At 39.8% G+C, this 109894-nt stretch overlaps 1 protein-coding gene across 4 annotated transcripts; it reads left to right on the top strand.

The window, feature by feature from the left end:
• Window positions 1–49494: 49494 nt before the first annotated feature.
• LOC121971764 (eukaryotic initiation factor 4A-III homolog B-like) lies at window positions 49495–100384 on the top strand. 4 transcript variants are annotated; one of them, XM_042523195.1, is made up of 8 exons: window positions 49495–49898; window positions 50649–50889; window positions 50981–51061; window positions 52334–52441; window positions 52522–52641; window positions 57283–57450; window positions 57658–57744; window positions 100289–100384. In XM_042523195.1, exons 1-8 carry the CDS (start codon window positions 49603–49605, stop codon window positions 100367–100369), a joined length of 1182 nt encoding a protein of 393 aa, XP_042379129.1. In that variant the 5' UTR covers window positions 49495–49602; the 3' UTR covers window positions 100370–100384. The 4 variants fall into 4 exon arrangements, with proteins under 4 accessions (XP_042379129.1, XP_042379128.1, XP_042379127.1 ...); XM_042523194.1 differs by lacking the exon at window positions 100289–100384 and adding an exon at window positions 62171–62581; XM_042523193.1 differs by lacking the exon at window positions 100289–100384 and adding an exon at window positions 61150–61655.
• The last annotated feature ends 9510 nt before the right edge of the window (window positions 100385–109894 follow it).

Raw genomic sequence — 109894 nt, 5'->3', positions numbered from 1 at the left:
TACACACGCGGAGGCGTATGGTGGGGGTAAATCATGCAGATTATCAGTTCTGAGGAATCGACCCTTGATCATTGCGCCGAAAATATTATGCGACCACTGTTTGCACTACACCTTAGGGTTATCAAGCTTGACTTAAACTTCGTTCGTTTAGATATTATTAAGGTTTCAATTCAAATTTATTTGATTATTTAAATTTTTGATTATTTAAAATTTTTACTTGTTTGATTGATTATTAAATTTGATAATTCAAACTTATTTATTTATTTGAAATTTTTTTTTACTTATTTAATATATTGATAAGAGCTTTATTAATGAACATAGTTCATGAACATTATTTGTGAATATTATTTATGAACACTCTTCACGAACCGAACACATATGTATTCAAATTTATTTATTTAATTTAACAAGTTATTCAAAGTTATTTGTTTAATTGGTTTTATATATATTAAACAAATATAAATAAAATTTTACTAAATAAAATATTTATTCATAAATATTCAATTCATTTACAATCTGACTCAATACGTAAGGATGACTAGGAGGCCTTCTTAATATAAGAGACATTTAACAATAAACTTGTTCCTTATCTCATTTATAGAGTATTCGACACGTTCTATAAGTTATAAAAGTACGCGGGTTGATCGATTTAGTATTACAAGGTTATTTGAATGTCTATTTGTGAGTTTTGGACAAATTTAGTTTCAAAAATTACGATTTACATGAATATTTTAGTAATTTTAGGCATTCAAAGTTGACTAAAGTGAAATTTGGAGTTTTATTTATTTTTTAGAATTGTGGAAATAGTATTGTAATTATTCTATAACTAAATGTGGAATTGTGGACACTTTTGCTAATTTTATTTTGTCTTTCCAAAATTTTATGAATGACTTAGATCTATTTTTGATACATCTACTTTTGTCGACCTCATTTACATAGTGCTCGACATGTTTTCAAGTCACAACAACTAGGACTTGATGGTCACGGCACCCGATACAAAACAGGATGAATTATCTAAAAAAATAAAATTAATATTTTCTTTTACTTTCTGAATTTAGCAAAAAAAACACTAATTAATCAGAAGTAAAATTATGAAATAATGGTAAGAGACCAGAACAATTTATTTCGTTGCGGTCGAAAAAGTTATTAATCTAACACTTTGAAAACATCATTAAAAATCTAATTCCATATAGTAGCCTCTAAGTGTAGAAAATACTAGGAAAGTAATAAATAATAGAAATGAGTGTTGTTTAAATGAAGAGGGTCAGAGTTCTATTTATAGTCAACTGATCAAATATGTCTGTTGATGATGTGGCAGCTCCGGACACCTGGAGTGGGTCCGGGTACCCCCAATGGTGCATTCTATCTTCTTCGTAACAGCTCTTCAATGAGTTCAAGATAAAATTTTATCCTCACCTAGACGACTGGATCGGTTCAAGCGCCTGTAGTGTTGCTGATGTGGATTTTGTCATCATCCTCATAGCAATGGCTCGCCAAGGCGCCCCTGTTGGTGCAACATCCCTCAGGTCAAGGTTGACCTGGGTGACCAAGCTGAGTCTTGGTTTGAGTTTAGATGTTTGACAATAAGAAATTGATTGAAGAAGAGTCAAGTAGGTCAAGGTTGACCGGATACTTGACAGGGAAGTCCTGGTGAGTGAAACCAGGTGAAAACCCTAGTGAGTGAAGCTAGGTGAAAGTCCTGGTGAGTGAAGCCAGGTGAAAGTCCTAATGAGTGAAGCTAGGTGAAAGTCCTGGTGAGTGAAACCAGGTGAAAACCCTAGTGAGTGAAGCTAGGTGAAAGTCCTGGTGAGTGATGCCAGGCAGAAGGAAAACCCTAGTGAGTGAAGCTAGGTGAAAGTCCTGGTGAGTGAAGCCAGGTGAAAGCCCTAGTGAGTGAAGCTAGGCAGATGGAAAACCCTAGTGAGTGAAGCTAGGTGAAAGTCCTGGTGAGTGAAGCCAGGCAAAGGAAAATCCAGATGGATCAAGGATGATCGGACATCTGGTGTTGGGAAGTCCAAGTAGGTCAAAGGATTGACTGGATACTTGGTACGAGGAAATACAGATAGGTCAAAGGGATTGACCAGACATCTGATGGAAGTCCAAGTAGGTCAAGGGAGTGACCAGATACTTGGCACGAGGAAGAAAAGTCCAAGTGAGTCAAAGGGATTGACCAGACACTTGGTGGGAAGTCCTAGCAGGTCAAAGGAGTGACCAGATGCTAGGCATGATGTACCAACAGGTCAAGGTTGACCGGATGTTGGTTTGAGAGGCTTGGAACTTGGTTTTGGGCAAAAACCAAGTGTTGGATCGATCAGTGGATCGATCCAGGAGCTGGATCGATCAGTGGATCGATCCAGGCTTCTCCTAAGCGAACAGAGAGCCTCTGGATCGATCCAGATGTTCCAATCGATCAGTGGATCGATTGGGACGCGGCTGCTTCGCGCGATCGATCCAGGCGCTTTTCCAGAGCACAGAGGCGCTCTGGATCGATCCGTGGATCGATCCAAAGCCTCCCCGATCGATTGGGAACATTCGAATCGATCGGGATCCGACCGTTGGCGTCGATAAAGGCCGCAGGCGTTCATTTCCTTCGGCATCTCTTCTCCGATTCACTCCAGATTTCTCGCCAGCTCCTCCACAGCACTCACAAAGCTCAGATCGCCAGTTCTTGAAGGATCTTGGAAGTGTTCCAAGTTAAGAGGCGGATCAAAGCCAAGAAGAGAAGTTAGGGTTAGGGTTTATACTCATTGTAAGCTTGTAAGCTTGTATTTCTTGTATCCTTTCCCTCTCTTCTTGTATTGAGTCTTGTAGGGCTTCTCCGCCCTTGGTAGTTACCATAAAGGAGAGTTTTATTTAGTGGAGGGTGTGTGTGTTGGTGTGGATCCTTGGATTAGTCACCTCTTGTGAGGTGGATACCAAGTAAACCAACCGTGTTAGTGTTGTGTGATTGTTTCTGTATTTTCCGCTGCATATTCTTGAAGAAACAATCAACGCCAAGCAACGCCGAGCAACGCCAAGCACCGAGCGAACGCGACGAGCTATTCACCCCCCCTCTAGCTACTTTTGGTCCTAACAAGTGGTATTAGAGCAAGGTTGCTCTTCACCGGAATCACCGCCGGAAGGGGCAAACATATCAAGAAAAGCTAGAGGGTGAAGAAGTTGGAGCAAATTCTTCAAGTTCAAGATTTTATCAAGCTCAACTTCAAGATGCAATTCCAAGATGGACTTGGATTTGACACAAGGGTGGCTCCACCATATTCATCTACAAGCTTCGATTCTTGGAAATCAAGAATCGAAAATTTTCTTATGATGGAGATAGAGCAATGGTTTGCTCTCATGGAAGGTTTTGAAGCTCCCACAAATTCCAAGGGCAAAGTACTCAAAAGGAGCAAGTGGAGCAAAGACCAAATCCAAAGATGTGAGGCCAATGACAAAGTGACCAAGCTTTTGGTCAATTTATTACCAAGCAACATCTTGGAACAAATTGGAGAGTTTGAAGATGCCAAGGAGCTTTGGAGCAAATTGGCAAGAATTCATGAGATCCCCTCCACTGTACCAAATCAAGGAGAATCCAAAGAGGGCGACTCATTGGATCAAGACCAAGAGGAGGACTCCGAGGTTGAGAGATGCTCAACCTCTGAAGAAGAAGAAATCCAAGAAGCTTCATCCTCAAGGGAATGCAACGAAGGGAACAAGGAGGGAGCATACTCCTTGTTTCATATTCAAGATGATGAAGCCTCCACCTCTGGGATTGAGGGGGAGCAATCCTTGGTGACGCCGGATCAAGATGAAGGAGAATCCTCTACATCCGGGTCAAGAGAAGAAGAGGATGAAGAAGCTTCTACCTCCACAAGTCAAGAAAAATCAAATGGAGGGGAATCAAGGTTCGATCAAGAGGAAGCTTCCACCTCCGGATCCAAAGGGAAAGATGCCACCCCTACAAGCAAAGGTATAAATATTTCAATTAAAAATAAAAATCATATTATATGCTTTGAGTGTAGGGAACATGGGCACTACAAGAGCAAGTGCCCTAAATTGGCCAAGAAGAAGGACCAAGTGGCACAAAAGGGCAAGGCGAAGCCCAAGGAGATCATCCCCAACACAAAGAAGAGCAAGGAGCATATTATATGCTTCTCTTGCAATCAAAAGGGGCATTACCGAAGTCAATGCCCCAAGGGGAAGAAGGTGGTCAAGGCTCAAGGAAGCTCTAGTCAAGGGGGAGCCTCTAAGGTAAAGAAGAAGGTAACATTTATTGAGCCTACTCCTTTACATTATGGTAAAAAGCATGATAGTTCAAATTTATATCATTTTAATGCTATTTACCATGAAAATAGAAAGCATGATAGCGTTAAAGAAAAACATATAGTTTTTCATGCTAAAACTACTACACCTAAGGCTAGGATTGTAGGTAAAAATCTAGGCGAAAACACTAAGGAAAATAGACACATGCCCAAGATCAAAAATGCTCATGGACCAAAACCTAAGGATTTAATGATAGAAAATCAAGTCTTGAGGTCAAGACTTGACAAACTAGAAAAGACCCTAAAAGGATGGAGAATATCCTTAAAGGGCAAAATGAGCAATACCTAGGGCTAGGAGCACAAAGGTCATCCAATGGCTATAGAGGTTTGGGATACAAACCCAAAGCTAAAAAGGATGTGCCTAGTTATCATAGGGTTCCATATAGCTATGGAACAAACCCTAAGTCTAGAGGTCAAGTCAAAGATACAAGGGAAGATATCCCTAGAAGTATCTTTGCAACCAAAGTGACTAAGACTTCTAAGAAGTCTAAGAAAGTCACTAACAAGGTCACAAGGGAGGCTATCCCTAGAGTTGACCTAGAAAGTGTGACCAAGGCTTCTAAGAAGCCCAACAAGGTCACTAGGAAGTTATCCCTAGTGAGTACCTAGAGCATCCAAGGAGCACCAATAGGTGTTGGGTTCCTAGGAGCATCTTCTCTACCCCATAGATGGGTTAGAGAGTGTCAACTCCGATTAGAAGGGTAGTTAACCCAACTTTGAGGAAATTGACACTCAAGGAGCATTTTCAAGGTTTTAGTTAACCTTTGAAAATGAAATGGAATTATTGATTACTCCTTGAAAGAGTAAAATGTGTCTAATGGTGAAAAATTGATTTTATCTTAAAATGGCACAAATTGGGAAAACCTTGAGAAATACCAAGTTGGGATTTTGGTATTCTCTTGGAAATTTAAGGCAATCCGGGCCTTGATTTATGTAATCACTCTTGAGGAAAAATGGAATATGCCAACATTTGAGGACATGTTTATTTTCAATTGGCATACATTAAATCAAGGAAATTAGAAATGTCAATTTAGGCTTTGGCATTCTCTTGTAGCACTTTAGGGCAATCTAGGTTTAAGGTGTAAGTTTAGCTAAGACTTTAAGGATACTTAGATAGTTAATCTAGGTATATTTTATTTATGCTAAATCTTGCCATGATTGTTTTCCCATCATATGCCATGACATCATGTCTAATTTTTGCATTCATGTTTTATTATGAAAAATCCAAAAATACCATGTCATGACATTCATACATCATGTAGTAATAGGATATTTTCTTTTGAAAATTATTTTCTTTTGATGTATGCCATAACATAATCATGCATTAAGTTTAATTCCTTGTAATTAAGGACGAATGGCATTTAACGACACTTATTGACAAGTGACATCCTAGGTGGATGTCTAATATCTCTAGAATGCCTAGATAGATATGCATGATCCCTAGATTAGGGCAAAAACCAAAATCTACATCTCACAAAGACTATAAGGTGACTTGTATGTGATTAGTGCACATTAGATACAAGTGAGATGTTAGGATGATGAACAAAACTCAAAATGTTGATTTAGTGCATTCTTTTGAGTTTTTAGGTTCATCAAAACAGATAGTTATGTGTTTTCCCATCATTGGGAAAGCTAATGTACAAGTCATGTGCATTATGCCCAAGGAACATGATGGGATATTGGTTTTGAAAATGTTTTTAAAATGTTTTTGGAAAACCTTGGTGAAGGCTATCTTTTGATAGTAATCACCATTGAATAGTTAGACACAAACTTGAAGAAAAACACTAAAGTTTTTGCAAGTTTTCAAGTTTGTGTCAATCTTTGAAAATATGATGTATCTTCATAGAAAACTATTTTTCCATGATTAAGTATGCCCTAAATAATGTCTACACGAAATTTCATGATTTTTGGATTTTTGTAGAATTTTCTAGGGGTTTCTGAAGTTGACTGAAATGGAATTTCAGCAACTATCAGAGCTCCGATCGATCCATGGATCGATTGGAGTGCCCGAGTCGATCCGTGGATCGATTCAGAAGGCAAGTCTCCCGCGAGTAGAAGCTCGCTGGATCGATCAGCCGATCGATCCAGGTAGTCTGAATCGATCAGTGGATCGATTCAGAAAGGTTCAATCGATTGGAACCCAACTCCAATCGATCCAAGTTGCTGATTTTGGCTGGGAAGGCTTGATTTCAGCATCTTTGAACCTCTTTGAGTCTAGGTAATCATTCCAAACCCCTAAAATACATTTGTATACATACAAAGGGTGTTTTCATGTTGAAAACAAGGATGGATTGGTTAACGAAGACTAAGTAGAAGTTTAGGTTGAGGTTGTTTCAAATTTTGAATATTTGAATCTCAAAACTTCTAAATTTGGGTTTCCTAAAGGTTTAGGAATTCCAAGTCATTGTTGGTGCAATGACAGAAGTTACCACCATGTCTTTAGGGGGAGAGACTCTTTAAAGACATGAAAAATTACTTTTCATGAACCTTGGAAGGTGGTTAACCTTCTTTAAAGAAAATGCTCATGTATGAGCTTTTGAACTTAAAATGGGGAGTGGATATCCTCATTATTTCAAGTGGGAACTTAAGTGGTTAGATAATGCTCAAGGTTAGGTATTTGTCTACATTGAGGGAGAAGTTAAGGATAAATGAAGGGTATGGGACCTTCATTATCGTGTTGATCACAACGAGTGATGTTGTGAACAATGATGAGTAACTCTTCAGGGGGAGAGTCGTCAACAAATGGATTTGTTGATGTGTACCCAAAATTGGGGCATGGGTTGATGTGTGCCCAAAGATGGGTTGATGTGTGCCAATAGGGGGAGAATAAAAGGACCTATGAATGAGTGTAAGTTAGGCTTTCATTACCTAGAGGGAGTGTGCCCTCGTAGGGGGAGAATGAAGAGCTTAATTTATATGTTCATTACCTAGTGGCATGAAGATTGAGGCTATAGGATTAGCCTAACTTACATGTGGTATTGTAAGTGTTATTGTGGTATTGTCAAACATCAAAAAGGGGGAGATTGTTGGTGCAACATCCCTCAGGTCAAGGTTGACCTGGGTGACCAAGCTGAGTCTTGGTTTGAGTTTAGATGTTTGACAATAAGAAATTGATTGAAGAAGAGTCAAGTAGGTCAAGGTTGACCGGATACTTGACAGGGAAGTCCTGGTGAGTGAAACCAGGTGAAAACCCTAGTGAGTGAAGCTAGGTGAAAGTCCTGGTGAGTGAAGCCAGGTGAAAGTCCTAATGAGTGAAGCTAGGTGAAAGTCCTGGTGAGTGAAACCAGATGAAAACCCTAGTGAGTGAAGCTAGGTGAAAGTCCTGGTGAGTGATGCCAGGCAGAAGGAAAACCCTAGTGAGTGAAGCTAGGTGAAAGTCCTGGTGAGTGAAGCCAGGTGAAAGCCCTAGTGAGTGAAGCTAGGCAGATGGAAAACCCTAGTGAGTGAAGCTAGGTGAAAGTCCTGGTGAGTGAAGCCAGGCAAAGGAAAATCCAGATGGATCAAGGATGATCGGACATCTGGTGTTGGGAAGTCCAAGTAGGTCAAAGGTTTGAGAGGCTTGGAACTTGGTTTTGGGCAAAAACCAAGTGTTGGATCGATCAGTGGATCGATCCAGAAGCTGGATCAATCAGTGGATCGATCCAGGCTTCTCCTAAGCGAACGGAGAGCCTCTGGATCGATCCGTGGATCGATCCAGATGTTCCAATCGATCAGTGGATCGATTGGGACGCGGCTGCTTCGCGCGATAAGCGCTGGATCGATCCGTGGATCGATCCAGGCGCTTTTCCAGAGCACAGAGGCGCTCTGGATCGATCCGTGGATCGATCCAAAGCCTCCCCGATCGATTGGGAACATTCGAATCGATCGGGATCCGACCGTTGGCGTCGATAAAGGCCGCAGGCGTTCATTTCCTTCGGCATCTCTTCTCCGATTCACTCCAGATTTCTCGCCAGCTCCTCCACAGCACTCACAAAGCTCAGATCGCCAGTTCTTGAAGGATCTTGGAAGTGTTCCAAGTTAAGAGGCGGATCAAAGCCAAGAAGAGAAGTTAGGGTTAGGGTTTATACTCATTGTAAGCTTGTAAGCTTGTATTTCTTGTATCCTTTCCCTCTCTTCTTGTATTGAGTCTTGTAGGGCTTCTCCGCCCTTGGTAGTTACCATAAAGGAGAGTTTTATTTAGTGGAGGGTGTGTGTGTTGGTGTGGATCCTTGGATTAGTCACCTCTTGTGAGGTGGATACCAAGTAAACCAACCGTGTTAGTGTTGTGTGATTGTTTCTGTATTTTCCGCTGCATATTCTTGAAGAAACAATCAACGCCAAGCAACGCCGAGCAATGCCAAGCACCGAGCGAACGCGACGAGCTATTCACCCCCCCCTCTAGCTACTTTTGGTCCTAACAGCCCCTACTATACTAGGGTGGTCCGACTGCTTGGACAAGTCAATATAGAGTTGACTTGTCCAACGGTACTTGCTCCGGTCGCTTGGTTGATTCTCCGGTCATCCAGAGTTGAGCTCACCCGACCCCAACTCCGACCTTCTCTCCTTGAGCAGTCTGCCACCCCGATTTCTCGTGTAAAATATCGGAAAATAGGCGAATATTAATAAGGGAATTTTCCGGAATTTTTTGGAAATTTTTCGGGAATTTTTCAGAGCTCGTACGGAGAAGTTCACGGGGATAAAAACGGGACCGGGAAAAAGCCTGTTTATGCTACCCATTTAAGTAAGGAAAAGTTTATTTTCTTTTTCTTTTCCTAATTCTTTTTCTTTTTCTTATTTTTTGTTTTTTTCCCGTGTCCTCACCCAAATCTCGCTGAGTCTTCTTCTTCCCCGCGCCTTCTCCCCCTCACGGCGAATTTTCCCTAACCGCAACCGCAAGGAGGCGGTTTCCTCACTTCCTTGCCGTGCCCTAGCCGTGCGCCGCCGACGCCTCCTTCTCACTGCCGCGCCTCCGACAGTCGTTCGTCCCCGCCGTACACTGCGATCTCGACGCCACTGTGCACCCCTCAACGCCGGCGTCTCCTCGCTGGCACTCAGGCACAGCCGAGCAGAGGTCTTCCTCTACCCGACGCCGACATCTCTCCTTTTCCTCCCGAGCCGAACACCGACGCCTCTGCCTTAGCCATCTCGCGCCGCCACCACAGCCGGTCACCGCGACTCCTCTTGTGGGCTCGTGACACAGCCGACTCCCTGCTGTCGGTGCCCTATTTTGGGTTCACAATCAGCCGAGCTCTCCTCACAGCAGTGCCGCAGACCTCCATCTCATGTGCCCTAGGTTTGGATTGTGCCGCCGCTGAGTTTGCTTCGCCGACGCTGTGCCCTAACATTTTCGCCAGCCACAGGTTCGATCCATCACAGATTGTAGGCTCTGTACCCTAGCTTTGATTGGAATTGGGTTGTTTTTGGTATAATTTGGATTTTATTCTGCTACATGCCTGCCTGGACGGCAGAAGAGGTGAGTTCGTCGGATTTGAGCTTTACGAGTGTAGTGGAGTAGGGTGGATTTCGAGTCAGGGTATCATCTTTCTGTTTACTTATATAAACTGCGTGGTGATGGTTTATTTTGTTGTTATTATTCCAGCCGCATGTGGCCGAGGTATTTAGTGCTTGTAGAAAGTTTCAGATTGTCCGCTGTACAGGGGAGATGCTGCCGAAATTTCTTCGGACAGGGGCTCCTCCGAGGCGTGACAATTTAGTGGTATCAGAGCCAAGTTTTACGATCGTTGTCTTTGTATTTTGGATATTTGGGATAACCTGATACCAATTTATTTGGTATCAGAGCGCCAAAGTTTGGCGATACTTGGTTGGTTTCCGTGTGTTAGATTTTGAGATTTAACTGATACCAAATTATTGGTATCAGAGCAGGATTATGATACCTGCTTTTGGTGTTTTGGAGATTTATCAGATACCTGTTGTTAGTATTCTGGATATTTGGGTTAGCCAGGTTTGCGAGTCAAACTGGACATTTTCGGATTTTCGATATGGTTATGTTTCGGATTTCCGTTTCGGATTTATATGGATTTCTAGTGATTTTCATGTTCGGAAATTTTGAGGTCAGAAGTTGGGGACTGGACAGCGATGGAACATCTCCAGACGACAAATAGGTATGATGTTTATTTTATGATAGTTAGAACATCTATTAGCACTTTATCTTTATTACCTGTCTTGTTGTTGTGGTCATATTACATGTGATGGGTTAGCCACTGATCTTGGTCGACCCTAATAAAGATCAAGGATTATAGTCTCTGGTGATTTTATATATCTTACTACCAGTAGTTTTAGTTTCTGTTACTACTAGTAGGAGTTGAAGGCGCATACCAGCCTCTGCTATTGTTAGCTGGGTAATGGATGATACCTACATATTCCTGTGGACTTAGCCAGTAGAGTTTTTATACTCGTATCTTTTGGATATTAGGGTATCCGATACGATGAAAATTAGTCATTGGAGAGTTATCATGTTTGATCATTGTTGAGAATGATTTGAGGTTGAGGAATATTGAGAGATCAGATATTGTGATGTATTGATTTCTAATGAATTATGAGAGTAAATGTTATGTGGTTGTCTGATGATCTATTACTAGATATTTGTTTTGATGATCTATTATTTGGGTTGTCGTTGATGGTGACATAGTGAGTGTCATGTATGATATTCACAGGTTTGATGATTATAGTTGGTGATCAGATTATAAATCGGGTGCTAGAGAGTTTATGGTTTAGAGTGCCTATGAGATTTTAATAAATCTGGTTAGTTGTGGTTAGTTAACAGGATGATAAAATTGATGTTTACTTCCTCTGATATTGGACTATGTTGATAAATAATGATTTGATGTTTTGAATGTTAACTTGCTCTTTTGGGGAGTAGAGACTTATTCATTTGATATTATGTGGGCTGATATTTTTGAGGATAAAAAATGAGAGTGTCTTGATGTTCTTGAATTCTGACTTTATCTTTTGGGTCGTATACCTTTATACATATGATTATTGTGGGTTTCTAGTAAATTATACCCGAGTGGTTAGACATACATGTCTGATTGTTTATTGGAGGTATTTGTCAATTAAAAAAAAATTATGTTGTGGAATGTGCACATATGTTTGAGTGTTTTATTGGTTGTATCTTATTGATTTAATCTGAGTTGTGATATATGCAGATGTGTTCAGTGTAATAATCGAGGTATTTTATTGATTATATTTGATTTGTGGATGCACTTGTGTCTATTAGGTTTTGTTGGAAGTATTACGTTGATTATACTCTTGGCATAGGTGTATATATGCCATGTGAGGTTGTTTGAGGTGTATTGTCGATTATACCTATGTTGATATATGCACATGGGTTCGATAGGTATTGTTGGAGGTATCACACTGATTTATACCCGTGCTATGAGTGTGTTTGGTGTGTACAAATTGGAGGATTATGTCGATCATACATATGTTGGGTGACAAGTGTGCCAGGTGTATTATTGGTAGCAGCATGATAATTCTGCTTATGTTGAATGCAGGGTGTGGAGTGTCTGCATTATGTCATTTGTTGGATTACCCTGTCAACCCATATTCTTATCAGTGGGTGACTCACTACGATGTTGATAGATTTGACGATGAGTTTAATGTGATTGCTGGATTGTTATATCTTTGGCTGCCCACAGTGATATGTGGTTGAGTGATCTCGTGCAGCCTCTAGTTAGATAGTTAGGTGCCTTGGACACTTATGGATCGTTTGTGGTGGAGCGGAGTTCCCACATATACATATTTCGGATTGCTTGTAGCGGAGCATTGCTCCCATATCTATTGCAGATACATGTTATAGATTATTTGTAGTGGAGTGTTACTCCTACATATTGAGGATTTCTTGTGGTAGAGCGTTGCTCCCACATATATGGTATTTTCTGTGATGGAGCGTTGCTCTCACACTGGAGGATCTATACTTAGAGGATTTATATCGTTGGTGATCATATTTCAGACTTATTGTCAGGGATTTTATGGTTAGAAATGTCTGTGATATGGACATTATGTGTCATGATTTTACCATTAGGGTTTGGGGAGCCTTAGAGGTTTTCAGAGACTTGATGATTTTGGGTATCCCTAGGATATTGGATCAGAATTCGTTATCGTTATTGATGATGTGGTGCTTTATTTCTAATATGAGGTGTATCACGTACACTATCTTTGCATAGTTCTAGAGATGTTTCGATGAAAACGTCTAGATGTGAAGATCAGTAGCGCGTATTTTGATTGTCTTCTGTGAGATGTTTGAGACACACGGTCACCAATAGGAGTATACCGTGGTTTCACAGAAGATCGAGGTTGTTGCCGTTGGGAGTAAACGGAGTCTATAGAAGAGGCTCGCAACTTCCTTTGTTTGGCTCGATATTTCCGGAGATACGTTGAGGGTTTCTCTCGGATAGCTATGTCACTGACACGCCTGACCTGGAAAGACGTGAAGTTCACTTGGACTGAAGATGACAAGACCAGCTTCTAGGAGCTGAAGCGGAGACTAGTGTCGGCTCCGATTTTGGTTTTTACCTTCTGGAGAGGACGGATATGTCCTCTACAATGACACATCTATTCAGGGTTTGAGCGCTGTTCTGATGCAGCACGATATAGTAGTCTACTATGCTTCTCGTCGGTTGAAGGATTATGAGAAGAATTGCCTGTATATGATCTGGAGTAAGTCGCCATTATTTTTGCTATGAAGATTTGGCGACATTATTTATATGACATTACATTTGAGATTCTCATTGACCATAAGAGTCTCGAATATCTGTTTACTTAGAAGGAACTTAATCTCCAACAGAGGAGATGGATGGAGTTCCTGAAGGATTATGATTGTACCATTAGCTATCACTCGGGGAGAGCTAATGTGGTTGCCGATACGCTAGTAGGAAGTCCGGAGGGACTTTAGCTTGCCACCGAGTTGTGGTCACAGACTTGATTTAAGGTTTCTCCGATTTGGGCCTTGAGGGGTAAGGACGGACAGAGCAGGGTACTCTGATTACCATGGTTGCTCAGTCGTTGATCAGGACAAGGATACGAGAGCCATAGGCTGCTGATCAGTATTTGCAGTTTATTTGCAGCCAGATAGCTTCCGGGCAGCAGACCGAGTTCACACGAGACGAGGAGGGTGTTATTCACTTCCGAGGCAGATTATGCGTACTTCAGTCTCATCCGGTTTTACAGGAGCTACTTCAGGAGGCTCATCGCTCTCGATTTGCGATCCATCCAGGCGGGACCCGTATGTATCGAGACTTGAGGCGTTCCTACTGGTGGAACGGCATGAGGAAAGACGTCGCGGATTTCGTAGCTAGATGTCTTGTCTGTCAGCAGGTGAAGGCTGAACACCAAAGACCTGCTGGATTTCTTTAGCGGATTCCTATTTCCGAGTGGAAATGAGAACATATTACTATGGACTTAGTGGTGGGTTTGCCGAGGACACGACGAGGCCATGACGCGATTTGGGTAATCGTTGATCGATTAACCAAATCCACGCACTCGTTAGCGATCTGGAAGACTGATTTCCTGGATCAATTGACAGATCTGTATTGCCGGGAGATTATCAGATTACATGGTGTCCCTTTGACTAGTATTTCGGATAGAGACCCCGGTTCACGTCTCGTGTCTGGCAGAGTCTGCAGCAGGCCTTGCGAACACAGCTCTGTTTCAGTACAACTTTCCATCCGCCGACAGATGGACAGTCAGTGCGGACCATACAGATTCTAGAGGATTTGTTGAGGTCATGTATGTTGGATTTTTAGAGGCAGTTGGGAGGACCATTTGCCATTGGTAGTGTTCGCCTACAACAACGATTTGCATTTGGCTATCCAGATGATACTGTTTGAAGCGTTGTATGGTAGGCCTTGTCGGACACCCACCCTTTGGGATGAGGTTGGGGAGGCCCAGTTGTTGGGACCTCATAGAGCTCAGCATGAGGCAGAGTTGGTCCGTACTATCAGACAGAGGATGTCAGAGGGATAAGACTGCCAGAAGAGTTATGCTGACCGGAGTCGGAGACTCTTAGAGTTCTCTATTTGCGACCATGTATTTCTGCGAGTTTCACCCGCGAAAGGGGTGAAGAGATTTGGCTTCAGAGGTAAGCTAGCTCCACGATACATTGGACCTTTCTAGATCTCGGAAAGGATTGGAGCGGTAGCTTACCGGTTGGCACTACCACCGTCCTTGGCAAGAGTGCACGATGTATTCCACGTATCTATGCTGAGAAGATACGTACCCAAACCGACACATGTGCTAACAGATATTCCAGTTCCAGTTCAGCCTGACATTACTTATGAGGAGGTTCCGGTACGGATTCTTGACCAGAAGGAGCGTCAGTTGCGGAACAAAACTATCCGGCTGGTTAAAGTCGGATGGCAGCATCATTCGGACGAGGAGGCTACTTGGGAGCTCGAGGACACTATCCGAGCTCGATATCCTCATCTTTGCACTGGAGGTATGTGATTTAGTTTACCGTTCAGCATTTATACTTTATATCTGTTGTTGGTACTTGCTGATGGTAGATAACGAAATTTGGGGACCAAATTTTTAATTAGTGGGGGAGAATGTAAAATACCGAAAAATAGGCGAATATTAATAAGGGAATTTTCCAGAATTTTTGGAAATTTTTCGGGAATTTTTCAGAGCTCGTACGGATAAGTTCACGGGGATAAAAACGGGACCGGGAAAAGCCTGTTTATGCTACCCATTTAAGTAAGGAAAAGTTTATTTTCTTTTTCTTTTCCTAATTCTTTTTCTTTTTCTTATTTTTCGTTTTTTTCCCGTGTCCTCACCCAAATCTCGCCGAGTCTTCTTCTTCCCCGCGCCTTCTCCCCCTCACGGCGAATTTGCCCTAACCGCAACCGCAAGGAGGCGGTTTCCTCACTTCCTTGTCGTGCCCTAGTCGTGCGCCGCCGACGCCTCCTTCTCACTGCCGCACCTCCGACAGTCGTTCGTCCCCGCCGTACACCGCGATCTCGACGCCACTGTGCGCCCCTCAACGCCGGCGTCTCCTCGCTGGCACTCAGGCACAGCCGAGCAGAGGTCTTCCTCTACCCGACGCCGACATCTCTCCTTTTCCTCCCGAGTCGAACACCGACGCCTCTGCCTTAGCCATCTCGCGCCGCCACCACAGCCGGTCACCGCGACTCCTCTTGTGGGCTCGTGACACAGCCGACTCCCTGCTGCCGGTGCCCTATTTTGGGTTCACAGTCAGCCGAGCTCTCCTCACAGCAGTGCCGCAGACCTCCATCTCGTGTGCCCTAGGTTTGGATTGTGCCGCCGCTGAGTTTGCTTCTCCGACGCTGTGCCCTAACATTTTCGCCGGCCACAGGTTCGATCCATCACAGATTGTAGGCTCTGTACCCTAGCTTTGATTGGAATTGGGTTGTTTTTGGTTGATTTTGGATTTTTTTTTTATTTTTCTTGATTTGTGGTCAGTGAAGTAATCAGCAAGGAGTTTGGGTTTGTGGATGATTTTAGGTTTCGGCAGCTATCCCATTTAGCAGCCTACTTAATTGTCAACAGCAACACACTGCGACCGGGAATCAAGAAACTACAGGCTGTGAATTGAGGTAAGGTTTAGGGTTTTGATCTTGTGGTAGATTATTGCTAGTGTGTTAGTAATAATTATTGATTTAGGTTTAGAAGTTGTATAACGGTGTAGTTGGGGTTAATGAAACTAACCCTAACTGGTCAGTGGATTAGAAATTAGTTTAGCTATTTGTTTATAATTAAATTAGCTAAACTGTGATTTAACATAGGACTTTGACGCGAGACGAGTATCTCGGAGTCAGATTGGACCTTTCTATTTCGGAGGCGGGTACTTTTGACTTATTGTCTTTGATATGCTTAGTAATGAAAATAATATGTTGCATTAATTGTGTTTCCTATTTGTTTCGGTTAATCACTGCCCAATACATGTTACCTGGTTGATTGATTGTTTGATTGCATCTCGTATTGATCTTGTACCCGATCTATCATGCTTATGGGTAGTGATATAACCATGCTTCACATGTTCAGGACCTAGGTTTGATACCTTATTGATCAGTATATCTTGATATGATCTATTCATTATGGTGCCTTTATTATATGTCCAGAGGTTGGTTTAGTATATTACCATGTTTAGTGACATGCACCATTTGCATGATCGCATGCTGTGCGATAGATTGCTCCATTATTGTCGAGCACATTGCCAGTTTCATCACTGTTCGGTGCTCCGTTGTGACGCTTATGGGTAGCGAGATACCGCGTGGTAGCACGTCAGTTTGACTCTTCCGGTGCTCCGTTGATCCGCTCAGGGGTAGTGTGACGCAGCGTGTAGCACGTTAGAGATTCCTTCCCGTCATAGCATACCGGGAGATGAGAGCATTGCGCTCCCCCATTTATGATTTGGGGTAGGAGTACGTATGTACTCCGACAGCATCCCGTCCACTCGATCACTCATCAGGAGTAGTGTTGCTGAGTGCACGGTTGTCACAGCCCTACCCACTTGGTCCCACTTTTGTTGTGAGTTGGCTGACTGGCGTCAGGGGTGACCATGACATTAGCATCATATGCATGATGCATTATTTGTATGTGATTGTGTTTGTTGCATTTATATGCTGCATATTGTTTGGATACCTATGTTTGACATGCATACAGGTCTTCTATACCTTTCGGACTGTTTGTCCTTATACCGGGTCCTGGTTAGTACAGATTCTCTCCTGTCTTCTTCTGTTGCATTTACCTTTATTTTTTATCAGGAGACTGTACGCATGATTAGTGCTAGGTGTTATTTCTTTACTTTGCATATCAATTGTACCTGCTGAGTGTTGGACTCACCCCGCCTCCATTGTTGTTATATTTCAGGATGATGCTGTCAGGAGAGAGTTCTAGTTACTGGTCCCCTGAAGACCCGAAGACTTACGGATCTACTGGTTTTGTTTGTTTTCTTTTTGACTATGTTATAGTCTTGGTTTGTTTGGATACTTGGACTTTGTATGGATTTTGAGATGTTGATGGATTTTTGGTATGATTTGGATTTTATTCTACTACATGCCTGCCTGGACGGCAGAAGAGGTGAGTTCGTCGGATTTGAGCTTTACGAGTGTAGTGGAGTAGGGTGGATTTCGAGTCAGGGTATCATCTTTCTGTTTACTTATATAAACTGCGTGGTGATGATTTATTTTGTTGTTATTATTCCAGCCGCATGTGGCTGAGGTATTTAGTGCTTGTAGAAAGTTTCAGATTGTCCGCCGTACAGGGGAGATGTTGCCGAAATTTCTTCGGACAGGGACTCCTCCGGGGCGTGACATCTCGTCCCTCGAAAGCGTTGCACATGTCCTTCTCACTCCACCGATGTATTCTTCTGTAGCTTCTCATCCTTTGAATGCACTGAGCTTATTGAATCACTTCCCATGTCATCCTTTTCATCCGATACGTCTTCCGCTGGACTTCTTATGTTTCTAAGTCTCCTTACCAACTTAGACACAAGGCATAAAAAACACAGAACCTAACTTAACTCAATTGATCACATCAAAATTCACCCGAGGTACATATAATCTCTTCCTTTTTGATGTGCATCAAACAAGTTAATTTAGGATAATAACAAATAATAAAATATTATTACAATTAAGTACAAGTAAAATATTACAATTTAAGTATAAGTAAAATATTACAATGAACTCCTTAATCCACTAAATTTCTCTCTTCGACTATATAAAAAATAGGGATGAATAAAAAAATCTCAAAATTTTACTAGGGGTTATTAAAATAGTGATAGGAAAAAATTCAATAAATTACTTTTCAAATATTCGAATTTCTGAAATTTAAAAATTAGATTTGTCAAAAATAAAATAAAAAAATAACTTTCCTCTAAAGTAGCTCTTCCTTCATTGATGTGTTCAATGCTCATTTCGGATGAACTTGTTTCATTGTTAACTTCTTAGTGACTTGTCATTAGTGCAAGTTTGGCATATGCTTCAATCTCTAATTCGGATGACGACGATTCGTCCTACTTTGCCTTAAGGTTCTTGTGCTTTGTTCGTGTTGACCTTTTATTCTTATCTTTCTCTTTCAGTTTTGAACAGTTATCTTTTACATGTCTGATACGGTATGTTGTAAGTGAACCTAAAGATGATATGTCAGTCGAAGTTAAGATTAGGTGATGGTCAAAGTCAAGGTGATGTGGTAATTCGAGTCTGAATATATGCATCTGAACGAGTTATTCTCACCAAGACTCAACTCCTCACTCAGCGTTATAGCTCTCAGCATAAAGTTGACTGGCCAAGTAGCCGATCGGGCTTAAGGGACTTAGTTCCCCATTATTTGGGTACAAGTCTCTCTATATACGGTCAACCGACCCCAAGGACCGCTTGGATTGGAAGGACTTATCGCCCCACTAGATGCCAAGATCTACAAGACAAACTCGAACAACCTTAACGTTGGTCGAGCATACGGGGTTTAGCTCCCCATCCTTTATAAGTATCCTCTCAACACACATCAAAGGCAATCTCCTAGCATACAACTGGCTAGGATGAGATCCATTTGGACTTCCAGATCCCAACATAACAGTTCAGGGGAAAATCTTATTACATATAGTCACTCGGTTTAAAGTGTCGATCGGACCTAGAGCTTAGCTCCCCACTTCCAAGCAAAAGCACTCTCAATATATAGCCGGTCAGATTCGGTGTCGTTCAGACTTAGAGGGCAGCTCATTTCTTACTACTACAATACATCTCACATATAGCCTAGTTAACGTAATAGCTGGTCAGATTGGAGGGGCTTAGTTCCTTATTTTTATTACCAGTCTCCCATCATACGATTGATCAGTCGTAGCATTGACTGGACCTACGAAACTTAGTTCCTTATTACTTATCAGATCTTTAGCATTAGAGTCAACAAGCATATAGTCGATCGACCCTCGACCCTATGGCCAGTCGGATTTATGGGATTCAACCCCCCATTTAAAGGTACAAAACTCCTATCACATGAGGTCGGTCAGGTTTACAAGGCTATGTTCTCGTTTCATATATGTATGATCAAGACAAATGCATAAGGTAATTCTCATTATAAACTCGGTCAAATATAGATCCGGTCAGGTTGCCTTTGCCAGCTAAAGATCCAGCCAGACTATCTCCTAAAGACAACACTGTCAAGAAATCTCCAAGCAAAAGCACTCTCAATATATAGCCGGTCGGATTCGGTGTCGTTCAGACTTAGAGGGCAGCTCATTTCTTACTACTACAATACAACTCACATATAGCCTAGTTAACGTAATAGCTGGTCAGATTGGAGGGGCTTAGTTCCTTATTTTTATTACCAGTCTCCCATCATACGATTGATCGGTCGTAGCACTGACTGGACCTACGAAACTTAGTTCCTCATTACTTATCAGATCTTTAGCATTAGAGTCAACAAGCATATAGTCGATCGACCCTCGACCCTATGGCCAGTCGGATTTATGGGATTCAACCCCCCATTTAAAGGTACAAAACTCCTATCACATGAGGTCGGTCAGGTTTACAAGGCTATGTTCTCGTTTCATATATGTATGATCAAGGCAAATGCATAAGGTAATTCTCATTATAAACTCGGTCAAATATAGATCCGGTCAAGTTGCCTCTGTCAGCTAAAGATCCAGCCAGACTATCTCCTAAAGACAACATTGTCAAGAAATCATAACAAGCTGTCAAAATAACAGTTATTCATATGAGAATATTCTGTTATCTAACACATATATACAATAGAACCTTCTTATGAGAGTGACTACTCAATTTCTATCATTATTATGGAGGTTACAAAAGGTTGTTCATGCATATGTAATGGAAGATTTCTCGGAGGAAGATTGTACACCTTCCATTACCCGACATCTTCTGACACTAAATATTCCTTGTCGCCTTATTATTAGGAGGTTATGAGAAGCAGTATCAAATTGGGAGGGGGGGGGGGGGGTTCTCTACGTGGCCAGGTACACAAAAAATGTCCTCGCGCTCACATTTTGACATACACGCTTAGTATTCATCTTCTCCACTTTTCACTCGATCATCATACTAACCTTAGCGCTGGAGGATTTGTGCCAGGGACCCCTTCCCTAGTTATTTCTCTAACGTTCCCTTTGCCCTTTCTTTGATGTGTGTAGAGAAAATAAAGGAGCATTTATTGTCCAGTTGGGGGTCTTCTCCCAGTCAACAGCAGAGCTACCTGCCCTATGTGTTATCTCCACTGCTTTTAGATAAGATTAAATTTGGCACCGTCTGTGGAAACTTTGCCCGAATCTTAAACAAGGAGATGAAAAAAGCTGAATGACTCACAACTGTCACTCTAGAAATGAGCACAACAACAACAAGTGACGTTAGAGAGTCCCTTGCCAAACGACCATGTTCTATTTGTGACAGGGCCACATACCGAACAAAGGACATGGGGGAAAGGGCTAACCTAGTTTCAACCAGCCCCTCCTCCCCCAACTGGCTTCATGCAAGCACCTGTGTGACTAATTAACCTGCTACTTGTGCCACCATCACTGATTGTCTTTCTTCGGGCATTATTCCGCATGCCTCTAGAGGAGATGGATCGAGAAGAAATACACCAAATATCATTGTCTGGAGATGCACCTGTGCGAGATCTGCGCTAGGGGAAAACCCCAATGGTCAACGGGTCCTCCAAATGGATAAGTATATTGTTCTCTCACAAAATCATAGAGGATAAGCTATCGAACCACTTCTGTGTTGGGTTTTTCGGGCCGCGAAAACCGCGTTTTCGCGTCGCGGAAACCCCGAAAGCCCCAAAGCCAACGGATTCGTGTAAGATTTTTTTTTCTAAAACTACGAATACGAGTTTCACACTCCAGATCTACAGTAGATAAGAGTTATACCTTGAAGCGTGCCCTCGCAAATCCCGCTCGTCCAACGGTACGCTGGATCTCAAAGTTGTCAACGTAGACAACTCTCTAGTGATATCCATACGAACAAGAAGTGTTCTCTAACACTCAAGGATGGAGAAGAGAGCACCACAAGTGTGCTAGCACTTCTTGGGCTCTCGGGTAGGATTTGAAAGGAAGAAAAAGAGAGGATGCAAAAGAAATCTCATACACTCAAGAAGTAGTATCCTCCTTTGTGACCTTCACCCTTCCTTATTCTTTTGGACTCACTCAACCACCTTCTCCTTTGATGAAAGCTCACGGCAACCACAGCAAGGAGGAAGAAAGGCCAAGGAAGAAGATGATAGAATGAATTCACACATCAATACACAAAAACAAAAACTTCCACACTACATTAGTGTGGCCGGCCACACCATGTAACCTCCTTCATTAATGTGGCCGGCCACATTAAATGGCATGAGATGTGTAACCTCCATTAGGTGGCATACCTCATGAGGTGGAGATGATGTGGCAATGTTAGTCATGCCATGTAGGATGAGTCAACCTTCATGATGTGGCAATGCATCAAGTCAAACTTGATGTTTTAACTTCCATTTGGTCAAGTCAAAATTGACCAATTTTCTTCCTTGTTGAGTTAAATCCAACCTTTGATTCAAGTCAATTTTAATTTAATGAATCTCAATTCATTAATATAAATTGACTCAATGAATCAAATTTAAATTAGACTCATTCAACAATTGAATCTAATTGAGTCTAACTCAATAAGTCTAATTTGAATCCAATCTTTGGTGCATCATATGAACCTAATCCAATTGGTTCATCATATGAACTCAATCTCCATCCACTTGTTCTTTGTGTGTGACCCAATAGGTTCTTGTAACGTTGGCAATGTTTCTAAACTCCTTTAGAAACATAAGCAATGAGCGGCATCTAGCAATATATCATTGCTACCCAAGTTACAAGAATGTTGAGATCCAACATCACCTTGTGACTACTACTTGTGACTCCTCATAATATATGACAAGTGTCCTTCTATCCTAGACATCTAGATTGATCAATGTGAGGCATAGACCGTGTCATCCTCTAATCAATCTAAATCTTGAACTCCAAGTAGACTCACTGGATCAAATGAGTTCAACATCTCATGTTGACTCATTTGGGCATGACCATGCACTTCGTGGTCTAACTCTATCAAGAATACCGATGTCGCTCCCGTCATATGGGAGGGATAGATCCCATCTACATCACTCACATCCCTCCACATAATTTGTTACATACCCAGTAATCGCCTTTATAGGCCACCCAGTTACAGGTGACGTTTGACGAAATTAAAGTACATAACTCCTTATGTAGGGAACCATGGTGACTTCAGGTCTAAGGACCAATAGTCATACTAATAGTCACATGAGAAAGTATATGACACTCATATAACGATCCATGATACTTTCTCATGGCGGGTCATTCAGTATACATTCTCCAATGCATACTCATATGTCAACTTGATATCTCCATATCCATGACTTGTGAGATCAAGTCATCGAGTTGACCTACATACTAGTCTCATTGTATTAACATTGTCCTTGAATGTTAATACTCGACTAGGAATGATTAAGAGTAGTGTTCCCTATATCATCTCACTATCGATTCAACCAATCGATTGATATAGGTAAGAACTTCTACTCAAGGACGTTATTATACTTAGTTTATTTGGCACCAATACAAGTAAGTATAATAACCAAAAACCAAATGCCTTTATTTATATAGAATATAATACAATAAGTCCAAAATACAATCATCAAATGATTGGCTCTAGAGCTCTAGCTAACATTCTGACCGTGATGATAGGGCAATGTGGAGGGGCAATTGATCCGGAAGTCCACCTCTTAAAGTTTAAAAATATAGTCATCCTTCACCAATATACAGATGACATAAAGTGCCAAGTGTTTTAGGCTCAGCACAGAGATGGTTCATTCGGCTCTCGGTCGAATTCATATGCTGCTTCAAGGATTTCCACAAGTCTTTCCTTCATCACTTTACTAGCAGCCTCCAGTACCACAAAACTATGTTTAGCTTATTCTCACTCAAACAGTGGCCCAAAGAGACACTGAGGGCCTACATCAAAAAATTCAATCAGGTTATAAGAAAGCATCCTCTCACACCAATGTCCCAAACTCTCAAGTCATCTAACCAGATTATAAGAAAGCGTGCTCTTGTGCCTTTGTCCCAAACTCCCAAACTATTTGGCCGGATTATAAGTAAGCATACTTCTTGTGTCTATATTCCAGACTCTCGAGCCATTTGATCAGGCTATAAGCGAGCATGCTCTCGTGCCTATATTTCAAACTCCTGAGATGTCCGATCGGATTATAAGTGAGCATGCTCTCGCGCCTTTATCCTAGACTCCCGAGTCATTCAGTCGAGTTATAAAATGAGCATATTCTCATGCCTATATTCCAGACTCCCGAGCCGTCCGGTCGCATTATAAGCGAATATGCTCTCACGCCTATATTCTAGACTCTTAAGCCATCCGGCTAGGATATAAGCGAGCATGCTCTCATGCCTATATTCTGGACTCCTGAGTCGTTCAGCCGGGTTATAAATGAGCATGCTCTCATGCCAATGTCCTACACTCCTGAATCGTTCTACAAGATTTGCGAGCTTACTATCGCGCCTATATCCTAAAGTTTTGAATCATTTGACCGAGTTATAAGCAAGCATGCTCGCAGGCCTATATTCCAAACTCCCGAGCCGTTCGATTGGGTTATAAGCGAGTGTGCTCTTGCACCTTTATTCTAGATTCCTAAGTCGTTTGGCTGGGTTATAAGCGAGCATGCTCTCACGCATATATTCCAGACTCTTGAGACATTCAGTCAAGTTATAAGCGAGCTTGCTCTCGCGCCTATATCCCAGACTCTTGAGTCATTTGGCTGAGTTATAAGCGAGCATGCTCTCGCGCCTATATTCAGGGGCGGATCTACCGGGGGGGGGGGGGGCGACGTCGGTGGTCGCCCCCCCTTGCCGGTGGACAGGCAAAAAAAAAATCGGGGTTGTAAACTCTTCACAATCACAGGCAATCGTAGGACTTGTAGCGGCTGGAGAAAAAACACGGCGGAGAAAACGAAGCGTCGAAGTCTCGAAGACCAAGTTCATTTTTTTTTTAATTTTGAGCCACGTAATCACGTTTCCATTATTCCATATATAAATTAGATTTATTTTTTTATTTGTATTGCTCTCTCTCCTCTGTTTTTGCTTTCTGCCGCTCACAAAAATCTTGCCCTTTGTTTTGCCCTTTGTTTCCATTATTCCATATATAAATTAGATTTATTTTTTATATTTTAATCGTGCCCTTTGTTTTGCTCTCTGCCGAGTCTGCCGACCAAAGCGGCAAAGCCCTGCGCCCCTGCCCAAAGGTTTTTTTTTGTCTGTCTGTCGAGTGCCGACCAAAGCGGCAAAGCCCTGCACCCCCGCCCAAAGGTTTTTTTACTCTCTGTCGAGTGAAGCGGCGCCGCCGTAGCTTCAGCCTTCAGGTAAGTGGGTTTTATTTTATTTTATTTATATATATTTTTTTTGACTGTTTCTTAATAGATGATCATGATACAACGTTTTCAGTAAGATATTTTTAATGGATGAATGACAGTTTGGTAGTCTATATCGAGAAAGATATTTTTAATACTGTGGGCAATGAGTTAATTTTACAACGTTTTCAGAACATGAAGTCTCGAAGAATGCAATTGTCACGTATTCATTAGTAGACTACTTTAATATTTTCATATTATTATACGAATTTTTTCATAATATTGTACTTTTTTCTTCTGTATATCATGTTATTTAAAAAATATATTTTTAATTACATAAAATTTATTAAATGTTTAAAAAAAAATTCGCCGCGTTCAGATTGCGACCGCCCCTTCATGATTAAATTCCTGGATCTGCCACTGCCTATATTCCAGACTCTTGAGTCGTTCAACCAGGTTATAAGCGAGCTTGCTCTCACACCTATATTTCAAACTCTCGAGTCATTTGTCCGGGTTATAAGAGAGCGTGCTTTCGCCCCCTTTTTTCAAGACTCCCGAGTCATATATCCCAGACTTCCGAGCTATTTGGCCGAGTTATAAATGAACATGATCTCGCGCCTATATTCTAGACACCTGAGCCTTCTGATCAGGTTATAAGTGAGCATGCTCTCACACTTTTATCTTAGACTCCAAAGATTTTTAGCCCAGGTATAAGCAAGCATACTCTCACACCTATATTCCAGACTCCTGAGTCATTCAGTCGGGATATAAGCAAGCATGCTCTCGCGCCTATATTCCAGACTCCTGTGCCCGAGCGGATCAATCGCCAATTTTCGGAGGCTATTCTACAAGACCCTCTGCCCAAGCACTACGTGCCTCCGACGATCGGCGAGTACAATGGGACAACCGACCCGGATGATCATCTGGGTAAGTTCGATAACACAGCCACTCTCCATCAATACACAGATGGAGTAAAGTGTCGAGTTTTTCTTACCACTCTTTCGGGATCGGCTCAACGGTGGTTCCGGAGGCTGCCGGACGGATCCATCACAAGCTTCAAGGACTTCCGAACGGCCTTCCTCCATCATTTCGCAAGCAGTCGGCGCTATCAAAAAACGAGCGTGAGCCTGTTCGCCATCAAGCAAGAAGCCCGTGAATCGCTTCGAGCTTACATCCAGCGGTTCAACCAAGTGGCGATGGACATTCCAACGGCCACCTCGGAAACCATGATGAATGCCTTCACACAAGGCCTAGTGGATGGGGATTTCTTCCGATCGCTCATCCGAAAGCCGCCCCGAGACTATGATCACATGCTACACCGGGCGAATGAATACATCAACGTGGAAGAGGCACAAGCGGCTAGGAAAAAAGAAACTCCAACCGAGAGGGCTCCTCCGGCCGAGCGGAAACCACACGCCACACATCAGCTGCCCAGAGGACCAAGGGCCGAAGCAATCCGATCCCCCCATGCCAGGCCCCACGTGCAAGAGGTAGCCGCCGCCCGGCCCAAGCCAAAGAAGAGATGGACCCCGATGTTCTGCTCCTTCCACTAGACGGATACACACAACACAAGGGATTGTCGAAGTCTTCCCTTCGTGGCTCGTCCTGTGCCCCGGAATGCTGGACGACGGTCTCCCTCAGTCGACAGGCAACAGAGAACTCATGAAGCCAATCGGACGCGAGCTGGTAGGCCACAGCAACAGACTCCCGATCGGCATCGTTCTCCAAGGAAGGAGAATCGCCGAGCGTCCAGAGAACGGTCCCGACCGTCCGCTCGGGAAGAGGAAAATAGAAGCAATACTTCCCGAGGCGAGGTCAACGTTATTGCTGGTGGGCCGACCGGAGGAGACTCCAATCGAGCTAGAAAGGCGAGCGTCCGGCAGCTCCAGATTCATGCGGTCGGTTGTAGCCGAGAACGAGCGGAAGGACCCGAAATTAGTTTCGGGCCCGGGGACTTGGAAGGAGTTGAAGTACCCCACGACGATGCTCTGCTCATCAAAGCGGTAATAGCCAATTATACTATTCACCGCGTATTTGTTGACACAGGGAGTTCAGTCAACATCATATTCAAGAAGGCGTTCGATCAGCTGCAAATTGATCGAGCCGAGCTGTTGCCCATGACAACTCCGCTGTACGGGTTTACGGGTAACGAAGTTCAGCCGGTCGGACAGATCCGGCTGGCTACCTCATTGGACAAGGACAACAAACTTCGTGGTGGTCGACTCTCCTCGTCCTACAACGTCATTTTGGGACGACCGGCTCTCAGCGAATTTTGAGCCGTCGTCTCAACCTTCCACCAGAAGATCAAGTTCCCCGTGGAGGACAGAGTGGGAGAAGTACGAGGAGATCAACTAGCAGCTCGGCGATGCTACATCGAGATGGTCCGAGCAGAGGCCAATTCCGCTCGGAAGGCGCCCCGGATCGAGGTAAACGCCATCACCGAAAAGCCACCCTCTTTAATTTATAAAGAAAAAGAGGAAGTGCAGATTCACCCAACCCGATCGGAGGCCACAACCTTTATAGCGTCCGATCTGGAGGAGAAGCAGAAAGAAGAACTGATCCAATGCCTCCGAAGAAATCATGATGTCTTCATCTGGTCGACACATGAGCTGCCCGGAATTTTGCCGAGCATAGCGCAGCACAAGCTACATGTCCGACCGGACGCACGACCAGTAAAGCAAAGAAAAAGGGACTTCAGCGCCGAGCAGAATTCCATCATCCGAGCGGAGGCGGAAAAACTTCTGGAGGCCGGCCATATACGCGAGGTGCAGTTCCCGAGCTGGTTGGCTAACGTAGTATTAATCTCCAAGCCAGACAACAAGTGGAGAGTGTACATAGATTTTCGGGATCTCAACAAAGCTTGTCCGAAAGATTTTTATCCTCTGCCCCGGATAGATCAGCTGGTGGACTCTACGGCCAGCTGCGAATTAATCTGTATGCTCGACGCCTACCAGGGCTATCACCAAGTGCCGCTCGCCCGTGAAGATCAAGAAAAAGTCAGCTTCGTGACGGCCGACGACACTTATTGCTATAATGTGATGCCGTTCGAATTGAAGAATGCGGGGGCCACATATCAGCGCTTGATGAATAAAGTATTCAGAGAACAGATCGGGCGGAATCTAGAAGTTTATGTGGACGACATTCTCATTAAGTCCGTCCGAGCGGCCGATCTCTTCAAAGACATGGAGGAAACCTTCCGAACGCTGCGCAAATATGGAGTCAAGCTAAATCCCCAGAAGTGCCTGTTCGGAGCAAAAGGAGGGCGCTTTCTGGGGTACATAGTGACCGAGCGGGGAATCGAAGCAAATCCCAGCAAGGTGAAAGCTCTACAAGATATGCCGCCTCCAAGAAATACAAGGGAAGTGCAGCGTTTGACCGGTCGGATAACCGCTCTGTCCAGGTTCATCTCCAAAACCGCCGACCGGAGCCTTCCTTTTTTCAAGATCTTACGCAAAGCTACAAAATTTCACTGGGACGAAGAATGCGACCGGGCGTTCGAAGATTTGAAGGCATATTTGAACTCTCTCCCGGTATTAGCCAAGCCGACTGCGGGTGAGCCACTTCATATGTACTTGTCTTCAACCGAGCATGCAATCGGCTCAGCTTTAGTGAGGTCGAGCGGAGAAGAGCCTGTGTATTTCCTTAGTCACATTTTAAAAGATGCTGAATCTCGCTACACTGGGCTCGAGAAGCTGGCTTTTGCTCTGGTCCTTGCCGCTCGGCGCCTTCGTCCATATTTCCTGGCACATACGATCATTATCAAAACCAATAGCCCGCTCGGACGTGTCCTACTAAATCCAGAGGCATCCGGATGGCTCATCAAATGGACGACGGAGTTAAGTGAATTTGATATCCAATACCAGCTCCGCTCGGCGATCAAAGCGCAATCCTTGGCCGATTTTGTGACTGAGGTGCAAAGGCCAGAGCCGGAAGCTATGTGGAGAATATATGTGGATGGGTCGTCCACTCGGCTCGGAAGCGGGATTGGAATATTGTTACTCTCCCCTCAAGAAGAGAAGATGCACTTATCCGTCCGGCTGGATTATAAAGCTACCAACAATGAAGTAGAGTATGAGGCCCTCATAGCCGGCTTGCAGGCAGCTCAGCATGTGGGAGCCGGTCGGGTAACGCTTCACTCAGATTCGCAGTTGGCCGCTCAGCAGCTCTCTGGTACCTTCGAAATCAATAGTGCTCGGCTCAAGCTCTACGCTGAAGCCTTCGAGAAGCTCAAAGCTGACTTTAGAGAAGTTATTGTCCAGAAGATACCTAGAGCAGAAAATCAAGCAGCCGATGAGTTAGCCAAACTCGCGAGCTCAATAACGCCGGTCGCCATTTAGCAATCAATTGAAAAAGTACTGTTGGTGGCGCACGTCGACCGGATGGAAGGCCTCACATTTCCAAGCGACTGGCGGACACCCATCATAGAGTTCCTCCGCTCGGGAGCCACACCGTCCGACCGGAACGAAGCCCAGCTGTTAAGAAGGAGGGCCGGTCGGTTCACACTCATCGGCGATCAGCTTTATAAGAAGGCTTTCTCTCGCCCGCTGTTGAAATGCGTGAGCTCGGAAGACTCGGCTTACATCCTCCAAGAGGTACATCAAGGATCGTGCGGAGGACATCCGGGCGGACGATCACTAGCTAAGAAGATCCTGCTAGCCGGATACTTTTGGCCGACCTTACAAGCAGACGCCGCTCGGACAGTATCTACGTGCCTTTCGTGCCAGAAGTACCATAACTTCTCCCACCGACCGGCCGAGGAAATGAAGGCATCAACCGTTTCATGTCCGTTCGATCAATGGGGAATGGATATTGTCGGTCCATTTCCGATGGCGACCGGGCAGAGGAAATTTTTGCTAGTGGCGGTCGATTATTTTTCCAAGTGGGTGGAGGCCGAGCCGCTGGCAAAGATCACCGAACAGATGGTCAAAAAATTCATCTGGCAACACATCATCTGTCGGTTCGGCATCCCTCGCCGATTGGTTTCCGACAATGGGCGGCAATTCACAGGGAAGGTGCTAGAGGATTGGTGCAAAAGCTACGGCATCGAGCAACACTTCACGTCCGTGGCTTATCCCCAAAGCAATGGTCAAGCCGAAGTAGCCAATCGGAAAATTCTTCGTATTCTGCGCGCTCGGCTCGACCATTTGGGAGGAAATTGGTTGGATGAAGTGCCGGGTGTCTTATGGGCCATCCGAACGACTCCGAAGGAAGGGATGGGTGTCACACCGTTCCATTTGGTGTATGGCGGCGAGGCGGTTATTCCGGTTGAAGTCGGCGTCGAGTCCGTCCGAATCCAGAGCTATGATGATGACAACGCCGAACGGAGGAACATGGAGCTGGATTTGGTCGACGAGGAGCGAGCCAAGGCGTCCGTTCGGCTGATGGAGTACCGGCAACGGATGAAGCAAAATTACAACGACCGTGTAATCCCCAGATCATTCCAGGTCGGCGATCTTGTCTGGAAGAAAGTCAAGCCGGTCGGCGACGTCGGCAAACTGGAGGCACCGTGGGCAGGCCCCTTCAAGGTTATTGAAAAGCTTCGCTCGGGAGCCTATTATTTGGAGGATGAAGACGGGCGGCAGCTGGATCGACCGTAGAGTGCGAATCATCTCCAGCCTTATCGAGCGGGGTGAAAGGTGCACGAATGTAAATCATTTTTGTATATGTTAGTCGCCCATGTCCCTGTAATGCAGGAAGCAAAATTAATTCGAAGGATGGCCAAGGGTTTCGTCGATCGGCAGTGTCGAAGTTAGCCATAAAGACCGTCGAGCTCCGACGTTAAATATCGAGAGACGAGTCGGTGTCTATAAACGTCCGAGCGGAATACCGTCGAGCTCCGACGTTAAATATCGAGAGACGAGCCGGCGTCTATAAACGTCCGAGCGGAATACCGTCGAGCTCCGACGTTAAATATCGAGAGACGAGCCGGCGTCTATAAACATCCGAGCGGAATACCGTCGAGCTCCGACGTTAAATATCGAGAGACGAGCCGGTGTCTATAAACGTCCGAGCGGAATACCGTCGAGCTCCGACGTTAAATATCGAGAGACGAGCCGGCGTCTATAAACGTCCGAGCGGAAGACCGTCGAGCTCCGACGTTAAATATCGAGAGACGAGCCGGCGTCTATAAACGTCCGAGCGGAATACCGTCGAGCTCTGACGTTAAATATCGAGAGACGAGCCGGCGTCTATAAACGTCCGAGCGAAAGACCGTCGAGCTCCGACGTTAAATATCGAGAGACGAGCCGGCGTCTATAAACGTCCGAGCGGAAGACCGTCGAGCTCCGACGTTAAATATCGAGAGACGAGCCGGCGTCTATAAACGTCCGAGCGGAAGACTGTCGAGCTCCGACGTTAAATATCGAGAGACGAGCCGGCGTCTATAAATATTCCGAGTGGAAAAAAAAAACTGCAAGTGTCCGAGAAGTGTTGGTTGCTACTCGGAAAACCTATAGGTTCCACTGTACAAAAATTTTGTACAAAGGTCTGAACCTTTTCCTAGCTACCATGTGTTCTTTTAAATTAAATTTTGGATCGCCTGCGGAACTTAACACGTTTGATCCAAAACTTAATCTATTTGTTCTTTTAGGTTTTGACTTGGATCTCCTGCGGAACTTTACACGTTCGACCCAAGTCTCCTTAAGTTATTAATTCCATTAAATATTAATTTCCATAATTGGTTCCCAGTACTGACGTGGCGAGGCACATGGCCTTCTTGGATATGGGAGCAACCACCACCGACTAGACAAAACCTTTTATAGAAAGCTAATATTTAATTTCCTAAAATAACTTTAGGTTAACCAAAGAGAACAATCAAATCACAAGGAAAAGAAAAACAAAAGAACACAGCATCGAAAAAACATATTCGAAATTCTAGAACGTAAGCCTCTTGTATTTGGTATTATTTCCATAAATAACTAGCATGATGCGGAAAGAAAAATTACTAGTTATACCTTGTAGAAAAACCTCTTGATCTTCTACCGTATTCCTCTTCTAACCTCGGATGTTGTGTGGGCAACGATCTACCGAGATGAGAAACCACCAACCACCTTCTTCTCCTCCAAGCAAGGTTCGGCCACAAAGGAAAAACTTCACCAAGGAGAAAACCAAAATACTAACCAAGCTCCAAGAGATGCTAGCTTTCTCTCCTTCTTCTTCTTCTTCTCCAAGTAGTATCCGGCCACCACAAGAGCTCCAAGGAAGAGAGGTTCGGCCACCACAAGAGGAAGAGAGGAAGAGGATGGCCGACCACACCAAGGAACAAAAGAGGGAGAGAAATAATAGATGTTGTATCTCATGAAGGCACCCTCACCCCTTCTTTTATATTCCTTGGCCTAGGCAAATTAGGAAATTTAATTACAATAAAATTTCCTTAATTTCCTTGACTTGATTTAATTGAGAAAAATAAAATAAAATTTCCCCAATTAAAATCAAGTGGCCGGCCATATCAATGAAAACAAAATTGGACAAGTTTTAATCAACAATTAAAACTTCCTAATTTGTTTCCGGAAATTTTAAAAAATAAAATTTCTCTTCAAATCTCTTCATGGTTGATAAAAAGGAAATTTCTATAATTTTAATTTTACAACATGTGAATAATTTTTAAAGAGAAAATAAAATATCTCACCAATCTACAAATAAGGAAAGAGATCTAATCTCTTTCTTTAATCTTTTGTAGATCTTTTACAAGAGAGATATTTTAATTTTAATTCTCTTTAATAAATTATATCTTCCACATAATAAAAATTAAAATTAAATTTCTTTTTTAATTTAATTTGGCCGGCCCCCACTAGCTTGGGTTCAAGCTAGGGCCGGCCACCCAATCTTATACCTAGGCCGGCCCTAGCTTGTTCCCAAGCTAGCTTGGCCGGCCCCTATTGGGTGGGTATAGAAGGTGGGTATAGGTGGATATAGAACTCTATAAATAAGAGGCTACGATAGGGACCGAGAGGAGGAATTGGTTTTGGTCTCCCGATAAAATTAAGCATCCCGTGTTCGCCCCGAACACACAACTTAATTTTATCAATGATAATTCATTCCACTAGAGAACTATCATTGAACTACCGCACCAATCCCAAATTACATTTTTGGGCTCCTTCTTATTATGAGTGTGTTAGTCTCCCTGTGTTTAAGATATCGAATGTCCACTAATTAAGTGAGTTACTGACAACTCATTTAATTAATATCTAAGTCCAAGAGTAGTACCACTCAACCTTATTGTCATGTCGGACTAAGTCCACCTGCAGGGTTTAACATGACAATCCTTATGAGCTCCTCTTGGAGACATTATCAACCTAGTATCTCTAGGACACAGTTTCCTTCTATAATCAACAACACACACTATAAGTGATACCATTTCCCAACTTATCGAGCTTATTGATTCATCGAACTAAACCTCACCCATTGATAAATTAAAGAAATAAATATCAAATATATGTGCTTGTTATTATATCAGGATTAAGAGCACACACTTCCATAATAACCGAGGTCTTTGTTTCTTTATAAAGTCAGTATAAAAGAAACGACCTCAAATGGTCCTACTCAATACACACTAAGTGTACTAGTGTAATTATACAGTCAAGATAAACTGATACCTAATTACACTACGACCTTCTAATGGTTTGTTCCTTTCCATTTTGGTCGTGAGCTACTGTTTATAATTTATAAGGTACTGATAATATCATCTTCTGTATGTGACACCACATACTATATTATCTTCAATATAAATTAATTGAACAACTACAACTAAATGTAGAAAATTTGACCAAATGTGATTCTTTATTCATAATGAATGTTTACAAAGCTTAGGCTTTCAGATACACTCCAACAATCTCTCACTTATACTAATGACTAAGCCGCCATATCTTCTACCATACATCCGATTCTCATTCCTCCACATGCCGATCGAAAGCTTTTAAGGGCCTTAGTAAAAGGATCTCGCGGGTTATCTCATGATGCAATCTTGGCGATGACAACTTCTCCTCGCTTCACGATATCTCGTATCGGGTGTTGCGCCCTATATGTTTACTTGCCTTATGAACTCGTGGTTCCTTCGAGTTTGCAATCATCGCTATTATCACAATAAATTGTGATGATTTTGGGCAAACCAGAATCACATTTAAGTCCATTAGAAAGTTCCTGAGCCACACAACTTCTTTAGTCGCCTCAGAGGCTGCCACATATTCAGCTTCCATGGTTGAGTCTCAAACGCATTTCTGCTTAACACTCCTCCATGAAATGGCTCCACCTCCTAAAGTAAACACATAGCCTGATGTAGACTTACTGTTATCCCTATCGATTGGAAATCAATCCGTGTAACCCACAGGAGCAGATCGTCTGCTTAAACTAGCATATAATCTCTAGTCCTTCTCGGGTACTTCAATATATGCTTTATGATACCCAATGTCCTTGTCGAGGTTACTCGATATCTCGACCATGCCCACCAAAAGATATCGTGTCTCGTATATAGCATTGCATACATTAGGCTTCCCACCGCAGAAGGAACCGCTTTCATGTCCTCTATCTCTTTCGACGTCTTTGGAGACATCTCTTTAGATAGAGCTACTCCATGTCTAAAAGGTAAGAAACCTTTCTTGGAATCCTGCATGCTAAAACGAGCAAGAATTGTATCTATATATGAAGCTTGGGATAGACACAACATTCTTTTCTTACGATCCCTTATAACTTTGATCCCAAGAATGTGTGCACAATCTCCTAAGTCCTTCATATCAAATTGTTTGGACAACCATACCCTTACGTCTGATAATACCTTGACATTGTTGCCAATTAACAAAATATCATCTACGTATAGTACAAGAAATACCACCACGTTTCCGTTACACTTCTTATATACACAAGACTCATCCGGACTTTGAATAAATCCATATGACTGGATTACTTCATTAAACCGGATGTTCCAAGACCTTGAAGCTTGCTTCAGTCCATAAATGGACCGATTGAGCTTGCACACTAGATGCTCTTTGCCTTTTTCAATGAACCCTTCTGGTTGCTTCATATGGATGTTCTCTTCAAGACTTCCATTAAGGAAAGCTGTCTTGACATCCATTTGTCAAATCTCATAATCCATATGAGCAGCAATGGATAAGAGTATCCGGATAGACTTAAGCATGGCTACCGGTGAAAAGGTTTCCTCATAATCGATTCTCTCTTTCTGAGTGTACCCTTTCGCAACAAGCCTAGCTTTGAAGGTTTCTACCTTCCCGTCTGTCCCTCTTTTCCTTTTGTAGATCCACTTACATCCAACGGCTTTTACACCATCAGGTGGTTCTACAAGTTCCCAGATCTTATTAGAGTACATAGACTCTATTTCAGAATTCATCGCCTTTTGCCAAGATGCTGCATCTATATATTGGAGTGCTTCGTCATATGTCCGGAGATCAGGTTCATGTTTACCTGGGATCAAATCCCAAGACTCTCCCAAAAACATGAATCTTTCAGGTTGCCTTACAACCCTCCCACTATGACGAGGCACTGTCTGTGGTTGTGTATCATGTGTGACACGTGTTGCAGTCTCTTGTGGTACTTCATCTTGTAATGTTGGTACTGAAGTAGACGTGTCCTCTCTGAGTTCTTCTAAAACAACTTTGCTACTGGGCTTGTGATCCATTATATAGTCTTCTTCTAAAAACTGGGCATTGGTGCTAACAATGACCTTCTGGTCTTTAGGACTATAAAATAAACCACCTTTCGTTCCTTTGGGATATCCTACAAACACGCGAACTTCTGTATGAGATTCTAACTTATCAGCATCTGGTTTCAGCACATGTGCTGGACTACCCCAAATTCGAATATGTCTTAGACTGGGCTTTCGCCCATTCCACAATTCTATGGGAGTAGAAGAAACTGATTTAGAAGGTACTAAGTTCAGAACGTATACGTTTCCGAGCATATCCCCAAAATGAATTTGGTAATTCAATAACTCATCATTGATCTAACCATCTCCATAAGAGTCATATTCCTTCGCTCTGCCACACCATTCTGCTAGGTGCGGATAATTGGGATTGAATCCCGTTGATAAGTAATTCCTAAACTCTCCTAAGAGGTATTCACCACCACGATCTGACCGTAGTGTCTTGATACTTTTACCTAGTCGTTTCTCCATATCAGCCTTGTATTCTTTGAACTTATCAAAGCACTCGGACTTGCGGCGCATTAGGTAAATGTATCTATATCTTGAATAATCGTCTATGAAAGAGACAAAATATTCAAAACCTCCTCTTGCCTGGACAGACATAGGACCACACAAATCAGAATGAACCAATTCTAACACTTCTTTGGCTCTATACCCCTTGGCCTTGAACGACCTCTTGGTCATTTTACCTTCCAGGCAAGATTCACAAGTTGGAAAATTTTCCAACTCAAATGAACTCAAAAGTCCATCGGCTATAAGCCTCTGAATCCTACTTAAGTTAATATGACCAAGCCTTAGATGCCAAAGATATGCTTGGTTCATCTCCGAAGGTTCTTTTCTCTTATTAGAGTTAGAAGATGAGTTATAAATTTCCATGTTTTGCTTTGTGGAAGAAATTGGATTTAAAGTATACAAATTGCCAACTAATGCACGAGCGGATAATCACTTTATTTCTTTTAATAACTACATCGTTCTTATCGAAAGAAACCGAATATCCATCTAAAACAGTTTAGAAACTGAAATTAAATTCTTTCTAAAACGGGTACATAAAGACAATTTTTAAAATCAAATTTCTATTTCTACTAAAAGATAAGTAGGCGTCTCCCACTGCAACACCGCCACCTTAGTAGCATTGCCCATGCAGTAATTTCTCCTTCAGATAGTCGTCGGGTTTCACGAACCCCCGCAAGGAATTGCAGACATGATCGATGGCTCCCGTATCACACCAGGTCTTTGGTAGATAACACCGCTAAACATGTTTCAACAACTAGAGTATGAGATATACCTTTGTTTTGGTTCCTACGAGGACGGTCCGCCTTCCAATGTCCCGCTTCACATGATGAAGCACTTGCCCTTGACTTCTTCATTCCAGCTTTAAATCCCGTACACTGAGATTTATTCACTTTCTTTCAAACAGTTTGTTTCTTCTTCTTCTTTCCTTTGGTTTAGAAGTAGAACCATTTTCAATAGTGAATTTGAGCATTGTGATGAAATAATCCTTCCGCTGCTTCTGTTAGTAGCTCCGCTAATGAATAAACCCTCTTATTCATATTATAGTTGGAACCGCTCAAAACTTCTAGGTAGCGTTTGGAGGATCATATCGATCTGGGTTTCCCCATCAATTTCTCCTCCAAGGATTTGTATCTCATTCAGATAAGCCATCATCTTTAGGATATGATCCCTTACAGGAGTACCCTCTTGCATGGTGGCTGTCATTATCTTTCTCATGGCTTCTTGCCTAGAAGCCCTATTCTGATGACCAAAGAGTTCTTTGAGATTGTTCATAATATCATAGGCTGTTGGTAAATCTTGATGCTGATGTTGCAATACATTTGACATTGAAGCCAAAATGTAACACGGCGCCATCTCATCTGCTTTTACCCATTTCCTATGATATTCAATCTTCTCTTGGGTAGATTCACCAGTAGGTGCATCAGGGCACTGCTCAGTCAGTACAAATTTATAGCTTTCAGCAGTAAGAACAATGTCCAGGTTTCTTTTCCAATCTATGTAGTTTGATCCAGTAAGTCTATTCTGTTGAAGTATGATGAACAGTGGGTTGAAAGACATCCTAAGAATCACAAATAACTTTTGGTCAGAACTCTAAATTTTGAATAATATTGATTCCTCAAACAATACTATTTTAAATTAACCAACACCTCAAAACACCGTGAATTTTGTATGCCACGTTAGTGTGGACGTATACAAATTCAACATTTGTAAAAGGAGGGTTTTATCCCATTAATTTTATTATCTTGTCAACCTAACTTTTTGACAAATAAAATTAATAGTTGGTGTCTTTTGGTCACACAAATAATAGCAGTGACTCCGATGGGGACGATACTATTAGATGTGTCTAAGTGTATACCATTACTTGACACTAAGTCCATTAATAAGATTATGTCCCTTCCGTTGGGGAAGATCACACGCTCTTAATTAACTTCCTATAGTCATCCAAAAATGGAAGTCTGTTCTAGTGATCCACAAACAAGCTCATCCGTTATGGAGGAAGGCACTCAGAGCCAACGCGCAAGCTTGTTTGCATCACTTACAAACCAGTAATGGAGACCATGAGATTTATTTAAAAATCCCTCTCCCACTTAGTTATTTATAAATGAGGAATTTTAACTATGCTAGCCTACTAAAACTTGTAAACTAACATGCACACACAGCATAATATAAAAGCAATAAATAGAAAATTTAATTTTCAACTATTATGGCTTTTATCACTAATTGTCCTCCGTGTGTTGTCATCCCAAGCTGCTGCCATATTTGGCCACCGCCACCGGATCTAGCTGTCGCATCCATCTTGCTCCTAGTTCCGCTGCGCCTCTGGTCCTTAGAAGGTTCCACGCTTTGCAAGATTCGATCCGCGACATAAATAGAATTTTACATTTTGATCCTATATTCCATAAAAGGAATGTACATGTATCTAGATCAAAAATAAAATCCTAATAAAACTAAATACAGCTCCTGCTGTATTTTAATACAATCATGCACACACAGATAAATGCCCTTGATACGTCCAAGGGTCCAATCACACACATAATAACTAAAAGCCATAATAGTTGGATCCTGCATCCACAAAGTTAGCACATCCTACTATTAACCTGTCTAAATTATGTATGACAGCATCTAAATCCAATCCAGATACACAACCCCTAGGATACCTTGTTGGTTACTACTCGGAAAACCTAGAGGTTCCACTGTACAAAAATTTTGTACAAAGGTCTGAACCTTTTCCTAGCTACCATGTGTTCTTTTAAATTAAATTTTGGATCGCCTGCGGAACTTAACACGTTTGATCCAAAACTTAATCTATTTGTTCTTTTAGGTTTTGACTTGGATCTCCTGCGGAACTTTACACGTTCGACCCAAGTCTCCTTAAGTTATTAATTCCATTAAATATTAATTTCCATAATTGGTTCCCAGTACTGACGTGGCGAGGCACATGGCCTTCTTGGATATGGGAGCAACCACCACCGACTAGACAAAATCATTTATAGAAAGCTAATATTTAATTTCCTAAAATAACTTTAGGTTAACCAAAGAGAACAATCAAATCACAAGGAAAAGAAAAACAAAAGAACACAGCATCGAAAAAACATATTCGAAATTCTAGAACGTAAGCCTCTTGTATTTGGTATTATTTCCATAAATAACTAGCATGATGCGGAAATAAAAATTACTAGTTATACCTCGTAGAAAAACCTCTTGATCTTCTACCGTATTCCTCTTCTAACCTCGGACGTTGTGTGGGCAACGATCTACCGAGATGAGAAACCACCAACCACCTTCTTCTCCTCCAAGCAAGGTTCGGCCACAAAAGGAAAAACTTCACCAAGGAGAAAAACCAAAATACTAACCAAGCTCCAAGAGATGCTAGCTTTCTCTCCTTCTTCTTCTTCTTCTCCAAGTAGTATCCGGCCACCACAAGAGCTCCAAGGGGAAGAGAGAGGTTCGGCCACCACAAGAGGAAGAGAGGGAGAGGATGGCCGGCCACACCAAGGAACAAAAGAGGGAGAGAAATAATAGATGTTGTATCTCATGAAGGCACCCTCACCCCTTCTTTTATATAATAACTAAAAGCCATAATAGTTGGATCCTGCATCCACAAAGTTAGCACATCCTACTATTAACCTGCCTAAATTATGTATGACATGTGCATAATTAAACTAAATACCAAATACACAGAGGCAAAACCCTAGCTCTGATACCAATTGTTGGTTACTACTCGGAAAACCTATAGGTTCCACTGTACAAAAATTTTGTACAAAGGTCTGAACCTTTTCCTAGCTACCATGTGTTCTTTTAAATTAAATTTTGGATCGCCTGCGGAATTTAACACGTTTGATCCAAAACTTAATCTATTTGTTCTTTTAGGTTTTGACTTGGATCTCCTGCGGAACTTTACACGTTCGACCCAAGTCTCCTTAAGTTATTAATTCCATTAAATATTAATTTCCATAATTGGTTCCCAGTACTGACGTGGCGAGGCACATGGCCTTCTTGGATATGGGAGCAACCACCACCGACTAGACAAAATCATTTATAGAAAGCTAATATTTAATTTCCTAAAATAACTTTAGGTTAACCAAAGAGAACAATCAAATCACAAGGAAAAGAAAAACAAAAGAACACAGCATCGAAAAAACATATTCGAAATTCTAGAACGTAAGCCTCTTGTATTTGGTATTATTTCCATAAATAACTAGCATGATGCGGAAATAAAAATTACTAGTTATACCTCGTAGAAAAACCTCTTGATCTTCTACCGTATTCCTCTTCTAACCTCGGACGTTGTGTGGGCAACGATCTACCGAGATGAGAAACCACCAACCACCTTCTTCTCCTCCAAGCAAGGTTCGGCCACAAAGGAAAAACTTCACCAAGGAGAAAAACCAAAATACTAACCAAGCTCCAAGAGATGCTAGCTTTCTCTCCTTCTTCTTCTTCTTCTCCAAGTAGTATCCGGCCACCACAAGAGCTCCAAGGGGAAGAGAGAGGTTCGGCCACCACAAGAGGAAGAGAGGGAGAGGATGGCCGGCCACACCAAGGAACAAAAGAGGGAGAGAAATAATAGATGTTGTATCTCATGAAGGCACCCTCACCCCTTCTTTTATATTCCTTGGCCTAGGCAAATTAGGAAATTTAATTACAATAAAATTTCCTTAATTTCCTTGACTTGATTTAATTGAGAAAAATAAAATAAAATTTCCCAATTAAAATCAAGTGGCCGACCATATCAATGAAAACAAAATTGGACAAGTTTTAATCAACAATTAAAACTTCCTAATTTGTTTCCGGAAATTTTAAAAAATAAACTTTCTCTTCAAATCTCTTCATGGTTGATAAAAAGGAAATTTCTATAATTTTAATTTTACAACATGTGAATAATTTTTAAAGAGAAAATAAAATATCTTACCAATCTACAAATAAGGAAAGAGATCTAATCTCTTTCTTTAATCTTTAGATCTTTTACAAGAGAGATATTTTAATTTTAATTCTCTTTAATAAATTATATCTTCCACATAATAAAAAATTAAAATTAAATTTCTTTTTAATTTAATTTGGCCGGCCCTACTAGCTTGGGTTCAAGCTAGGGCCGGCCACCCAATTTTATACCTAGGCCGGCCCTAGCTTGTTCCCAAGCTAGCTTGGCCGGCCCCTATTGGGTGGGTATAGAAGGTGGGTATAGGTGGGTATAGAACTCTATAAATAAGAGGCTACGATAGGGACCGAGAGGAGGAATTGGTTTTGGTCTCCCGATAAAATTAAGCATCCCGTGTTACCCCGAACACACAACTTAATTTTATCAATGATAATTCATTCCACTAGAGAACTATCATTGAACTACCGCACCAATCCCAAATTACGTTTTGGACTCCTTCTTATTATGAGTGTGTTAGTCTCCTGTGTTTAAGATATCGAATGTCCACTAATTAAGTGAGTTCTGATAACTCATTTAATTAATATCTAAGTCCAAGAGTAGTACCACTCAACCTTATCGTCATGTCGGACTAAGTCCACCTGCAGGGTTTAACATGACAATCCTTATGAGCTCCTCTTGGGGACATTATCAACCTAGTATCTCTAGGACACAGTTTCCTTCTATAATCAACAACACACACTATAAGTGATATCATTTCCCAACTTATCGGGCTTATTGATTCATCGAACTAAATCTCACCCATTGATAAATTAAAGAAATAAATATCAAATATATGTGCTTGTTATTATATCAGGATTAAGAGCACACACTTCCATAATAACCGAGGTCTTTGTTTCTTTATAAAGTCAGTATAAAAGAAACGACCTCAAATGGTCCTACTCAATACACACTAAGTGTACTAGTGTAATTATACAGTCAAGATAAACTGATACCTAATTACACTACGACCTTCTAATGGTTTGTTCCTTTCCATTTTGGTCGTGAGCTACTGTTTATAATTTATAAGGTACTGATAATATCATCTTCTGTATGTGACACCACATACTATATTATCTTCAATATAAATTAATTGAACAACTACAACTAAATGTAGAAAATTTGACCAAATGTGATTCTTTATTCATAATGAATGTTTACAAAGCTTAGGCTTTCAGTATACACTCCAACAAGAAGTTCGCCGCCAATATCGTTCGACCGACTCTACGTTCTGCTCGGCTCAGGGCCCAAAGGTTCTTGTCGGCTTATAGCTAACGATCCTTGCTAGCAAAGCGGAATGTTACGCGTCCGGAATATTTGCCCGAGCGGAAGGGCATCACCAAGTACTTCGCAAAAATGCCTTTCGAATGCCAGAGGTGTGATAATAGGCGAGCGGGCAACACACATATTAATTAGCAAAAGGACAAAGTGCAAAAAGATAGAGTGCGCGAAAGGAAAGCATTGCATTAAAAATAAAATCTCAGGCCGGGCGGCCTAAGTACAAAAGGGATCATATTTAGCCGAGTGGCCAAATTACAAAAATTACTCGATATAATCGTAGAGGGTCTTGGGGATGTTATCTAGGAGCGCCACCTGATCGCCGACCGGAATATTGGTGGACTCCGGAAGAAGGCCCTTCGACTTCAGATAGGTCATAGTGGCAGTCATGGCCAAGTCGAAGGTGTGGTGCGTTACACTCGATTTTACCCAGAATTTGATGAATGACAGATAGGTTGGCTCGGCATCCCGATATTCTTTGAAAGCCGCCTGGGAGCCAGTGAGGGCCTCGTTCAGATTCTTAAGCTTTTCCGCGTCGGCCGAGCGGCCCGCCTTCTCCCTGTCGAGCTGCTCTGTCAACTCCTTTATCTTCAGCTTCAGGCCCCGAGCCTCAACGTTCTTCTTCTCCAGATCGGAGATAGCTGTATTCTTCCGAGTGGTGGCCAGGGCTATTTTCGTGTCAAGCGACTTGACTTGTCGCTCGGACTCGGCCAAGGCTTGGGCTTGGTCGACTATCTTCTTCTGCTCGGCCGTCAGCAGAGTTTGAGCTTTCTTCAGCTCCTTTTGCAGCTCGGAATAGGAAGGGCCCTGAAGGCCGGACGGACCAACTGCGGCCTTCAGTTGCCGTAGCTCTTCATCCACCAAGGCCAAGCGGTTGGAAACCGCAATTTCCTCCACCTATCTCTGGCAAAAGAAAATTATAGTTATTATCGGCCGATCGGAAAGAATGAACACCAAAGTTGGTAGATTACAAACTTACCCCCGTGGCCTGCTGCATATGGCTGTTAGCCAAATTTTCGAGGGGTATCAGCGCAGTGCGGGCCCGAGCATCGGCCCACATCTCAGCTAGGGGCCCTTTAAAGGTGATGGTGTGCTCGGGCGCAGATGGACGGTCGGCCTCTGGAAGCAGCTCTTCAGTTAGAAGATGAAGAGTGACCCGAATCGTGCGGCCATGACCGGAGGTCGTCCGACCGACGGTCGGAAAGGGATCAGAAGTCGGCGTAGAAAACTGGGAATGAATGGTCGAGCGCTGGGCTGAATGGCGAGCGGGCGGAAGGGTGCTGATTGGAATAGCCTCCACTGGAGCAGCTGGCTCGTCCCAATCCGAAGGCGTCCGGTCGGACGAGATGGTTTCGGTCTCTGGCGCCTTGCCCCGAGCAGTTGCAGTGACCCGCTCGGATGGTTGGACAGCGGAGGTTGCCGACCGCAGAGGAGTCTCCACTCGACGCCTCTTTTGTAGAGGCTGCGCCTCCTCCCAAGCGGAACCTTCCTCGGGGGTAGTTGGTTCTCCAGGAGTGGCTCCACTGGCCACGTTTTGTTGAGAAGCGGGAGCAGTCGGCTCAGCCTGAGTCCCGCTCTCTCCTTCGTGGGATCCGACCAGCTGGATACCCAAAGCTTCCATTTCTCTGGCCGTCGCAGCTTCCAGAGCGACCGCCTTTCTCTTCAAAACACCGGCCATGACCGAATCCATAACGATGTCCGCTGCAAAGAAAGGAAAAGAAATCAGTTAGCAATCAAAGCAAATGCCCAACCAAAGTTCTTACCGAAGCCGGCCGGAAGAGGGGTCCGTATAGGACTCAGCCCGAAGATGTACATCACTCCCTCGTGGAGAAGTTTGTTGATGTCAAGTCGCAGACCGGCCAGTATATTTGCAGCGTGGAGGTAGTCCGGTCGGGTCTTGAACTTCTTCAACTCGGGAGTGGGGGGCAGACTGACCTGCCACTGGGTCGGGAAGTTTGCCTGATTGGGCATACGGATGTAGAAAAAATAATCCTTCCAATGTTTATTGGAAGTAGGAAGTTTGTTGAAAAAGACCAAGCCGGGCCGAGCTTGGAACATGAAGGTGCCCGGCTCGGCTTGCTTGGGGTAATAGAAATAAAAGAAGACCTCCGGTCGGAGGGGGATGTTGTGAATCTTAAACAAAACGACAACACCGCAGAGGAGACGGAAGGTATTGGGTACTAAACTGCCGAGCGGCACGCTGAAAAAATTACAGGAAAATGAAGACCGGCGGTAAACTGGTCTCGGAAGACACAGAAAGCTCCGCGCGGCGGCCTGTGAGGCCGAGCGGAAGGACCAGCTAAGCGAATTTCGAAATCCTCTGGGATTTCGAAATTGTCTGCCAAAATATCGAAGTCCCGCTGTTCGAATCGGGACTGCATGGTGGTGTACCATGGGCCGAGCGACTGATCTTCGGGATTGGAAGAACTAGCCATGGGCCGATCGGGAGGAGTCAAAAGGCAAAAAGGCAGGAGCAAAACAACAGCAAACGAAAGGAAGTTTCAAGGAGCGAAACTGAGAAAGAAACGCGGAGGAAACACCGAAAAGGAGGAAGGAAAGATATAAAACCTTGCTGCGGGGAAAGGGATCAAGGAAAAGGCGTCGGAGAGCGTCGGAGAGCAGAAACAGGATCGCCGGAGCTCCGAAGCGCAGGAGGCAATGGTCGAAATCGCGGAGGCAGGTGAGAAAGAGAAGGAAACGAAGAATTTATAGGGTGAAGGCCGGGCAGCCTCCACCGTTGGATCCAGGTCACGGGAATCAAAGCATGCATCGATCCGTCCATTTCGAATCGCTTCGATCACATCAAAACACCACGCCACCGCCGCCGTACGCCGATGGCAGTGCTCCACGTGGTATTCAATCATTCGGAGCATTTAATGAAAGCATGCTCAACCTTAATGTCGAAGATTGGCGCAGAACACGAGGAGATCCGGTGAATGCCATTGTTGATTCGCTTAAGGCTACCTCTATGGTTGGCCGAGCGGATGATACAAGCACGGAGGAACCGCTCGGCCGGATTCTTAGTCCAGTCAGTCGGACTATTCGCCTCCTTCGACTAGACTTGAAGGGGAGGCAAGTGATCCGGTAGTAAGAACAGGGGACCCCGCCCTGTGGAGTCAACGCCACGTGGAAGTCACAGTGGCAGTTGTCCATCCGGAGAGGGCCGGGTCCGACCGAACGACCGGAGAGGGCCGGGTCCGACCGGACGGCCGGAGAGCGCCGGGTCCGACCGGACGTCCGGCCGGCCGATGGAATCGAACGCCCGGAGAGGGATGGGTCCGATCGGCTTGCCGACCGGACGATATTCGGCTGATGGTTAAAGGCGCCCTGTTGAAATCAGGGTTCCGACGCTCAGTGGAAAAGGTCGTGGGCCGAGCGGACCTCACGCTCGGCCAAAGCCATAAGGTAACACTGCTAATAGTCCCCATAAAGCACGTGATGGAGGATCTCCCCAAGTAAACCTTCGCATATGTCAGGCCGGATGTTGAGGGAGCTGTCCGCCTGGAAGCCAGATTTGGAGCAAAGGGGAAAAGGACAAGGAACGTCTTTTTCTGACAGCAGGTATGTTTCACGTGTGGGCCATGCTCCAAATCTTGTGACAGGGGATTCCGCTGTCCCATTGAGGACATGCTAAGACTGTAGCAGTATGGGTTAGGGAAGCTCACTGACAAGTCCTTACTGGAGTATGGGCTATGGACACGTGTACACCTCGGTAGGTGTACACTCACTTCTTCGCTGCCCTATATAAAGACCCTCATTCTTCGCCGGAGGTACGCGGTCTACGAGTTTTAAAGCCACTGTTTCTTTCTTGAGCTTCGCCTGACTTGAGCGTCGGAGGGTCGCCGCCGGGAATCCCTTCCCGGCCCGACTTCTGTGCAGGTTCGCCGGAGCTTTGTGCCGCCAGTCGAAGATCCACACCAGCAGCCGGAAGCGCCACGTGCCTAGCGTCCGTTGATTCGGCATTCGGACAGGATCACACCAATTTAGATTTAATTGCAAAAAAAATGATATACCAGTTTAGAATTAGAAAAAAAATTTAAGAGGAATAAAAAAAACAAAGGAAAGGTTTCACCCCCAGTCTGATTGGTGGTTGCACCAAATCAGAGCGGTACCTGCTCTGATACCACTTGTAGGACCGTGATCGTTCGATAGAGGGGGGGGGTGAATATCGATTCAAAAAGTTGAGTTGAAATACGCAGCGGAAAAGTAAATGAACACAGTTGTTTTTACTTCGTTCGGAGCCTGTGACGACTCCTACTCGAAGGCTCGTGGTCCTTGACCACTTTCGTTGGGCAATCACTATCAATTCGAATATAGTTACAAAATAAGTACAGGAAATGCTAGTGAAAAAAAATACCGACAAGGAAATTAACTAAAACCCGAAGGAGCACTTTGTCGGAGCTTGTTGGCGTCGTAAGAACGTAGAGCAGCAGGACCAGCAGTAGAGGAGTTCTCAGATCGATGATTGATGTCTGAAGCTCCTGCCTGGGGCTTCTTTTATATGTTGCTCCGGGCGCTTGGATTCCTTCCGGGCGCCTGGAATGTGACGTAGCTGCTCAAACCGAGATGCTCCACGTGGCGACGACTTGGCTAGATATAATTTGCTTTCCGAGCGCACGGATCCCTTCCGGGCGCCCGGACCTCCGGGAGCCCGGATCCCCTCCGAGCGCCCGGACCACCTTGTTCTAGAAAACTCCCTTTTCCTGCAAAACAAAGTTAGTCCGAGGCAATATATATCCTGCAAAATAGATTGTTAGCACATTTTATAATAGTATGAATTAGCACAAATAGTATGACTTAGATTCCGTCTTTTCGAGACCGGAATCTAGTCACGATCTCGACTTAGATATCCGAAATAGATCTAAGCCGGATCGACGCCTAATGTTCCCTTCCCGGGAACGCGTCCTCGCAGTCACTCCCCTCTAGTGACTTACCTCACTTACCTGCCAGACGTCCGGTCAGCTCTTCGACCCGTCTGGACTTCTCGCAAGCTATCTAGTCAGTCCGTCGACCTAGCTGGACTTCTTGCCAAGCGTCCGGTCAGCCCGTCGACCTGCTTGGACTTCTCGCCAGCTATCCGGTCAGCCCGTCGACCTAGCTGGACTTCGTGCCAGACATCCGGTCAGCCCGTCGACCTGTCTGGACTTCTCCTGCACACTCGATCAAAGTGTCAGACAACAACAAAACTAACTTAACCTATTTGTCATTCATCAAAACCTAGGTTAGACCGTTAGTGCTACCCGCACCAACACCCGGTTCGGACAGTTTGAGGTAATAGAAATAGTGAAAGAACCGAGGAGTGAGGGAAATGTCGTGCAGGTGGAACAGAATGATGACCCCGCACAGCGGTCGAAAAGAGTTCGGCACTATTTAGTGGAGAGAAATACAAAAATATTTACAAACACCAGAAAAGAAATGGTGGATCAGAAACCGCAAACCGACAGTAAATTGGTCCCTAAAAAATGTTACGAAATCAGATGGCGACGGGAGGTTGAGACGAGCTTGCCATCAAGAGAACGAAAAAACAAGAACATAGATGAACAATAAATGAACACTAAACTGAATCGATTGAAGAACCTTACAAGGAAGATCACACAGAATTGATCAAGGAAGTTTACAGGGAGACCACCGGCGAAGAAGCAGAATGCTACAGCGGCAAAAGCTCGAAGACGAAGGCACGAAGTGGAAAAGATGATGGCACACGTGAGGCTTATAAACTTCATGGATGGTCACTCTCAACCGTCAGGTTTAAGGTTTTGAAAACCTAGAAGAAGATATGACCGTGAAATTCAAAAAGGCGCTAGTCACGTCAGCAGAGGATATCCAACTGTCTTGTTAGGCATGCAGCAACAGAAAGAAGGATACGTGGCATGAGGTTATCAGATAACATTTAATGAACTTAATTAAAAGGGATGGTCGCGTGCTCAGCCATAATTGTCAAAGATTTGCACGGGCTTCGAGAAATATGGCTGACGTCAACGACAACCGTGCTCGCTCAAAGAAGCGCAAATTCTCAAAGTATTACCGCTTATCATCCCGCTCTGCACAGGGAACGGGTTTCCGGACCGATCATCCATTTTCCATGGTTAGGAAATGACCGAGCGACGTTGGTTGATGTGCCGATTAGATACTAGGGATCAAATACTCCAATCGGACGTTGAAATCGCCAAGGAAACCAGTTGTCTAGTCAGTCAGACTTGTAGCCTCCTTCGACTAAACTAAAGGGGGAGACTTGTGATGCAGCGATAATGGAGAGCCCATCTGTCACAAGTCGGTTGACACGGTGTCATTCAAAGTTAAAGCGGTCAACGCTGGGGCTTATAGAAAGAGCCTTGGCCAAAGGTGACTGTCTGGTTAGCTTGGTCGACAAAGGAGTGACCGAGTGGATCATCTGGCCGGTCAGACGAATGGATATCATGAGCCGATCAACCGAATGGACAAACCTGTAGTTGGTTGTTTCGGTCGGTGGGAAAACGAGCCACTCGGGCTGCCCATCCTACGCAAGGAATGATATTATATAGGAAGGGACGAGAAAATAAAATAAAATACTCCGTCTATCATTAAATATGAAGAAGTCAAGATAAAGAAGAACATTTCATCTATCATTAATGCACGGAAGTTAAGACAAAAAAGTCTTCCTTTGACAATTAATATTATTAAATAGGGTAGATGAACGATCGTAAAGAAAGGTATAAAAGGGTACGCCAAGTATGAGGAAAAACAAGATCTATCTATTTCTTGATTACTCATTATCTCTTTCTGATTCTAACTTGAGCGTCGGAGGGTGAACGTCAGGGACCCCTTCCTTGGTTTGTTTTTATTTTGTAGGATTGAGGTCTTCATCCTGTCAGTAATCATCCCATCCCTATCTTTCCAACTTCCTTTATTCGGACATGATAAATTATCTATTAAAAAAATCTCAATAATATATCGCACTTCATACCATGTGAGAATTAAATTTAAGGTTTGATTTATTTAAAAAAATTACGGAAATAGATATGATAATTGAATAGTTATTCTATTGCTAATTTTCTTGCTCACTAAAAAATTGTAGGCCTATTGCGCCACAAATTTGTTATCTCATTGATATAACTCAATAAAATTGATTTAAAGTTAAGATATTATTTAAACATCAATTAAAGGTTTATTCCTCAAAAAAAAAATTCAAATAATATTTTTTAATTTAAAATGGTGTCATTATAGAGTAGAGTAAATTCGATAACTAACTATAGATTTTCGAACGATTTTGATTTAATATATTAAATCCTTCGTAATTTAATCCGAATCAAAATTTACAATAACATTGAATCTTTTATCTATTTAAAATAAATAGAAAATAATTTTAATAAAATATTTTTAATAATTTTCTCAACTTATAACGCCGTTCAGGAATTTACCAAATAATTTTAATAAATATTACGTACTAACGTGAGATTTTGTCTCAATCTTATAAACAAGGACTAAAGTAGAAAAGAACCATCTTCTATGGTTTGTTGTCCCTCGATCAATTGCCGTTGTTGTTTCTACTTTCTAGGGTTTTCATCGTCCTTTACTTCTCGTCCCTCGCGTCTGCCTCGATCCCTGTCAGAGCCATGGCCGCCACCAGCACAGCGGCTCCTAGGGGCCGCAATATAGACGACGAGAACCTGGTTTTCGAGACCAGTCCTGGGGTGGAGGCCATCACCAGCTTTGACCAGATGGGCATCCGCGACGACCTCCTCCGCGGCATCTACGCCTATGGATTCGAGAAGCCCTCTGCCATCCAGCAGAGGGCTGTGATTCCCATTATCAACGGCCGCGACGTTATTGCCCAGGCGCAGTCCGGCACCGGGAAGTCCTCCATGATCGCCCTAACCGTCTGCCAGATGGTTGACACTACCGTTAGAGAGTATGGTTTCTCTTTTTCCTCGTTTGGTTAATTTTTCATCGAATTTTTTTTGTTTGTTCTTATCTCTATTAGGCCGCATGCTTCACGTTTGATTTTGTCGCGCCATGTTAACTGTGAATGGAATTTGTACATTTTTCCATTTCCGTTTTCGTTTCTGCACACTTATATGGGATGTTGTTTAAATTTCATGAATTCAAGAACAGAAAAGTTTACATCTTTTAACAGGTAAACAATGATGGCTGGAACTAAGTTCTTCATTAGGCTTGCTGACGAGGGAATTGATGTAATTACATGACATTTTATTTCTTTTATCCATCTTTTTTTCTGTTATTTTGTTTGACTTTCAGGGCTTCAGTAACTGAATAAAATTTAACATGTGCAGATTGATTCCTTTTCTTTAGGGCTTAAATAGCTAAGAGCTTAAGATAAACTTCATATAGGTACTTTTACTTATGATAATGGATTTCTGCTGACATCTGGATTTTGCTGCCTTCCTGAGCAGGATATTAGCAATTTTATCTAAATTGATCCAATTTTGTTTCTTGGTGAAGGCGTTCTTGTGTCTACAAGTATTATATTTAGTTTAGGATTAATTTTGTGGGCCACATATCATACGTATAATCCATGGAAATTATTGTACTTTTAGACATTGTGAAATACCCAAGAAACTTAGTTCTATCTATGAATAGGACTTTGATTTAATTTAATACGTTTTGTACTTGCGGTTAAGTTTCTGAAAATTCCTTTCAGAGTTCAGGCACTTATTTTGTCACCTACAAGAGAACTTGCTTCACAGACTGAGAAGGTGATCTTGGCTATTGGTGAATATATAAGTATACAAGCCCATGCATGTATTGGTGGAAAGAGTATAGGTGAAGATATTAGAAAGCTGGAGTACGGTGTTCATGTGGTTTCGGGGACACCTGGCAGAGTTTGTGACATGATTAAAAGGAGGACCTTGCGCACTAGAGCTATCAGGATTCTGATCCTTGTATGTTGGTTTTGTGTTTTTATAAGTAAACTTGTCTGAGTTTTATGTGTTTGTATTTTTTTTTTTAAATGAATTTGTATTATTTGAATAGGATGAAGCTGATGAGATGCTGAGTAGAGGCTTTAAGGATCAGATTTATGATGTGTACAGATACTTGCCTCCTGAACTTCAGGTTTGGATCAACTATCATGGCCTTTAGGAAAATAAAAGTTCTAGTATACCTGTATTATGTCTGTTATTGTTTGAGAACTGTGTGTGAAATCAATAAATACATTTTCATATTGCAATTAGTAAATAGAGTTGGATCTTAACCACATGGAATCGTTGCTTCATAATATACATCACTGAAAAATGAAGCTTACCTGAATTCAACTTAATTGAAATCTGAATTTTAATGCAAACCAAACCCAAATTGATCACACACGCACGCGCACGAAAAAAATACAATTTTTTACTTGCTATTCATGATTTGTTTGCATTCAAAACTAACATTTGCATGTAAAAGTAAGATTATTGAACTAAAAATGCAACATTTATCATGCAGAAAACTCCGAGTCTTCATCTATTTGATGCCATTGTTTCTATCTTTGAACCTTGAAAATTGAAATCACCAATTAACATGTCTTTTTTGTTTGCATTCCAAAGTTCTAGGCATATGCTTTATGATATTGATGCTAGAGATTAATTTAGTTAGTAAACAAAATATTTGCTACATGTAACTTGAAACCAATGACTTGCATTGGTGGAATCATCAAATGTAATCTATTCTCTTCTAAAGTTCATCACTGTAAATACAAGTTTCATTTATTTTTATATTTCATCATTCCCTGCTCTCCTTTATGGATTAAGGAACTCAATTAATTTTTTATCCACTTATGTAGCTGTATTTCATTTTATATATATGAAATTACCAAAATTTGAATGTTTCCTTAATATAAGGATTTGATTTATCTAATTGTATTAGTAATTGTACTCTTTTATATTTTGTCTCTGATAAAATTATGGCTATCTGTGCATACTAAGTGAATGACCATTATATATATAAACCTATTTCACAACTCTATAGCATCATACGGACTTGATTAAGTTATACTTGGGTTTGGTACTCTTCAATTTGATTAGTGGTTTCGTATCAAATGATTTTAATTGTGCAATGTTATTTATGCAACTTCTGCATGGAGCGTAAATTTGCAACAACATCTGCTTTCTACAAATTTATTGACAGGTTTTTTATGATAATCTAAAAGATGGCATTCGCTTGACAAAAAATAAAAGAGATGATACTGGAAGAATATAGGCATTTGTTGGTCAACATTTGTTTCCATTGGTTTTTTAATGACTTTTTTCTTTTGAATATTGAGATTACCCCCGCGGTTCATATGTGTTAGTATTCTTTAAGTGGAAAGTTTATATTGAGCATGTGATCTTATGAATTATTTTATAGGTTGCTCTTATATCTGCGACACTACCTCATGAAATTCTTGAGATTACCAACAAGTTCATGACTGATCCCATAAGAATCCTTGTCAAGCGTGATGAATTGACATTGGAGGTAGATTATCTAAATTTCATTGCCGTTCTTAGTTTATGTTTCTTCAATGTCTTTAATTTCTTTATTTTTGTTTGTTTCAGGGCATAAAACAATTTTTTGTTGCTGTGGAGAGAGAGGAGTGGAAGTTTGATACATTATGTGATCTTTACGACACTCTCACTATTACTCAAGCAGTTATTTTCTGCAACACAAAACGAAAGGTTAATCTACAACCCCATCAGGCTTTGTAAATGCTATTTTGATATGAGCAAACTCTGAAACGTAGTTGAATCTTAAGACCAAGTATACTGGTGCAGATTATATTTTGTTGGAAACATCTCACTTGTATGATCCTTGTTTCTATGACATTTCAGAAGTTTTGAATTTTCTAGATGAAGGCAACATAAGAAGAGGCACAAACCCATTTTTTTTCCCTACAATACCATTATAGGCTCTATGTACTTATGTAGTGTCTAGTGTCCATCTTTTTAATGTGCTGCATCTATTTCTCAGTGGGAGGAACTGAATAGTCAGTCTTGTAGAATTCTTGACTTGAGGAAGCGACTTCAACATTTATTAAGTTGAGAGTTATAGGTATCACTCCCTAAAAAGTTTTCCATGCCGTCTCATATCCGTCCACATTTTTGTAGCCTTGCTTCAATGAGTCACATTCGTTCCCTATGCACTTACCCAAAGAGCAAGTTGCTCTTAGTTTTCTTAGCAATCTATACTCTATAGTCACATGTTGACTGCATTTCAAACTATGATAGTTGTTCGTCTCAACCTCATATTTTTGTGAATATATATTTAGTTTCATTGAAATATAATAATTAAGAAAATAAGAAAGGAAAAGATTGCTCGACTAAAAAAGATGTGATAGGTGTAAAGGAATTGGTAATTTATGGAAAAAAAGGTTTTCATATAAGCACTATACATTTGCATATTAATAATTGTTAGCATTAGAAACTTGTATTTTGATAATACTTTCTATGTCACATCCCGAAGGAATCCCTACCCGACAAATGGACAACATCTCCCACCTTATGGCAACAGATGAAACTTGGATACATAGATACTCAAGTGTACATAAACAATAACCTCAGCTCACACGGTTGGGTACAATCACAACGGAAGATATAAGGAAACCCACATAAACCAACATAAATGTATAAATAGGAAAATGTTTGCATGTGTGCATGTCTAACAAATAACATACTTTAATTGTAAACCGACCAAGTGGAGCAACTATGAAAGTAAAACAAAATAGGTTTTCAAAGCAAACTTCAAAGTAAATCTCAAATACCAGAAAGTCAAAATGCTATAACAATGAAAATGAACAAGAGACATCTCAGACGACATGGGACCGATAGCTAGGACTTCTGAGCGACCAACTTTATTTTCTACTTGCTAACCTGAAAAAAAATAAAAGGAAGCAAAGGGATAGTGAGTAAAAGTTACTCTGTGGGCATATGATAGATAGTGCATGATACTGAAAGGTAAAGGAGCAATAGGAGGAGTCTCAGGTATATCACTTACAAGTGAAGGTAAGAACAAAGCACCAACCTAGACATCCACAAACCTAAACAACCAAACATGGCATATACATATAACAAGTATACAACAACTATTGACTGTAGCCGAACTGTGAGTCAGGACATGTAGGATGTCACTATTTGCGGGAGAACACTTTACCATGGATGGTCCCGTGGGCAGATTCGTGGTCAGTGCTTGTGGGAGAACACTCTACCACGAATGGTTCCGTGTACAAACAGGGTATGAACATAAGCTATCTAACTATGGACTAGGGGCAAACATGCTACCAAGTATGGTCCCATGGGTAGTTAGTCTACAAGTACCCAACCAATAAGAACAAGAAACAAACATCAATGTGTACTAGGATACACACCACCAGCTATATCACTATCTAAAGGTATTGTACGTGTATAAACAATCAAACATAGAAACAAGGAGTCTGCATAGATGTCCAGTGGAATAAACATAAGGGCAAGCAGAACAAATAGTAATATCAGGAATCAATCAAACATAGAGTCAAGGTAAGCTATGTATACTATCGTAACAATGAATTAAAATCATGCACTAAATACAAAGGATCTAAAAGAGAACAAGAGGGAACTACCCACCTCTAATGTAGAACATTCCGGTAATCTTCAAATATGGTGCTCTCTCTTGCGCTCAAATCCTAAGGAGAAGAAAATACAAAAGGCTATTTAAGTATTAAGCTAATCCCAATAGCAACTTCATATGGCCAATCTAAATCTCTTGTTCCTTGATATTAATTGTATAACTTTCTTAGTTGATTGCTCATTCTTTAGTAATAGCTCTAGCTTAATTAATCTATCTAACCCATTAATATTCTACAGATTTAACAACTCGCTACCTAATTCATAAAATCGCAAACCTATTAATTGGGCAAACCAAATCAAAGATGGAAAATCAGTAACTAGTTAGCATGGGATGATTGAATGAAATTTTACTCGTCTACTGGTCATCAAAAAAAGATTTATCAAACCCAATATAACCACCAAATTCTAGCCCCTAGGGTTAATGCTCAACAACCAAGTTAATCGATGCCTAAGAGAACTGTATTGAGGAATTGGTGTTAACAGAGTAGCATGATTAACCTATTCATGCAATGAGGAACCTTTGCTACCCAAAGCTAACAGAGCTATATTAAACTGAACGAACAACTTAGGTGCAGAAATAGACAAATAGTTACCCACTGCTTCTTCTTTTCCGGTAGCAAATCACCGTGGTCGGCGGAGGAAACAGAGTCCAGTGGAATCGCGAGAGAGCGGGGAGGGGTCGGCGGAGATTAGTGGAGTCGGGGTTTTAGAGGCCGTCGGCAGCATCTCAATCCCTGACAACCACTAACCCTAGCCCCTTTGCTTGGTTGGGCACGACTGGATGTGGGTGACGCGGTGCCGGCGGCGTCCCAATCGTTGGCAATCCTCCCCAACCCTAGCCCACTGCTCAGACGGGCACAGCTGCAAGGGGCAGCATGTGGTGTCTACGACGTCAGATGGCCGAGGAGAGTGCTTAGTCGACAGGAGTGCAAGCAGGAGAGGCGGCGTCAGGTGGAGGCGAGGTGTGGTGTCGAGCCAAAATCACAGGGGACAGGGAGAGGGGTCGTGCCGAAGGAAGTTAGGGCAAAACAATAGACTTCGGTTTTAATAAACTAACGTTAGCTTATATATTCAACTAACTCCCTCTTTAATTGAGTATTCTAAACTAACTTTAGAAAAACCTAACCCATTTATCCCCATAAAATATCTAAACATTGATTTTAAAATTCTGAAAAATTCTATAAATTCATATAAAACTATTTCCCTCTTAATTCCTCATCAAATTTAATTTATTTTTCCTAAATAAATTCAATTATGTCCAAATTTCAATCATTTTACTTATAAATGTTTTTGGTATTTTACATTCCATGTGTCATAAGAGCCCTGAGCCCCCCCCCCCCCCCCCCAAAAACTTGGACTTCTTTTTAATTACTAGCTATACAAATAATTCATCATTAGCGATTGAAGGTGCATCCACATGTGCACCTTATAATGCATAGAAACTATATTGTGACCTAGTTGTATGTTGCCTGTGTGTAAAAATCTTGATAAGTATAGATGAAGTAGCATATAGGTTGATGCTCAGTTGCTCACTAATATATTATTAAGGAATGTTTCCAGATGAAGTTTGTCCCATTTGTTAGTCATACTTAACAAATTGCCACTTGATAAGTGTTTCTGACAATTTTCATAACATGTTCTAACACTGATGTAAATTTTGTGCCCTACACCAAAATGTTGAATCTATATCTGAGGTGTTTGATAAAGTTTTCCCAATATGCTTAATGGTAAGTAGCTATTATACATGATATTAGCCTTCAACTGTTTGTCTTAGCCACTGACTCGTATATCAAGTGGGCATGCATTCAGATGAAATTCACAAGAAGGACCCCATCTAGACCAAAAGAAAATGTTGATCTAAAGAATATATTAAAGGTTTGGTAAACCTGTTATGTTTGAAATATGTTATGGTTCATCATAAGCATCGAATGTGGGATTTATTAATTATAAATTTCAAGCTAGACGTCTTTAGCTGAGCAATGCTATAATCTATATAAAAGCACTGTTGTAGACACTGTAGGGAACTAGAAAGTGCTTGTATATGGTTCATTGTTAACTTGATTGTTATCATGTTATCCAATAATAGGTCACAAATGTTCCCTTTTCTTCTACTGGATTGCCATTTATTTCCTCCTGATGCGAACGACAGTGATTTGCACTCACCTGTTGTTTCTAATGCTTAAATGGAGCAGCTAAGTGCAAATAAGAAGGTTTATGGATTTCTATGTAGCTGTAGCATGTTGCTAAATTTATGTTATCTATTATAGACCGGAGAAGGGGCACATTAAAAGTTAGGATCTTTTATAAAGCATGAAGACAACTGTCTGATTTCAGATGTGATACACTTGTTTCTTCCTAATGAACATGGACATGATGGAAAAGATGTCCGGAATAGTCCTTTGAGGATTAGCAATTCTCTTTAGAGTTTTCTAATGACCATGCCCTTTGAATGATTTCACAGAAAATGCTTCCTTTACCTATAATGAATTTCCTTAGAGCACTAGCAGTCTGCTAAGTGGTTCCCATGAATGTGGACCTTTTTCTTGAGAATATGGAATCTTGTCGTTATTGCTACCCTATTATTAGCTATTTTTACTGTTGGCAGACAAACTAGATTATCTATTTTAATGAAATCAAATCATGTTCTATCCATCTGACAATTGTTTGTGATGTAAAATGGTTTACTTGCACACCAAACTAAACTTGTTTCTTTGGCAGGTCGATTGGTTGACTGAGAAAATGCGCAGTAATAACTTCACAGTATCTTCTATGCATGGTGACATGCCACAAAAAGAGCGAGATGCAATCATGGCAGAATTTAGATCAGGGGCAACTCGAGTACTGATCACTACTGATGTATGGGCTAGAGGGATTGATGTCCAGCAGGCAAGACTTTTCACTGAAAAAGTGTTCAATTTTTCTTCCTTATTCATTGTTGTTGTTGACCATCAGGTTTTTTTTTAAAAATTATTATTTCTTGTTTTTCTGCATTTTAACCACTACTTTGGATATGCCAAAAATCTTAGCTCAGCAATTTCATGATTCTTCACAAGTAGTATTTTTTATGCCCCATGGTTTGTCTGATACTCTCAGGTGTCATTGGTGATAAACTATGACCTACCAAACAACCGAGAACTCTACATACATCGGATAGGCCGTTCGGGACGATTTGGACGGAAGGTATATTCTCTTTTGCCATACTTGGTTTCTGTGTCACGTGATTTTTTATGCACACCACACTTCTAGCATTACAGTTTTTTGTTCCTGATTCTAGCATTTCAATTGTACTTTTAGTTATTTATATACTCAGATCTAATACACAAGATTTCATTGTTTGGAATACTAAAATAGCACAAATGGGACAATGTGGAAGAACGATATTTATATAAAAGCGTGAAAATATATAATATCTAACATGAACGCTACAAATTGTAACATCAAGGACATAGTATTTATGTGAGAATTGTAACATGAGTGAGCACTAATTATGCTTTATTTATTTGGTGCATCATTTATGATAATATGTAAAACTTGAACACTAAGTCACACAATTTTTAACCTTGTAATGCACGAAAAGGGCTGATTTTGTTTGATCGATAGATACGAGCCAAATCCAAGTTCTTGGGGTGCCTTTTGCATATTATGAATACATCTTTTCCCTTGGCGTCTGCAGTTCGGATCCTCTGTCCCCATTTCTCTCTGTCAATGTTGTCAAAATCGCGAGTCGGAACGTAGAATCGTACGATTCTACGCATTTCTGGTGGCCTTCCGCGTTGCGTGCCCAGGCGAAAGCGGAATCTGGTGGAATCGTGCAGAATCGCGTGGAAGCGTAGCGGAAATCGTAGACTCGTAAGAGTCCAGCGATTTTCCAAGACCAGAAGGTCGATCGCAGCGATCGATCAAACACGGGTCCAAGAAACCTCGCTCCAAATAACACGTGCGTTTCTCCTTCAGAAAAATAGGGAGATCGGTCTGTGGACCGATCAGGCCCTAGGCTGATCGGTCCCCAGACCGATCAGCAAGGGCCGATCCCTATTTCCGCCTTCGTCACGTGTTTCTCACGAGTCGGTTGTCGTTTTCTGCGTGGGACAGAGGGACAGGGAGAGTTTCGGGACAGAAGATTTGATCTCAAGAAACCCTAACTTTCCTAAGTCGCGTCGCGAGCCATTGTCGCCGCAACTGCTGTGCTTCGTTCTTCTTCAGCAACCATCGTCTCCTTCACGTACGCGTCTGTCTCCTCCTCCCTGTGCGTCCGGTGTGCGTCGACCGGCACTGTGACTGACTTCAATTAAAGGTACGCCATCATCCGCCTCTGTCCCTTCTCCATCTATCTCATCTGTGGGTCTCTGTTCTTTACTTCTTTGGCCGTCTCTGTCCCGTCTGCATCTCTGAAGGCTGTTGGCCACGTCTGTGGTTCGCGAGCTGCTGTTGCAGAGTTGCAGTGTCGTTGGTGAAGCTGAAGCTGCGTGGTGGTGTTCTTGTTCTTCTTTAATTTCACAAAAATGAGTAGAGAAGCTAGTGTTGGTGGGTCTGGTGAAGCAAGCTCCAATAGTGGTGCAGCCATTCCAAGCGTAGCTTCCACAACTAGTGGAACTTCAGATTCCAAAAGATTGGCAGTGAATGCTCCTGGAAATAGATCTGATCCAGGTTGGAAACATGGAATTGCAGTTGATGAAAATCCAAAGAAAGTGCAATGCAAATACTGTCAAAAGGTGATAAATGGAGGGATTTATAGACTCAAGCATCATTTGGCAGGAACACAAAAGGATGTTGGAGCATGCAAGGCTGTTAGTGATGATGTAAGGAAGGAAATGTGGAAAATTGTATCCTCATTGCAAGAAAATTTAATAAAGAGGGCAAAGGAGATTGAAGGAAGATCAAGTGATTCAAGTCCTCTTGGCCAATATGAAGATGAGGAGGTGGAGGGTGCAAAAAGACAAAGGCGAGAAATTGCAAAGAATCCTGCTGATCTATTCAAGAAAAGGGGTGTGAGTAGTCAAACTACCATCAATGGCATTTTCAAGAAGAATTTGAGGGAGGAAGCTTGCCAAGGGATTGCCTCTTTTTTCTACAATAATGCTATACCTTTTCATGTGGCAAAAAGTGATGAATTCAAGAAGATGCTAGACTTGGTTGCAAGACATGGTATTGGCTTTAAGCCTCCATCCTACCATGAGATTAGAGTCAAGTATTTGAAACAACAAGTTGATTGCACCAAAGAAGTTATAGAGCAGCACAAAGCATTTTGGAAGAAAATGGGATGCACAATTATGACTGATGGGTGGACAGATAAGAGGAGGAGGACTATATTAAACTTCTTGGTTAATAGTCCTATGGGAACCATTTTTTTGAAGTCAATTGATGCATCTGATATATCTAAAACAGCTGACAAGATTTTCAAGTTGATGGATGAAATTGTTGAAGAAGTTGGTGAAGAGAATGTAGTGCAAATTGTCACAGACAATGCAGCAAACTACAAAGCAGCCGGGGAGATGTTGATGGGGAAGAGAAAGAGGCTATATTGGACGCCTTGTGCAGCTCATTGCATCGATTTAATGTTGGAGGATTTTGAAAAAAAGATACCAATACATAAAGAGACAATTGCACGAGGTAAAAAGATCACAACTTACATCTATTCAAGGACTGCGCTTATTTCTCTATTGCATCATTTTACCAAAGAAAAGGATTTGATTAGACCAGCCACTACTCGTTTTGCCACATCTTACTTGACTTTGGGTTGCTTGAATGACAATAAGGGAGCATTGATTAGAATGTTTACATCCAAAGAATGGAAATCTAGTCAATTTGCAAAGACTAAAGATGGAAAGGTTATTGAAAATGTGGTAATGGATAAGGACTTCTGGAAAAGCATTATTACATGCTTGAGGAGTGCTTATCCTTTGATCAAAGTCCTTCGTTTGGTAGACTCAGATGAGAAGCCTGCCATGGGGTTCATTTATGAGGAAATGGACAGGGCCAAAGAAAAGATACAAGCTGCCTTTAATGGTATTAAGAAAAGGTAACTTAATTTATTACTAATTATTAAATACTCGTATAAATTTATAATTTCTTGGAAACTAATTCAAATTTTTTCTCACTCTTTAGTTACTTGCCTCTATGGGAAATTATAGATGCAAGATGGGATAATCAACTACATCGGCCTTTGCATGCTGCGGGCTATTACCTTAACCCTCAATTTCATTACAGTCCTAATTTTAAAGCTGACTTTGAAGTGAAAAGAGGACTATATGATTGTCTACAAAGGATGGTTGAAAGTATGGAAGAAGTAAAGAAGATTGATGCTCAACTGGAAGACTTCAAATATCGAAAGAAATTCTTTGGTAGTGCAGTAGCCACTTGTGGAATTGAAACCAAAACTCCAGCACAATGGTGGGAATCATATGGTTATGAACATCCTGAGTTGCAAAAGTTTGCTATTCGTGTTTTGAGCTTGACATGCAGCTCATCTGGCTGTGAGAGGAATTGGAGTGCATTTGAGATGGTATTGCATTTCATTCTTGAATGAAATTACCTAGTTGTATGTGATTATATGAGTATGTGTTAATTGATTTTGTTATTATTTAGGTCCACACTAAGAGAAGAAATCGTTTGAAGGCAAAAACGATGAATGATGTAGTCTTTGTGATGGCTAATTCAAAATTAGCCAAGAAGAAGGAATTGAGGAAAGTCAATGACTATAGCATTGATGACCTAGCTTCTGATGATGATTGGATTGTGGATGATAGTGAAAATTTAGATTTGGATGCTTCAAATGAAGATTTGGTTCCAGTTGAAGAAGGACCTAGTAGTGGAGCACCTCATGATGATTTGGAGCTGCCTAGTTATGATGATGATGAAGTTGAAGAAGGTGGAGATGCCATGGAGGATGCTGGAGATGAAGAACACATGGAGGATGATTATGAATTCATGAATTTATGAAGTTTAGACTTTAGAACTTGACTATTATTTTTCATGTTGTAGACTTATATGTTATCTAAAATTTGTGACTTATGACTTATTTTATGTGTGGATTGTAGAAGACCTTATAAATATTTAGTTTAATCAAATGTTTAATGTGTTTTTGAGGTTATTAATCTTATGTATGTTATTTTCTATGAGTATATATATGTTTATATATAATTTTACATTTTGGTAGAAACTTACGATTCGTGTTACGATACTACGAGTTTACGATTCTACAACTCCCTTCCGTTTCAACGTAGAATCTCGATTTTGACAACCTTGCTCTTTGTCCCCGTGTTCCATTGCCGATCGGACGGATCAGATTACATCTCAATGCATCATGGCATCTTTAAGATGTGTGTAGTATCCTCGTGATGTGTAAGACATTTTTGAGATTTAATCTGGCCCGTCCGATCGGCAGTGGGACACGGGGACAAAGAGAAATGGGGACAAAGGATCTGGTTCATAGCATCTGACTTTTCAAGGTCACAATAAGTGATCGCTAAATGTACCTGTTTGTTTCTAGTGAGCTAGATGCTATGCAAAGAAACCAATCATGATTTCATTTTACTCATTTGCATGGATTTCCTTCACTTCCAATCGTTTGCTTAAAGTGCCTTACACCACATACATGTGACTCCAGGGTGTTGCGATTAACTTTGTGAGAAAGGATGACATTCGCATTCTAAGAGATATTGAGCAGTATTACAGTACACAGATCGATGAAATGCCAATGAATGTTGCTGATCTCATCTGAATGCTTCAAACATCAGCCTCTGTCTACCACGGAAGCTTGCAAGGAATCATCGTAACAGATCGAATGGAAAAGTTTCTTTGCTCGAAAGGTTTTTCCTCGTTGAATGTCTAAATTAATGTTTGTTGATTTTTCAGAAAGTTGTAAGATCATGTAAGTTGAATGCAGCATAAGGATGCAAATGTGTGCTGTGTGAGGGTAGCGAGTTAGGGTCGTGTGCTTGTGTGTAAAACTGAAATTTGAAACTCTGTTTCCTTTTGATACAGCTCTGTTATCTTATGATAATTAATTATCCTAAAACATGTGATCTTAATATGAAGGTTAGGGAAATAGCGCGCTGGCTTTGGTGGATGATTTGTTGACCGATAGAAAATTTTAGCTTAGAATGGAAGTATGGAACCTTCTTTCAATTCTATGTACAGTCAAATGATCCGACAAAGCGTTAGTGACCAAAGACCAGGGAAGGGGTGTTTAGTAAGGTCTTTTAATGCTCAAATCAGTACCCTTTCCGGTGAGTGTGCGAAGAAGAATAGTAGTGGATATGTATCAGAGTAAGGTCTAGGTAATGTTAATTGTGTACCTTGTCAATAGAGAGGATCTTACTTTATATATTATCTCTTACAACTTCTGTGATCGTAAGGTGGTCCCTTGTGCAGAGTTTGTTAGGTGATGGAAAGAGTATAGTCTGGGTGATCGGTAATGATAATCTAAGAAATCTTTTTTCTATCCATATATGTACCTCTTTTGTCACTTATGTCTTACGCTTTTAATAAGGTTGTTGAGATATACTGTTGTAACGGATCAATTAGTGAGGAAATCTCCAAGGAATATTTCCCGAAAACTTTAACAGTTGGTCAGAATGTTGTCTGCTATTTGTCTGCTAAATATATCTCGGTCGATTCTTAAGCCAACCGCTTAACTTAATGTCTTTCATTGAATCTATTTCGGGCTAATCTTTGAGCATTTATAGTAAACCTTATGAAATGAAGCACCTTTAACTTGTATTTGTATCAATCTACATTGTCGTATATTAAATACTACAAAGATTTGTTCAGAGGCTAGTATGATGCGCATAGCATGCCAAAGGTCTATTCAATGAACCATATGATAAATTATGTCTGTTAGAGTTTTTATTTATTTTAGGAACAATATAACATCGTGCAACTTAGACATGATCGATCATATATGTAGAGTTTCCTAAGGATAAGTGTTTTTAAGTCTGCCCGGTCTTTGACCGGTCGGGCATACACATAGAGTCTTCTATTCGACCAGCCTTTATCTGGCCGTATTAAGGTCTTTGTGAGGTTGTGTCTTTGGGCCCGACCATACTTTGCCTGGCCAAACGTACACATAAAGTCTTATGTTCGATTTGCCCTTATATGGTTGATCGTATATTAAGATCTTTGTGAGACTAAGTGTCTTTGAGCTTGGACAGACTTTGCTCGGCCGGGCGTACACAGAAAGTCTTATTATATTAAGATCTTTGTAAGGTTAAGTGTCTTTAAGCCCAAACGGGCATATGCAGAAAGCCTTATGTTTGATTGGCCCTTATCCGGTCGATCGTATATTAAGATCTTTGTGAGACTAAGTGTCTTTGAGCTCGGCCAGACTTTGTCCGGCCAAACATATACAGAAAGCCTTATGTTCGATCGACCATTATCCGATCGATCATATATTAAGATCTTTGTGAGACTAAGTATCTTTGAGCCCGACCGGACTTTGCCCGACCGGGCGCATACAGAAAACCTTATGTTCGATCGATCCTTATCCGACTGATCGAATATGAAGATCTTTATGAGGCTAAGTGTCTTTGAGCCCGGCCTGACTTTGCCCGGTCAGACTTTGCCCTGCTAGACTTAGCCCAGTCGGGCGTATACAGAAAGCCTTATGTTCGATCTGTCCTTATCTGACTAATCGTATATTAAGATCTTTATGAGGCTAAGTGTCTTTAAGTTCGGCCAGACTTTGCCCAGCCGGGCATACACAGAAAGTCTTATGTTCGATCAGCTCTTATTCGGTCGATCGTATATTAAGATCTTTGTAAGGCTAAGTGTCTTTGAGCCCGGTCGGACTTTGCCTGGCCGAATATACACAGAAAACCTTATGTTCGATCGACCCTTATTCGACCAATCGTATATTAAGATCTTTTTGAGGCTAAATGCCTTTGAGCCCGACCAAACTTTGCCTGGCCGGACATACATAGAAAGTCTTATGTTCGACTGGTCTTCATTCGGCCATATGAGCATAAAGAGTTTTTAGAAGGCCTAAGTGCCTAGAGCCCGGTCGGCCTTTCTTCCGGCCGGGCTCTTTTGAACTCATCTGCCCATTTGTCACTCGAGTGTATTATTTCTTTAGTTCTTGTGTAAAATCCTAGAATCCTTATATCCGACTGTGTTTGTAGTCGGTTAGCTTTATCCGAGCGTCTTGCTTTAAGGTCATGCAGGCAAAACCTGAGAACTTTGGGGCTGGGCGATCAACAGAACCAAGTGTGGAATGTTCCTCTATCCCGACTTTGACCGTCACATCACCTTGACTTTGACTGCCACGTCATCTTCTGTGTCCGCTCGTTATAACCCGTATCACTAGCCTCCCCTCCAAGTCTAGTAGAAGGAGATGTAGACGACTGACTGGACTCGAGTTTTAGTTTCATTTGCTCACCTTCTATACTTGGTGATTTTCAAGACTCGTGTTCTTAATCATGACTTAGATACTTGATGATTTTTTCAAAAACGATCTGCCCTCTACTAGGGCTAGTGTCGAGGACATGCGAAAAGACATTTTTGCCACAAAATGTTTCGCTTGATGTCTATCATAAATACCTGTTTATGGGTGCATATCACGTGGCCCACCACTCATTCTCTACAACGCTTACTGTCGTCGACCACCTCATATAATACACTGGCATGCTTAATTTTACAAATCAACAATCCTCCTTAAGCGGGCCGTTTCTACCTAACGGTGGCGATTAAATTCCTCTCTATAAAACCCTAAACGTTATGTGCGCTCCACACTTTGTCTTGCATCTTTTTCGATCTTTCTCTTCGGCGACCTTCCTCCTTCCACATTACTTCCTTCTCGAGACCCAGATACCCCAGTAAGTTACTCATCCTTTGTCTAAGTTTTGTTCTATTATGGTCCACGAATCTTTTGTCCCTTGGTACTCCTCTACCTCTTTAAATTTTTATGCCTTTGACCGAGCTGACCTATATTCCCGATATGAAATCCCTCATAACTATCGTATTTGTCTTCCTTCCTCGAATGATCATCCTCACCTTCCTCTCGATAATCATGTCACATTCTTTTCCGATGAATTAGTGGCCGATTTATATTTCCTTGTCCACTACTTTCTATCGGAGGTAAGTATTTTCGTATCCCCCTACAACAATTTGTTCTGAATGTCTTCCGGTATATATGTAGGATATTTATGTTGTTTCGTCTGTTCAGCATTCCTCCTACCCCTAAATATGTACTTATTTACTTACCCCCAAAAATCAGAATTTGGGGCTTTTCTTTTTCAATTTCGCCCAAAAGCAATTTTCTTCGAGGATATGCTATCTTTAAACAAAAGCTAGAAATCTCATTTCTTCTTTATAGAAATGTCTGATTCTATCATTTGATCTACTGCTTGGCAATCTTCTTTTCCACCTCTTCCTGATCTTACAAATCTTAAACAGGATCCTATTTTTGTTTCTTATCTTCCTAAACTGAGCAGCCAATGGTTCAAAATTTACCAACGGCTGCAAGTGTTGGTTGCTACTGTTGGTTGCTACTCGGAAAATCTAGAGGTTTCACTGTACAAAAATTTTGTACAAAGGTCTGAACCTTTTCCTAGCTACCATGTGTTCTTTTAAATTAAATTTTGGATCGCCTGCGGAACTTAACACGTTTGATCCAAAACTTAATCTATTTGTTCTTTTAGGTTTTGACTTGGATCTCCTGCGGAACTTAACACGTTCGACCCAAATCACCTTAAGTTATTAATTCCATTAAATATTAATTTCCATAATTGGTTCCCAGTACTGACGTGGCGAGGCACACGGCCTTCTTGGATATGGGAGCAACCACCACCGACTAGACAAAACGTTTTATAGAAAGCTAATATTTAATTTTCTAAAATAACTTTAGGTTAACCGAAAAGAACAATCAAATCACAAGGAAAAGAAAAAACAAAAGAACACAACATCAAAAAACATATTCGAAATTCTAGAATCGTAAGCCTCTTGTATTTGGTATTATTTCCATAAATAACTAGTATGATGCGGAAAGAAAAATTACTAGTTATACCTTGTAGAAAAACCTCTTGATCTTCTACCGTATTCCTCTTCTAACCTCGGACGTTGTGTGGGCAACGATCTTCCGAGATGAGAAACCACCAAGCACCTTCTTCTTCTCCTAGCTAGGTTCGGCCAACACAAAGAAGCTTCACCAAGGACGAAGATCAAAACACCAACCAAGCTCGAAGGGATACAAGTTTTCTCTCCTTCTTCTTATTCTTCTCCAAGTAGTATCCGGCCACCACAAGAACTCCAAGCAAGAGATAAGTTTCGGCCACCACAAAAGAGGAAGAAAGGAAGAGGATGGCCGGCCACAATAATATTCTTCAAGGATGAATAATTTTGGCCACCACCAATGCTCCAAGGGATGCTAGAGATGAGACTTGCTTTCTCTCCTTCTTCTCCTTCCTTGATCCGGCCACAAACAAAAGCTCCACCAAGAAGATAGGTTTCGGCCAACAAGAGGAGAAGAGAGAAAGGGAAGGGCCGACCACCACACCAAGGAAAAGAGGGAGAAAAATAATAGAGGTTGTTCACCATGAAGGCACCCCTACCCCTTCTTTTATATTCCTTGGCTTTGGTAAATAAGGAAATTTATTTATAATAAAATTTCCTTAACTTTCCTTGACAACAATTAATTAAGAAAAAATTAAATAAATTTTCCTAATTATATGTGGTCGGCCACCTCATGTAGAGCAAATAGGATAATTTTAATCAACAATTAAAACTTCCTTTTTTTGTCTTTGGAAATTTTAAAAAATAAAATTTCCTTTTAAAATCCCTTCATGGTTGATAAAAAGAAATTTCTATAATTTTAATTTTCAACATGTGAATAATTTTTCAAAGAGAAAAATAAAATATCTTTCCAATCTACAAATAAGGAAAGAGATCTAATCTCTTTCTTTAATCTTTTGTAGATCTTTTTAAAGAGAGATATTTTAATTTTAATTCTCTGTAATAAATTATATCTTCCACATAATAAAAATTAAAATAAAATTCTTTTTAATTTAATGGGGCCGGCCACCTAAGCTTGGGTTCAAGCTAGGGCCGACCACCCATGAACCAAGGCTTAGCCGGCCCAAGCTTGCTTGGCCCCTTTCTCATGGGTATGGAGGTGGGTATAGGTGGATATAGTACTCTATAAATAAGAGGCTACGATAGGGACCGAGAGGAGGAATTGGTTTGGTCTCCCGATAAAATTAAGCATCCCCCCAACACACAACTTAATTTTATCAATAATAATTCATTCCACTAGAGAACTATTATTGAACTACCGCACCAATCCCAAATTACATTTTGGGCTCCTTCTTATTATGAGTGTGTTAGTCTCCTGTGTTTAAGATATCGAATGTCCACTAATTAAGTGAGTTACTGACAACTCATTTAATTAATATCTTAGTCCAAGAGTAGTACCACTCAACCTTATTATCATGTCGGACTAAGTCCACCTGCAGGGTTTAACATGACAATCCTTATGAGCTCCTCTTGAGGACATTATCAACCTAGTATCTCTAGGACACAATTTCCTTTTATAATCAACAACACACACTATAAGTGATACCATTTCCCAACTTATCGGGCTTATTGATTTATCGAACTAAATCTCACCCATTGATAAATTAAAGAAATAAATATCAAATATATGTGCTTGTTATTATATTAGGTTTAAGAGCACACACTTCCATAATAACCGAGGTCTTTGTTTCTTTATAAAGTCAGTATAAAAGAAACGATCTCAAATGGTCCTACTCAATACACTCTGAGTGTACTAGTGTAATTATACAGTCAAGATAAACTGACACCTAATTACACAAAAACCTCTAGGTCTTCTACCGTATTCCTCTTCTAACCTCGGACGTTTTGTGGGCAACGATCTTCCGAGATGAGAAACCACCAAAGCACCTTCTTCTCCTCCTTGCAAGGTTCGACCACAACAAGAGCACCTCCAAGGATGAAAAGATTCAACCACCACCAATGCTCCAAGGGATGCTAGAAAAGAGAATTCTTTTCTCTCCTTCTTCTCCTTCTTAGATCCGGCCACCAAAGCTATATCCACCAAGAGAAGGTTTCGGCCACACAAAGGAGAGGAGAGGAAAAGGAGGGGCCGGCCACACCCAAGGAGAAAAGAGAGGAAAAATAGAATAGAGATCTTAGCTATGAAGGCACCTCTACCCCCTCTTTTATAATCCTTGGCCTTGGCAAATAAGGAAATTTTAATAAAAATTTCCTTAATTCCTTTACCATGAAAAAGAAAATTTAATTAATTAAAATCAAATTCCTTTTCTCACATATCATGGCCGGCCACATTCAAATCTCCAAGCAAATAAAATTTTAAACATAAATTAAAATTTCCTTATTTGCTTCCGGAAATTTATAAAAATTTCTCCAATAATTTTTTCCCTTCGTGGATTATAAAAAGGAAATTAAAATCTTTCTTTTAAACATATGGATAAAAAGAAAGTTATCTCTAAAAATTAAAATCTCTTTTAATCTACAAATAAGGAAAGATATCAAATCTTTTCTTAATCTTTTGTAGAAACTTATAAAAGAGAATATTTAATTTTTTTAAACTCTTTTTTAAATCATGAACATGGTTAAAAAGGAAAGTTTTCTTGAAATTTAAAATCCACATTTTAATCAACAAATAAGGAAAGATTTCAAATTTTAAACTCTCTTTTAAACATGTGGATGATTTACAAATAAGGAAAGTTTTTACCAAAAATTAAAACCATCCTTTTAATCTACAAATAAGGAAAGAGATTAATCTCTTCTCTTAATCTTTTGTAGAAAGCTATAAAAGGAAATTTTTAATTTTTTAAACTCTCTTTTAAAACCATGATATCCACATAAGAAATAATTTTAATAAAAATCCTTTTTAATATTCTAGTGGTCGACCACCTAAGCTTGGGACCCAAGCTTTCGCCGGCCACCAACTTGGCTCATCCACTTGGTATTGGCCGGCCCTAGCTTGGGTTCCAAGCTAGCTTGGCCGGCCCCATTGGATGGGTAAGAAGGTGGGTATGTGGTGGGTATAAATCTCTATATATAAGAGGCTACGATAGGGACCGAGAGGAGGAATTGATTTTGGTCTCCCGATGAAATTAAGTTTCCCGTGTTCGCCCCGAACACACAACTTAATTTCATCAATAATAATTCATTCCACTAATGAACTATTATTGAACTACCGCACCAATCCCAAATTACATTTTGGGCTCCTTCTTATTATGAGTGTGTCAGTCTCCCTGTGTTTAAGATGTCGAATGTCCACTAATTAAATGAGTTACTGACAACTCACTTAATTAATATCTTAGTCCAAGAGTAGTACCACTCAACCTCATCGTCATGTCGGACTAAGTCCACCTGCAGGGTTTAACATAACAATCCTTATGAGCTCCTCTTGGGGACATTATCAACCTAGATTACTAGGACACAGTTTCCTTCTATAATCAACAACATACACTATAAGTGATATCATTTCCCAACTTATCAGGCTTATTGATTTATCGAACTAAATCTCACCCATTGATAAATTAAAGAAATAAATATCAAATATATGTGCTTGTTATTATATTAGGATTAAGAGCACACACTTCCATAATAACTGAGGTCTTTGTTCCTTTATAAAGTCAGTATAAAAGAGACGACCTCTAATGGTCCTACTCAATACACTCTAAGTGTACTAGTGTAATTATATAGTTAAGACAAACTAATACCTAATTACACTACGATCTTCCAATGGTTTGTTCCTTTCCATCTTAATCGTGAGCTACTGTTTATAATTTATAAGATACTGATAGCATGATCCTCTGTGTGTGGCACCACACACCATGTTATCTACAATATAAATTAATTGAACAACTACATTTATCATAAATATAGACATTTGACCAATGTGATTCTTATTTCTAGATAAATATTTATACCAAAAGCTTAGACTTTTAGTATACATCCTAACAGCAAGAGGGATTTTTGTATCTATTTGGTTTAAGTCCCATCCAAAAGAAATTATCCTGCTCTTTTGGTAAGTTGTAATAATTTGTTTTTTATGTTACCACTAATTGAGACATTTGTTGTCCTGTGCAGTGACCACGATTTTGAAATCCCTGATTTCTAAAGAGATTGTCTTAGCCAAGGAAGAGCTCCTCACTAAGGAGCAGGAGATGTTGACTGAGCGAGGTCTACCCTCAACCATCCCTGCCAGTGGGACCCCCACGAGCCACGCAGTTGAAAACACTATTTTTGGAGAGTTGCCACCTGCTACACCTTCAATACCTAATACTATTCCTCCGGAGCTGGAAGTTGCCCTAAAGAAAAAGTGCAAGGGGAGGAAATGATAGATCGAATTAGTGTGATAGAGGGGGGGGGTGGTGAATATCATGCTTTTAAAACTTTTCTTTTTGTATTTCAAAACAATTCGAGTAAGCAGCAGAAAATAGAAAGAGATAAGTTCATTTACTTCGTTCGGAGCCTAGCTCGACTCCTACTCGAAGGCCTGCGATCCTTGATCACACCGATGGGAAAATCACTATAGTCCTTCTTTCCAAGATCCTCGGAAAGAAGCAGATCGTACAAATGAGCAAGATAGTAACAACCATACTATCTTGCTTAAGTGAACTACATTGCAAGCTTATATAAAAATATACCGACAAGCAAATGCAGTTGAAGCTTTGGTCGGCACTTTCGGATAGTGTGGCTTGCTGAGTTGATGAAGGCTTGTAGCACGGCTTGCTTACAGAACAGAACTTGAGTCGATCAGAAAGAGTTATTCTGAGCCTCAGACTTCGAGCTCCTTTTATAAGTGTCATTGTTGTTCGATCGACCGATCCCTCTGTTCGGTCGACTGAACGCGCTCCCTTCCTTCCTGGCTGGAGTCTGACGTTGACTCGATTTTTTGCATTAACTGATCTTTAATGGTTCGGTCGACCGATCTCATTGTTCAGTCGATCGATCCCGTTGTTTGGTCAACCGAACAGTGACCTTTCGTCTTCGTCGAGATCTGCACTTAATGTTCCATTAATTATTTTATTGTTCGGTCGACCGAACCTTATTTTCGGTTGACTGATCATGCTGTGATACTATGTTTGCGAGCCTGAACTGTTTTGCCAAATTTGCTTGTTCGGTCGACCGAATCTTTTTCGATCGACTGAAAAATGCCTTGGTCGGTCAACTGAACCTCCTGTTCAGTCGATTGACCCTTAGTACATTGAAGGTTTCTGAGTGCTGGATGCGTGACCGCTGACAGAGCCTGATTCTGAGTTCTGAGTCAAAAGTTATGACTCTTTGAAGCTCAAGGGGTCATATGATTCTACAACACAAAGTTAATTCGATATAACAATAGTATTCCTGCAAAACAAAGTTAGCACAGTTATAATACATGAGTAGTAATATGCATGAGTATAACAGTTAGGACTGTTTTGATCTCAGCTTAGAAATCATCCCGGTTTATTCAGTTGGATCAGCGACCTTAGATTGTTCCCTTTAGGAACCCGACCTCACTGTCGCTCCTCCAGTTATTTACCTCAACCTACCTGCCAAAACATTGGGTCCTCCAGACCTATTTAGACTTTATTGGCTGGCCGTGATTAGGGCTTTCTCGATTGAATAAATAGCCTGCACACTTAGCCAAATCATCATATCATAACAAGACTTAACTTGAACCTTTAACAACATCAAAACTCAGGTTTGATTCTGGAGCACCTTGCACTAATAGGAAACTCACCCTTTCCCCTACTCCCAAGAGACAAGCACTCTCTGCTCCGATAGATACCGCCCCAGAGGATGAATGAGAGTCATCTCCCGAACATACTTTGTCATCTCTTTATCTCATCCTCTCAACATCTGCTTCTCTTCCTACTCAAGAAGATTTTTCCTTCTGGGTGATTCACCAGCTCCTGGCTTATTGACCTCTCATCGGGAAAAATCCATTGTGACTGTACAAGAAAAGTCTAGCTCACCATCCATCCTTTTTTCTCAACCTTCCACCCAAGCTTAATTTCTCCCACATCTCTCCTTCCCTCTACTCTCCCTATATTATTAGGAGATTTTTTTAATAGACGCTTGTTTAGATGCTAAAAATAGGCTCAATAATTGCATGATTTAGCTCAAGAAAATAAGCTGCTAAAACAACAAACTTCTGAGCTAGTGTCCATAAGGGCCTCCGAGCAAATAAAAGAATTATCTGCTCAACTCCAAGAGGCTCGAGAGTTGGCCAAAGTGGCAAAGTTGAGCTCGAGAAAGCTACCCAATGGAAGAGCACCCTGGATTCCGTTAAAGCTTAACTTCTTTTGGAGACAAATCTCCGAATGGCTACACAGAAAAAGTTGGACAAACAAACTGCCAAGAATGTGCAACTGTTCGTTCAATTACAAACACAGGAGGTCGCATATACTACCAAGCTAACTGCTAAAGAATATAAACTGGCAACTCAAAAGGCTAAGCAAGACTCCTTGATGTTGGATCTGCTAACTGCCTAGATGGAGGTGACAACAATCCTGGCAGAGCTAAAACCTATCAAGTGAGGAAGGATGAACGGTTTAAAGCAAAGAAAAATATGTTTTTCCAAACACCAGAGTTTAATGTTCTAATTGCTTGTTCCGTCATTAGAGCACTTATACTTGGAGCAAAGGTGTAATGGAACAGCTAAAAGAAGACAGATTCTTGACTTCTAATCCTTCCACCAATTCCTTAGACTATGACTGGATAACTCAAAATACTTGACCGGATAACTCAAAATACTCCTCCTGACTTGTATCCCAATCTCTCATGATTTATCTTGTTTTCTATTAACTTGTAAATTTAATGGTTCAGATATCAACATTCACTATATTGTAGTTTTTAAGTTTCTATTAATTTTAGTAAGCACTTTTATTCTAAAATTGTATCGATTAGTAACCAATATTCCTTCTTTAGCTTGTGCAATAAAGCCCGTCTAGGCAATAAACCCAACGAGATAAGGATTAATTATAGACCGAGCGAATTATTGTGTCCGACCCTTAAGGCCGAGTGAACTATAGCGTTCAACCCCATGTTTGTAAAATCATGATCCTAGATCATATAATCCTATGATCCAGAAGCACAAATCGATCCAAGATCATGCAAAATCAATTTTTACAGTAGGATCATAGGAGGATCAGTAGGATCAGAACAGAATTGGTAGGATCGTAACAGGATTGAAGCAGAATCGGCGTAGGATAGGTGGAAGCTTTGAGAGGTCATAACTTTTGACTCTGTTTGAACTACGGGCCTATAATATATCAAATCAAACCTCGTTCAAAGATCTTTAATAAATTTTAATGTTTATCCTTAATCTCCCTATTTTAAACTAAAAAATATCATTTAAATACTTTTCAAAGACCTAGAAGATTTTATCTTTTTTTCTTCTTGTTAGGATTTTAAATTATTTAAATATATGTTTAATTATTTTTGAGTTAATTTTTAATCAATAATATTCTGTCATTTCTTTTCCTCAAAATGATGAGTTTTGGATGTTTATTGTCTAGTATTGCATGACATCAACCAGTCTTTAGAAGATTAATTTCGACATTCATATTTGAATCAAAGGATTCGATAGCCTCTATTTTACGTTAGGTGCTTAGTTAACCTTTAAATTGGATCATCTTATAAATCAAGGAAATATTTTTGAGGTTGAATATGTTATTATTATTGTGTTAATGGAAAATTTTATATTATTTCATTTTATGATATAAAAATTTAAATATTATTACTGTATGAGAATGGTAGTTAAATTATTAGTTAATTTAAATTTGTACATATAGTAATGTAATATGAGATGTTGAGTGTAAATGATTACATATATATGCAAAATTAGTTATTTATTTATATGTAAATGAGTTTTTAAAGTTTTTTTCTAATTATTAATCATGTATGATATGATTTTAAGGGTTTTTGTTAGGATCGTACGATTCTATGATTTGATCCCGACTGAACAACCCATCCCCCAACAGTCTTCTCTCACTCCGACCGAGATTTCTTTTGCCCAAGGTAAAGAGTCTAGGTCTCAAAAATATAGTCGTTCTCGTTTTGCAATTGCTATGATGAGACCAGACCTTCTTATACCTATATCTCATGCGATTCCTCCAGTTATCTGGCCTCTCGAGATGACATCAATCCCTTTAACTACGCAACCAATTCCTCTACCAGCCTTAAGCATTTCTTCAACTACTCCCCGCTCCAAGCGAACTCCTTGTAGGAGATCAACCAGTCAGGTGTCTGAAGGATCACTACCAAGAAAAGTCTTGAGTCAGCTGGACAAACATCAACATCTTTACTCGTCCAACCAACTCTTGTTCATTCATAATCGCCCGAGCTCCCTCTTGCTCTTCCTTCAGGGCCCACACCTTCAGCTAATTCTTCATATCTTTTCAAGCAATCCCTCGGGTTACCATCCTGACAGGGAGTGGACACTACTTCACCCTTACCTTATGGATACTTAAGTTAAAGGGTTCATTAGTCGAGTCATGGGTGCAAGCATACAAACAAGTGCAAGGGACTCAAGAGAAATAGAAAAATAGACTGAGCTCATTTCTGGTATGAAAATGACTTTACAAGATTGCCAACGGTTATTGAAGTCTCAAGAAATGGACAAGCAAAATTTAGAGCTCCAGTTGCAAGGCAGCGAGTCCAAGCTCCAGGTGGAGAGAGTAATGAAAGATAAAGTCCTTTCAGACCTAACTCACAAGACTACTTTGCTAGAAGAGATAAGGCTTGCACATGCATCCAGGTCTCTTGAACTAACTCAAGAACTATCTACGAAGAATTTCTTGCTACTAAAGCAGCAAACAGAATTGAATATATGAGAAGTCCAGATAGAATCCCTACAAGCCCAGTTGGACGCGGTGAAAGCTAAAATAGACACTGTTGAGGCCGAGCTATCCGCTTATCATGCTGGGGAAAATAAACGCCTTGAGGCCGAGAGGGGAGCCTATCTAAATTCTATTGAGTTTAAAAGAAAGTTAGCTAAGAGGTTTTTAGGAACGTTCAACCATGCGGTCGAGAGAGTAATTCAACAATTACAAAAGGGAGGATATCTACCAATGGAACCTCCTCTACATTTTATAGATCAACAACTTCTCGATGAATTCACAAAAGATCTCCTAAACAATTTTAAATGATATATTTATATTTCTTAATATGTAACTATATGTATTTATAGAAGGAAAATCATAATTAAATATTGAGCTATGTATTAAGTAGTATTAGGTAGCACCTGTTCTCCTTATGTATCTTCAAAACCACTAATATTATTTATAAGCTTAAAACCCCTATGTATTCCTTATGAAATATACATTAGTCTGCATAAAATGCCAGATGATGCAATAACACCTAGTAAATAACCCAGCTAAGCAGATGAATGATATTATAAGGGAGTCTTGAACTGAATACATTACTAAGCGAATTATTTATACCAAACTGAATAGTTGAGCCGAGCAATAGCATCTTCCATATATTGCCAAGTAGTTTTTATAATGAATTCTCAGACGGAATAATGGGCCGGTCGAGCACACAATGCCGAGCGAAATAAACAGACCGGACCTTTATAAGCGATTTTCATAATGAATTGTCCGATGAAATAATGGGCCGATTGTGCACATAATGTCGAGCGAAATAAACAGATCAGACCTTTATAAGCAATTTATAATGAATTTCCAGACGGAATAATGGGTTGGTTGAGCACACAATGTCGAGCGAAATAAATAGACCGGACCTTTATAAGCGATTATCATAATGAATTGTTCGATGAAATAATGGGTCGGTCGAGCGCATAGTGCCAAGCGAAATAAATAGACTGGACCTTTATAAGTAATTTTTATAATGAATTCTCGGACGGAATAATGGGTTGGACGAGCACATAATGCTAAACGAAATAAATAGGTCGGATATTCATAAACAACTTTCATAAAGAATTCCTGAACAAAATAATGAGCTGGATGAGCACATAATGTTGAACGAAATAGACAGGCCAGATATTCATAAACAACTTTCATAGAGAATTCTCGAACTGAATAATGAGTCGGACGAGCACATAATGCTGAACAAAATAGACATGCCCAATATTCATAAATAACTTTCATAAAGAATTCCCTGACTGAATAATGAGCTGGATGAGCACCAAATGCCCATCGAAATAAACAGACCAAATCTTTATAAACAATTTTTATAATAAATTCTCGGATGAAATAATGGGCTGGATGAGCACATAATGCCAAACGAAATAAGCAGGCTAGATATTCATAAACAATTGTCATAAAGAATTTCCGAACTAGATAATGAACCAGACGAGCACATAATGTCAAACAAAATAGACATGCCGAATATTCATAAACCAACTTTCATAAAGAGTTCCCAAACTGAATAATGAGCCGGACAAGCACATAATGTCGAACGAAATAGACATGCCAGATATTCATAAACAACTTTCATAAAGAATTCTTGGGCAGAATAATAAGTTGGACGAGCACTAAATGTCGAGCGAAATAAACATACCGGATACTCATACTTGGGTTTAAAGTCACAGTTGAACTGTATAGAGTTTAAAGTCACAGTTCGACTATATAGAGTTTAAAGTCATCATTCGACTGTAGATGGTTTAAAGTCGCAGTTCGACTGAATATGATTTAAAGTTGCAGTTCGACTGAATATGGTTTAAAGTCATAATTCAACTGAATATAGTCTAAAGTTGCAGTTTGACTGTATAGAGTTTAAAGTCGTAGAAGTCACAGTTCAACTGAATATGATTTAAAGTCACTATTCAACTGTATATGATTTAAAATTGTAGTTTGATTGAATATGGTTTAAAGTCACAGTTCGACTAAATATGGTTTAAAGTCGCAATTCGACTGAATATGGTTTAAAGTCGCAGTTCGACTGAATATGGTTTAAAGTCGCAGTTCAATTGTATATAACAAACATAATCGCTCGGGAAAGTACATGAATTTTTCAGATGAATTTGCCTGCATTTTTATTAAGTATATAAAAATTTGAACAAGGTACAAAAGTAAGTTACGGGCATACTTGTCAAGCTCTGTAAGGTTAAAAATGGTTGGCACTCGCAGTCGTTCTAAGTTTCTCCCTTCTACATCTTGGAGATAGTAAGAACCTGAGGCGATCTTCTGCACCACCTTGTATGGTCCTCCCCCTTGTGGCTCGAGTGTTATTTAGAGCCCTAGAGTCAATCATTTGATGATTGTTGTATGGACTCATTGTATCATATTCTTGTATATATATAAAGGCATTTGGTTTTGGTTATTATGCTTACTTGTATTGGTGTCAAATAAACTAAGTATAATAACGTCCTTGAGTATAAGGTTCTTACCTATATCAATCGATTGGTTGAATCGATAGTGAGATGATATATGGAACACTATTCTTAATCATTCATAGTCGAGTATTAATATTCAAGGACAATGTTAATGCGACGAGACTAGCATGTAGGTCAACTCAATGACTTGATCTCACAAGTCATGGATATAGAGATATCAAGTTGACACATGGGTATGCATTGGAGAATGTATACTGAATGACCCGCCATGAGAAAGTATCATGGATCGTTATATGAGTGTCATATACTTTCTCATGTGGCTATTAGTATGACTACTAGTCCTTGGACCTGAAGTCACCATGGTTCCCTTCATAAGGAGTTATGTACTTTGGTTTCGTCAAACGTCACCCGTAACTGGGTGGACTATAAAGGCGATTACTGGGTATGTAACAAATTATGTAGAGGGATGTGAGTGATGTAGATGGGATCTATCCCTCCTATATGACGGGAGCGACATCGATATTCTTGATAGAGTGAGACCACGAAGGCATGACCATGCCCAAATGAGTCAATATGAGATATTGAGCTCATTTGATTGAGTGAGTCTACTTGGAATTCAAGATTTAGATTAATTAGAAGATGACACGGTCTATGCCTCACATTGATCAATCTAGATGTCTAGGATAGAAGGACGATGTCATATATTGTGAGGAGTCACAATTAGTAGTCATAAGGTGATGTTGGATCTCAACATTCTTATAACTTGGGTAGTAATGATGTGTTGCTAGATACCGCTCATTATTTATGCTTCTAAATGGGTTTAGGAGCATTGCCAACGTTATAAGAACCTATAGGGTCACACACAAAGGACAATTAGATGGAGATTAGGTTCATATGATGAACCAAGAGGATTAGATTCATGTGATGAATCAAATTGGATTAAAAGTAATCCTAATTGGGCTAATTGAGTTGGACTCAAGTTGATTCATGTGTTCAATGAATCTAATTTAGATTATGACTCATTGAATCAATTTAACTAAATGAATTAGATTCATTATATTAAGTTGGTTTGAATCAAATGGTTAGATTAGATCAACCATGAGAGAGATTTGGTCAAGTTTGACTTGACTTGAGAAGGAAGATGAAAGGTCAAGTTTGACTTGACCATTTGCCACCTCATTTGTGAGTTGGCATTAGGAGGACTAATGATGATGTGCCATATCATCATAGTTAGCGCATATGTGTGCCACCTCATGGAGGTTACAAGTCCCCTCTTTAATGGTCGGCCACATTAAATGAATGGGGGTTACAATTGTGGTCGGCCACATTTGAATTGCAAGTGAATGCAATTCAAGGCATTCAACTCATCTTCTTCCTTGCTCTCAATTTTCTTCTCCCTCTCCTCTCTTGGCCGAACACTTCATAGGTGCTAGCAGACCTTTTGTTTGGCCTCTCCACCTAGTTTGTTCGTGTGGATACTTCTAGAGGATCGTACGCTTGACGATCTTGAGATCCGGCGAACCGTTGGACGAGAGGGATTGCGAAGGGCATCGCATCGAGGGTAAATTCCTTCTCTTTGTAGATCTAGTTTAGAACTTGCATAAGAAACTCGTACTCGTAATGTTTTTCAAAAATTTTACTTCGCACGGATCCAGTGGCATGGGAATCGGGGTTTCCGCAACGCGAAAAAGCGGTTTTTGCGACCCGAAATCCCTACAGTGGTATCAGAGCCACGTGCGAAGTCTTGTACAAGTTTAATTTGTATTTTTTAGAAAAATATCAGTTCTGTAACTTTCTGTAATTTTATGATTTTTATGGTTTTTATGGGTATTTTTCTCGTAGAAGCGAAGCACAAGTGTTTCATCACTTGTAGGCTTCGACTACCGAGAAGATTTTTCCGAAACGGCAAGGTTTCGCCCCAAAACGTTTTGGGACAGCTGGCTAAGGCGCTGTAGGATCGCTAAGGAACACTCGCGATGATTATATCGCAGATAGGGCTAATGCCCTTGGCCCCGCAAGGGAATTCGTTTCGCGATTGCGCCCGAAAACCCGCTAAACGGGGCCGCCGGGAATTTTACTCATAAAAATTGTAAAAATTATGGTAAAAATTGAAGAAAATTATAGAAAATATATAATTTAGAATTATGTATTATTTTGTGATAGTCATGGCCCAAAAGACCCAAATTGGATTTGAAAATTGTGTTGTAATTCATATTACGGCCTGCTCGTCGTCATTTGTGTTGTGTGTGTTGTATATTTGATACGCAACCTGCGCGTCGTGCTTTTCTCCATTTATTCTTGTTGTAAATTAGTTTAGACTCGAATGTAACTCGAGTTTCAAAATTGTAATGTACAAAATTGGAGTCGTGGAAGGTCCACTCGAGACGGAGTTACGAGGAGGGCGCGAGTAACACATGGTGGTCAAAGGAGGAGCTTGAGAAGCTGTTGACCCTAGGTTGACCATCCGATCTTCTCATTGGCTTGAGAAGATCGTAGTAGGGCCATGACTAATCACAAATAGTATAATTAATTGCTTGTGTGTGTGTATTTGATGCATGCTAGTAAAGTAGTTAATTAGCGCCTTAATGATTAGATTAGATCTAAATCGTGTACAAGATGCACCCTACGATTAGATTAGATCTCAATCGCGTCAACTCTAAAATGCCTACCATGTCGTGATAGCAACACATATTATCTTGGTAGGGTACGGAGGGACAATCTTGGTCCCGCCTATCAACGCATGGGTGAGTAGAGACTCAATTTGATTGAGTACAACTAGTTAAATCGAGTTTAACTGTAGGCATTCTTCCAACGGTTGGAAAGATAGGACATAAATCACATTTATATTAATTCTTGGGCGTATTAGCCAAAGCTAACTCAAGTTTTAATATAACTGCGGATAATGATCCTATAAACAAGAGTTGCATAGAGATGTAATTGGTAAATCATTATCTACCGATCATACTAAATCTTGGGCGTATTAGCCAAAGCTAACTCAAGGGTTAGTATGATGTGGATCTTGTCCCACATGAATTATAGAATTCAGTGGGAGCATCATTTAATTAAAGGCCTAATTAAATGATTACTAGAACATGATGTTTATTTATTTTCTGCATTTTTCTGTTATAGATAACCATGACGTCAAACACGAACGCCTTCTCTCTGCGTTCTGTCCTTGATAAGGACAAGCTCAACGGAGCAAATTTCCTGGACTGGTACAGGAATCTGAGAATAGTTCTCACCCAGGAACGAAAATTGTACGTTCTGGAGCAGCCCATTCTGGAGACTCCTCCTGCCAATGCCACGCGAGCAGACAAAGATGCTTACAAGAAGCATCAAGATGACGCATTAGATGTATCATGTATAATGTTGGCGACCATGAACTCTGAGCTTCAGAAGCAACATGAGTTAATGGGTGCTTATGATATGGTTGAACATCTTCATCAACTATATCAAGGTCAAGCACGGCACGAGAGATTTGAGATCTCAAGGGCACTATTTTAGTGCAAGATGTCATATGGGGCTCCCGTAGGCCCATATGTACTCAAAATGATTGGGTACATAGAAAACCTACAGAGGTTGGGATTCCCGCTTGGCCAAGAGCTGGCCACTGACCTGATCTTGCAATCCTTGCCGGATAGCTATAGTCAATTCGTTCTAAACTACAACATGAACGAAATTGACAAGTCACTGCCCGAGCTGCTTAGCATGTTAAGAACTACTGAGCTGAACCTTAAGAAGGTTAAGCCCCACTTTGTTCTGATGGTTCAGAAACACAAGGGCAAGGGCAAGCCCAAAGGTAAAGGAAAGTCCCAAGCCAAGGGCAAAGGCAAGACAGTGAAGCCTAAAGGAGGGGTCGCCAAGGATGCTACCTGCTTCCACTGCGGTCAGACCGGGCACTGGAAGAGGAATTGCAAGGTGTACCTGGAAGATCTTAAGAAGAAGCGAAGTGAGACTTCCACTTCAGGTATATATGTTATAGAAGTCAATCTATCTATTTCTTCATCATGGGTATTAGATACCGGATGTGCTTCTCACATTTGTACTAATGTGCAAGCGCTGAGAAATAGCAGGACATTGACGAAGGGCGAGTGTTAGAGTGTATACTAAAAGCCTAGCTTTTGGTATAAACATTTATCTAGAAATAAGAATCACATTGGTCAAATGTCTACATTTGTGATAAATGTAGTTGTTCAATTAATTTATATTGTAGATAACATGGTGTGTGGTGTCACACACAGAGGATCATGTTATCAGTACCTTATAAATTATAAACAGTAGCTCACGACCAAAATGGAAAGGAACAAACCATTAGAAGGTCGTAGTGTAATTAGGTATCAGTTTATCTTGACTGTATAATTACACTAGTACACTTAGAGTGTATTGAGTAGGACCATTTGAGGTCGTTTCTTTTATACTGATTTTATAAAGAAACAAAGACCTCGGTTATTATGGAAGTGTGTGCTCTTAATCCTAATATAATAACAAGCACATATATTTGATATTTATTTCTTTAATTTATCAATGGGTGAGATTTAGTTCGATAAATCAATAAGCCCGATAAGTTGGGAAATGATATCACTTATAGTGTGTGTTGTTGATTATAGAAGGAAACTGTGTCCTAGTAATCTAGGTTGATAATGTCCTCAAGAGGAGCTCATAAGGATTGTCATGTTAAACCCTGCAGGTGGACTTAGTCCGGCATGACGATAAGGTTGAGTGGTACTACTCTTGGAGCTAGATATTAATTAAGTGAGTTGTCAGTAACTTACTTAATTAGTGGACATTTGTTATCTTAAACACAGGGAGACTAACACACTCATAATAAGAAGGAGCCCAAAATGTAATTTGGGATTGGTGCGGTAGTTCAATAATAGTTCTCTAGTGGAATGAATTATTATTGATAAAATTAAGTTGTGTGTTCGGGGCGAACACGGGATGCTTAATTTTATCGGGAGACCAAAACCAATTCCTCCTCTCGGTCCCTATCGTAGCCTCTAGTATATAGAGATTTATACCCACCGTATACCCACCTTCTTACCCATCTAACGGGGCCGGCCAAGCTAGCTTGGAACCCAAGCTAGGGCCGGCCAAGACCAAGTGGATGAGTGGCGGCCAAAGCTTGGGTCCCAAGCTTGGGTGGCCTACCACTAGAATATTAAAAAGGATTTTTATTAAAATTATTTCTTATGTGGATATCATGTTTTTAAAAGAGTTAAAAAATTAAAAATTTCCTTTTAAAGCTTTCTACAAAAGATTAAGAGAAGAGATTAATCTCTTTCCTTATTTGTAGTTTAAAAGGATGGTTTTAATTTTTGGTAAAAACTTTCCTTATTTGTAAATCATCTACATGATTAAAAGAGAGTTTAAAATTTGAAATCTTTCCTTATTTGTTGATTAAAGGAGGATTTTAAATTTTAAGAAAACTTTCCTTTTTAAACATGTTCATGATTTAAAAGAGAGTTTAAAAATTAAATATTCTCTTTTAAGTTTCTACAAAAGATTAAGAAAAGATTTGATATCTTTCCTTATTTGTAGATTGAAAAAGATTTTAATTTTTAGAGATAACTTTCTTTTTATCCACATGTTTAAAAGAAAGATTTTAATTTATTAAATTTCCTTTTTATAAACCAATCATGAAGGGATAAAATTATTGGAGAAATTTTTATAAATTTCCGGAAACAAATTAGGAAGTTTTAATTCTTGTTTAATTAAAACTCTCCTTGATTTGAGGAAATAAGTGGCCGACCATGTTTTAGTGAGAAAAAAATTATTTTAATTAAAATAAAATTTTCCTTTTCATGGCAAAAGAATTAAGGAAGTTTTTATTAAAATTTCTTTATTTGCCAAGACCAAGGATTATAAAAGAGGAGGTAGAGGAGCCTTCAAGGGTGAACAACCTCTATTATTTTCTCCCTCTTTTCTTCCTTGGTGTGGTCGGCCTCCTTCCTTTCTCTTCTCTCCATCTTGTGGCCGGACCTCTCTTCCTCCTCAGATCAAGTGGTAGGATTTTAGCTCGAAGAAGGAGAGAAAGCTTACATCCCTGGAGCTTGATTGATGGAAAAGATCTTCATCTCTTGAAGCATAGTGCTTGGCCGAAACTCAAGAAAGGAGAAGAAGGTGCTTGGTGGTTTCTCATCTCAAGATCGCTGCCCACACAACGTCCGAGGTTAGAAGAGGAATACTAGAAGATCAAGAGGTTTTTCTATAAGGTATAACTAGTAATTTTTCTTTCCGCATCATACTAGTTATTTATGGAAATAATACCAAATACAAGAGGCTTACGATTCTAGTATTTCAATATGTTTTTCAAGTTGTGTTCTTTATTTTTCTTTTCCTTGTGATTTGATTGTTCCTTTTGGTTGACCTAAAGTTATTTTAGGAAATTAAATATTAGCTTTCCATAAAAGGTTTTGTCTAGTCGGTGGTGGTTGTTCCCATATCCAAGAAGGTCATGTGCCTCGCCACGTCAGTACTGGGAACCAATTATGGAAATTAATATTTAATGGAATTAATAACTTAGGTGATTTGGATCAAACGTGTTAAGTTCCGCAGGAGATCCAAGTCTAAACCTTAAAGAACAAATAGATTAAGTTTTGGATCAAACGTGTTAAGTTCCAAGGCGATCCAAAATTTAATTTAAAAGAACACATGGTAGCTAGGAAAAGGTTCGGACCTTTGAACAAATTTTGTACAATGGAACCTCTAGGTTTTCCGAGTAGCAACCAACAATTGGTATCGAGCTAGGGTTTTGCCTCTCTGTATTTGGTATTAGTTTAATTATGCATACGCCATACATAATTTAGGCAGGATAATAGTAGGATGTGCTAACTTTGTGGACGCAGGATCCAACTATTATGGCTTATAGTTTTATGTGGTGATCGACCCTTGGACATGTCAAGGGCATTTATACGTGTGTGCATGATTTTTTCTTGTAGTGTATTTAGTTTTATTAGGATTTTATTTTGATCTAGATACATGTACATTCCTTTATGGAATATAGGATCAAAATTGTAAAATTCTATTTATGTCATGGATCGAATCTTGCAAAGCGTGGAACCTTCTAAGGACCAGAGGCGCAGCGGAACAAGGAGCGACAGCTAGACCCGATGGCGGTGGCCAAATATGGCAGTGACTTGGGATGACAACACACGGAGGATAACTAGAGATAAAAGCCATAATAGTTGAAAATTAGATTTTCTATTTATTGCTTTTATATTGTGCGTGTGCATGTTAGTTTACAAGTTTAGTAGGCTAGCATATTTAAAATTCCTCATTAATAAATAACTAAGTGGGAGAGAGATTTTAAGTAAATCCCATGGTCTCCATTATCGGTTTGTAAGTGATGCAAACAAGCTTGCTCGTTCTAAGTGCCTTCCTCCATAACGGATGAGCTTGTTCATGGATCACTGATCAAACTTCCATTTTGGATGACTATAGGAAGTTAATTAAGAGCGTGTGATCTTCCCCAACCAAGGGCATAATCTTATTAATGGACTTAGTGTCAAGTAATGGTATACACTTAGACACATCTAATAGTATCCTCCCATCGGAGTCACTGCTATTATTTGTGTGACCAAATGAAACCAACTATTAATTTGTCATAAAACTAGGTTGACAAGATAATAAAATTAAAGGGTTAAAACCCCTCTTACAAATGATTGATTTTGTATACGTTCACACTAACGTGGCATACAAAATTAACGGTGTTTGAGATAATTTTATTTGTCATAAAGTTACGTTGACAAGATAGTTAATGGGTAAAACCCTCCTCTTACAAATGTTGATTTTGTATACGTCCACACTAACGTGGCATGCAAAATTCACGGTGTTTTGAGGTGTTGGTAAATTTAAATAGTATTGTTAGAGGAATCAATATTATTTTAAATTTAGAGTCTTGACCAAATATTTGATTAAAGATAGACCAACTATTAATTTTATTCGTCATAAAGTAAGGTTGACGAGATAATAAAATTAAATGATAAAATTTCCTCTTTGAATTTGTATACAACCATACTAACGTGGCATACAAAATTCATGGGGATTTTTTAAGGAGTTGGTCTTAACCAAATATTTTTTGTGATTCTTAGGAAGATGGTCAAACCCTAGCTGATATACTTTAGGATAGACTTAGTGGTCCCAATTATAATTGATTGGAAATAGAATTTGGACATTAAGGTAGACTGTTCTCTTAGAACTAAGAACAATATAGGTGTATTTTATTCATTAGTTGATACATGTTTAGTGGAGTTATCTACCGGTACCTGGTGTGTAGATACAAGATGTCATTAATCATGTCTGCAATTCATTGCAGGGTTCCAGGAAACCCAACAACTAAATGAAAGGTAAATCACCGTCCACATGAGCACTACTGTAAAAGTGGTAGCTGTTGCAGTGGGAGATGTTTATCTTTTGATAAGAATAAAATATGGATTTTAAGTAATTGTCTTTACATACCAAGTTTAGAAAGAACCTGATTTCAGTTTCTAAACTATTATAGATATTGTGTCTATTTTGATAACAAAGTTGTTATCAAGAAAAATAGGAAAGTTATCTATTCTGGTATGATGGTTGACAATTTATAATCCAATAACTCCCACGATGCAACAAATGGAAATTAGTCACACATCTTCTAATTTTAAGAGAAAGCAACCTTCGGAAATGAACCAATTATATCTTTGGCATCTAAAGCTAGGTTATATTAACTTAAGTAGGATTCATTGGTAGCTGATGAACTTTTGTGTTCATTAGTAGTGGAAATCTTTCCAACCTACAAGTCTTACTTGAAAGGAAAAATAACCAAGAAGCTTTTAAGTCTAAGGGAAATGGAGAAGATATTGGAATTGGTTCATTCTGATTTATGTGATCCTATGACAATCCAGATAAGAGGTAGTATCGAATATTTCATTTTATAGACAACTATTCAAGATACAAATACATTTACTTAATGTACTGAAGACTAAGTGCTTTGATTAGTTCAAAGAGTACAAGGTCGTGGAGAAATGTTAAAGTAAAAGTCACTATGGAAATCGTGGCAAGTACCTCTTGAGAGATTTTAGAGTCACTTATCGAGTTGGATTTCAATCCCAACTAATCGCACCTGAACACCCCAATGTAATGGTGTAGTAGAAAGAAGGTATAGGGACTCTTATGGAATAATTAGATAGATGATGAGTTATTGGAAAATTACCAAATTTGTTTTAAGGATATGCTCGAAACGGAAGTGAACTTTCCAAAGTCATAACTCTCTGCTCATATTGCTGAATAGGTGTAAGCCTATTTTGAAGCATATTCGGATTCTGTAATCAAGACATATGTTAAAGAGAGATAATGATAAGTCGGATAGGAGTTCACTTGTTTGTAAGATATCCTAGATAAACAAAAGTAGGTTTATAGTCTTAAAATCAGAAGGGTTAGCATAAATGACGATTTTTGAAAAGGACTATATAATGAACCACGTGCTCATAAGTAAATTTGTTCTTAAGGAAATAATAAAGGACATGTCTAACCTAGTACCAACTGCACAAGATGAGATACCACAAGAAAACTGCAACTCATATCACAAATTGATACACAATTACTGAAAGTGTCTTATTGTAGTGGGAGGGTTGTTATGCAACCTAAATAGGTTCATGTTTTGGGAGAGTTTTTAGACTCGATCTCCGGAGGGCATGAACCTTCTCCATATGATGAAGCACTCCAAGATAAAGATCGCAAGATCTTGGCAAAGAGTAATGAATAAAAGAATTAGAATATATGTATTCTAATAAAATCTGAAGCTTGTAGAATCACCAAACGGTGTAAAAGCCATTGGGTATAAAAAGGTCTATAATAGGAAAAGAGGGATAGAGGGAAGGTAGTAACTTTCAAAGCAAGGCTTGATGAAAAAGGAAACTTTTCACCGGTAGTCATGCTTAAGTTTATCCGATTCTTTTATCTATTTCGCAAGTGGATGTCAAGACAAGATTCCTTAATGGAAGTCTACATCCATATAAAGCAACTAAAGGGTTCATTGCAAAGGGCTAAGAGCATCTTGTGTGTAAGCTCAATCACTATGGACTAAGGCAAAGCTTCAAGGTCTTGGAACATCCGATTTATCAAAGTAATCCAGATCTATGGATTTAGTAACCGGATAAGTCTTGTGTATACAAAAGATGTGATGGAAACGTGGTGGTATTTCTTGTACTATACTTAGATAACATTTTTGGTAGTTGGAAACAATATCAAAATGTTGTCAAAAGTAAGGGTATGGTTGTCCAAACAATTCGATATAAAGGACTTGGGAGAATGTATATATTCTTGAGATCAAAGTAATAAGGGATCGCAAGAAAAGAATATTTTACTTATCCCAAGCTTCATACATCAGAAAAATCCCTGCTCGTTTTAAGCATACAAAACTCCAAGAAAGGTTTCTTACCTTTTCAGGATGGAGTAACTTTATCTAAAGATATGTCTCTGTAGACTTCAAAGGAGATAAAGGAAATAAAGGCAGTTTTTTATGCTACTATTGGAAGCCTAATGTATGCTATGCACGAGACCAGAAATCTGTTTTGCCAAGGGCATAGTTAGCAGATATCAAAGTAACCCGGACAAGGACAGTGGACTACGAAAGCATATATTGTAGTACCTTAGAGGCACTAGAGATTATATGCTAGCTTACAAGGCGTTAATTTAGTCCTTGTGGGTTGGATTTTGACTTCCAATCGGATAGGGACAATAATAAGTCAACACGGGTTTTGTGTTTACTTTAGGAGGTAAAGTCATAACTATGGAAGAGTGATAAGCATAGGTGTTTTTCTCGACTCCACCATGAAGCTTAGCATACGGCAAGCCTCCGAGGTAGCCATAAAAGTCGAATGACTCAATAACCTCAAGATAGACTTAGATATGATTTCTAGTTTGTCAAAAATTATTACAATTTATTGTAATAATGTTGGTGCAATAGCAAACTCAAGAAACCATAAGTCTATAAGGCAAGTAAACACAATGAGCTAGTACCACCCAATACGAGGAATCGATAAATGAGGAGAAGTTGTTGCCTAGATTGATCGGTGATGACCTATAGATCCTTTCACTAAGGTCCTTAAGGCAAGAGCTTTTGATGAGCATATTGAAGGGATGAGAATCGGATGTATGGCAGAAGATATGAATTAGTCTTTTAGTATAAGTGGAGATTGTTAGAGTGTATACTAAAGCCTAGCTTTTGTATAAACATTTATCTAGAAATAAGAATCACATTGGTCAAATGTCTACATTTGTGATAAATGTAGTTGTTCAATTAATTTATATCAGATAACATGGTGTGTGTGTCACACAGAGGATCATGTTATCGATTATTTATAAACAGTAGCTCACCACCAAAATGGAAAGGAACCATTAGAAGGTCGTAGTGTAATTAGGTACTAGTTTCTTGACTGTATAATTACACTAGTACACTTAGAGTGTATCGAGTAGGACCATTTGAGGTCGCTTTTATACCGATTTTATAAAGAAACAAAGACCTCGGTTATTATGGAAGTGTGTGCTTTAATCCTAATATAATAACAAGCACATATATTTGATATTTATTTCTTTAATTTATCAATGGGTGAGATTTAGTTCGATGAATCAATAAGCCGATAAATTGGGAAATGATATCACTTATAGTGTGTGTTGTTGATTATAAAGAAACCGTGTCCTAGAGATACTAGGTTGATAATGTCCTCAAAAGGAGCTCATAAGGATTGTCATGTTAAACCCGCAGGTGGACCTAATCCGACATGATGATAAGGTTGAGTGGTACTACTCTTGACTAAGATATTAATTAAGTGAGTTGTCGAACTTACTTAATTAGTGGACATTGTTATCTTAAACAGGGAGACTAACACACTCATAATAAGAAGGAGCCCAAATGTAATTTGGGATTGGTGCGTAGTTCAATAATAGTTCTCTAGTGGAATGAATTATTATTGATAAAATTATGTGTTCGGGGCGAACACGGATGCTTAATTTTATCGGAGACCAAAACCAATTCCTCCTCTCGGTCCCTATCGTAGCCTCTAGTATATAGAGATTTATACCCACCGATACCCACCTTCTTACCCATCCAATGGGGCCGCCAAGCTAGCTTGGAACCCAAGCTAGGGCCGCCAAGACCAAGTGGATGAGCCATGAAGGTGGTCGGCCAAAGCTTGGGTCCCAAGCTTAGGTGGTCGCCACTAGAATATTAAAAAGGATTTTATTAAAATTATTTCTTATGGATATCATGTTTTTAAAAGAGTTAAAAATTAAAATTTCCTTTATAACTTTCTACAAAAGATTAAGAGAAGAGATTAATCTCTTCCTTATTTGTAGTTTAAAAGGATGGTTTTAATTTTTGGTAAAACTTTCCTTATTTGTAAATCATCTACATGATTAAAGAGAGTTTAAAATTTGAAATCTTTCCTTATTTGTTGATTAAAGGAGGATTTTAAATTTTAAGAAAACTTTCCTTTTTAAACATGTTCATGATTTAAAAGAGAGTTTAAAAATTAAATATTCTCTTTTAAGTTTCTACAAAAGATTAAGAAAAGATTTGATATCTTTCCTTATTTATAGATTGAAAGAGATTTTAATTTTTAGAGATAACTTTCTTTTTATCCACATGTTTAAAAGAAAGATTTTAATTTATTAAATTTCCTTTTTATAAACCAATCATGAAGGGATAAAATTATTGGAGAAATTTTTATAAATTTCCGGAAACAAATTAGGAAGTTTTAATTCTTGTTTAATTAAAACTCTCTTTGATTTGAGGAAATAAGTGGCCGGCCATGTTTTAGTGAGAAAAAAAATTATTTTAATTAAAATAAAATTTTCCTTTTCATGGCAAAAGAATTAAGGAAGTTTTTATTAAAATTTCCTTATTTGCCAAGACCAAGGATTATAAAAGAGGAGGTAGAGGAGCCTTCATGAAAAAACAACCTCTATTCTTTTCCTCCCTCTCTTCCTTGGTTTTGGTGGCCGGCCCTATTTCTCTCCTCTCCTCTTGTTGGCCGGACCTCTCTTCCTCCTTGAAGATCAAGTGGTGGCCGGATTTTAGCTTGGAGAAGAAGGAGAGAAAGCTTACATCCCTTGGAGCTTGATTGATGGAAAAAGATCTTCATCTCTTGGAAGCATAGTGCTTGGCCGAAACTTGAAGAAAGGAGAAGAAGGTGTTTTGGTGGTTTCTCATCTCGGAAGATCGTTCCCCACACAACGTCCGAGGTTAGAAGAGGAATACGGTAGAAGATCAAGAGGTTTTTCTATAAGGTATAACTAGTAATTTTTCTTTCCGCATCATACTAGTTATTTATGGAAATAATACCAAATACAAGAGGCTTACGATTCTAGTATTTCAAATATGTTTTTCGAAGTTGTGTTCTTTTATTTTTCTTTTCCTTGTGATTTGATTGTTCCTTTTGGTTGACCTAAAGTTATTTTAGGAAATTAAATATTAGCTTTCCATAAAAGGTTTTGTCTAGTCGGTGGTGGTTGTTCCCATATCCAAGAAGGCCATGTGCCTCGCCACGTCAGTACTGGGAACCAATTATGGAAATTAATATTTAATGGAATTAATAACTTAGGTGATTTGGATCAAACGTGTTAAGTTCCGCAGGAGATCCAAGTCTAAACCTTAAAGAACAAATAGATTAAGTTTTGGATCAAACGTGTTAAGTTCCGCAGGCGATCCAAAATTTAATTTAAAAGAACACATGGTAGCTAGGAAAAGGTTCAGACCTTTGTACAAAATTTTTGTACAGTGGAACCTCTAGGTTTTTCGAGTAGCAACCAACAGCGAGGTGGACCTACACGTAGGCAATGGAGCACGGGTTGCTGCTGTTGCTGTAGGGACTTATTTTCTATCTCTGGCCTCTGGGCTTGTATTAGAGTTGGGTGATTGTTGTTATGTGCCTGCTTTAACTAAGAACATAATTTCAGTTTATTGTTTGGACAAGAAAGGTTTCTCTTTTATAATAAAGGACAAATGTTGTTCTGTTTATTTAAAAGATATGTTCTTTTGTAGTGCACCTCTGATGAACGGACTTTACATTCTAGACCTTGAAAGCCCTATCTATAACATAAATACCAAGAGGTTCAAGTCAAATGACATGAACCAAACCTATCTCTGACACTGTCGCTTAGGTCATATAAATGACAAGCGCTTATCCCAGCTCCATAAGGATGGTTTGCTGGACTCATTTGATTTTGAATCTTATGAGACGTGTGAGTCATGCCTACTAGGTAAGATGACCAAGACTCCCTTTAGTGGGCACAGAAAGAGAGCGATTTTAGGACTTATACATAGTGATGTATGTGGCCCATTTCAATGTTCTGCTAGAGGCGGTTATAGGTACTTCATCACATTTATCGATGACTTCAAGAGATATGGTTATGTGTACTGACACATAAGTCTGAATCTTTGAAAAGTTCAAAGAATTCAAGAATGAAATACAACCAACTGGCAAGAGTATTAAGATACTTGATCCGATCGAGGTGGAGAATACCTTAGCCATGAGTTTCGTGACTATATAGCTAAGTGTGGGATTCTATCCCAACTCACTCCTCCTGGAACACCACAGTGGAATGATGTATCCGGAAGGAGGAATCGTACTATATTAGATATGGTACGATCTATGATGAGTCACACAGATCTTCCTACATTTCTGTGGGGCTATGCTCTAGACACGGCAGCCTTTATACTCAACCGAGTTCCATCCAAGGCCGTGATAAAGACACCATATAGGATATGGACTGGGAGAGATGCCCATGTGTCTTTTATGAGAATTTGAGGTTGTGAGGCTTAAGTTCGACGTCAAGTCTCAGACAAATTAAGACCCAAGTCCGACAAGTGCTACTTTATTGGATATCCCAAGGAAACTAAGGGATATTACTTCTACATTCCCAGTCAGCACAAGGTAGTTGTGGCAAAGACTGGAGTCTTTTTAGAAAGAGACTTTGTTTCTAGAAAGACTAGTGGGAGTACGTTCGATCTTGAAGAAGTTCAAGATGCGGACTATAGCACTGAAGCCTCGATGGAAGTTGAACTGGAACCACAAAGTGTTGTGGATGATGTTGTTCCACAAAGAGTTGAGGATCAACAACCAGTTCAAGTAGACATACCTCTTCGCAGGTCTGATAGGGTACGTCGTCAGCCTGAGAGATACTCATTTCTCTTGTCTGACCATGATGACGTTGTGCTCATAGAGGATGAGCCCACCTCTTATCAAGAAGCTGTGATGAGACCAGATTCCGAGAAATGACTAGAAGCCATGAAATCCGAGATGAAATCCATGTATACTAACCAAGTATGGACTTTGGTTGATCCACCTGAAGGGGTCAAATTTATTGGGTGTAAGTGGGTCTTTAAGAGAAAGACTGACATGGATGGACTTATTTATAAGGGTCGCTTGGTAGTTAAAGGTTTCAAGCAGATTCATGGTATTGACTATGATGAAACCTTTTCTCCAGTAGCGATGTTTAAGTCCATTCGGATCATGCTTGCTATTGCAGCATACCATGACTATGAGATATGGCAGATGAATGTCAAAACCGCGTTTCTAAATGAAAACTTGCTCGAGGATGTGTACATGACACAACCTGAGGGTTTTGTAGATCCACAACATACTAGCAGAGTATGCAAGCTGCATAGGTCCATTTATGGACTAAAGCAAGCTTCTCGAAGCTGGAATCTTCGATTCGATGATGCAATCAAATAGTTTGGTTTCATCAAGAACGAAGATGAGCCTTGTGTCTACAAGAAGGTTATAGGAATATAGTTGTCTTCCTCACATTGTATGTGGATGACATACTACTCATTGGGAAAGACATCCCTTTGCTACAGTCTGTCAAGACTTGGCTAGGGACTTATTTCTCAATGAAGGACTTAGGTGAAGCATCCCGCATTCTTGGCATACAGATCTATACAGATAGATCTAAAAGGATGCTTGGCCTAAGTTAGAGTACATATATTGACAAGGTACTCCTTCGGTTTGCCATGAAGAACTCCAAGAAGGGATTTCTGCCGATGTCACATGGCGTGAGTCTTTCGAAGACTCAAGGTCCCTCTTCTAGAGAGGAGAGAGATCGCATGGATCAGATCCCTTATGCTTCAGCCATAGGATCTATCATGTACGTCATGCTATGTACTCGTCTTGATGTCTCGTATGCTTTGAGCATGACGAACAGATACCAGATGTGAAAGTCATGGATAATGGTTAAGAATATTCTTAAGTACTTGAAAAGGACTAAAGAATATTTCTTTATATGGAGGCGAGCGAGTTAGTGAAGGGTTATGTTGATGCAAGCTTCCAGGATGATTATCGATCGCAATCAGGGTTGTGTTTTGCATAAATGGTGGTGTTGTGGTGGAAGAGTTCAAGCAGGACACGATGAGTGATTCTACGACAGGGCCAAGTATATCACGCATCGTCGATGAAAGAGGTAGTTTGAATCCGCAAGTTCATCACTGAACTTGGGGTGGTTCCTAGCATTGCTGACCCTATTGAGCTCTATTGTGACAACAATGGAGCTATAGCACAGGCGAAGGAACCTCGCTCACACCAACGAACCAAACACATATTACGGCGCTTCCATGTCATTCGAGAGATTATCGATAGAGGAGATGTGAAGATTTGCAGAGTACCTACAGAGGCTAACATCGCAGATCCCTTGACCAAGGCTTTGACACAGAGAAAGCATGATAGTCACACTAGGTCATTGGGGCTTAGAGCCTACACTGATTGGCACTAGTGCTAGTGGGAGATTGTTAGTTAGAGCCCTAGAGCCAATCATTTGATGATTGTTGTATGGACTCATTGTATCATATTCTTGTATATATATAAAGACATTTGGTTTTGGTTATTATGCTTACTTGTATTGGTGCCAAATAAACTAAGTATAATAACGCCCTTGAGTATAAGGTTCTTACCTATATCAATCGATTGGTTGAATCGATAGTGAGATGATATAGGGAATACTACTCTTAATCATTCCTAGTCGAGTATTAGCATTCAGGGACAATGTTAATGCGACGAGACTAGCATGTAGGTCAACTCGATGACTTGATCTCACAAATCATGGATATAGAGATATCAAGTTTACACATGGGTATGCATTGGAGAATGTATACTGAATGACCTGCCATGAGAAAGTATCATGGATCGTTATATGAGTGTCATATACTTTCTCATGTGGCTATTAGTATGACTATTAGTCCTTGGACCTGAAGTCACCATGGTTCCCTTCATAAGGAGTTATGTACTTTGGTTTTGTCAAACGTCACCCGTAATTGGGTGGACTATAAAGGCGATTACTGAATATGTAACAAATTATGTAGAGGGATGTGAGTGATGTAGATGAGATCTATCCCTCCTATATGACGGGAGCGACATCGATATTCTTGATAGAGTGAGACCACGAAGTGCATGACCATGCCCAAATGAGTCAATATGAGATATTGAGCTCATTTGATTGAGTGAGTCTACTTGGAATTCAAGATTTAGATTGATTAGAGGATGACACGGTCTATGCCTCACATTGATCAATCTAGATGTCTAGGATAGAAGGACGATGTAATATATTGTGAGGAATCACAATTAGTAGTCACAAGGTGATGTTGGATCTCAACATTCTTATAACTTGGGTAGTAATGATGTATTGCTAGATACCGCTCATTACTTATACTTCTAAATGGGTTTAGGAGTATTGTCAACGTTATAAAAACCTATAGGGTCACACACAAAGGACAATTAGATGGAGATTAGGTTCATATGATGAACCAAGAGGATTAGATTCATGTGATGAATCAAATTGGATTAAGAGTAATTCTAATTGGGCTAATTGAGAGTTGATTCATGTGTTCAATGAGTCTAATTTAGATTATGACTCATTGAATCAATTTACCTAAATGAATTAGATTCATTATATTAGATTGGTTTGAATCAAATGGTTAGATTAGATCAACCATGAGAGAGATTTGGTCAAGTTTGACTTGACTTGAGAAGGAAGATGAAAGGTCAAGTTTGATTTGACCATTTGCCACTTCATTTGTGAGTTGACATTAGGAGGACTAATGATGATGTGCCATATCATCATAATTAGCACATGTGTGTGCCATCTCATGGAGGTTACAAGTCCCCTCTTTAATGGTCGGCCACATTAAATGAATGGGGGTTACAATTGTGGCCGGCCACATTTGAATTGCAAGTGAATGCAATTCAAGGCATTCAACTCATCTTCTTCCTTGCTCTCAATTTTCTTCTCCCTCTCCTCTCTTGGCCGAACACTTTATAGGTGCTAGCACACCTTTTGTTTGGCCTCTCCATCTAGTTTGTTCGTGTGGATACTTCTAGAGGATCGTACGCTTGACGATCTTGAGATCCGGCGAACCGTTGGACGAGCGGGGTTGCGAAGGGCATCGCATCGAGGGTAAATTCCTTCTCTTTGTAGATCTAGTTTAGAACTAGCATAAGAAACTCGTACTCGTAATGTTTTTCAAAAATTTTACTTCGCACGGATCCGGTGGCATGGGAGTCCGGGTTTCCGCAACGCCAAAAAGCGGTTTTTAGGCCCGAAATTCCTACATCGAGCTTATTGCCTCCGACTAGCTTAAATGTGCACTTCTTCTTTTTCTTTATATACTAGGACGGGTGGCTTCTCTTGAATAATATTGACCTCCATCTTTAAATTTTCGAGCAGCATTAGTCTCTGTCTTGATTATCTCCAAGTAGCATTTGCTCGTCACTATCTGATCGCCTTTGACTTCTTTCACTTGGTCATCCATTGAAAATTTTATTTTCTATCATAAGGTTAAGATGACCGCCCAAAATTCATTGAGGGCCAGCTGATCCAGAATGACGTTATAGGCTGAGGGTGCATCCACAACTATGAATACTAATCGGTGCATTCTCAGTAGGGGCTCCTCCTCTAAAGATATGGCCAATTTTATTTGACCGAGCGACTGAACTTTGTTGCATGTGAACCTGTACATGGGAGTCACCATGGGCTGAAGTTCGTTCGGGTCTATTTGCAGTTGATCGAATGTCTGTTTGAAGATAATGTTAACTAAGCTATTTGTATCAATAAAGGTATGAGAAATATTATAATTAGCTATAACAGCATGAATTATTAATGCATCGTCATGGGGTACTTCCACCCCCTCTAAATCTTGGGGCCCAAAGATGATTTCGGGTCCAGCTACCTACTTTGCATTATATCTGACCACATAAATTTTCAGACGTCGAGTATGTGACTTCCTTGCTCAATTGGAATCATCATCGGTTGGTCCTTCAGCTATCATGTTGATATTACCTCGGGTGACATTACTGTGGTTTTCTTCTTGCCGCACTAAGGGTTGTTTCTACTGAACTTGGGCGGATGCTTGAGCTTGCTCGGTCTGGGGTTGAAGTGTTCCTTGCCGTGACTCAGTTGCTCGGTACTCAATCCCGAGCGGGGTATTTTATCATCAATAGGGTTAGCAGTTTGGGGCTAGAGAACGTCGGCGGTATCTGGGATTGTTGTTTTATTGATTTAGCAGAGGATAACAATCCTCAGTGTTGTGAGTGGACGTTTGATAGTATGTGCACCACCTTTGTGAAGTTTCTCAAGGAGCTTCCACATGCTGCACGACCTAAGGTAGTGGTTCTTGATGGTGAATTTGAGCACCCGCCCGAGGTCCTCTTGGTGGGGGAGCAGATTGTGTTGGTCGATCGACCGCTGGGGCAGGTGCAGGTCTGACGACTTTCTTTTTTCGTGAAGCTTGTGCTTCTTCGACATTGATGAATTCAGTTGTCGGTTGATCAGCAGCTCAAAGTTTGGTGGAGGTCTCCTGACCATATCACGAAAAAAATTATTCTTAGTGAGTCCCTGAGAAAAGACACTTACTAAATTTCCATGGTGGTCGTGGGGACATCCATAGCCACCTGATTGAACTTCTTGATGTATGCCCAGAGTATCTCTTTGGGCCCTTGTTTGAGCAAACAGAGGCTCCAAGGGGTTTTGTGGTAGCATCAGTTACTGGAGAAGTGGTGGAGAAATACTTTATGGAAGTCCTTGAAGAGGCGAATGGAGTTATTTGGTAGCCGTTTAAACCATCGTTGGGCTGCCCCGCCAAACGTGGTGAGGAACATTTGGCATTTCATACTATCCGTAAATTGCTGGAGAAGGGCGGGGTTCTCAAATTTAAGGAGATGATCCTCCATGTCGGTTGCCCCCGAATATTCTCCTATGTTCAAACCCTGATAGGGTTTTGGCAATGGATCCTTCAATACTTGCTACGAGAACGGGGCGACGATTCACTCAAGGGAACTATCATTGGCTATAGTTTTTCCCGTGTGCCTGTCTCAAACAGGTGCTTCTTCCGAAGATTTTTGGAGTACTCCTACTTGGATCAATGACTCAGGCTATGTACGAAAAGTACTCGAGGCGCCAGATTGATGAAAGAGGCGCAGAAAGCAAATGAGAAAGGCCTTCCTTTTGAACTCCTCTTTCCCGCTGATGCGCTATTGTCGACGCTGCCGAATTTGGTGGTGGCAGCGCGCCACAAGTGTTTTCTTGATATTGTTACTTTACTAATTTTTGTGCTCTAGCGTTAATGAGCAACTCCAGATCTTCCTGTGTTAAAGTGATGGTAGTGAGTTTTCTAGCCTTTTCCATCTCGAAGCTTTAGATTCAAGCGAAAATTTTCACAGACAGTGCTAAATTTGATCTAGTCTGAAGGCTAGGGAGATGACGCGTTGGTTCTGGTGGATGATTTGTTGACCGACAAAAGACTTCTTTAGCTTAGAGTGGAACCTTCCTCTAATCTTAAACACAGATGATCTTACAAAGCATTAGTGACCAAAGACCAAGGAAGGGATCCCTAGCAAGGCTCTCCGACACTCAAGTCAGTACCCTTTCCGGTGAGTGTGCGAAGAAGAAGAACAGTAGTGGATATACATCAGAGTAAGGTCTAGATGATGCTAATTATGTACCTTGCCAATGGAGAGGATCCCCCTTTATATACCACCTCTTACAACCTCCGTAATCATGAGGTGACCCCTTGTGTCAGAGTTTGTTAGGTGATGAAAAGAGTACAGTTTGGATGACACTACAACAAAAATCACTTTTCGCAGCGCGCAAATTCACTTTCCGCAGCGCACATTGCATGTTGCGTAATTGAAAGCTGTTGAAAGTCCTATATTATTCGCGGCGCGCAATGTGCGCTGCAGAAAATACTATCCGTGGCGCGCATTGCGCGTTGCAGAAAATACTATCCGCAGCGCGAATTGGGCGTCGCGGAAAAGACTATCCGCAGCATGCATTGCGCGCTGTGGATTGTAATTTCTGTGAAATAAAAAAATAATATCCACGGCACGCAATGCACGCCGCGGATAGTAATTTCCGTAGCACGCAATGCACACCGCGAAAAATAATATCCGCGGCACGCAATGCACGCTGCGGATAGTAATTTCCAAGGCGTGCATTGCGCGCTGCGGATATTATTTTCCGCGGCGTGCATTGCGCGCCGCGGATGGTCTAATGAATATAAAAAAAATAATTTTATTATGCTAAAATAATCAATAAACATTTCACAATAAATTAAATACAAATCCAATCCACACACAATAAATAAAAGTCATTTCATTATACCAAAAAACAGTTAACCAAGCAACTGTACTTCCTATCAGTCATACACAACTATAAACTAAATAGAGTATGACTTTAAACTAAATAGAATCTATATCAGTCATACACAACTATAAACTTTGTTAACCAAGCAACTGTACTTCCTATTGCATCCTCGAGAAAAAGCATTTCATCATTCTGTCTAATTAGATCCACCTTCTCTACAAAAACTTTATCAACCCAAACTTTCCAGCATGATCCACCAAGAAAAACGTGATGCACTTTTGCTTTTGGATCTGTAGATGTGATTCGACCTTCTGCCACAACTCCATCAACACACCAATGAAGTAGCTTACATTTAGCATTATCCCTGATATCTCCATGACTCACATCCTTCATTTTTGACTGTATAACCATACAAAATTATTAATTCTACCATATCTATTTTATAACAAATATGTAATTTAGAAAACAAAAATTACAAAATAATTACCTGAGCTACAGTTAGAGGTTGGTTAACATTACCATTTTTTTTCCCATGACTACTGCCACCAACATAATTACCAATACCGCTACCAATGTCACCGCTACCAACCTAATTTAATAAACAAGTTGTGTCAATTAATATCACCATAAGATAATTTTACTAACAAGAATACAAAATAACTCAAAGTAATTAACACAATTAATGACAAACTTTTCCATATTATATATTTTGTTTTTAATTACTAACCTGTTTTTGCTCATTTTGTTGCCTCATATTTTGAAAAAACAAGAACTTCATTTCTTGCATTTCTTGTTGAAGGTTATTCACCGTACTTTCAAGTCGTTTAACAGTTCCATTTTGTTGCACAGATGCTCCAACTTTCGATGGTGTTACTCCAAAGCTCATTCCACGCACTCTACCTCGAGCTTCCTTGCCAAATACAAGACTAATTGCATCATCAAGAATGTTAGTTGTGTTGTGAGATTCAGGTGGACACCGTTCTATTTCTTTCTGCAAATAAAAAAATATAACTTTTAAAAATGATATATCGCAGATTCTAAAATAAAAAATTTAGATTGTTTTTTTTTTGCGAATTCTACAAATAATAAAGAGATGGTTTTATTACTATTTTCTCTCCACTAGCTTGACTACTAGGTTCTCCATTTTTCTTCTTGTGACCTTCGATCCAAACTTTTGATCGTGTAATTGGTGTATCTGCAGGACTTGCTTTTTCCTGCAGTATAAAACATATAAACAGTGTTAGAACAAATAATGTTACTAATTAAGTGTATATGTAAATGTTTTTGTATAAAGTTCAATAAATAAAATTTTTTACCATCATGCAAGCCAAACGGGCATAACCTCTACGACTCATTGTGTGAATGTGATCTTGATTTTCCCTCATTGTTCTGAATTTTGCACTTTTTTCCTGAGAATAAAAAAATGTCTATCATATTCATATATAATTAATTATTCATTAGATCAATAAATAATAATTTCTTAGACAAGGAAAATAAAATAAACAGTAGTAATTATTTAGACAAGGCATGGGATATGCAACTTTTGTTGTAGTGATTCATGCATGGGATATGCAACTTTTCTGGTATTAAAAACATGGCTAGGAGATTTTTTGCTTCTCTTGATTCTTATCACATATTCAAACATAGTCATCGCTGTGGCTGCAGTCAATGGAACAGTCATGGAGTTTCCATAAAAGTAGAGAAAAAAAACAAAAGATGTGGCAGTAAAATATCACTGCCGTTACAAATGCAGGAGAACAAATTCAGGATGCTGACTGAATAATTGTAAATTGTAAATTGTAAATTGTAAATTGTAAATTGTAAATTGTAAATTGTAGGTCATGGTTTGATCTGTCATTGCAGCATAAACTACTAAATTTAGCACCTGTTTCACTCAAGCAGTAACATGCAGCAAATCCGTGTCTGCTGATCTGTTGATGTCTAATCCTGGAGGAAATGCAGATTCTAGTGAGGGATTACCAGTTCTACAAGTTCAATCAGCTGTATCATTTTCCTTTTCCGGTGTAACCAGCGATAACAATACTGGAGATTTTCAAGATTGTGGAATGTCAGACTAGCTTACTGGATAAATTGGTCTTTTGCCTAACAGCAAGCTTTTGGATAAGTGTAGTGCATAGCAGGAGCTCTTGGGTTTGAATACTACCTTTTTCAAATTAAAAATCGTTATAACGAAACATGTTGAAGCTAGTAAGCTCCATGCTATTAATTTCATATGGACAATTGTGGTTGTCGAATATATAAATATAAAATTGGTACCTTTTCTAACACATAAAGCTTACAAAATGAGTAGTTAGCCAATGAACTTTAACACTAGGAAAAGTTCTTTATTTTATTGTTGCTATATGTTTAATTATCCAGCATATGGAGGAAAGCGATGATTCTGGTACAAGTAGATGGACTAAATCCACCCAATGATTCCTTTGTTGAGTACTATGCTAAAATACATTGTTTTAATAATGTCACAATATAGATGTAAACTAAATAATGTATATGAAGTACCTAAAATAATAAAAAAAAAAACTTTAACCATTAAAAGCAAGATTTATTAATTAAATACTTACTTGAAAAGCGGATGATAGTGTCCTCTTTACAAACAATTCCCATTGATTTTGATCCATAAATTCAGGCTTCAAAAGACTAAGATTTCGTGAAGCAACTGGACGAGCATTAGTTTCTCGTATAAGTATTTGTAGTTTGGACTTCCTATCACGCCACAACTTAGCCAACTTTTGAAAGATTGATTTCTTTTCCCACTCCTCAACATTATAATTCATCTGTACATTAAGAAGCACAAAAATATATTTACATTTTGTTATAATTAATATTGGACAAGAAAAAATTAGTAACCGAAGACATACCCGAAGACAATCCCACATCCTATTCTTTACTTCTTTGTCTACGTCATTCCATCCATTTAATGTATATGACACAAATTCTTTTATCATGCAACCTAGGAAAGAAGCGTACTTAACTGAATTATCTCCTATCGGTTGTCCAAATTCATTACGCTCCAGTTCTTTTGGCTTTTGTTGACCACTAACCAAATTCAACTTTGATGGACCACGCCCCTTTTTCTTATCAATTTTCTTATCATCAATTTTCTCTTTACCGTACAAATCTTGTGATGAGTTATGTGGACTATTGGAATCTATATTTTCCTGCAAAATGGCATAAAGCAATTGAAATGTATAAGTATACTTTATTGAAATAAACCAAGATTTAAAATAGAATACAACATCACCTGAATTTCATCTACAACTGCTTTGCTACGTTTTCCCCTCATTTTTCTCATCTTTTGAATAATTAATAACCTGCTTATTTACAATATGACATGATCATCGCTAAAAATAAACAAACTAGAAAAATATAATAAAACAGTAAATAAAGTATAATGAAACTTGAAAAGAAAATTCATTAGATGGAGTAATTAACTATAAAATCTACACCATAAAATTTAAGTCATGGATCAATTACATCAATTCCCTCACACTCATTCCTTACATATGGTTCATTCTCGGTAATGTTAATCTCAAGTCTAGACACATCAAGAGGTGTTGATGATGTATAGGCATCCTCTTCAATCAAATTCATGTCATGAATACCCCGAGGCGGCGCTTTTAGCAACACATACCAATTTGATTCATCATCGTCCCTAGAATAGAATACTTGCTTTGCTTGTGATGCTAAAATGAAAGGATCACTTTCAAAAGTACTTAGTCCTTGGTGTAAGTTGATCAGTGTAAAACCATCTTCTATTTTAATACCAATTCCATGATTGGCCCAATCACACCTAAAGACAGGCACTTTGAAAGAATAGTAGTCTAGTAAAATAATATCTCGTATAACCCCATAGTATGATAACCTTCCTATGGTATATGAATAATCATTACCACTAGATTGACAAATAGTATCTGATTCAATTGAAACACCACTATCTAGTGTCGACCTTCCAACATCAATTGTGTGGAACCGATATCCATTTATAATATAACCTGTATAAGATATAACATGCTTTCTTGGACCATGTGCTAGCCATTGAATTCTGCCTGAAGAGGTAATAGGAACATGTTTTGATAGCCATTGAGCAAATGTTTCCATATGTTGTTTCTGTAACAACCCTTCATTCCTTATGAAACGATGATCTACTTGTTTAAGCTCCTCAATGTGCATCCTATTTAAAATCATTGAAGAGTGATTGTTAAAATATATAAATTATGTACTAGACCAAGATTAATAGGATTTGCAATTAACTATACTTACTGTAAGTAAGGTTCAACTTCTGCAGTATTGAACAACACATATCGATGTGCGGCTTGTAACACATGGTCTTCTAAAATCTTAACTTTTCCTTGAGAAATTGGGCGACCTTCGAATAATCCAGTCTCCAAATCCGCATTCCGATTAGAACGAACACCAATACTAGCAGCTTTTTTAATATAAGCACCACAAAATCGCATTCTTTCTTCTGCGAGGTAACACTCGGCTATACAACCCTCTGGCCTTGCTCGATTCTTCACATAACCTTTAAGTATTTTCATAAATCTAAATAACAAAATAAATTAGATGAAAGAAGTATTGATAACAAAATCTAATTCGTTGTATAATATTTATTACCTTTCAAATGGATACATCCAGCGGAATTGGACTGGTCCACACAAGCGAGCTTCTCTAGCTAAATGAATTGTCAAGTGAACTGAAATGGTAAAAAAAGCAGGTGGAAAATACCTTTCCAACATGCATAGAGTTTCCACAATATTCTCCTCGAGCTGTTCTAAACGGTTTCTATCTAACACTCTTTGACATAATTCATTGTAAAATGCACACAACAAAAATAAAGCATTGCGTGGACCTTTCAATAAAAGATTTCTCAATGCAACTGATAGCAATTGTTGCATTAGAACATGACAATCATGAGATTTCAGTCCAATAACTTTACGGTCTTCTAAAGAAACACAATTACCAATATTTGAGCTATAACCATCGGGTAGCTTTATTTTCTTCAACCTAGAGCAAAATACATCCATTTCTTTTTTAGACAATGTGTAAGATGCAGCAGGCAAGTGATACATGTTTTCCCCTTTTTGTTGAGGATGCAATTCTTCTCTAATTTTTAAGTGCATCAAATCTTTGCGAGCATTAACACCATCTTTGGATTTTTTCTTCACGTTTAACAATGTGCCTATGATATTCTCACAAACATTCTTTTCAACATGCATCACATCTAAGTTGTGACGTAACAGAAGCCCCTATAAGTAATCATTCATAGTATTAGTTCAAAAATATAACAAATTATTAAAAACTATTAAATAGAGAGTCAAATAACTTACACTCCAGTATGGCAAATCGAAAAAAATGTTGGAGTGTATACTGAAAGCCTAAGCTTTGTAAACATTCATTATGAATAAAGAATCACATTTGGTCAAATTTTCTACATTTAGTTGTAGTTGTTCAATTAATTTATATTGTAGATAATATAGTATGTGGTGTCACATACAGAAGATGATATTATCAGTACCTTATAAATTATAAACAGTAGCTCACGACCAAAATGGAAAGGAACAAACCATTAGAAGGTCGTAGTGTAATTAGGTGTCAGTTTATCTTGACTGTATAATTACACTAGTACACTCAGAGTGTATTGAGTAGGACCATTTGAGGTCGTTTCTTTTATACTGACTTTATAAAGAAACAAAGACCTCGGTTATTATGGAAGTGTGTGCTCTTAATCCTAATATAATAACAAGCACATATATTTGATATTAATTTCTTTAATTTATCAATGGGTGAGATTTAGTTCGATAAATCAACAAGCCCGATAAATTGGGAAATGATATCACTTATAGTGTGTGTTGTTGATTATAGAAAGAAACTGTGTCCTAGAGATACTAGGTTGATAATGTCCTCAAGAGGAGCTCATAAGGATTGTCATGTTAAACCCTGCAGTGGACTTAGTCCGATACGACGATAAGGTTGAGTGGTACTACTCTTGGACTTAGATATTAATTAAATGAGTTGTCAGTAACTCACTTAATTAGTGGACATTCGATATCTTAAACACAGGAGACTAACACACCATAATAAGAAGGAGCCCAAAATGTAATTTGGGATTGGTGCGGTAGTTCAATGATAGTTCTCTAGTGGAATGAATTATCATTGATAAAATTAAGTTGTGTGTTCGGGGATGCTTAATTTTATCGGGAGACCAAAACCAATTTCTCCTCTCGGTCCCTATCGTAGCCTCTTATTTATAGAGTTCTATACCCACCTATACCCACCTTATATACCCACCAATTGGGGGCCGGCCAAGCTAGCTTGGGAATGGCCGGCCCTAGCTTGAACCCAAGCTAGTAGGGCCGGCCAAATTAAATTAAAAAAGAAATTTAATTTTAATTTTTATTATTATGTGGAAGATATAATTTAAAGAGAATTAAAATTAAAATATCTCTCTTGTAAAAGATCTACAAAAGATTAAAGAAAGAGATTAGATCTCTTTCCTTATTTGTAGATTGGAGAGATGTTTTATTTTTCTCTTTAAAATTATTCACATGTTAATAAAATTAAAATTATAGAAATTTCATTTTATTAACCATGAAGAGATTTTTAAAGAGAAATTTTATTTTTAAAATTTTCGGAAACAAATAAGGAAAGTTTTAATTGTTGATTGAAACTTGTCCAATTTGCTTCCTCTTGATGTGGTCGGCCATTAGAGTTTATTTGGGAAATTTTATTTTATTTTTCTCAAATAAATCATGTCAAGAAAATTAAGGAAATTTTATTGTAAATAAATTTCCTAATTTGCCTAGGCCAAGGAATATAAAAGAAGGGGTAGGGGTGCCTTCATGAGACACAACCTCTATTATTTTCTCTCCCTCTTTTGTTCTTTGGTGTGGCCGGCCATCCTCTCCCTCTCTTCCTCTTGTGGTGGCCGAACCTCTCTCCCTTCCTTGGAGCTCTTGTGGTGGCCGGATACTACTTGGAGAAGAAGAAGAAGAAGGAGAGAAAGCTAGCATCTCTTGGAGCTTGGTTAGTATTTTGGTTTTCTTCTTTGGTGAAGTTCTTCCTTTGTGGCCGAACCTTGCTTGGAGGAGAAGAAGGTGGTTGGTGGTTTCTCATCTCGGTAGATCGTTGCCCACACAACGTCCGAGGTTAGAAGAGGAATACGGTAGAAGATCAAGAGGTTTTTCTACGAGGTATAACTAGTAATTTTTATTTCCGCATCATGCTAGTTATTTATGGAAATAATACCAAATACAAGAGGCTTACGTTCTAGAATTTCGAATATGTTTTTCGATATTGTGTTCTTTTATTTTTTTCTTTTCCTTGTGATTTGATTGTTCTCTTTGGTTAACCTAAAGTTATTTTAGGAAATTAAATATTAGCTTTCTATAAAAGGTTTTGTCTAGTCGGTGGTGGTTGCTCCCATATCCAAGAAGGCCATGTGCCTCGCCACGTCAGTACTGGGAACCAATTATGGAAATTAATATTTAATGGAATTAATAACTTAAGGAGACTTGGGTCGAACGTGTAAAGTTCCGCAGGAGATCCAAGTCAAAACCTAAAAGAACAAATAGATTAAGTTTTGGATCAAACGTGTTAAGTTCCGCAGGCGATCCAAAATTTAATTTAAAAGAACACATGGTAGCTAGGAAAAGGTTCAGACCTTTGTACAAAATTTTTGTACAGTGGAACCTATAGGTTTTCCGAGTAGCAACCAACAAAAAATTGACTTTTTCTTCCACATTTGAACTATTTTTTGTACCCTTTTTGAATTATCCGGCGTCTTCCTCTTTTTCTGAAATGTATTGATAGTCTGACCCTTTTGTTTTTTACCCCAATCATTTTCAATATCTTTCACTGCATTAAGAATTTGTAGCCCAGTCAAAGGTCTAGGTTTCCCTTTTCTCTCTTTTTTTCCATAAAACCACATCTTTTTCTGACGAAATGGATGATCAGCAGCAAGAATTCTCCTATGACCCATGTATGCAAACTTTCTACTGTACTTAAGCCACATTGAACATATGTCTTCACCACATATAGGGCAACCAACTTTTCCTTTTGTGGTACATCCAGTTAGATTTCCGTAAGCAGGAAAATCATTGATCGTCCACATCAAAATAGCCTTCAGATTAAACATTGATTTGCTAAATGCATCATAAGCCTCTACACCTGTGTCCCACAACTCTTTCAAATCCTCCACAAGGGGTTCCAAGTAGACATCTATATCATTTCCAGGTTGTTTTGGGCCTGGAATCAATAATGTTAGCATAAGATTTTCCTTCGCCATGCACATCAATGGAGAAAGGTTGTAATTTACCAAAATTACTGGCCAACAACTATATTTGGAACTAAAGTCACCAAAAGGATTGAATCCATCTGTAGCAAGACCAAGTCGGAGATTTCTAGGATCTAATGCAAAAGTTGGCCACTTATGATTTATTGTATCCCAAGCTACTGAATCAACTGGATGACGCATCATATGATCTTGACTTTTGTTGTTGGAATGCCAAATCAAGTCTTCAGCCTTTTCTTCTAATGTAAACATCCTTTTTAATCTTGGTATTACGGGAAAATACCGTAGTACCTTTTTAGGAACTCCTTTACGAACTTTGGAGGTTATTTTGTCCACCTTCCATCTTGAGGAACCACACTTTGGACATGAGTCCAAATCTTTAAACTCCTTTCTAAATAGACAACAATCATTTGGGCAAGCATGAATCTTCTCATATTCTAAATCAAATGGTTTCAACATCTTTCTCATTAAATAAACAGTTTCTGGAAGTGTGTTTTTTTCTGGAAGCATGTCACCTAAGATCTTAAGGAGCTCATTGAAACTGTTGTCAGTGTGACCATTAGTAGACTTGTAATTGTATAATGTGACGACTGCTGACAGCTTTGTGTAAGTTGTGCAACCAGGGAAGAGATGAGTTTCTGCATCTTCTAATAAATCAGCAAATTCATAATCCTTTGCCTCAGATATAGTGTGTCCAACCTCTTCTTCCGACACAAAGACATTCCTATATAAGTGATATTCCTCTCTAGTTTTATCATCATCTACTTGAACTCCTCCTGATCTACCTTCTTCTTGAAATTGTGGGGTATAACTTTCACCATGGAAGACCCAACTAGTGTAAGAAGGATCCATCCCCTTAATAATTAAGTGCTCATACACTTGGTCAAATTTCATATACTTTTTATTTTTACAACGCTTGCAAGGACATAAGATTACTTCACGTGTTTTAGCATAGTTCCTAGCTTGTGTAAGAAATTTTTGAACCCCTTCTTCATACTCAGGTACAAGCCTTGAAGGCAGATGCATCCATTCCTTATCCATTTCGTAAACGATCTAAGCTTCCAATTTAAAAAAAGTCGCCTCTGTCTCACAACAAGGGGAGCAAACATAGCTTAAGCCTCGTGCACAAAATACCAAATTAAATTAATTATTTTAAAAAATAATACCAAAAAGAAACATAAATACCAAATTAACAATAGCAATAGCAATTACACTAACTCAAGCATAATGGAAGATAAACAGGGGCGGAGCTAGGATTTTAGTTCAATGTAGACAATAATATAATTAATAAAGCAAAAGGAAAGTGCAAGAAACTCCTGTCAACATGGATCCCAAGGAATGATCTATTGTACTATACAAGAGACTATTTTCAAGACTAGAATCTATGACCTTCGGGTCACACAACAATAATTTTACTATTGGATCAAAAATCTCCTTTAATATAATTAATCAAATAAAAATATACATATAAAAACTTATAATGGATCATACAATAATTTATTTATAATTCTTCTTTTCGAATTAAACTCAGAAATTGATCTTCAAACACTTTTTTTAACTTAAACAAAAATATTCTAGACTGTTATTGCTTATTAATTGAAATAGGTCTTCAGTTCATATGCAGAGCAATTGAAGATGAATATCCTTATTGTAAATTCTATAAATCATGAGAAGTCTGTTAAAAAAAGCACATTATATTTCTTCTTGTCTATGACTTGACAACATGAGATATAGCTAATCGCTTCATGGTATTGTTTCTAATCAACACTTCACGATATCAATGCATATAAATTGTATCAACTTTCCCTACATTTTTCAGATATAACTGATACAAAAACTAAAAAGATACGATTGTAAAATAGTTACCAGCAGAAAAGAGGATAGAAACAGATTAAAAAATGCGCACACATGAAAATACTCGATGTTTTTACTTATTACCAAACCAGTTAACTAAATTGCTACTAGAAAATCTATCTCGAATTAGTAACAGTGTGACAAAATAAAATTGTAACTTGTATCGAAATAATCTGAATGACTTGATTAAATAAAATAAAAGTAGTTGCCAATATAAAAATATTACTAAAGAAAATTTCTAATGACTATAGTAAAGAAATAGTAACATAACCATCTAACCAATAATTTAG

The sequence above is a fragment of the Zingiber officinale genome, chromosome 4A (genome assembly GCF_018446385.1).
Source record: "Zingiber officinale cultivar Zhangliang chromosome 4A, Zo_v1.1, whole genome shotgun sequence".
NCBI lineage: Eukaryota > Viridiplantae > Streptophyta > Magnoliopsida > Zingiberales > Zingiberaceae > Zingiber > Zingiber officinale.
The sequence above is the reverse complement of the archived record's forward strand: the minus strand, read 5'-3'. Positions and strand labels throughout refer to the sequence as shown.

Bases quoted from the DNA above. Each gene is read 5' to 3' on its own strand.
- LOC121971764 (XM_042523192.1), top strand. From the start codon at position 59,067: ATGAGTAGAGAAGCTAGTGTTGGTGGGTCTGGTGAAGCAAGCTCCAAT. The intron at 60,584-60,669 runs GTAACTTAATTT...CTCACTCTTTAG, and splicing joins TTTAATGGTATTAAGAAAAG to TTACTTGCCTCTATGGGAAA. The intron at 61,067-61,149 runs GTATTGCATTTC...GTTATTATTTAG, and splicing joins ATTGGAGTGCATTTGAGATG to GTCCACACTAAGAGAAGAAA.